Source organism: Meles meles, chromosome 3 (assembly GCF_922984935.1).
Source record: "Meles meles chromosome 3, mMelMel3.1 paternal haplotype, whole genome shotgun sequence".
NCBI lineage: Eukaryota > Metazoa > Chordata > Mammalia > Carnivora > Mustelidae > Meles > Meles meles.
The window spans coordinates 31,331,548-31,474,157 of NC_060068.1; positions in this window are offsets into that span (position 1 = coordinate 31,331,548).

The following is a 142,610-nucleotide window of genomic DNA, read 5'->3' on the forward strand; positions in this document are numbered from 1 at the left end:
TTCCCATTTAAGGAAAGTATATAGAACAGGGGCTGACTCTAGGCAGGTTGGAGACACTGAGTTACGTGCGCGCCAATGCGCTTTTGCTTCCAAAACGTATAGTAGCACTTAAGGTGATGTCTTGTAAGTGTCAGTGTTTTCCCAGTTAAGGAAAGTATATAGAACAGGGGCTGACTCTAGGCACGTTGGAGACTCTGAGTTAAGTGCTCGCCAATGCGCTTTTGCTTCCAAAATATAGAATCGCACTTAAGGTGAAGTCCCATATGCGGCCGGGTGTTCCCATTTCAGGAAAGAACTTAGAACCAGGCCAGACTAGAAGCCAGCTGGATACTCTGAGTTTAGTGCAAGTCCAGTCTCTTATGCTTCCAAAACGTATAATCGCCCTTAAGGTGAAGTCTCAATAGTGGCTGTGCTTACCCAGAAAGGAAAGGAGATTGAACAAGGGCGGACTGGACTCTTGGCCGGTGAGAGACACCGAGTTAAGTGCCCACCAATGCGCTTTTGCTTCCAAAACGTAGAATAGCACTTAAGGTGAAGTCTTGTAAGTGGCAGTGTGTTCCCAGTTAAGGAAAGTGTATACAACAGGGGCTGACTCTAGGCAGGTTGGAGACACTGAGTTACGTGAGCGCCAATGTGCTTTTGCTTCCAAAACATATAATCGCTCTTAAGGTGAAGTCTTGTAAGTGTCAGTGTTTTCCCAGTTAAGGGAAGTATATAGAACAGGGACTGACTCTAGGCAGGTTGGAGACAATGAGTTACGTGCGCGCCAATGCGCTTTTGCTTCCAAAACGTATAGTAGCACTTAAGGTTAAATCTCCTAAGTGCCATTGTTTACCCAGAAAGGAAGGGATATTGAACAAGGGTGGTCTGGACTCTAAGCCTGTGGGAGACTGAGTTAAGTGCCCGCCAATGCGCTTTTGCTTCCAAAACGTAGAATAGCACTTAAGGTGAAGTCTTGTAAGTGGCAGTGTGTTCCAAGTTAAGGAAAGTGTATGCAACAGGGGCTGACTCTAGGCTGGTTGGAGACACTGAGTTACGTGAGCGCCAATGCGCTTTTCCTTCCAAAACATATAATCGCACCTAAGGTGAAGTCTTGTAAGTGTCAGTGTTTTCCCAGTTAAGGAAAGTATATAGAACAGGGGCTGACTCTAGACAGGTTGGAGACACTGAGTTACGTAAGAGCCAATGTGCTTTTGCTTCCAAAACGTATAGTAGCACTTAAGGTGAAGTCTTGTAAGTGTCATTGTGTTCCCAGTTAAGGAAAGTATATAGAACAGGGGCTGACTCTAGGCAGGTTGGAGACACAGAGTTACGTGCACGCCAATGCGCTTTTGCTTCCAAAACATATAATCGCACTTAAGGTGAAGTCTTGTATGTGTCAGTGTTTTCCCAGTTAAGGAAAGTATATAGAACAGGGCCTGACTCTAGGCACGTTGGAGACTCTGAGTTAAGTGCTCGCCAATGCGCTTTTGCTTCCAAAACATATAATCGTAGTTAAGGTGAAGTCTTGTAAGTGTCAGTGTTTTCCCAGTTAAGGAAAGTATATAGAACAGGGGCTGACTCTAGGCAGGTTGGAGACACTGAGTTTCGTGAGCGCCAATGCGCTTTTGCTTCCAAAACGTATAGTAGCACTTAAGGTGAAGTCCCATATGCGGCCGGGTGTTCCCATTTCAGGAAAGAACTTAGAACCAGGCCAGACTAGAAGCCAGCTGGATACTCTGAGTTTAGTGCAAGTCCAGTCCCTTATGCTTCCAAAACGTATAATCGCCCTTAAGGTGAAGTCTCAATAGTGGCAGTGTTTACCCAGAAAGGAAAGGAGATTGAACAAGGGCGGACTGGACTCTTGGCCGGTGAGAGACTCCGAGTTAAGTGCCCACCAATGCGCTTTTGCTTCCAAAACGTATAATAGCACTTAAGGTGAAGTCTTGTAAGTGGCAGTGTGTTCCCAGTTAAGGAAAGTATATAGAACAGGGGCTGACTCTAGGCAGGTTGGAGACACTGAGTTACGTGAGCGCCAATGCGCTTTTGCTTCCAAAACGTATAGTAGCACTTAAGGTGAAGTCCCATATGCGGCCGGGTGTTCCCATTTCAGGAAAGAACTTAGAACCAGGCCAGACTAGAAGCCAGCTGGATACTCTGAGTTTAGTGCAAGTCCAGTCCCTTATGCTTCCAAAACGTATAATCGCCCTTAAGGTGAAGTCTCAATAGTGGCAGTGTTTACCCAGAAAGGAAAGGAGATTGAACAAGGGCGGACTGGACTCTTGGCCGGTGAGAGACTCCGAGTTAAGTGCCCACCAATGCGCTTTTGCTTCCAAAACGTATAATAGCACTTAAGGTGAAGTCGTGTAAGTGGCAGTGTGTTCCCAGTTAAGGAAAGTATATAGAACAGGGGCTGACTCTAGGCAGGTTGGAGACACTGAGTTACGTGAGCGCCAATGCGCTTTTGCTTCCAAAACATATAATCGCACTTAAGGTGAAGTCCCATAAGCGGCCATGTGTTCCCATTTCAGGAAACAACTTAGAACCAGGGCAGACTAGAAGCCAGTTGGATACTTTGAGTTTAGTGCAAGTTCAGTCCCTTATGCTTCCAAAACGTATAATCGCACTTAAGGTGAAATCTCCAAAGTGCCAGTGTTTACCCAGAAAGGAAGGGATATTGAACAAGGGTGGTCTGGACTCTAAGCCTGTGGGAGACTGAGTTAAGTGCCCTCCAATGCACTTTTACTTCCAAACTTATAATAGCACTTAAGGTGAAGTCTTGTAAGTGTCAGTGTTGTCCCAGTTAAGGAAAGTATATAGAACAGGGGCTTACTCTAGACAGGTAGGAGACAATGAGTTACGTGCGCGTCAATGCGCTTTTGCTTCCAAAACGTATAGTAGCACTTAAGGTGAAGTCTTGTAGGTGTCAGTGTTTTCCCAGGTAAGGAAAGTATATAGAACAGGGGCTGACTCTAGACAGGTAGGAGACAATGAGTTACGTGCGCGTCAATGCGCTTTTGCTTCCAAAACGTATAGTAGCACTTAAGGTGAAGTCTTGTAGGTGTCAGTGTTTTCCCAGTTAAGGAAAGTATATAGAACAAGGCCTGACTCTAGGCACGTTGGAGACTCTGAGTTAAGTGCTCGCCAATGCGCTTTTGCTTCCAAAACATATAATCGTACTTAAGGTGAAGTCCCATAAGCGGCCGGGTGCTCCCATTTCAGGAAAGAACTTAGAACCAGGCCAGACTAGAAGCCAGCTGGATACTCTGAGTTTAGTGCAAGTCCAGTCCCTTATGCTTCCAAAACTTATAACCTCCCTTAAGGTGAAGTCTCAATAATGGCAGTGTTTACCCAGAAAGGAAAGGAGATTGAACAAGGGCGGACTGGACTCTTGGCCGGTGAGAGACTCCGAGTTAAGTGCCCACCAATGCGCTTTTGCTTCCAAAACGTATAATAGCACTTAAGGTGAAGTCTTGTAAGTGGCAGTGTGTTCCCAGTTAAGGAAAGTATATAGAACAGGGGCTGACTCTAGGCAGGTTGGAGACACTGAGTTACGTGAGCGCCAATGCGCTTTTGCTTCCAAAACATACAATCGCACTTAAGGTGAAGTCCCATAAGCGGCCGGGTATTCCCATTTCAGGAAACAACTTAGAACCAGGGCAGACTAGAATCCAGTTGGATACTCTGAGATTAGTGCAAGTGCAGACCCTTATACTTCCAAAACGTATAATCGCACTTAAGGTGAAATCTCCTAAGTGCCAGGGTTTACCCAGAAAGGAAGGGATATTGAACAAGGTTGGTCTGGACTCTAGGCCGGTGGGAGACTGATTAAGTGCCCGCTAATGCAATTTTACTTCCAAAACTTATAATAGCACTTAAGGTGAAGTCTAGTAAGTGTCAGTGTTTTTCCAGTTAAGGAAAGTATATAGAACAGGGGCTGACTCTAGGCACGTTGGAGACTCTGAGTTAAGTGCGCGCCAATGCGCTTTTGCTTCCAAAACATATAATCGCACTTAAGGTGAAGTCCCATAAGCGGCCGGGTGTTCCCATTTCAGGAAAGAACTTAGAACCAGGCCAGACAAGAAGCCTACTGGATACTCTGAGTTTAGTGCAAGTCCAGTAACTTATGCTTCCAAAACGTATAATCGCCCTTAAAGTGAAGTCTCAATAGTGGCAGTGTTTACCCAGAAAGGAAAGGAGATTGAACAAGGGCGGACTGGACTCTTGGCCGGTGAGAGGCTCCGAGTTAAGTGCCCACTAATGCGCTTTTGCTTCCATAACGTAGAATAGCACTTAAGGTGAAGTCTTGTAAGTGGCAGTGTGTTCCCAGTTAAGGAAAGTATATAGAACAGGGGCTGACTCTAGGCAGGTTGGAGACACTGAGTTACGTGAGCACCAGTGCGCTTTTGCTTCCAAAACATATAATCGCACTTAAGGTGAAGTCCCATAAGCGGCCATGTGTTCCCATTTCAGGAAACAACTTAGAACCAGGGCAGACTAGAAGCCAGTTGGATACTTTGAGTTTAGTGCAAGTTCAGTCCCTTATGCTTCCAAAACGTATAATCGCACTTAAGGTGAAATCTCCTAAGTGCCAGTGTTTACCCAGAAAGGAAGGGATATTGAACAAGGGTGGTCTGGACTCTAAGCCTGTGGGAGACTGAGTTAAGTGCCCTCCAATGCACTTTTACTTCCAAACTTATAATAGCACTTAAGGTGAAGTCTTGTAAGTGTCAGTGTTGTCCCAGTTAAGGAAAGTATATAGAACAGGGGCTTACTCTAGGTAGGTTGGAGACACTGAGTTACGTGCGCGCCAATGCGCTGTTGCTTCCAAAACATATAGTAGCACTTAAGGTGAAGTCTTGTAAGTGTCAATGCTTTCCCAGGTAAGGAAAGTATATAGAACAGGGGCTGACTCTAGGCAGGTAGGAGACAATGAGTTACGTGCGCGTCAATGCGCTTTTGCTTCCAAAACGTATAGTAGCACTTAAGGTGAAGTCTTGTAGGTGTCAGTGTTTTCCCAGTTAAGGAAAGTATATAGAACAAGGCCTGACTCTAGGCACGTTGGAGACTCTGAGTTAAGTGCTCGCCAATGCGCTTTTGCTTCCAAAACATATAATCGTACTTAAGGTGAAGTCCCATAAGCGGCCGGGTGCTCCCATTTCAGGAAAGAACTTAGAACCAGGCCAGACTAGAAGCCAGGTGGATACTCTGAGTTTAGTGCAAGTCCAGTCCCTTATGCTTCCAAAACTTATAATCGCCCTTAAGGTGAAGTCTCAATAATGGCAGTGTTTACCCAGAAAGGAAAGGAGATTGAACAAGGGCGGACTGGACTCTTGGCCGGTGAGAGACTCCGAGTTAAGTGCCCACCAATGCGCTTTTGCTTCCAAAACGTATAATAGCACTTAAGGTGAAGTCTTGTAAGTGGCAGTGTGTTCCCAGTTAAGGAAAGTATATAGAACAGGGGCTGACTCTAGGCAGGTTGGAGACACTGAGTTACGTGAGCGCCAATGCGCTTTTGCTTCCAAAACATACAATCGCACTTAAGGTGAAGTCCCATAAGCGGCCGGGTATTCCCATTTCAGGAAACAACTTAGAACCAGGGCAGACTAGAATCCAGTTGGATACTCTGAGATTAGTGCAAGTGCAGACCCTTATACTTCCAAAACGTATAATCGCACTTAAGGTGAAATCTCCTAAGTGCCAGGGTTTACCCAGAAAGGAAGGGATATTGAACAAGGTTGGTCTGGACTCTAGGCCGGTGGGAGACTGATTAAGTGCCCGCTAATGCAATTTTACTTCCAAAACTTATAATAGCACTTAAGGTGAAGTCTAGTAAGTGTCAGTGTTTTTCCAGTTAAGGAAAGTATATAGAACAGGGGCTGACTCTAGGCACGTTGGAGACTCTGAGTTAAGTGCGCGCCAATGCGCTTTTGCTTCCAAAACATATAATCGCTCTTAAGGTGAAGTCTTGTAATTGTCAGTGTTTTCCCAGTTAAGGAAAGTATATAGAACAGGGGCTGACTCTAGGCACGTTGGAGACAATGAGTTACGTGCGCGCCAATGCGCTTTTGCTTCCAAAACGTATAGTAACACTTAAGGTGAAATCTCCTAAGTGCCATTGTTTACCCAGAAAGGAAGGGATATTGAACAAGGGTGGTCTGGACTCTAAGCCTGTGGGAGACTGAGTTAAGTGCCCGCCAATGCGCTTTTACTTCCAAAACTTATAATAGCACTTAAGGTGAAGTCTTGTAAGTGGCAGTGTGTTCCCAGTTAAGGAAAGTATATAGAACAGGGGCTGACTCTAGGCAGGTTGGAGACACTGAGTTACGTGCGCGCCAATGCGCTTTTGCTTCCAAAACGTATACTAGCACTTAAGGTGAAGTCTTGTAAGTGTCAGTGTTTTCCCACTTAAGGAAAGTATATAGAACAGGGACTGACTCTAGGCAGGTTGGAGACACTGAGTTCCGTGCGCGCCAATGCGCTTTGCTTCCAAAACGTATATTAGCACTTAAGGTGAAGTCTTGTAAGTGTCAGTGTTTTCCCAGTTAAGGAAAGTATATAGAACAGGGCCTGACTCTAGGCACGTTGTAGCCTCTGAGTTAAGTGCTCGCCAATGCGCTTTTGCTTCCAAAACATATAATCGCACTTAAGGTGAAGTCCCATAAGCGGACGGGTCTTCCCATTTCAGGAAAGAACTTAGAACCAGGCCAGACTAGAATCCAGTTGGATACTCTAAGATTAGTGCAAGTGCAGTCCCTTATACTTCCAAAACGTATAATCGCACTTAAGGTGAAATCTCCTAAGTGCCAGTGTTTACCCAGAAAGGAAGGGATATTGAACAAGGTTGGTCTGGTCTCTAGGCCGGTGGGAGACTGAGTTAAGTGCCCGCTAATGCAATTTTACTTCCAAAACTCATAATAGCACTTAAGGTGAAGTCTTGTAAGTGTCAGTGTTTTACCATTTAAAGAAAGTATATAGAACAGGGGCTGACTCCAGGCAGGTTGGAGACACTAACTTACATGCGCGCCAATGCGCTTTTGCTTCCACAACGTATAGTAGCACTTAAGGTGAAGTCTTTTAAGTGTCAGTGTTTTCCCAGTTAAGGAAAGTATATAGAACAGGGACTGACTCTAGGCACGTTGGAGACTCTGAGTTATGTGCGCGCCAATGCGCTTTTGCTTCCAAAACATATAATCGCACTTAAGGTGAAGTCCCATAAGCGGCCGGGAGTTCCCAATTCAGGAAAGAACTTAGAACCAGGCCAGACAAGAAGCCTGCTGGATACTCTGAGTTTACTGCAAGTCCAGTAACTTATGCTTCCAAAACGTATAATCGCCCTTAAGGTGAAGTCTCAATAGTGGCAGTGTTTACCCAGAAAGGAAAGGAGATTGAACAAGGGCGGACTGGACTCTTGGCCGGTGAGAGACTCCGAGTTAAGTGCCCACCAATGCGCTTTTGCTTCCAAAACGTATAATAGCACTAAAGGTGAAGTCTTGTAAGTGGCAGTGTGTTCCCAGTTAAGGAAAGTGTATACAACAGGGGCTGACTCTAGGCAGGTTGGAGACACTGAGTTACGTGAGCGCCAATGCGCTTTTGCTTCCAAAACATATAATCGCTCTTAAGGTGAAGTCTTGTAATTGTCAGTGTTTTCCCAGTTAAGGAAAGTATATAGAACAGGGGCTGACTCTAGGCAGGTTGGAGACAATGAGTTACGTGCGCGCCAATGCGCTTTTGCTTCCAAAACGTATAGTAACACTTAAGGTGAAATCTCCTAAGTGCCATTGTTTACCCAGAAAGGAAGGGATATTGAACAAGGGTGGTCTGGACTCTAAGCCTGTGGGAGACTGAGTTAAGTGCCCGCCAATGCGCTTTTACTTCCAAAACTTATAATAGCACTTAAGGTGAAGTCTTGTAAGTGGCAGTGTGTTCCCAGTTAAGGAAAGTATATAGAACAGGGGCTGACTCTAGGCAGGTTGGAGACACTGAGTTACGTGCGCGCCAATGCGCTTTTGCTTCCAAAACGTATACTAGCACTTAAGGTGAAGTCTTGTAAGTGTCAGTGTTTTCCCACTTAAGGAAAGTATATAGAACAGGGACTGACTCTAGGCAGGTTGGAGACACTGAGTTCCGTGCGCGCCAATGCGCTTTGCTTCCAAAACGTATATTAGCACTTAAGGTGAAGTCTTGTAAGTGTCAGTGTTTTCCCAGTTAAGGAAAGTATATAGAACAGGGCCTGACTCTAGGCACGTTGTAGCCTCTGAGTTAAGTGCTCGCCAATGCGCTTTTGCGTCCAAAACATATAATCGCACTTAAGGTGAAGTCCCATAAGCGGCCGGGTGTTCCCATTTCAGGAAAGAACTTAGAACCAGGCCAGACTAGAAGCCAGCTGGATACTCTGAGTTTAGTGCAAGTCCAGTCCCTTATGCTTCCAAAACCTATAATCGCCCTTAAGCTTAAGTCTCAATAGTGGCAGTGTTTACCCAGAAAGGAAAGGAGATTGAACAAGGGCGGACTGGACTCTTGGACGGTGAGAGACTCCGAGTTAAGTGCCCACCAATGCGCTTTTGCTTCCAAAACGTAGAATAGCACTTAAGGTGAAGTCTTGTAAGTGTCAGTGTTTTCCCAGTTAAGGAAAGTATATAGAACAGGGCCTGATTCTAGGCACGTTGGAGACTCTGAGTTAAGTGCTCGCCAATGCGCTTTTGCTTCCAAAACATATAATCGTAGTTAAGGTGAAGTCTTGTAAGTGTAAGTGTTTTCCCAGTTAAGGAAAGTATATAGAACAGGGGCTGACTCTATGCAGGTTGGAGACACTGAGTTACGTGCGCGCCAATGCGCTTTTGCTTCCAAAACGTATAGTAGCACTTAAGGTGCAGTCCCATAAGCGGCCGGGTGTTCCCATTTCAGGAAAGAACTTAGAACCAGGCCAGACTAGAAGCCAGCTGGATACTCTGAGTTTAGTGCAAGTCCAGTCCCTTATGCTTCCAAAACGTATAATCGCCCTTAAGGTGAAGTCTCAATAGTGGCAGTGTTTACCCAGAAAGGAAAGGAGATTGAACAAGGCTGGACTGGATTCCTGGACGGTGAGAGACACCGAGTTAAGTGCCCACCAATGCGCTTTTGCTTCCAAAACGTAGAATAGCACTTAAGGTGAAGTCTTTTAAGTGGCAGTGTGTTCCCAGTTAAGGAAAGTATATAGAACAGGGGCTGACTCTAGGCAGGAAGGAGACACTGAGTTACGTGAGCACCAATGCGCTTTTGCTTCCAAAACGTATAGTAGCACTTAAGGTGAAGTCTTGTAAGTGTCAGTGTTTTCCCAGTTAAGGAAAGTATATAGACAGGGGCTGAATCTAGGCAGGTTGGAGACACTGAGTTACGTGCGCGCCAATGCGCTTTTGCTTCCAAAACGTATAGTAGCACTTAAGTTGAAGTCTTGTAAGTGTCAGTGTTTTCCCAGTTAAGGAAAGTATATAGAACAGGGGCTGACTCTTGGCATGTTGCAGACACTGAGTTACGTGCGCGCCAATGCGCTTTTGCTTCCAAAACATGTAATCGCACTTAAGGTGAAGTCTTGTGAGTGTCAGTGTTTTCCCTGTTAAGGAAAGTATATAGAAGAGGGGCTGACTCTAGGCAGGTTGGAGACACTGAGTTACGTGAGCGCCAATGCGCTTTTGCTTCCAAAACATGTAATCGCACTTAAGGTGAAGTCTTGTGAGTGTCAGTGTTTTCCCTGTTAAGGAAAGTATATAGAAGAGGGGCTGACTCTAGGCAGGTTGGAGACACTGAGTTACGTGAGAGCCAATGCGCTTTTGCTTCCAAAACGTATAGTAGCACTTAAGGTGAAGTCTTGTAAGTGTCAGTGTTTTCCCAGTTAAGGAAAGTATATAGAACTGGGCTGACTCTAGGCACGTTGGAGACTCTGAGTTAAGTGCTCGCCAATGCGCTTTTGCTTCCAAAACATATAATCGCACTTAAGGTGAAGTCCCATAAGCGTCCGGGTGTTCCCATTTCAGGAAAGAACTTAGAACCAGGCCAGACTTGAAGCCAGCTGGATACTCTGAGTTTAGTGCAATTCCAGTCCCTTATGCTTCCAAAACGTATAATCGCCCTTAAGGTGAAGTCTCAATAGTGGCAGTGTTTACCCAGAAAGGAAAGGAGATTGAACAAGGGGGAATGGACTCTTGGACGGTGAGTGTCTCCGAGTTAAGTGAGCACCAATGCGCTTTTGCTTCCAAAACGTAGAATAGCACTTAAGGTGAAGTCTTGTAAGTGTCAGTGTTTTCCCAGTTAAGGAAAGTATATAGAACAAGGGCTGACTCTAGGCAAGTTGGAGACTCTGAGTTACGTGCGCGCCAATGCGCTTTCACTTCCAAAACGTATACTAGCTCTTAAGGTGAAGTCTTGTAAGTGGCAGTGTGTTCCCAGTTAACTAAATTATATAGAACAGGGGCTGACTCTAGGCAGGTTGGAGACACTGAGTTAAGTGAGCGCCAATGCGCTTTTGCTTCCAAAACATATAAGCCGCCATGTGTTCCCATTTCAGGAAACAACTTAGAACCAGGGCGGAGTAGAAGCCAGTTGGATACTCTGAGTTTAGTGCAAGTTCAGTATCTATGCTTCCAAAAAGTATAATCGCACTTAAGGTGAAATCTCCTAAGTGCCAGTGTTTACCCAGAAAGGAAGGGATATAGAACAAGGGTGGTCTGGACTCTAAGCCTGTGGGAGAATGAGTTAAGTGCCCGCCAATGCGCTTTTACTTCCAAAACTTATAATGGCACTTAAGGTGAAATCTTGTAAGTGGCAGTGTGTTCCCAGTTAAGGAAAGTGTATACAACAGTGGCTGACTCTAGAGAGGTTGGAGACACTGAGTTACGTGCGTGCCAATACGCTTTTGCTTCCAAAACGTATAGTAGCACTTAAGGTGAAGTCTTGTAAGTGTCAGTGTTTTCCCAGTTAAGGAAAGTATATAGAACAGGGGCTGACTCTAGGCAGGTTGGAGACACTGAGTTACGTGAGAGGCAATGTGCTTTTGCTTCCAAAACGTATAGTAGCACTTAAGGTGAAGTCTTGTAAGTGTCAGTGTTTTCCCAGTTAAGGAAAGTATATAGAACAGGGGCTGACTCTAGGCATGTTGGAGACACTGAGTTACGTGCGTGCCAATGCGCTTTTGCTTCCAAAACATATAGTAGCAATTAAGGTGAAGTCTTGTAAGTGCCAGAGTTTTCCAAGTTAAGGAAAGTATATAGAACAGGGGCTGACTCTAGGCAGGTTGGAGACACTGAGTTAAGTGAGCGCCAATGCGCTTTTGCTTCCAAAACATATAAGCGGCCATGTGTTCCCATTTCACGAAACAACTTAGAACCAGGGCAGACTAGAAGCCAGTTGGATACTCTGAGTTTAGTGCAAGTTCAGTCCCTTATGCTTCCAAAACGTATAATCGCACTTAAGATGAAATCTCCTAAGTGCCAGTGTTTATCCAGAAAGGAAGGGATATTGAACAAGGGTGGTCTGAACTCTAAGCCTGTGGGAGACTGAGTTAAGTGCCCGCCAATGCGCTTTTGCTTCCAAAACGTAGAATAGCACTTAAGGTGAAGTCTTGTAAGTGCCAGTGTTTTCCCAGTTAAGGAAAGTATATAGAACAGGGGCTGACTCTAGGCAGGTTGGAGACACTGAAGTACGTGCGTGCCAATGCGCTTTTGCTTCCAAAACGTATAGTAGCACTTAAGGTGAAATCTTGTAAGTGTCAGTGTTTTCCGAGTTAAGGGAAGTATATAGAACAGGGGCAGACTCTAGGCACGTTGGAGACTCTGAGTTAAGTGCTCGCCAATGCACTTTTGCTTCCAAAACATATAATCGCACTTAAGGTGAAGTCCCATAAGCGGCCGGGTGTTCCCATTTCAGGAAAGAACTTAGAAACAGGCCAGACGAGAAGCCAGCTGGATACTCTGAGTTTAGTGCAAGTCCAGTCCCTTATGCTTCCAAAAAGTATAATCGCCCTTACGGTGAAGTCTCAATAGTGGCAGTGTTTACCCAGAAAGGAAAGGAGATTGAACAAGGGTGGACTGGATTCCTGGACGGTGAGAGACACCGAGTTAAGTGCCCACCAATGCGCTTTTGCTTCCAAAACGTAGAATAGCACTTAAGGTGAAGTCTTGTAAGTGTCAGTGTTTTCCCAGTTAAGGAAGGTATATAGAACAGGGGCTGACTCTAGGCAGGTTGGAGGCACTGAGTTACGTGCGCGCCAATGCGCTTTCGCTTCCAAAACGTATAGTAGCACTTAAGGTGAAGTCTTATAAGTGGCAGTGTGTTCCCAATTAAGGAAAGTGTATACAACAGGGGCTGACTCTAGGCAGGTTGGAGACACTGAGTTACGTGAGCGCCAATGCGCTTTTGCTTCCAAAACATATAGTCGCACTTAACGTGAATTCTTGTAAGTGTCAGTGTTTTCCCAGTTAAGGAAAGTATATAGAACAGGGGCTGACTCTAGGCAGGTTGGAGACACAGAGTTACGTGAGAGCCAATGCGCTTTTGCTTCCAAAACGTATAGTAGCACTTAAGGTGAAGTCTTGTAAGTGTCAGTGTTTTCCCAGTTAAGGAAAGTATATAGAACAGGGCCTGACTCTAGGCACGTTGTAGCCTCTGAGTTAAGTGCTCGCCAATGCGCTTTTGCGTCCAAAACATATAATCGCACTTAAGGTGAAGTCCCATAAGCGGCCGGGTGTTCCCATTTCAGGAAAGAACTTAGAACCAGGCCAGACTAGAAGCCAGCTGGATACTCTGAGTTTAGTGCAAGTCCAGTCCCTTATGCTTCCAAAACCTATAATCGCCCTTAAGCTTAAGTCTCAATAGTGGCAGTGTTTACCCAGAAAGGAAAGGAGATTGAACAAGGGCGGACTGGACTCTTGGACGGTGAGAGACTCCGAGTTAAGTGCCCACCAATGCGCTTTTGCTTCCAAAACGTAGAATAGCACTTAAGGTGAAGTCTTGTAAGTGTCAGTGTTTTCCCAGTTAAGGAAAGTATATAGAACAGGGCCTGATTCTAGGCACGTTGGAGACTCTGAGTTAAGTGCTCGCCAATGCGCTTTTGCTTCCAAAACATATAATCGTAGTTAAGGTGAAGTCTTGTAAGTGTAAGTGTTTTCCCAGTTAAGGAAAGTATATAGAACAGGGGCTGACTCTATGCAGGTTGGAGACACTGAGTTACGTGCGCGCCAATGCGCTTTTGCTTCCAAAACGTATAGTAGCACTTAAGGTGCAGTCCCATAAGCGGCCGGGTGTTCCCATTTCAGGAAAGAACTTAGAACCAGGCCAGACTAGAAGCCAGCTGGATACTCTGAGTTTAGTGCAAGTCCAGTCCCTTATGCTTCCAAAACGTATAATCGCCCTTAAGGTGAAGTCTCAATAGTGGCAGTGTTTACCCAGAAAGGAAAGGAGATTGAACAAGGCTGGACTGGATTCCTGGACGGTGAGAGACACCGAGTTAAGTGCCCACCAATGCGTTTTTGCTTCCAAAACGTAGAATAGCACTTAAGGTGAAGTCTTGTAAGTGTCAGTGTTTTCCCAGTTAAGGAAGGTATATAGAACAGGGGCTGACTCTAGGCAGGTTGGAGGCACTGAGTTACGTGCGCGCCAATGCGCTTTCGCTTCCAAAACGTATAGTAGCACTTAAGGTGAAGTCTTATAAGTGGCAGTGTGTTCCCAATTAAGGAAAGTGTATACAACAGGGGCTGACTCTAGGCAGGTTGGAGACACTGAGTTACGTGAGCGCCAATGCGCTTTTGCTTCCAAAACATATAATCGCACTTAACGTGAATTCTTGTAAGTGTCAGTGTTTTCCCAGTTAAGGAAAGTATATAGAACAGGGCCTGACTCTAGGCAGGTTGGAGACACAGAGTTACGTGAGAGCCAATGCGCTTTTGCTTCCAAAACCTATAGTAGCACTTAAGGTGAAGTCTTGTAAGTGTCAGTGTTTTCCCAGTTAAGAAAAGTATATAGAACAGGGCTGATTCTAGGCACGTTGGAGACTCTGAGTTAAGTGCTCGCCAATGCGCTTTTGCTTCCAAAACATATAATCGCACTTAAGGTGAAGTCCCATAAGCGGCCGGGTGTTCCCATTTCAGGAAAGTACTTAGAACCAGGCCAGACTAGAAGCCAGCTGGATACTCTGAATTTAGAGCAAGTCCAGTCCCTTATGCTTCCAAAACGTATAATCGCACTTAAGGTGAAATCTCCTAAGTGCCAGTGTTTACCCAGAAAGGAAGGGATATTGAACAAGGGTGGTCTGGACTCTAAGCCTGTGGGAGACTGGGTTAAGTGCCCGCCAATGCGCTTTTGCTTCCAAAACGTAGAATAGCACTTAAGGTGAAGTCTTGTAAGTGGCAGTGTGTTCCCAGTTAAGGAAAGTATATAGAACAGGGGCTGACTCTAGGCAGGTTGGAGACACTGAGTTACGTGAGCGACAATGCGCTTTTGCTTCCAAAACATATAATCGCACTTAAGGTGAAGTCCCATAAGCCGCCGGGTGTTCCCATTTCAGGAAACAACTTAGAACCAGGGCAGACTAGAATCCAGTTGGATACTCTGAGTTTAGTGCAAGTGCAGTCCCTTATACTTCCAAAACGTATAATCGCACTTAAGGTGAAATCTCCTAAGTGCCAGTGTTTACCCAGAAAGGAAGTGATATTGAACAAGGGTGGTCTGGTCTCTAGGCCGGTGGGAGACTGAGTTAAGTGCCCGCCAATGCGCTTTTGCTTCCAAAACGTAGAATAGCACTTAAGGTGAAGTCTTTTAAGTGGCAGTGTGTTCCCAGTTAAGGAAAGTATATAGAACAGGGGCTGACTCTAGGCAGGAAGGAGACACTGAGTTACGTGAGCACCAATGCGCTTTTGCTTCCAAAACGTATAGTAGCACTTAAGGTGAAGTCTTGTAAGTGTCAGTGTTTTCCCAGTTAAGGAAAGTATATAGACAGGGGCTGAATCTAGGCAGGTTGGAGACACTGAGTTACGTGCGCGCCAATGCGCTTTTGCTTCCAAAACGTATAGTAGCACTTAAGTTGAAGTCTTGTAAGTGTCAGTGTTTTCCCAGTTAAGGAAAGTATATAGAACAGGGGCTGACTCTTGGCATGTTGCAGACACTGAGTTACGTGCGCGCCAATGCGCTTTTGCTTCCAAAACATGTAATCGCACTTAAGGTGAAGTCTTGTGAGTGTCAGTGTTTTCCCTGTTAAGGAAAGTATATAGAAGAGGGGCTGACTCTAGGCAGGTTGGAGACACTGAGTTACGTGAGCGCCAATGCGCTTTTGCTTCCAAAACATGTAATCGCACTTAAGGTGAAGTCTTGTGAGTGTCAGTGTTTTCCCTGTTAAGGAAAGTATATAGAAGAGGGGCTGACTCTAGGCAGGTTGGAGACACTGAGTTACGTGAGAGCCAATGCGCTTTTGCTTCCAAAACGTATAGTAGCACTTAAGGTGAAGTCTTGTAAGTGTCAGTGTTTTCCCAGTTAAGGAAAGTATATAGAACTGGGCTGACTCTAGGCACGTTGGAGACTCTGAGTTAAGTGCTCGCCAATGCGCTTTTGCTTCCAAAACATATAATCGCACTTAAGGTGAAGTCCCATAAGCGTCCGGGTGTTCCCATTTCAGGAAAGAACTTAGAACCAGGCCAGACTTGAAGCCAGCTGGATACTCTGAGTTTAGTGCAATTCCAGTCCCTTATGCTTCCAAAACGTATAATCGCCCTTAAGGTGAAGTCTCAATAGTGGCAGTGTTTACCCAGAAAGGAAAGGAGATTGAACAAGGGGGAATGGACTCTTGGACGGTGAGTGTCTCCGAGTTAAGTGAGCACCAATGCGCTTTTGCTTCCAAAACGTAGAATAGCACTTAAGGTGAAGTCTTGTAAGTGTCAGTGTTTTCCCAGTTAAGGAAAGTATATAGAACAAGGGCTGACTCTAGGCAAGTTGGAGACTCTGAGTTACGTGCGCGCCAATGCGCTTTCACTTCCAAAACGTATACTAGCTCTTAAGGTGAAGTCTTGTAAGTGGCAGTGTGTTCCCAGTTAACTAAATTATATAGAACAGGGGCTGACTCTAGGCAGGTTGGAGACACTGAGTTAAGTGAGCGCCAATGCGCTTTTGCTTCCAAAACATATAAGCCGCCATGTGTTCCCATTTCAGGAAACAACTTAGAACCAGGGCGGAGTAGAAGCCAGTTGGATACTCTGAGTTTAGTGCAAGTTCAGTATCTATGCTTCCAAAAAGTATAATCGCACTTAAGGTGAAATCTCCTAAGTGCCAGTGTTTACCCAGAAAGGAAGGGATATAGAACAAGGGTGGTCTGGACTCTAAGCCTGTGGGAGAATGAGTTAAGTGCCCGCCAATGCGCTTTTACTTCCAAAACTTATAATGGCACTTAAGGTGAAATCTTGTAAGTGGCAGTGTGTTCCCAGTTAAGGAAAGTGTATACAACAGTGGCTGACTCTAGAGAGGTTGGAGACACTGAGTTACGTGCGTGCCAATACGCTTTTGCTTCCAAAACGTATAGTAGCACTTAAGGTGAAGTCTTGTAAGTGTCAGTGTTTTCCCAGTTAAGGAAAGTATATAGAACAGGGGCTGACTCTAGGCAGGTTGGAGACACTGAGTTACGTGAGAGGCAATGTGCTTTTGCTTCCAAAACGTATAGTAGCACTTAAGGTGAAGTCTTGTAAGTGTCAGTGTTTTCCCAGTTAAGGAAAGTATATAGAACAGGGGCTGACTCTAGGCATGTTGGAGACACTGAGTTACGTGCGTGCCAATGCGCTTTTGCTTCCAAAACATATAGTAGCAATTAAGGTGAAGTCTTGTAAGTGCCAGAGTTTTCCAAGTTAAGGAAAGTATATAGAACAGGGGCTGACTCTAGGCAGGTTGGAGACACTGAGTTAAGTGAGCGCCAATGCGCTTTTGCTTCCAAAACATATAAGCGGCCATGTGTTCCCATTTCACGAAACAACTTAGAACCAGGGCAGACTAGAAGCCAGTTGGATACTCTGAGTTTAGTGCAAGTTCAGTCCCTTATGCTTCCAAAACGTATAATCGCACTTAAGATGAAATCTCCTAAGTGCCAGTGTTTATCCAGAAAGGAAGGGATATTGAACAAGGGTGGTCTGAACTCTAAGCCTGTGGGAGACTGAGTTAAGTGCCCGCCAATGCGCTTTTGCTTCCAAAACGTAGAATAGCACTTAAGGTGAAGTCTTGTAAGTGCCAGTGTTTTCCCAGTTAAGGAAAGTATATAGAACAGGGGCTGACTCTAGGCAGGTTGGAGACACTGAAGTACGTGCGTGCCAATGCGCTTTTGCTTCCAAAACGTATAGTAGCACTTAAGGTGAAATCTTGTAAGTGTCAGTGTTTTCCGAGTTAAGGGAAGTATATAGAACAGGGGCAGACTCTAGGCACGTTGGAGACTCTGAGTTAAGTGCTCGCCAATGCACTTTTGCTTCCAAAACATATAATCGCACTTAAGGTGAAGTCCCATAAGCGGCCGGGTGTTCCCATTTCAGGAAAGAACTTAGAAACAGGCCAGACGAGAAGCCAGCTGGATACTCTGAGTTTAGTGCAAGTCCAGTCCCTTATGCTTCCAAAAAGTATAATCGCCCTTACGGTGAAGTCTCAATAGTGGCAGTGTTTACCCAGAAAGGAAAGGAGATTGAACAAGGGTGGACTGGATTCCTGGACGGTGAGAGACACCGAGTTAAGTGCCCACCAATGCGCTTTTGCTTCCAAAACGTAGAATAGCACTTAAGGTGAAGTCTTGTAAGTGTCAGTGTTTTCCCAGTTAAGGAAGGTATATAGAACAGGGGCTGACTCTAGGCAGGTTGGAGGCACTGAGTTACGTGCGCGCCAATGCGCTTTCGCTTCCAAAACGTATAGTAGCACTTAAGGTGAAGTCTTATAAGTGGCAGTGTGTTCCCAATTAAGGAAAGTGTATACAACAGGGGCTGACTCTAGGCAGGTTGGAGACACTGAGTTACGTGAGCGCCAATGCGCTTTTGCTTCCAAAACATATAGTCGCACTTAACGTGAATTCTTGTAAGTGTCAGTGTTTTCCCAGTTAAGGAAAGTATATAGAACAGGGGCTGACTCTAGGCAGGTTGGAGACACAGAGTTACGTGAGAGCCAATGCGCTTTTGCTTCCAAAACGTATAGTAGCACTTAAGGTGAAGTCTTGTAAGTGTCAGTGTTTTCCCAGTTAAGGAAAGTATATAGAACAGGGCCTGACTCTAGGCACGTTGTAGCCTCTGAGTTAAGTGCTCGCCAATGCGCTTTTGCGTCCAAAACATATAATCGCACTTAAGGTGAAGTCCCATAAGCGGCCGGGTGTTCCCATTTCAGGAAAGAACTTAGAACCAGGCCAGACTAGAAGCCAGCTGGATACTCTGAGTTTAGTGCAAGTCCAGTCCCTTATGCTTCCAAAACCTATAATCGCCCTTAAGCTTAAGTCTCAATAGTGGCAGTGTTTACCCAGAAAGGAAAGGAGATTGAACAAGGGCGGACTGGACTCTTGGACGGTGAGAGACTCCGAGTTAAGTGCCCACCAATGCGCTTTTGCTTCCAAAACGTAGAATAGCACTTAAGGTGAAGTCTTGTAAGTGTCAGTGTTTTCCCAGTTAAGGAAAGTATATAGAACAGGGCCTGATTCTAGGCACGTTGGAGACTCTGAGTTAAGTGCTCGCCAATGCGCTTTTGCTTCCAAAACATATAATCGTAGTTAAGGTGAAGTCTTGTAAGTGTAAGTGTTTTCCCAGTTAAGGAAAGTATATAGAACAGGGGCTGACTCTATGCAGGTTGGAGACACTGAGTTACGTGCGCGCCAATGCGCTTTTGCTTCCAAAACGTATAGTAGCACTTAAGGTGCAGTCCCATAAGCGGCCGGGTGTTCCCATTTCAGGAAAGAACTTAGAACCAGGCCAGACTAGAAGCCAGCTGGATACTCTGAGTTTAGTGCAAGTCCAGTCCCTTATGCTTCCAAAACGTATAATCGCCCTTAAGGTGAAGTCTCAATAGTGGCAGTGTTTACCCAGAAAGGAAAGGAGATTGAACAAGGCTGGACTGGATTCCTGGACGGTGAGAGACACCGAGTTAAGTGCCCACCAATGCGTTTTTGCTTCCAAAACGTAGAATAGCACTTAAGGTGAAGTCTTGTAAGTGTCAGTGTTTTCCCAGTTAAGGAAGGTATATAGAACAGGGGCTGACTCTAGGCAGGTTGGAGGCACTGAGTTACGTGCGCGCCAATGCGCTTTCGCTTCCAAAACGTATAGTAGCACTTAAGGTGAAGTCTTATAAGTGGCAGTGTGTTCCCAATTAAGGAAAGTGTATACAACAGGGGCTGACTCTAGGCAGGTTGGAGACACTGAGTTACGTGAGCGCCAATGCGCTTTTGCTTCCAAAACATATAATCGCACTTAACGTGAATTCTTGTAAGTGTCAGTGTTTTCCCAGTTAAGGAAAGTATATAGAACAGGGCCTGACTCTAGGCAGGTTGGAGACACAGAGTTACGTGAGAGCCAATGCGCTTTTGCTTCCAAAACCTATAGTAGCACTTAAGGTGAAGTCTTGTAAGTGTCAGTGTTTTCCCAGTTAAGAAAAGTATATAGAACAGGGCTGATTCTAGGCACGTTGGAGACTCTGAGTTAAGTGCTCGCCAATGCGCTTTTGCTTCCAAAACATATAATCGCACTTAAGGTGAAGTCCCATAAGCGGCCGGGTGTTCCCATTTCAGGAAAGTACTTAGAACCAGGCCAGACTAGAAGCCAGCTGGATACTCTGAATTTAGAGCAAGTCCAGTCCCTTATGCTTCCAAAACGTATAATCGCACTTAAGGTGAAATCTCCTAAGTGCCAGTGTTTACCCAGAAAGGAAGGGATATTGAACAAGGGTGGTCTGGACTCTAAGCCTGTGGGAGACTGGGTTAAGTGCCCGCCAATGCGCTTTTGCTTCCAAAACGTAGAATAGCACTTAAGGTGAAGTCTTGTAAGTGGCAGTGTGTTCCCAGTTAAGGAAAGTATATAGAACAGGGGCTGACTCTAGGCAGGTTGGAGACACTGAGTTACGTGAGCGACAATGCGCTTTTGCTTCCAAAACATATAATCGCACTTAAGGTGAAGTCCCATAAGCCGCCGGGTGTTCCCATTTCAGGAAACAACTTAGAACCAGGGCAGACTAGAATCCAGTTGGATACTCTGAGTTTAGTGCAAGTGCAGTCCCTTATACTTCCAAAACGTATAATCGCACTTAAGGTGAAATCTCCTAAGTGCCAGTGTTTACCCAGAAAGGAAGTGATATTGAACAAGGGTGGTCTGGTCTCTAGGCCGGTGGGAGACTGAGTTAAGTGCCCGCCAATGCAATTTAACTTCCAAAACTTATAATAGCACTTAAGGTGAAGTCTTGTAAGTGTCAGTGTTTTCCCAGTTAAGGAAAGTATATAGAACAGGGGCTAACTCTAGGCAGGTTGGAGACACTGAGTTACGTGCGGGCCAAGGCGCTTTTGCTTCCAAAACGTATAGTAGCACTTAAGGTGAAGTCTTGTAAGTGTCAGTGTTTTCCCAGTTAAGGAAAGTACATAGAACAGGGCCTGACTCTAGGCACGTTGGAGACTCTGAGTTAAGTGCTCGCCATTGCGCTTTTGCTTCCAAAACGTATAGTAGCACTTAAGGTGAAGTCTTGTAAGTGTCAGTGTTTTCCCAGTTAAGGAAAGTACATAGAACAGGGCCTGACTCTAGGCACGTTGGAGACTCTGAGTTAAGTGCTCGCCATTGCGCTTTTGCTTCCAAAACATATAATCGCACTTAAGGTGAAGTCCCATAAGCGGCCGGGTGTTCCCATTTCAGGAAAGAACTTACAACCAGGCCAGACAAGAAGCCTGCTGGATACTCTGAGTTTAGTGCAAGTCCAGTAAATTATGCTTCCAAAACATATAATCGCCCTTAAGGTGAAGTCACAATAGTGGCAGTGTTTACCCAGAAAGGAAAGGAGATTGAACAAGGGCGGACTGGACTCTTGGCCGGTGAGAGACTCCGAGTTACGTGCCCACCAATGCGCTTTTGCTTCCAAAACGTATAGTAGCACTTAAGGTGAAGTCTTGTAAGTGTCAGTGTTTTCCCAGTTAAGGAAAGTATATAGAACAGGGCCTGACTCTACCACGTTGGAGACTCTGAGTTAAGTGCTCGCCAATGCGCTTTTGCTTCCAAAACATATAATCGCACTTAAGGTGAAGTCCCATAAGCGGCCGGGTGTTCCCATTTCAGGAAAGAACTTAGAACCAGGCCAGACAAGAAGCCTACTGGATACTCTGAGTTTAGTGCAAGTCCAGTAACTTATGCTTCCAAAACGTATAATCGCCCTTAAAGTGAAGTCTCAATAGTGGCAGTGTTTACCCAGAAAGGAAAGGAGATTGAACAAGGGCGGACTGGACTCTTGGCCGGTGAGAGACTCCGAGTTAAGTGCCCACTAATGCGCTTTTGCTTCCATAACGTAGAATAGCACTTAAGGTGAAGTATTGTAAGTGGCAGTGTGTTCCCAGTTAAGGAAAGTATATAGAACAGGGGCTGACTCTAGGCAGGTTGGAGACACTGAGTTACGTGAGCACCAGTGCGCTTTTGCTTCCAAAACATATAATCGCACTTAAGGTGAAGTCCCATAAGCGGCCATGTGTTCCCATTTCAGGAAACAACTTAGAACCAGGGCAGACTAGAAGCCAGTTGGATACTTTGAGTTTAGTGCAAGTTCAGTCCCTTATGCTTCCAAAACGTATAATCGCACTTAAGGTGAAATCTCCAAAGTGCCAGTGTTTACCCAGAAAGGAAGGGATATTGAACAAGGGTGGTCTGGACTCTAAGCCTGTGGGAGACTGAGTTAAGTGCCCTCCAATGCACTTTTACTTCCAAACTTATAATAGCACTTAAGGTGAAGTCTTGTAAGTGTCAGTGTTTTCCCAGTTAAGGAAAGTATATAGAATAGGGGCTTACTCTAGGTAGGTTGGAGACACTGAGTTACGTGCGCGCCAATGCGCTGTTGCTTCCAAAACGTATAGTAGCACTTAAGGTGAAGTCTTGTAAGTGTCAATGTTTTCCCAGGTAAGGAAAGTATATAGAACAGGGGCTGACTCTAGGCAGGTAGGAGACAATGAGTTACGTGCGCGTCAATGCGCTTTTGCTTCCAAAACATATAATCGCACTTAAGGTGAAGTCCCATAAGCGGCCGGGTGTTCCCATTTCAGGAAAGAACTTAGAACCAGGCCAGACAAGAAGCCTACTGGATACTCTGAGTTTAGTGCAAGTCCAGTAACTTATGCTTCCAAAACGTATAATCGCCCTTAAAGTGAAGTCTCAATAGTGGCAGTGTTTACCCAGAAAGGAAAGGAGATTGAACAAGGGCGGACTGGACTCTTGGCCGGTGAGAGACTCCGAGTTAAGTGCCCACCAATGCGCTTTTGCTTCCAAAACGTATAGTAGCACTTAAGGTGAAGTCTTGTAAGTGTCAGTGTTTTCCCAGTTAAGGAAAGTACATAGAACAGGGCCTGACTCTAGGCACGTTGGAGACTCTGAGTTAAGTGCTCGCCAATGCGCTTTTGCTTCCAAAACATATAATCGCACTTAAGGTGAAGTCCCATAAGCGGCCGGGTGTTCCCATTTCAGGAAAGAACTTAGAACCAGGCCAGACTAGAAGCCAGCTGGATACTCTGATTTAAGTGCAAGTCCAGTCCCTTATGCTTCCAAAACGTATAATCGCCCTTAAGTTGAAGTCTCAATACTGGCAGTGTTTACCTAGAAAGGAAAGGAGATTGAACAAGGGCGGACTGGATTCTTGGCCGGTGAGAGATTCCGAGTTAAGTGCCCACCAATGCGCTTTTGCTTCCATAACGTAGAATAGCACTTAAGGTGAAGTCTTGTAAGTGGCAGTGTGTTCCCAGTTAAGGAAAGTATATAGAACAGGGGCTGACTCTAGGCCGGTTGGAGACACTGAGTTACGTGCGCACCAATGCGCTTTTGCTTCCAAAACGTATAGTAGCACTTAAGGTGAAGTCTTGTAAGTATCAGTGTTTTCCCAGTTTAGGAAAGTGTATAGAACAGGGGCTGACTTTAGGCACGTTGGAGACTCTGAGTTAAGTGCGCACCAATGCGCTTTTGCTTCCAAAACATATAATCGCACTTAAGGTGAAGTCCCATAAGCGGACGGGTCTTCCCATTTCAGGAAAGAACTTACAACCAGGCCAGACAAGAAGCCTGCTGGATACTCTGAGTTTAGTGCAAGTCCAGTAAATTATGCTTCCAAAACGTATAATCGCCCTTAAGGTGAAGTCACAATAGTGGCAGTGTTTACCCAGAAAGGAAAGGAGATTGAACAAGGGCGGACTGGACTCTTGGCCGGTGAGAGACTCCGAGTTAAGTGCCCACCAATGCGCTTTTGCTTCCAAAACGTATAGTAGCACTTAAGGTGAAGTCTTGTAAGTGTCAGTGTTTTCCCAGTTAAGGAAAGTATATAGAACAGGGCCTGACTCTACCACGTTGGAGACTCTGAGTTAAGTGCTCGCCAATGCGCTTTTGCTTCCAAAACATATAATCGCACTTAAGGTGAAGTCCCATAAGCGGCCGGGTGTTCCCATTTCAGGAATGAACTTAAAACCAGGCCAGACTAGAAGCCAGATGGATACTCTGAGTTAAGTGCAAGTCCAGTCCCTTATGCTTCCAAAACGTATAATCGCCCTTAAGGTGAAGTCTCAATAGTGGCAGTGTTTACCTAGAAAGGAAAGGAGATTGAACAAGGGCGGACTGGACTCTTGGCCGGTGAGAGACTCCGAGTTAAGTGCCTACCAATGCGCTTTTGCTTCCAAAACGTATAATAGCACTTAAGGTGAAGTCTTGTAAGTGTCATTGTGTTCCCAGTTAAGGAAAGTATATAGAACAGGGGCTGACTCTAGGCAGGTTGGAGACACAGAGTTACGTGCACGCCAATGCGCTTTTGCTTCCAAAACATATAATCGCACTTAAGGTGAAGTCTTGTATGTGTCAGTGTTTTCCCAGTTAAGGAAAGTATATAGAACAGGGCCTGATTCTAGGCACGTTGGAGACTCTGAGTTAAGTGCTCGCCAATGCGCTTTTGCTTCCAAAACATATAATCGTAGTTAAGGTGAAGTCTTGTAAGTGTCAGTGTTTTCCCAGTTAAGGAAAGTATATAGAACAGGGGCTGACTCTAGGCAGGTTGGAGACACTGAGTTACGTGAGCGCCAATGCGCTTTTGCTTCCAAAACGTATAGTAGCACTTAAGGTGAAGTCCCATATGCGGCCGGGTGTTCCCATTTCAGGAAAGAACTTAGAACCAGGCCAGACTAGAAGCCAGCTGGATACTCTGAGTTTAGTGCAAGTCCAGTCCCTTATGCTTCCAAAACGTATAATCGCCCTTAAGGTGAAGTCTCAATAGTGGCAGTGTTTACCCAGAAAGGAAAGGAGATTGAACAAGGGCGGACTGGACTCTTGGCCGGTGAGAGACTCCGAGTTAAGTGCCCACCAATGCGCTTTTGCTTCCAAAACGTATAATAGCACTTAAGGTGAAGTCTTGTAAGTGGCAGTGTGTTCCCAGTTAAGGAAAGTATATAGAACAGGGGCTGACTCTAGGCAGGTTGGAGACACTGAGTTACGTGAGCGCCAATGCGCTTTTGCTTCCAAAACGTATAGTAGCACTTAAGGTGAAGTCCCATATGCGGCCGGGTGTTCCCATTTCAGGAAAGAACTTAGAACCAGGCCAGACTAGAAGCCAGCTGGATACTCTGAGTTTAGTGCAAGTCCAGTCCCTTATGCTTCCAAAACGTATAATCGCCCTTAAGGTGAAGTCTCAATAGTGGCAGTGTTTACCCAGAAAGGAAAGGAGATTGAACAAGGGCGGACTGGACTCTTGGCCGGTGAGAGACTCCGAGTTAAGTGCCCACCAATGCGCTTTTGCTTCCAAAACGTATAATAGCACTTAAGGTGAAGTCGTGTAAGTGGCAGTGTGTTCCCAGTTAAGGAAAGTATATAGAACAGGGGCTGACTCTAGGCAGGTTGGAGACACTGAGTTACGTGAGCGCCAATGCGCTTTTGCTTCCAAAACATATAATCGCACTTAAGGTGAAGTCCCATAAGCGGCCATGTGTTCCCATTTCAGGAAACAACTTAGAACCAGGGCAGACTAGAAGCCAGTTGGATACTTTGAGTTTAGTGCAAGTTCAGTCCCTTATGCTTCCAAAACGTATAATCGCACTTAAGGTGAAATCTCCAAAGTGCCAGTGTTTACCCAGAAAGGAAGGGATATTGAACAAGGGTGGTCTGGACTCTAAGCCTGTGGGAGACTGAGTTAAGTGCCCTCCAATGCACTTTTACTTCCAAACTTATAATAGCACTTAAGGTGAAGTCTTGTAAGTGTCAGTGTTGTCCCAGTTAAGGAAAGTATATAGAACAGGGGCTTACTCTAGACAGGTAGGAGACAATGAGTTACGTGCGCGTCAATGCGCTTTTGCTTCCAAAACGTATAGTAGCACTTAAGGTGAAGTCTTGTAGGTGTCAGTGTTTTCCCAGGTAAGGAAAGTATATAGAACAGGGGCTGACTCTAGACAGGTAGGAGACAATGAGTTACTGCGCGTCAATGCGCTTTTGCTTCCAAAACGTATAGTAGCACTTAAGGTGAAGTCTTGTAGGTGTCAGTGTTTTCCCAGTTAAGGAAAGTATATAGAACAAGGCCTGACTCTAGGCACGTTGGAGACTCTGAGTTAAGTGCTCGCCAATGCGCTTTTGCTTCCAAAACATATAATCGTACTTAAGGTGAAGTCCCATAAGCGGCCGGGTGCTCCCATTTCAGGAAAGAACTTAGAACCAGGCCAGACTAGAAGCCAGCTGGATACTCTGAGTTTAGTGCAAGTCCAGTCCCTTATGCTTCCAAAACTTATAATCTCCCTTAAGGTGAAGTCTCAATAATGGCAGTGTTTACCCAGAAAGGAAAGGAGATTGAACAAGGGCGGACTGGACTCTTGGCCGGTGAGAGACTCCGAGTTAAGTGCCCACCAATGCGCTTTTGCTTCCAAAACGTATAATAGCACTTAAGGTGAAGTCTTGTAAGTGGCAGTGTGTTCCCAGTTAAGGAAAGTATATAGAACAGGGGCTGACTCTAGGCAGGTTGGAGACACTGAGTTACGTGAGCGCCAATGCGCTTTTGCTTCCAAAACATACAATCGCACTTAAGGTGAAGTCCCATAAGCGGCCGGGTATTCCCATTTCAGGAAACAACTTAGAACCAGGGCAGACTAGAATCCAGTTGGATACTCTGAGATTAGTGCAAGTGCAGACCCTTATACTTCCAAAACGTATAATCGCACTTAAGGTGAAATCTCCTAAGTGCCAGGGTTTACCCAGAAAGGAAGGGATATTGAACAAGGTTGGTCTGGACTCTAGGCCGGTGGGAGACTGATTAAGTGCCCGCTAATGCAATTTTACTTCCAAAACTTATAATAGCACTTAAGGTGAAGTCTAGTAAGTGTCAGTGTTTTTCCAGTTAAGGAAAGTATATAGAACAGGGGCTGACTCTAGGCACGTTGGAGACTCTGAGTTAAGTGCGCGCCAATGCGCTTTTGCTTCCAAAACATATAATCGCACTTAAGGTGAAGTCCCATAAGCGGCCGGGTGTTCCCATTTCAGGAAAGAACTTAGAACCAGGCCAGACAAGAAGCCTACTGGATACTCTGAGTTTAGTGCAAGTCCAGTAACTTATGCTTCCAAAACGTATAATCGCCCTTAAAGTGAAGTCTCAATAGTGGCAGTGTTTACCCAGAAAGGAAAGGAGATTGAACAAGGGCGGACTGGACTCTTGGCCGGTGAGAGACTCCGAGTTAAGTGCCCACTAATGCGCTTTTGCTTCCATAACGTAGAATAGCACTTAAGGTGAAGTATTGTAAGTGGCAGTGTGTTCCCAGTTAAGGAAAGTATATAGAACAGGGGCTGACTCTAGGCAGGTTGGAGACACTGAGTTACGTGAGCACCAGTGCGCTTTTGCTTCCAAAACATATAATCGCACTTAAGGTGAAGTCCCATAAGCGGTCATGTGTTCCCATTTCAGGAAACAACTTAGAACCAGGGCAGACTAGAAGCCAGTTGGATACTTTGAGTTTAGTGCAAGTTCAGTCCCTTATGCTTCCAAAACGTATAATCGCACTTAAGGTGAAATCTCCTAAGTGCCAGTGTTTACCCAGAAAGGAAGGGATATTGAACAAGGGTGGTCTGGACTCTAAGCCTGTGGGAGACTGAGTTAAGTGCCCTCCAATGCACTTTTACTTCCAAACTTATAATAGCACTTAAGGTGAAGTCTTGTAAGTGTCAGTGTTGTCCCAGTTAAGGAAAGTATATAGAACAGGGGCTTACTCTAGGTAGGTTGGAGACACTGAGGTACGTGCGCGCCAATGCGCTGTTGCTTCCAAAACATATAGTAGCACTTAAGGTGAAGTCTTGTAAGTGTCAATGCTTTCCCAGGTAAGGAAAGTATATAGAACAGGGGCTGACTCTAGGCAGGTAGGAGACAATGAGTTACGTGCGCGTCAATGCGCTTTTGCTTCCAAAACGTATAGTAGCACTTAAGGTGAAGTCTTGTAGGTGTCAGTGTTTTCCCAGTTAAGGAAAGTATATAGAACAAGGCCTGACTCTAGGCACGTTGGAGACTCTGAGTTAAGTGCTCGCCAATGCGCTTTTGCTTCCAAAACATATAATCGTACTTAAGGTGAAGTCCCATAAGCGGCCGGGTGCTCCCATTTCAGGAAAGAACTTAGAACCAGGCCAGACTAGAAGCCAGGTGGATACTCTGAGTTTAGTGCAAGTCCAGTCCCTTATGCTTCCAAAACTTATAATCGCCCTTAAGGTGAAGTCTCAATAATGGCAGTGTTTACCCAGAAAGGAAAGGAGATTGAACAAGGGCGGACTGGACTCTTGGCCGGTGAGAGACTCCGAGTTAAGTGCCCACCAATGCGCTTTTGCTTCCAAAACGTATAATAGCACTTAAGGTGAAGTCTTGTAAGTGGCAGTGTGTTCCCAGTTAAGGAAAGTATATAGAACAGGGGCTGACTCTAGGCAGGTTGGAGACACTGAGTTACGTGAGCGCCAATGCGCTTTTGCTTCCAAAACATACAATCGCACTTAAGGTGAAGTCCCATAAGCGGCCGGGTATTCCCATTTCAGGAAACAACTTAGAACCAGGGCAGACTAGAATCCAGTTGGATACTCTGAGATTAGTGCAAGTGCAGACCCTTATACTTCCAAAACGTATAATCGCACTTAAGGTGAAATCTCCTAAGTGCCAGGGTTTACCCAGAAAGGAAGGGATATTGAAAAAGGTTGGTCTGGACTCTAGGCCGGTGGGAGACTGATTAAGTGCCCGCTAATGCAATTTTACTTCCAAAACTTATAATAGCACTTAAGGTGAAGTCTAGTAAGTGTCAGTGTTTTTCCAGTTAAGGAAAGTATATAGAACAGGGGCTGACTCTAGGCACGTTGGAGACTCTGAGTTAAGTGCGCGCCAATGCGCTTTTGCTTCCAAAACATATAATCGCACTTAAGGTGAAGTCCCATAAGCGGCCGGGTGTTCCCATTTCAGGAAAGAACTTAGAACCAGGCCAGACAAGAAGCCTACTGGATACTCTGAGTTTAGTGCAAGTCCAGTAACTTATGCTTCCAAAACGTATAATCGCCCTTAAAGTGAAGTCTCAATAGTGGCAGTGTTTACCCAGAAAGGAAAGGAGATTGAACAAGGGCGGACTGGACTCTTGGCCGGTGAGAGACTCCGAGTTAAGTGCCCACTAATGCGCTTTTGCTTCCATAACGTAGAATAGCACTTAAGGTGAAGTATTGTAAGTGGCAGTGTGTTCCCAGTTAAGGAAAGTATATAGAACAGGGGCTGACTCTAGGCAGGTTGGAGACACTGAGTTACGTGAGCACCAGTGCGCTTTTGCTTCCAAAACATATAATCGCACTTAAGGTGAAGTCCCATAAGCGGCCATGTGTTCCCATTTCAGGAAACAACTTAGAACCAGGGCAGACTAGAAGCCAGTTGGATACTTTGAGTTTAGTGCAAGTTCAGTCCCTTATGCTTCCAAAACGTATAATCGCACTTAAGGTGAAATCTCCAAAGTGCCAGTGTTTACCCAGAAAGGAAGGGATATTGAACAAGGGTGGTCTGGACTCTAAGCCTGTGGGAGACTGAGTTAAGTGCCCTCCAATGCACTTTTACTTCCAAACTTATAATAGCACTTAAGGTGAAGTCTTGTAAGTGTCAGTGTTTTCCCAGTTAAGGAAAGTATATAGAATAGGGGCTTACTCTAGGTAGGTTGGAGACACTGAGTTACGTGCGCGCCAATGCGCTGTTGCTTCCAAAACGTATAGTAGCACTTAAGGTGAAGTCTTGTAAGTGTCAATGTTTTCCCAGGTAAGGAAAGTATATAGAACAGGGGCTGACTCTAGGCAGGTAGGAGACAATGAGTTACGTGCGCGTCAATGCGCTTTTGCTTCCAAAACATATAATCGCACTTAAGGTGAAGTCCCATAAGCGGCCGGGTGTTCCCATTTCAGGAAAGAACTTAGAACCAGGCCAGACAAGAAGCCTACTGGATACTCTGAGTTTAGTGCAAGTCCAGTAACTTATGCTTCCAAAACGTATAATCGCCCTTAAAGTGAAGTCTCAATAGTGGCAGTGTTTACCCAGAAAGGAAAGGAGATTGAACAAGGGCGGACTGGACTCTTGGCCGGTGAGAGACTCCGAGTTAAGTGCCCACCAATGCGCTTTTGCTTCCAAAACGTATAGTAGCACTTAAGGTGAAGTCTTGTAAGTGTCAGTGTTTTCCCAGTTAAGGAAAGTACATAGAACAGGGCCTGACTCTAGGCACGTTGGAGACTCTGAGTTAAGTGCTCGCCAATGCGCTTTTGCTTCCAAAACATATAATCGCACTTAAGGTGAAGTCCCATAAGCGGCCGGGTGTTCCCATTTCAGGAAAGAACTTAGAACCAGGCCAGACTAGAAGCCAGCTGGATACTCTGATTTAAGTGCAAGTCCAGTCCCTTATGCTTCCAAAACGTATAATCGCCCTTAAGTTGAAGTCTCAATACTGGCAGTGTTTACCTAGAAAGGAAAGGAGATTGAACAAGGGCGGACTGGATTCTTGGCCGGTGAGAGATTCCGAGTTAAGTGCCCACCAATGCGCTTTTGCTTCCATAACGTAGAATAGCACTTAAGGTGAAGTCTTGTAAGTGGCAGTGTGTTCCCAGTTAAGGAAAGTATATAGAACAGGGGCTGACTCTAGGCCGGTTGGAGACACTGAGTTACGTGCGCACCAATGCGCTTTTGCTTCCAAAACGTATAGTAGCACTTAAGGTGAAGTCTTGTAAGTATCAGTGTTTTCCCAGTTTAGGAAAGTGTATAGAACAGGGGCTGACTCTAGGCACGTTGGAGACTCTGAGTTAAGTGCGCACCAATGCGCTTTTGCTTCCAAAACATATAATCGCACTTAAGGTGAAGTCCCATAAGCGGACGGGTCTTCCCATTTCAGGAAAGAACTTACAACCAGGCCAGACAAGAAGCCTGCTGGATACTCTGAGTTTAGTGCAAGTCCAGTAAATTATGCTTCCAAAACGTATAATCGCCCTTAAGGTGAAGTCACAATAGTGGCAGTGTTTACCCAGAAAGGAAAGGAGATTGAACAAGGGCGGACTGGACTCTTGGCCGGTGAGAGACTCCGAGTTAAGTGCCCACCAATGCGCTTTTGCTTCCAAAACGTATAGTAGCACTTAAGGTGAAGTCTTGTAAGTGTCAGTGTTTTCCCAGTTAAGGAAAGTATATAGAACAGGGCCTGACTCTACCACGTTGGAGACTCTGAGTTAAGTGCTCGCCAATGCGCTTTTGCTTCCAAAACATATAATCGCACTTAAGGTGAAGTCCCATAAGCGGCCGGGTGTTCCCATTTCAGGAAAGAACTTAAAACCAGGCCAGACTAGAAGCCAGATGGATACTCTGAGTTAAGTGCAAGTCCAGTCCCTTATGCTTCCAAAACGTATAATCGCCCTTAAGGTGAAGTCTCAATAGTGGCAGTGTTTACCTAGAAAGGAAAGGAGATTGAACAAGGGCGGACTGGACTCTTGGCCGGTGAGAGACTCCGAGTTAAGTGCCCACCAATGCGCTTTTGCTTCCAAAACGTAGAATAGCACTTAAGGTGAAGTCTTTTAAGTGGCAGTGTGTTCCCAGTTAAGGAAAGTATATAGAACAGGGGCTGACTCTAGGCAGGAAGGAGACACTGAGTTACGTGAGCACCAATGCGCTTTTGCTTCCAAAACGTATAGTAGCACTTAAGGTGAAGTCTTGTAAGTGTCAGTGTTTTCCCAGTTAAGGAAAGTATATAGACAGGGGCTGAATCTAGGCAGGTTGGAGACACTGAGTTACGTGCGCGCCAATGCGCTTTTGCTTCCAAAACGTATAGTAGCACTTAAGTTGAAGTCTTGTAAGTGTCAGTGTTTTCCCAGTTAAGGAAAGTATATAGAACAGGGGCTGACTCTTGGCATGTTGCAGACACTGAGTTACGTGCGCGCCAATGCGCTTTTGCTTCCAAAACATGTAATCGCACTTAAGGTGAAGTCTTGTGAGTGTCAGTGTTTTCCCTGTTAAGGAAAGTATATAGAAGAGGGGCTGACTCTAGGCAGGTTGGAGACACTGAGTTACGTGAGCGCCAATGCGCTTTTGCTTCCAAAACATGTAATCGCACTTAAGGTGAAGTCTTGTGAGTGTCAGTGTTTTCCCTGTTAAGGAAAGTATATAGAAGAGGGGCTGACTCTAGGCAGGTTGGAGACACTGAGTTACGTGAGAGCCAATGCGCTTTTGCTTCCAAAACGTATAGTAGCACTTAAGGTGAAGTCTTGTAAGTGTCAGTGTTTTCCCAGTTAAGGAAAGTATATAGAACTGGGCTGACTCTAGGCACGTTGGAGACTCTGAGTTAAGTGCTCGCCAATGCGCTTTTGCTTCCAAAACATATAATCGCACTTAAGGTGAAGTCCCATAAGCGTCCGGGTGTTCCCATTTCAGGAAAGAACTTAGAACCAGGCCAGACTTGAAGCCAGCTGGATACTCTGAGTTTAGTGCAATTCCAGTCCCTTATGCTTCCAAAACGTATAATCGCCCTTAAGGTGAAGTCTCAATAGTGGCAGTGTTTACCCAGAAAGGAAAGGAGATTGAACAAGGGGGAATGGACTCTTGGACGGTGAGTGTCTCCGAGTTAAGTGAGCACCAATGCGCTTTTGCTTCCAAAACGTAGAATAGCACTTAAGGTGAAGTCTTGTAAGTGTCAGTGTTTTCCCAGTTAAGGAAAGTATATAGAACAAGGGCTGACTCTAGGCAAGTTGGAGACTCTGAGTTACGTGCGCGCCAATGCGCTTTCACTTCCAAAACGTATACTAGCTCTTAAGGTGAAGTCTTGTAAGTGGCAGTGTGTTCCCAGTTAACTAAATTATATAGAACAGGGGCTGACTCTAGGCAGGTTGGAGACACTGAGTTAAGTGAGCGCCAATGCGCTTTTGCTTCCAAAACATATAAGCCGCCATGTGTTCCCATTTCAGGAAACAACTTAGAACCAGGGCGGAGTAGAAGCCAGTTGGATACTCTGAGTTTAGTGCAAGTTCAGTATCTATGCTTCCAAAAAGTATAATCGCACTTAAGGTGAAATCTCCTAAGTGCCAGTGTTTACCCAGAAAGGAAGGGATATAGAACAAGGGTGGTCTGGACTCTAAGCCTGTGGGAGAATGAGTTAAGTGCCCGCCAATGCGCTTTTACTTCCAAAACTTATAATGGCACTTAAGGTGAAATCTTGTAAGTGGCAGTGTGTTCCCAGTTAAGGAAAGTGTATACAACAGTGGCTGACTCTAGAGAGGTTGGAGACACTGAGTTACGTGCGTGCCAATACGCTTTTGCTTCCAAAACGTATAGTAGCACTTAAGGTGAAGTCTTGTAAGTGTCAGTGTTTTCCCAGTTAAGGAAAGTATATAGAACAGGGGCTGACTCTAGGCAGGTTGGAGACACTGAGTTACGTGAGAGGCAATGTGCTTTTGCTTCCAAAACGTATAGTAGCACTTAAGGTGAAGTCTTGTAAGTGTCAGTGTTTTCCCAGTTAAGGAAAGTATATAGAACAGGGGCTGACTCTAGGCATGTTGGAGACACTGAGTTACGTGCGTGCCAATGCGCTTTTGCTTCCAAAACATATAGTAGCAATTAAGGTGAAGTCTTGTAAGTGCCAGAGTTTTCCAAGTTAAGGAAAGTATATAGAACAGGGGCTGACTCTAGGCAGGTTGGAGACACTGAGTTAAGTGAGCGCCAATGCGCTTTTGCTTCCAAAACATATAAGCGGCCATGTGTTCCCATTTCACGAAACAACTTAGAACCAGGGCAGACTAGAAGCCAGTTGGATACTCTGAGTTTAGTGCAAGTTCAGTCCCTTATGCTTCCAAAACGTATAATCGCACTTAAGATGAAATCTCCTAAGTGCCAGTGTTTATCCAGAAAGGAAGGGATATTGAACAAGGGTGGTCTGAACTCTAAGCCTGTGGGAGACTGAGTTAAGTGCCCGCCAATGCGCTTTTGCTTCCAAAACGTAGAATAGCACTTAAGGTGAAGTCTTGTAAGTGCCAGTGTTTTCCCAGTTAAGGAAAGTATATAGAACAGGGGCTGACTCTAGGCAGGTTGGAGACACTGAAGTACGTGCGTGCCAATGCGCTTTTGCTTCCAAAACGTATAGTAGCACTTAAGGTGAAATCTTGTAAGTGTCAGTGTTTTCCGAGTTAAGGGAAGTATATAGAACAGGGGCAGACTCTAGGCACGTTGGAGACTCTGAGTTAAGTGCTCGCCAATGCACTTTTGCTTCCAAAACATATAATCGCACTTAAGGTGAAGTCCCATAAGCGGCCGGGTGTTCCCATTTCAGGAAAGAACTTAGAAACAGGCCAGACGAGAAGCCAGCTGGATACTCTGAGTTTAGTGCAAGTCCAGTCCCTTATGCTTCCAAAAAGTATAATCGCCCTTACGGTGAAGTCTCAATAGTGGCAGTGTTTACCCAGAAAGGAAAGGAGATTGAACAAGGGTGGACTGGATTCCTGGACGGTGAGAGACACCGAGTTAAGTGCCCACCAATGCGCTTTTGCTTCCAAAACGTAGAATAGCACTTAAGGTGAAGTCTTGTAAGTGTCAGTGTTTTCCCAGTTAAGGAAGGTATATAGAACAGGGGCTGACTCTAGGCAGGTTGGAGGCACTGAGTTACGTGCGCGCCAATGCGCTTTCGCTTCCAAAACGTATAGTAGCACTTAAGGTGAAGTCTTATAAGTGGCAGTGTGTTCCCAATTAAGGAAAGTGTATACAACAGGGGCTGACTCTAGGCAGGTTGGAGACACTGAGTTACGTGAGCGCCAATGCGCTTTTGCTTCCAAAACATATAGTCGCACTTAACGTGAATTCTTGTAAGTGTCAGTGTTTTCCCAGTTAAGGAAAGTATATAGAACAGGGGCTGACTCTAGGCAGGTTGGAGACACAGAGTTACGTGAGAGCCAATGCGCTTTTGCTTCCAAAACGTATAGTAGCACTTAAGGTGAAGTCTTGTAAGTGTCAGTGTTTTCCCAGTTAAGGAAAGTATATAGAACAGGGGCTGACTCTAGACATGTTGGAGACACTGAGTTACGTGCGTGCCAATGTGCTTTTGCTTCCAAAACATATAGTAGCACTTAAGGTGAAGTCTTGTAAGTGCCAGTGTTTTCCCATTTAAGGAAAGTATATAGAACACGGGCTGACTCTAGGCAGGTTGGAGACACTGAGTTACGTGAGCGCCAATGCGCTTTTGCTTCCAAAACATATAAGCGGCCATGTGTTCCCATTTCACGAAACAACTTAGAACCAGGGCAGACTAGAAGCCAGTTGGATACTCTGAGTTTAGTGCAAGTTCAGTCCCTTATGCTTCCAAAACGTATAATCGCACTTAAGATGAAATCTCCTAAGTGCCAGTGTTTATCCAGAAAGGAAGGGATATTGAACAAGGGTGGTCTGAACTCTAAGCCTGTGGGAGACTGAGTTAAGTGCCCGCCAATGCGCTTTTGCTTCCAAAATGTAGAATAGCACTTAAGGTAAAGTCTTGTAAGTGCCAGTGTTTTCCCAGTTAAGGAAAGTATATAGAACAGGGGCTAACTCTAGGCAGGTTGGAGACACTGAATTACGTGCGTGCCAATGCGCTTTTGCTTCCAAAACGTATAGTAGCACTTAAGGTGAAATCTTGTAAGTGTCAGTGTTTTCCGAGTTAAGGGAAGTATATAGAACAGGGGCAGACTCTAGGCACGTTGGAGACTCTGAGTTAAGTGCTCGCCAATGCGCTTTTGCTTCCAAAACATATAATCGCACTTAAGGTGAAGTCCCATAAGCGGCCGGGTGTTCCCATTACAGGAAAGAACTTAGAAACAGGCCAGACGAGAAGCCAGCTGGATACTCTGAGTTTAGTGCAAGTCCAGTCCCTTATGCTTCCAAAAAGTATAATCGCCCTTAAGGTGAAGTCTCAATAGTGGCAGTGTTTACCCAGAAAGGAAAGGAGATTGAACAAGGGTGGACTGGATTCCTGGACGGTGAGAGACACCGAGTTAAGTGCCCACCAATGCGTTTTTGCTTCCAAAACGTAGAATAGCACTTAAGGTGAAGTCTTGTAAGTGTCAGTGTTTTCCCAGTTAAGGAAGGTATATAGAACAGGGGCTGACTCTAGGCAGGTTGGAGGCACTGAGTTACGTGCGCGCCAATGCGCTTTCGCTTCCAAAACGTATAGTAGCACTTAAGGTGAAGTCTTATAAGTGGCAGTGTGTTCCCAATTAAGGAAAGTGTATACAACAGGGGCTGACTCTAGGCAGGTTGGAGACACTGAGTTACGTGAGCGCCAATGCGCTTTTGCTTCCAAAACATATAATCGCACTTAACGTGAATTCTTGTAAGTGTCAGTGTTTTCCCAGTTAAGGAAAGTATATAGAACAGGGCCTGACTCTAGGCAGGTTGGAGACACAGAGTTACGTGAGAGCCAATGCGCTTTTGCTTCCAAAACGTATAGTAGCACTTAAGGTGAAGTCTTGTAAGTGTCAGTGTTTTCCCAGTTAAGAAAAGTATATAGAACAGGGCTGATTCTAGGCACGTTGGAGACTCTGAGTTAAGTGCTCGCCAATGCGCTTTTGCTTCCAAAACATATAATCGCACTTAAGGTGAAGTCCCATAAGCGGCCGGGTGTTCCCATTTCAGGAAAGTACTTAGAACCAGGCCAGACTAGAAGCCAGCTGGATACTCTGAATTTAGAGCAAGTCCAGTCCCTTATGCTTCCAAAACGTATAATCGCACTTAAGGTGAAATCTCCTAAGTGCCAGTGTTTACCCAGAAAGGAAGGGATATTGAACAAGGGTGGTCTGGACTCTAAGCCTGTGGGAGACTGGGTTAAGTGCCCGCCAATGCGCTTTTGCTTCCAAAACGTAGAATAGCACTTAAGGTGAAGTCTTGTAAGTGGCAGTGTGTTCCCAGTTAAGGAAAGTATATAGAACAGGGGCTGACTCTAGGCAGGTTGGAGACACTGAGTTACGTGAGCGACAATGCGCTTTTGCTTCCAAAACATATAATCGCACTTAAGGTGAAGTCCCATAAGCCGCCGGGTGTTCCCATTTCAGGAAACAACTTAGAACCAGGGCAGACTAGAATCCAGTTGGATACTCTGAGTTTAGTGCAAGTGCAGTCCCTTATACTTCCAAAACGTATAATCGCACTTAAGGTGAAATCTCCTAAGTGCCAGTGTTTACCCAGAAAGGAAGTGATATTGAACAAGGGTGGTCTGGTCTCTAGGCCGGTGGGAGACTGAGTTAAGTGCCCGCCAATGCAATTTAACTTCCAAAACTTACAATAGCACTTAAGGTGAAGTCTTGTAAGTGTCAGTGTTTTCCCAGTTAAGGAAAGTATATAGAACAGGTGCTGACTCTAGGCAGGTTGGAGACACTGAGTTACGTGCGGGCCAAGGCGCTTTTGCTTCCAAAACGTATAGTAGAACTTAAGGTGAAGTCTTGTAAGTGTCAGGGTTTTCCTAGTTAAGGAAAGTATATAGAACAGGTGCTGACTCTAGGCAGGTTGGAGACACTGAGTTACGTGCACGCCAATGCGCTTTTGCTTCCAAGACATATAGTATCACTTAAGGTGAAGTCTTGTAAGTGTCAGTGTTTTACCAGTTAAGGAAAATATACAGAACAGGGGTGACTCTAGGCACGTTGGAGACTCTGAGTTAAGTGCTCTCCAAAGCGCTTTTCCTTCCAAAACTTATAATCGCACTTAAGGTGAAGTCCCAAAAGCGGCCGGGTGTTCCCATTTCAGGAAAGAACTTAGAACCAGGCCAGAGTAGAAGCCAGCTGGATACTCTGAGTTTAGTGCAAGGGCAGTCCCTTATGCTTCCAAAACGTATAATCGCCCTTAAGGTGAATTCTCAATAGTGGCAGTGTTTACCCAGAAAGGAAAGGAGATTGAACAAGGGCGGACTGGACTCTTGGACGGTGAGAGACTCCGAGTTAAGTGCCCACCAATGCGCTTTTGCTTCCAAAACGTAGAGTAGCCCTTAAGGTGAAGTCTTGTAAGTGTCAGTGTTTTCCCAGTTAAGGAAAGTATATAGAACAGGGGCTGACTCTAGGCAGGTTGGAGACACTGAGTTACGTGCGCGCCAGTGTGCTTTCACTTCCAAAACATATAGTAGCACTTAAGGTGAATTCTTGTAAGTGTCACTGTGTTCCCAGTTAAGGAAAGTGTATACAACAGGGGCTGACTCTAGGCAGGTTGGAGACACTGAGTTACGTGAGCGCCAATGCGCTTTTGCTTCCAAAACATATAATCGCACTTAAGGTGAAGTCCCATAAGCGGCCATGTGTTCCCATTTCAGGAAACAACTTAGAACCAGGGCAGACTAGAAGCCAGTTGGATACTTTGAGTTTAGTGCAAGTTCAGTCCCTTATGCTTCCAAAACGTATAATCGCACTTAAGGTGAAATCTCCAAAGTGCCAGTGTTTACCCAGAAAGGAAGGGATATTGAACAAGGGTGGTCTGGACTCTAAGCCTGTGGGAGACTGAGTTAAGTGCCCTCCAATGCACTTTTACTTCCAAACTTATAATAGCACTTAAGGTGAAGTCTTGTAAGTGTCAGTGTTGTCCCAGTTAAGGAAAGTATATAGAACAGGGGCTTACTCTAGACAGGTAGGAGACAATGAGTTACGTGCGCGTCAATGCGCTTTTGCTTCCAAAACGTATAGTAGCACTTAAGGTGAAGTCTTGTAGGTGTCAGTGTTTTCCCAGGTAAGGAAAGTATATAGAACAGGGGCTGACTCTAGACAGGTAGGAGACAATGAGTTACGTGCGCGTCAATGCGCTTTTGCTTCCAAAACGTATAGTAGCACTTAAGGTGAAGTCTTGTAGGTGTCAGTGTTTTCCCAGTTAAGGAAAGTATATAGAACAAGGCCTGACTCTAGGCACGTTGGAGACTCTGAGTTAAGTGCTCGCCAATGCGCTTTTGCTTCCAAAACATATAATCGTACTTAAGGTGAAGTCCCATAAGCGGCCGGGTGCTCCCATTTCAGGAAAGAACTTAGAACCAGGCCAGACTAGAAGCCAGCTGTATATTCTGAGTTTAGTGCAAGTCCAGTCCCTTATGCTTCCAAAACTTATAATCTCCCTTAAGGTGAAGTCTCAATAATGGCAGTGTTTACCCAGAAAGGAAAGGAGATTGAACAAGGGCGGACTGGACTCTTGGCCGGTGAGAGACTCCGAGTTAAGTGCCCACCAATGCGCTTTTGCTTCCAAAACGTATAATAGCACTTAAGGTGAAGTCTTGTAAGTGGCAGTGTGTTCCCAGTTAAGGAAAGTATATAGAACAGGGGCTGACTCTAGGCAGGTTGGAGACACTGAGTTACGTGAGCGCCAATGCGCTTTTGCTTCCAAAACATACAATCGCACTTAAGGTGAAGTCCCATAAGCGGCCGGGTATTCCCATTTCAGGAAACAACTTAGAACCAGGGCAGACTAGAATCCAGTTGGATACTCTGAGATTAGTGCAAGTGCAGACCCTTATACTTCCAAAACGTATAATCGCACTTAAGGTGAAATCTCCTAAGTGCCAGGGTTTACCCAGAAAGGAAGGGATATTGAACAAGGTTGGTCTGGACTCTAGGCCGGTGGGAGACTGATTAAGTGCCCGCTAATGCAATTTTACTTCCAAAACTTATAATAGCACTTAAGGTGAAGTCTAGTAAGTGTCAGTGTTTTTCCAGTTAAGGAAAGTATATAGAACAGGGGCTGACTCTAGGCACGTTGGAGACTCTGAGTTAAGTGCGCGCCAATGCGCTTTTGCTTCCAAAACATATAATCGCACTTAAGGTGAAGTCCCATAAGCGGCCGGGTGTTCCCATTTCAGGAAAGAACTTAGAACCAGGCCAGACAAGAAGCCTACTGGATACTCTGAGTTTAGTGCAAGTCCAGTAACTTATGCTTCCAAAACGTATAATCGCCCTTAAAGTGAAGTCTCAATAGTGGCAGTGTTTACCCAGAAAGGAAAGGAGATTGAACAAGGGCGGACTGGACTCTTGGCCGGTGAGAGACTCCGAGTTAAGTGCCCACTAATGCGCTTTTGCTTCCATAACGTAGAATAGCACTTAAGGTGAAGTATTGTAAGTGGCAGTGTGTTCCCAGTTAAGGAAAGTATATAGAGCAGGGGCTGACTCTAGGCAGGTTGGAGACACTGAGTTACGTGAGCACCAGTGCGCTTTTGCTTCCAAAACATATAATCGCACTTAAGGTGAAGTCCCATAAGCGGCCATGTGTTCCCATTTCAGGAAACAACTTAGAACCAGGGCAGACTAGAAGCCAGTTGGATACTCTGAGTTTAGTGCAAGTTCAGTCCCTTATGCTTCCAAAACGTATAATCGCACTTAAGGTGAAATCTCCTAAGTGCCAGTGTTTACCCAGAAAGGAAGGGATATTGAACAAGGGTGGTCTGGACTCTAAGCCTGTGGGAGACAGAGTTAAGTGCCCTCCAATGCACTTTTACTTCCAAACTTATAATAGCACTTAAGGTGAAGTCTTGTAAGTGTCAGTGTTGTCCCAGTTAAGGAAAGTATATAGAACAGGGGCTTACTCTAGGTAGGTTGGAGACACTGAGTTACGTGCGCGCCAATGCGCTGTTGCTTCCAAAACATATAGTAGCACTTAAGGTGAAGTCTTGTAAGTGTCAATGCTTTCCCAGGTAAGGAAAGTATATAGAACAGGGGCTGACTCTAGGCAGGTAGGAGACAATGAGTTACGTGCGCGTCAATGCGCTTTTGCTTCCAAAACGTATAGTAGCACTTAAGGTGAAGTCTTGTAGGTGTCAGTGTTTTCCCAGTTAAGGAAAGTATATAGAACAAGGCCTGACTCTAGGCACGTTGGAGACTCTGAGTTAAGTGCTCGCCAATGCGCTTTTGCTTCCAAAACATATAATCGTACTTAAGGTGAAGTCCCATAAGCGGCCGGGTGCTCCCATTTCAGGAAAGAACTTAGAACAAGGCCAGACTAGAAGCCAGCTGGATACTCTGAGTTTAGTGCAAGTCCAGTCCCTTATGCTTCCAAAACTTATAATCGCCCTTAAGGTGAAGTCTCAATAATGGCAGTGTTTACCCAGAAAGGAAAGGAGATTGAACAAGGGCGGACTGGACTCTTGGCCGGTGAGAGACTCCGAGTTAAGTGCCCACCAATGCGCTTTTGCTTCCAAAACGTATAATAGCACTTAAGGTGAAGTCTTGTAAGTGGCAGTGTGTTCCCAGTTAAGGAAAGTATATAGAACAGGGGCTGACTCTAGGCAGGTTGGAGACACTGAGTTACGTGAGCGCCAATGCGCTTTTGCTTCCAAAACATACAATCGCACTTAAGGTGAAGTCCCATAAGCGGCCGGGTATTCCCATTTCAGGAAACAACTTAGAACCAGGGCAGACTAGAATCCAGTTGGATACTCTGAGATTAGTGCAAGTGCAGACCCTTATACTTCCAAAACGTATAATCGCACTTAAGGTGAAATCTCCTAAGTGCCAGGGTTTACCCAGAAAGGAAGGGATATTGAACAAGGTTGGTCTGGACTCTAGGCCGGTGGGAGACTGATTAAGTGCCCGCTAATGCAATTTTACTTCCAAAACTTATAATAGCACTTAAGGTGAAGTCTAGTAAGTGTCAGTGTTTTTCCAGTTAAGGAAAGTATATAGAACAGGGGCTGACTCTAGGCACGTTGGAGACTCTGAGTTAAGTGCGCGCCAATGCGCTTTTGCTTCCAAAACATATAATCGCACTTAAGGTGAAGTCCCATAAGCGGCCGGGTGTTCCCATTTCAGGAAAGAACTTAGAACCAGGCCAGACAAGAAGCCTACTGGATACTCTGAGTTTAGTGCAAGTCCAGTAACTTATGCTTCCAAAACGTATAATCGCCCTTAAAGTGAAGTCTCAATAGTGGCAGTGTTTACCCAGAAAGGAAAGGAGATTGAACAAGGGCGGACTGGACTCTTGGCCGGTGAGAGACTCCGAGTTAAGTGCCCACTAATGCGCTTTTGCTTCCATAACGTAGAATAGCACTTAAGGTGAAGTATTGTAAGTGGCAGTGTGTTCCCAGTTAAGGAAAGTATATAGAACAGGGGCTGACTCTAGGCAGGTTGGAGACACTGAGTTACGTGAGCACCAGTGCGCTTTTGCTTCCAAAACATATAATCGCACTTAAGGTGAAGTCCCATAAGCGGCCATGTGTTCCCATTTCAGGAAACAACTTAGAACCAGGGCAGACTAGAAGCCAGTTGGATACTCTGAGTTTAGTGCAAGTTCAGTCCCTTATGCTTCCAAAACGTATAATCGCACTTAAGGTGAAATCTCCAAAGTGCCAGTGTTTACCCAGAAAGGAAGGGATATTGAACAAGGGTGGTCTGGACTCTAAGCCTGTGGGAGACTGAGTTAAGTGCCCTCCAATGCACTTTTACTTCCAAACTTATAATAGCACTTAAGGTGAAGTCTTGTAAGTGTCAGTGTTTTCCCAGTTAAGGAAAGTATATAGAATAGGGGCTTACTCTAGGTAGGTTGGAGACACTGAGTTACGTGCGCGCCAATGCGCTTTTGCTTCCAAAACATATAAGCGGCCATGTGTTCCCATTTCACGAAACAACTTAGAACCAGGGCAGACTAGAAGCCAGTTGGATACTCTGAGTTTAGTGCAAGTTCAGTGCCTTATGCTTCCAAAACGTATAATCGCACTTAAGATGAAATCTCCTAAGTGCCAGTGTTTATCCAGAAAGGAAGGGATATTGAACAAGGGTGGTCTGAACTCTAAGCCTGTGGGAGACTGAGTTAAGTGCCCGCCAATGCGCTTTTGCTTCCAAAACGTAGAATAGCACTTAAGGTGAAGTCTTGTAAGTGCCAGTGTTTTCCCAGTTAAGGAAAGTATATAGAACAGGGGCTGACTCTAGGCAGGTTGGAGACACTGAAGTACGTGCGTGCCAATGCGCTTTTGCTTCCAAAACGTATAGTAGCACTTAAGGTGAAATCTTGTAAGTGTCAGTGTTTTCCGAGTTAAGGGAAGTATATAGAACAGGGGCAGACTCTAGGCACGTTGGAGACTCTGAGTTAAGTGCTCGCCAATGCACTTTTGCTTCCAAAACATATAATCGCACTTAAGGTGAAGTCCCATAAGCGGCCGGGTGTTCCCATTTCAGGAAAGAACTTAGAAACAGGCCAGACGAGAAGCCAGCTGGATACTCTGAGTTTAGTGCAAGTCCAGTCCCTTATGCTTCCAAAAAGTATAATCGCCCTTACGGTGAAGTCTCAATAGTGGCAGTGTTTACCCAGAAAGGAAAGGAGATTGAACAAGGGTGGACTGGATTCCTGGACGGTGAGAGACACCGAGTTAAGTGCCCACCAATGCGCTTTTGCTTCCAAAACGTAGAATAGCACTTAAGGTGAAGTCTTGTAAGTGTCAGTGTTTTCCCAGTTAAGGAAGGTATATAGAACAGGGGCTGACTCTAGGCAGGTTGGAGGCACTGAGTTACGTGCGCGCCAATGCGCTTTCGCTTCCAAAACGTATAGTAGCACTTAAGGTGAAGTCTTATAAGTGGCAGTGTGTTCCCAATTAAGGAAAGTGTATACAACAGGGGCTGACTCTAGGCAGGTTGGAGACACTGAGTTACGTGAGCGCCAATGCGCTTTTGCTTCCAAAACATATAGTCGCACTTAACGTGAATTCTTGTAAGTGTCAGTGTTTTCCCAGTTAAGGAAAGTATATAGAACAGGGGCTGACTCTAGGCAGGTTGGAGACACAGAGTTACGTGAGAGCCAATGCGCTTTTGTTTCCAAAACGTATAGTAGCACTTAAGGTGAAGTCTTGTAAGTGTCAGTGTTTTCCCAGTTAAGGAAAGTATATAGAACAGGGGCTGACTCTAGACATGTTGGAGACACTGAGTTACGTGCGTGCCAATGCGCTTTTGCTTCCAAAACATATAGTAGCACTTAAGGTGAAGTCTTGTAAGTGCCAATGTTTTCCCATTTAAGGAAAGTATATAGAACACGGGCTGACTCTAGGCAGGTTGGCGACACTGAGTTACGTGAGCGCCAATGCGCTTTTGCTTCCAAAACATATAAGCGGCCATGTGTTCCCATTTCACGAAACAACTTAGAACCAGGGCAGACTAGAAGCCAGTTGGATACTCTGAGTTTAGTGCAAGTTCAGTCCCTTATGCTTCCAAAACGTATAATCGCACTTAAGATGAAATCTCCTAAGTGCCAGTGTTTATCCAGAAAGGAAGGGATATTGAACAAGGGTGGTCTGAACTCTAAGCCTGTGGGAGACTGAGTTAAGTGCCCGCCAATGCGCTTTTGCTTCCAAAACGTAGAATAGCACTTAAGGTAAAGTCTTGTAAGTGCCAGTGTTTTCCCAGTTAAGGAAAGTATATAGAACAGGGGCTGACTCTAGGCAGGTTGGAGACACTGAATTACGTGCGTGCCAATGCGCTTTTGCTTCCAAAACGTATAGTAGCACTTAAGGTGAAATCTTGTAAGTGTCAGTGTTTTCCGAGTTAAGGGAAGTATATAGAACAGGGGCAGACTCTAGGCACGTTGGAGACTCTGAGTTAAGTGCTCGCCAATGCGCTTTTGCTTCCAAAACATATAATCGCACTTAAGGTGAAGTCCCATAAGCGGCCGGGTGTTCCCATTTCAGGAAAGAACTTAGAAACAGGCCAGACGAGAAGCCAGCTGGATACTCTGAGTTTAGTGCAAGTCCAGTCCCTTATGCTTCCAAAAAGTATAATCGCCCTTAAGGTGAAGTCTCAATAGTGGCAGTGTTTACCCAGAAAGGAAAGGAGATTGAACAAGGGTGGACTGGATTCCTGGACGGTGAGAGACACCGAGTTAAGTGCCCACCAATGCGTTTTTGCTTCCAAAACGTAGAATAGCACTTAAGGTGAAGTCTTGTAAGTGTCAGTGTTTTCCCAGTTAAGGAAGGTATATAGAACAGGGGCTGACTCTAGGCAGGTTGGAGGCACTGAGTTACGTGCGCGCCAATGCGCTTTCGCTTCCAAAACGTATAGTAGCCCTTAAGGTGAAGTCTTATAAGTGGCAGTGTGTTCCCAATTAAGGAAAGTGTATACAACAGGGGCTGACTCTAGGCAGGTTGGAGACACTGAGTTACGTGAGCGCCAATGCGCTTTTGCTTCCAAAACATATAATCGCACTTAACGTGAATTCTTGTAAGTGTCAGTGTTTTCCCAGTTAAGGAAAGTATATAGAACAGGGCCTGACTCTAGGCAGGTTGGAGACACAGAGTTACGTGAGAGCCAATGCGCTTTTGCTTCCAAAACCTATAGTAGCACTTAAGGTGAAGTCTTGTAAGTGTCAGTGTTTTCCCAGTTAAGAAAAGTATATAGAACAGGGCTGATTCTAGGCACGTTGGAGACTCTGAGTTAAGTGCTCGCCAATGCGCTTTTGCTTCCAAAACATATAATCGCACTTAAGGTGAAGTCCCATAAGCGGCCGGGTGTTCCCATTTCAGGAAAGTACTTAGAACCAGGCCAGACTAGAAGCCAGCTGGATACTCTGAATTTAGAGCAAGTCCAGTCCCTTATGCTTCCAAAACGTATAATCGCACTTAAGGTGAAATCTCCTAAGTGCCAGTGTTTACCCAGAAAGGAAGGGATATTGAACAAGGGTGGTCTGGACTCTAAGCCTGTGGGAGACTGGGTTAAGTGCCCGCCAATGCGCTTTTGCTTCCAAAACGTAGAATAGCACTTAAGGTGAAGTCTTGTAAGTGGCAGTGTGTTCCCAGTTAAGGAAAGTATATAGAACAGGGGCTGACTCTAGGCAGGTTGGAGACACTGAGTTACGTGAGCGACAATGCGCTTTTGCTTCCAAAACATATAATCGCACTTAAGGTGAAGTCCCATAAGCCGCCGGGTGTTCCCATTTCAGGAAACAACTTAGAACCAGGGCAGACTAGAATCCAGTTGGATACTCTGAGTTTAGTGCAAGTGCAGTCCCTTATACTTCCAAAACGTATAATCGCACTTAAGGTGAAATCTCCTAAGTGCCAGTGTTTACCCAGAAAGGAAGTGATATTGAACAAGGGTGGTCTGGTCTCTAGGCCGGTGGGAGACTGAGTTAAGTGCCCGCCAATGCAATTTAACTTCCAAAACTTATAATAGCACTTAAGGTGAAGTCTTGTAAGTGTCAGTGTTTTCCCAGTTAAGGAAAGTATATAGAACAGGGGCTAACTCTAGGCAGGTTGGAGACACTGAGTTACGTGCGGGCCAAGGCGCTTTTGCTTCCAAAACGTATAGTAGCACTTAAGGTGAAGTCTTGTAAGTGTCAGTGTTTTCCCAGTTAAGGAAAGTACATAGAACAGGGCCTGACTCTAGGCACGTTGGAGACTCTGAGTTAAGTGCTCGCCATTGCGCTTTTGCTTCCAAAACATATAATCGCACTTAAGGTGAAGTCCCATAAGCGGCCGGGTGTTCCCATTTCAGGAAAGAACTTACAACCAGGCCAGACAAGAAGCCTGCTGGATACTCTGAGTTTAGTGCAAGTCCAGTAAATTATGCTTCCAAAACATATAATCGCCCTTAAGGTGAAGTCACAATAGTGGCAGTGTTTACCCAGAAAGGAAAGGAGATTGAACAAGGGCGGACTGGACTCTTGGCCGGTGAGAGACTCCGAGTTAAGTGCCCACCAATGCGCTTTTGCTTCCAAAACGTATAGTAGCACTTAAGGTGAAGTCTTGTAAGTGTCAGTGTTTTCCCAGTTAAGGAAAGTATATAGAACAGGGCCTGACTCTACCACGTTGGAGACTCTGAGTTAAGTGCTCGCCAATGCGCTTTTGCTTCCAAAACATATAATCGCACTTAAGGTGAAGTCCCATAAGCGGCCGGGTGTTCCCATTTCAGGAAAGAACTTAGAACCAGGCCAGACAAGAAGCCTACTGGATACTCTGAGTTTAGTGCAAGTCCAGTAACTTATGCTTCCAAAACGTATAATCGCCCTTAAAGTGAAGTCTCAATAGTGGCAGTGTTTACCCAGAAAGGAAAGGAGATTGAACAAGGGCGGACTGGACTCTTGGCCGGTGAGAGACTCCGAGTTAAGTGCCCACTAATGCGCTTTTGCTTCCATAACGTAGAATAGCACTTAAGGTGAAGTATTGTAAGTGGCAGTGTGTTCCCAGTTAAGGAAAGTATATAGAACAGGGGCTGACTCTAGGCAGGTTGGAGACACTGAGTTACGTGAGCACCAGTGCGCTTTTGCTTCCAAAACATATAATCGCACTTAAGGTGAAGTCCCATAAGCGGCCATGTGTTCCCATTTCAGGAAACAACTTAGAACCAGGGCAGACTAGAAGCCAGTTGGATACTTTGAGTTTAGTGCAAGTTCAGTCCCTTATGCTTCCAAAACGTATAATCGCACTTAAGGTGAAATCTCCAAAGTGCCAGTGTTTACCCAGAAAGGAAGGGATATTGAACAAGGGTGGTCTGGACTCTAAGCCTGTGGGAGACTGAGTTAAGTGCCCTCCAATGCACTTTTACTTCCAAACTTATAATAGCACTTAAGGTGAAGTCTTGTAAGTGTCAGTGTTTTCCCAGTTAAGGAAAGTATATAGAATAGGGGCTTACTCTAGGTAGGTTGGAGACACTGAGTTACGTGCGCGCCAATGCGCTGTTGCTTCCAAAACGTATAGTAGCACTTAAGGTGAAGTCTTGTAAGTGTCAATGTTTTCCCAGGTAAGGAAAGTATATAGAACAGGGGCTGACTCTAGGCAGGTAGGAGACAATGAGTTACGTGCGCGTCAATGCGCTTTTGCTTCCAAAACATATAATCGCACTTAAGGTGAAGTCCCATAAGCGGCCGGGTGTTCCCATTTCAGGAAAGAACTTAGAACCAGGCCAGACAAGAAGCCTACTGGATACTCTGAGTTTAGTGCAAGTCCAGTAACTTATGCTTCCAAAACGTATAATCGCCCTTAAAGTGAAGTCTCAATAGTGGCAGTGTTTACCCAGAAAGGAAAGGAGATTGAACAAGGGCGGACTGGACTCTTGGCCGGTGAGAGACTCCGAGTTAAGTGCCCACCAATGCGCTTTTGCTTCCAAAACGTATAGTAGCACTTAAGGTGAAGTCTTGTAAGTGTCAGTGTTTTCCCAGTTAAGGAAAGTACATAGAACAGGGCCTGACTCTAGGCACGTTGGAGACTCTGAGTTAAGTGCTCGCCAATGCGCTTTTGCTTCCAAAACATATAATCGCACTTAAGGTGAAGTCCCATAAGCGGCCGGGTGTTCCCATTTCAGGAAAGAACTTAGAACCAGGCCAGACTAGAAGCCAGCTGGATACTCTGATTTAAGTGCAAGTCCAGTCCCTTATGCTTCCAAAACGTATAATCGCCCTTAAGTTGAAGTCTCAATACTGGCAGTGTTTACCTAGAAAGGAAAGGAGATTGAACAAGGGCGGACTGGATTCTTGGCCGGTGAGAGATTCCGAGTTAAGTGCCCACCAATGCGCTTTTGCTTCCATAACGTAGAATAGCACTTAAGGTGAAGTCTTGTAAGTGGCAGTGTGTTCCCAGTTAAGGAAAGTATATAGAACAGGGGCTGACTCTAGGCCGGTTGGAGACACTGAGTTACGTGCGCACCAATGCGCTTTTGTTTCCAAAACGTATAGTAGCACTTAAGGTGAAGTCTTGTAAGTATCAGTGTTTTCCCAGTTTAGGAAAGTGTATAGAACAGGGGCTGACTCTAGGCACGTTGGAGACTCTGAGTTAAGTGCGCACCAATGCGCTTTTGCTTCCAAAACATATAATCGCACTTAAGGTGAAGTCCCATAAGCGGACGGGTCTTCCCATTTCAGGAAAGAACTTACAACCAGGCCAGACAAGAAGCCTGCTGGATACTCTGAGTTTAGTGCAAGTCCAGTAAATTATGCTTCCAAAACGTATAATCGCCCTTAAGGTGAAGTCACAATAGTGGCAGTGTTTACCCAGAAAGGAAAGGAGATTGAACAAGGGCGGATTGGACTCTTGGCCGGTGAGAGACTCCGAGTTAAGTGCCCACCAATGCGCTTTTGCTTCCAAAACGTATAGTAGCACTTAAGGTGAAGTCTTATAAGTGGCAGTGTGTTCCCAATTAAGGAAAGTGTATACAACAGGGGCTGACTCTAGGCAGGTTGGAGACACTGAGTTACGTGAGCGCCAATGCGCTTTTGCTTCCAAAACATATAGTCGCACTTAACGTGAATTCTTGTAAGTGTCAGTGTTTTCCCAGTTAAGGAAAGTATATAGAACAGGGGCTGACTCTAGGCAGGTTGGAGACACAGAGTTACGTGAGAGCCAATGCGCTTTTGTTTCCAAAACGTATAGTAGCACTTAAGGTGAAGTCTTGTAAGTGTCAGTGTTTTCCCAGTTAAGGAAAGTATATAGAACAGGGGCTGACTCTAGACATGTTGGAGACACTGAGTTACGTGCGTGCCAATGCGCTTTTGCTTCCAAAACATATAGTAGCACTTAAGGTGAAGTCTTGTAAGTGCCAATGTTTTCCCATTTAAGGAAAGTATATAGAACACGGGCTGACTCTAGGCAGGTTGGAGACACTGAGTTACGTGAGCGCCAATGCGCTTTTGCTTCCAAAACATATAAGCGGCCATGTGTTCCCATTTCACGAAACAACTTAGAACCAGGGCAGACTAGAAGCCAGTTGGATACTCTGAGTTTAGTGCAAGTTCAGTCCCTTATGCTTCCAAAACGTATAATCGCACTTAAGATGAAATCTCCTAAGTGCCAGTGTTTATCCAGAAAGGAAGGGATATTGAACAAGGGTGGTCTGAACTCTAAGCCTGTGGGAGACTGAGTTAAGTGCCCGCCAATGCGCTTTTGCTTCCAAAACGTAGAATAGCACTTAAGGTAAAGTCTTGTAAGTGCCAGTGTTTTCCCAGTTAAGGAAAGTATATAGAACAGGGGCTGACTCTAGGCAGGTTGGAGACACTGAATTACGTGCGTGCCAATGCGCTTTTGCTTCCAAAACGTATAGTAGCACTTAAGGTGAAATCTTGTAAGTGTCAGTGTTTTCCGAGTTAAGGGAAGTATATAGAACAGGGGCAGACTCTAGGCACGTTGGAGACTCTGAGTTAAGTGCTCGCCAATGCGCTTTTGCTTCCAAAACATATAATCGCACTTAAGGTGAAGTCCCATAAGCGGCCGGGTGTTCCCATTTCAGGAAAGAACTTAGAAACAGGCCAGACGAGAAGCCAGCTGGATACTCTGAGTTTAGTGCAAGTCCAGTCCCTTATGCTTCCAAAAAGTATAATCGCCCTTAAGGTGAAGTCTCAATAGTGGCAGTGTTTACCCAGAAAGGAAAGGAGATTGAACAAGGGTGGACTGGATTCCTGGACGGTGAGAGACACCGAGTTAAGTGCCCACCAATGCGTTTTTGCTTCCAAAACGTAGAATAGCACTTAAGGTGAAGTCTTGTAAGTGTCAGTGTTTTCCCAGTTAAGGAAGGTATATAGAACAGGGGCTGACTCTAGGCAGGTTGGAGGCACTGAGTTACGTGCGCGCCAATGCGCTTTCGCTTCCAAAACGTATAGTAGCCCTTAAGGTGAAGTCTTATAAGTGGCAGTGTGTTCCCAATTAAGGAAAGTGTATACAACAGGGGCTGACTCTAGGCAGGTTGGAGACACTGAGTTACGTGAGCGCCAATGCGCTTTTGCTTCCAAAACATATAATCGCACTTAACGTGAATTCTTGTAAGTGTCAGTGTTTTCCCAGTTAAGGAAAGTATATAGAACAGGGCCTGACTCTAGGCAGGTTGGAGACACAGAGTTACGTGAGAGCCAATGCGCTTTTGCTTCCAAAACCTATAGTAGCACTTAAGGTGAAGTCTTGTAAGTGTCAGTGTTTTCCCAGTTAAGAAAAGTATATAGAACAGGGCTGATTCTAGGCACGTTGGAGACTCTGAGTTAAGTGCTCGCCAATGCGCTTTTGCTTCCAAAACATATAATCGCACTTAAGGTGAAGTCCCATAAGCGGCCGGGTGTTCCCATTTCAGGAAAGTACTTAGAACCAGGCCAGACTAGAAGCCAGCTGGATACTCTGAATTTAGAGCAAGTCCAGTCCCTTATGCTTCCAAAACGTATAATCGCACTTAAGGTGAAATCTCCTAAGTGCCAGTGTTTACCCAGAAAGGAAGGGATATTGAACAAGGGTGGTCTGGACTCTAAGCCTGTGGGAGACTGGGTTAAGTGCCCGCCAATGCGCTTTTGCTTCCAAAACGTAGAATAGCACTTAAGGTGAAGTCTTGTAAGTGGCAGTGTGTTCCCAGTTAAGGAAAGTATATAGAACAGGGGCTGACTCTAGGCAGGTTGGAGACACTGAGTTACGTGAGCGACAATGCGCTTTTGCTTCCAAAACATATAATCGCACTTAAGGTGAAGTCCCATAAGCCGCCGGGTGTTCCCATTTCAGGAAACAACTTAGAACCAGGGCAGACTAGAATCCAGTTGGATACTCTGAGTTTAGTGCAAGTGCAGTCCCTTATACTTCCAAAACGTATAATCGCACTTAAGGTGAAATCTCCTAAGTGCCAGTGTTTACCCAGAAAGGAAGTGATATTGAACAAGGGTGGTCTGGTCTCTAGGCCGGTGGGAGACTGAGTTAAGTGCCCGCCAATGCAATTTAACTTCCAAAACTTATAATAGCACTTAAGGTGAAGTCTTGTAAGTGTCAGTGTTTTCCCAGTTAAGGAAAGTATATAGAACAGGGGCTAACTCTAGGCAGGTTGGAGACACTGAGTTACGTGCGGGCCAAGGCGCTTTTGCTTCCAAAACGTATAGTAGCACTTAAGGTGAAGTCTTGTAAGTGTCAGTGTTTTCCCAGTTAAGGAAAGTACATAGAACAGGGCCTGACTCTAGGCACGTTGGAGACTCTGAGTTAAGTGCTCGCCATTGCGCTTTTGCTTCCAAAACATATAATCGCACTTAAGGTGAAGTCCCATAAGCGGCCGGGTGTTCCCATTTCAGGAAAGAACTTACAACCAGGCCAGACAAGAAGCCTGCTGGATACTCTGAGTTTAGTGCAAGTCCAGTAAATTATGCTTCCAAAACATATAATCGCCCTTAAGGTGAAGTCACAATAGTGGCAGTGTTTACCCAGAAAGGAAAGGAGATTGAACAAGGGCGGACTGGACTCTTGGCCGGTGAGAGACTCCGAGTTAAGTGCCCACCAATGCGCTTTTGCTTCCAAAACGTATAGTAGCACTTAAGGTGAAGTCTTGTAAGTGTCAGTGTTTTCCCAGTTAAGGAAAGTATATAGAACAGGGCCTGACTCTACCACGTTGGAGACTCTGAGTTAAGTGCTCGCCAATGCGCTTTTGCTTCCAAAACATATAATCGCACTTAAGGTGAAGTCCCATAAGCGGCCGGGTGTTCCCATTTCAGGAAAGAACTTAGAACCAGGCCAGACAAGAAGCCTACTGGATACTCTGAGTTTAGTGCAAGTCCAGTAACTTATGCTTCCAAAACGTATAATCGCCCTTAAAGTGAAGTCTCAATAGTGGCAGTGTTTACCCAGAAAGGAAAGGAGATTGAACAAGGGCGGACTGGACTCTTGGCCGGTGAGAGACTCCGAGTTAAGTGCCCACTAATGCGCTTTTGCTTCCATAACGTAGAATAGCACTTAAGGTGAAGTATTGTAAGTGGCAGTGTGTTCCCAGTTAAGGAAAGTATATAGAACAGGGGCTGACTCTAGGCAGGTTGGAGACACTGAGTTACGTGAGCACCAGTGCGCTTTTGCTTCCAAAACATATAATCGCACTTAAGGTGAAGTCCCATAAGCGGCCATGTGTTCCCATTTCAGGAAACAACTTAGAACCAGGGCAGACTAGAAGCCAGTTGGATACTTTGAGTTTAGTGCAAGTTCAGTCCCTTATGCTTCCAAAACGTATAATCGCACTTAAGGTGAAATCTCCAAAGTGCCAGTGTTTACCCAGAAAGGAAGGGATATTGAACAAGGGTGGTCTGGACTCTAAGCCTGTGGGAGACTGAGTTAAGTGCCCTCCAATGCACTTTTACTTCCAAACTTATAATAGCACTTAAGGTGAAGTCTTGTAAGTGTCAGTGTTTTCCCAGTTAAGGAAAGTATATAGAATAGGGGCTTACTCTAGGTAGGTTGGAGACACTGAGTTACGTGCGCGCCAATGCGCTGTTGCTTCCAAAACGTATAGTAGCACTTAAGGTGAAGTCTTGTAAGTGTCAATGTTTTCCCAGGTAAGGAAAGTATATAGAACAGGGGCTGACTCTAGGCAGGTAGGAGACAATGAGTTACGTGCGCGTCAATGCGCTTTTGCTTCCAAAACATATAATCGCACTTAAGGTGAAGTCCCATAAGCGGCCGGGTGTTCCCATTTCAGGAAAGAACTTAGAACCAGGCCAGACAAGAAGCCTACTGGATACTCTGAGTTTAGTGCAAGTCCAGTAACTTATGCTTCCAAAACGTATAATCGCCCTTAAAGTGAAGTCTCAATAGTGGCAGTGTTTACCCAGAAAGGAAAGGAGATTGAACAAGGGCGGACTGGACTCTTGGCCGGTGAGAGACTCCGAGTTAAGTGCCCACCAATGCGCTTTTGCTTCCAAAACGTATAGTAGCACTTAAGGTGAAGTCTTGTAAGTGTCAGTGTTTTCCCAGTTAAGGAAAGTACATAGAACAGGGCCTGACTCTAGGCACGTTGGAGACTCTGAGTTAAGTGCTCGCCAATGCGCTTTTGCTTCCAAAACATATAATCGCACTTAAGGTGAAGTCCCATAAGCGGCCGGGTGTTCCCATTTCAGGAAAGAACTTAGAACCAGGCCAGACTAGAAGCCAGCTGGATACTCTGATTTAAGTGCAAGTCCAGTCCCTTATGCTTCCAAAACGTATAATCGCCCTTAAGTTGAAGTCTCAATACTGGCAGTGTTTACCTAGAAAGGAAAGGAGATTGAACAAGGGCGGACTGGATTCTTGGCCGGTGAGAGATTCCGAGTTAAGTGCCCACCAATGCGCTTTTGCTTCCATAACGTAGAATAGCACTTAAGGTGAAGTCTTGTAAGTGGCAGTGTGTTCCCAGTTAAGGAAAGTATATAGAACAGGGGCTGACTCTAGGCCGGTTGGAGACACTGAGTTACGTGCGCACCAATGCGCTTTTGTTTCCAAAACGTATAGTAGCACTTAAGGTGAAGTCTTGTAAGTATCAGTGTTTTCCCAGTTTAGGAAAGTGTATAGAACAGGGGCTGACTCTAGGCACGTTGGAGACTCTGAGTTAAGTGCGCACCAATGCGCTTTTGCTTCCAAAACATATAATCGCACTTAAGGTGAAGTCCCATAAGCGGACGGGTCTTCCCATTTCAGGAAAGAACTTACAACCAGGCCAGACAAGAAGCCTGCTGGATACTCTGAGTTTAGTGCAAGTCCAGTAAATTATGCTTCCAAAACGTATAATCGCCCTTAAGGTGAAGTCACAATAGTGGCAGTGTTTACCCAGAAAGGAAAGGAGATTGAACAAGGGCGGATTGGACTCTTGGCCGGTGAGAGACTCCGAGTTAAGTGCCCACCAATGCGCTTTTGCTTCCAAAACGTATAGTAGCACTTAAGGTGAAGTCTTGTAAGTGTCAGTGTTTTCCCAGTTAAGGAAAGTATATAGAACAGGGCCTGACTCTACCACGTTGGAGACTCTGAGTTAAGTGCTCGCCAATGCGCTTTTGCTTCCAAAACATATAATCGCACTTAAGGTGAAGTCCCATAAGCGGCCGGGTGTTCCCATTTCAGGAAAGAACTTAAAACCAGGCCAGACTAGAAGCCAGATGGATACTCTGAGTTAAGTGCAAGTCCAGTCCCTTATGCTTCCAAAACGTATAATCGCCCTTAAGGTGAAGTCTCAATAGTGGCAGTGTTTACCTAGAAAGGAAAGGAGATTGAACAAGGGCGGACTGGACTCTTGGCCGGTGAGAGACTCCGAGTTAAGTGCCCACCAATGCGCTTTTGCTTCCAAAACGTAGAATAGCACTTAAGGTGAAGTCTTTTAAGTGGCAGTGTGTTCCCAGTTAAGGAAAGTATATAGAACAGGGGCTGACTCTAGGCAGGAAGGAGACACTGAGTTACGTGAGCACCAATGCGCTTTTGCTTCCAAAACGTATAGTAGCACTTAAGGTGAAGTCTTGTAAGTGTCAGTGTTTTCCCAGTTAAGGAAAGTATATAGACAGGGGCTGAATCTAGGCAGGTTGGAGACACTGAGTTACGTGCGCGCCAATGCGCTTTTGCTTCCAAAACGTATAGTAGCAGTTAAGTTGAAGTCTTGTAAGTGTCAGTGTTTTCCCAGTTAAGGAAAGTATATAGAACAGGGGCTGACTCTTGGCATGTTGCAGACACTGAGTTACGTGCGCGCCAATGCGCTTTTGCTTCCAAAACGTATAGTAGCACTTAAGGTGAAGTCTTGTAAGTGTCAGTGTTTTCCCACTTTAGGAAAGTATATACAACAGGGGCTGACTCTAGGCAGGTTGGAGACACTGAGTTACGTGAGCGCCAATGCGCTTTTGCTTCCAAAACATGTAATCGCACTTAAGGTGAAGTCTTGTGAGTGTCAGTGTTTTCCCTGTTAAGGAAAGTATATAGAAGAGGGGCTGACTCTAGGCAGGTTGGAGACACTGAGTTACGTGAGAGCCAATGCGCTTTTGCTTCCAAGACGTATAGTAGCACTTAAGGTGAAGTCTTGTAAGTGTCAGTGTTTTCCCAGTTAAGGAAAGTATATAGAACAGGGGCTGACTCTAGGCACGTTGGAGACTCTGAGTTAAGTGCTCGCCATTGCGCTTTTGCTTCCAAAACATATAATCGCACTTAAGGTGAAGTCCCATAAGCGTCCGGGTGTTCCCATTTCAGGAAAGAACTTAGAACCAGGCCAGACTTGAAGCCAGCTGGATACTCTGAGTTTAGTGCAATTCCAGTCCCTTATGCTTCCAAAACGTATAATCGCCCTTAAGGTGAAGTCTCAATAGTGGCAGTGTTTACCCAGAAAGGAAAGGAGATTGAACAAGGGGGAATGGACTCTTGGACGGTGAGTGTCTCCGAGTTAAGTGAGCACCAATGCGCTTTTGCTTCCAAAACGTAGAATAGCACTTAAGGTGAAGTCTTGTAAGTGTCAGTGTTTTCCCAGTTAAGGAAAGTATATAGAACAAGGGCTGACTCTAGGCAAGTTGGAGACTCTGAGTTACGTGCGCGCCAATGCGCTTTCACTTCCAAAACGTATACTAGCTCTTAAGGTGAAGTCTTGTAAGTGGCAGTGTGTTCCCAGTTAACTAAATTATATAGAACAGGGGCTGACTCTAGGCAGGTTGGAGACACTGAGTTAAGTGAGCGCCAATGCGCTTTTGCTTCCAAAACATATAAGCCGCCATGTGTTCCCATTTCAGGAAACAACTTAGAACCAGGGCAGAGTAGAAGCCAGTTGGATACTCTGAGTTTAGTGCAAGTTCAGTATCTTATGCTTCCAAAACGTATAATCGCACTTAAGGTGAAATCTCCTAAGTGCCAGTGTTTACCCAGAAAGGAAGGGATATAGAACAAGGGTGGTCTGGACTCTAAGCCTGTGGGGGAATGAGTTAAGTGCCCGCCAATGCGCTTTTACTTCCAAAACTTATAATGGCACTTAAGGTGAAGTCTTGTAAGTGGCAGTGTGTTCCCAGTTAAGGAAAGTGTATACAACAGGGGCTGACTCTAGACAGGTTGGAGACACTGAGTTACGTGCGTGCCAATACGCTTTTGCTTCCAAAACGTATAGTAGCACTTAAGGTGAAGTCTTGTAAGTGTCAGTGTTTTCCCAGTTAAGGAAAGTATATAGAACAGGGGCTGACTCTAGGCAGGTTGGGGACACTGAGTTACGTGAGAGGCAATGTGCTTTTGCTTCCAAAACGTATAGTAGCACTTAAGGTGAAGTCTTGTAAGTGTCAGTGTTTTCCCAGTTAAGGAAAGTATATAGAACAGGGGCTGACTCTAGGCATGTTGGAGACACTGAGTTACGTGCGTGCCAATGCGCTTTTGCTTCCAAAACATATAGTAGCAATTAAGGTGAAGTCTTGTAAGTGCCAGAGTTTTCCAAGTTAAGGAAAGTATATAGAACAGGGGCTGACTCTAGGCAGGTTGGAGACACTGAGTTAAGTGAGCGCCAATGCGCTTTTGCTTCCAAAACATATAAGCGGCCATGTGTTCCCATTTCACGAAACAACTTAGAACCAGGGCAGACTAGAAGCCAGTTGGATACTCTGAGTTTAGTGCAAGTTCAGTCCCTTATGCTTCCAAAACGTATAATCGCACTTAAGATGAAATCTCCTAAGTGCCAGTGTTTATCCAGAAAGGAAGGGATATTGAACAAGGGTGGTCTGAACTCTAAGCCTGTGGGAGACTGAGTTAAGTGCCCGCCAATGCGCTTTTGCTTCCAAAACGTAGAATAGCACTTAAGGTGAAGTCTTGTAAGTGCCAGTGTTTTCCCAGTTAAGGAAAGTATATAGAACAGGGGCTGACTCTAGGCAGGTTGGAGACACTGAAGTACGTGCGTGCCAATGCGCTTTTGCTTCCAAAACGTATAGTAGCACTTAAGGTGAAATCTTGTAAGTGTCAGTGTTTTCCGAGTTAAGGGAAGTATATAGAACAGGGGCAGACTCTAGGCACGTTGGAGACTCTGAGTTAAGTGCTCGCCAATGCACTTTTGCTTCCAAAACATATAATCGCACTTAAGGTGAAGTCCCATAAGCGGCCGGGTGTTCCCATTTCAGGAAAGAACTTAGAAACAGGCCAGACGAGAAGCCAGCTGGATACTCTGAGTTTAGTGCAAGTCCAGTCCCTTATGCTTCCAAAAAGTATAATCGCCCTTACGGTGAAGTCTCAATAGTGGCAGTGTTTACCCAGAAAGGAAAGGAGATTGAACAAGGGTGGACTGGATTCCTGGACGGTGAGAGACACCGAGTTAAGTGCCCACCAATGCGCTTTTGCTTCCAAAACGTAGAATAGCACTTAAGGTGAAGTCTTGTAAGTGTCAGTGTTTTCCCAGTTAAGGAAGGTATATAGAACAGGGGCTGACTCTAGGCAGGTTGGAGGCACTGAGTTACGTGCGCGGCAATGCGCTTTCGCTTCCAAAACGTATAGTAGCACTTAAGGTGAAGTCTTATAAGTGGCAGTGTGTTCCCAATTAAGGAAAGTGTATACAACAGGGGCTGACTCTAGGCAGGTTGGAGACACTGAGTTACGTGAGCGCCAATGCGCTTTTGCTTCCAAAACATATAGTCGCACTTAACGTGAATTCTTGTAAGTGTCAGTGTTTTCCCAGTTAAGGAAAGTATATAGAACAGGGGCTGACTCTAGGCAGGTTGGAGACACAGAGTTACGTGCGTGCCAATGCGCTTTTGCTTCCAAAACATATAGTAGCACTTAAGGTGAAGTCTTGTAAGTGCCAGTGTGTTCCCATTTAAGGAAAGTATATAGAACACGGGCTGACTCTAGGCAGGTTGGAGACACTGAGTTACGTGCGCGGCAATGCGCTTTCGCTTCCAAAACGTATAGTAGCACTTAAGGTGAAGTCTTATAAGTGTCAGTGTTTTCCCAGTTAAGGAAAGTATATAGAACAGGGGCTGACTCTAGGCAGGTTGGAGACACTGAGTTACGAGGGCGCCAATGCGCTTTTGCTTCCAAAACGTATAGTAGCACTTAAGGTGAAGTCTTGTAAGTGTCGGTGTTTTCCCATTTAAGGAAAGTATATAGAACAGGGGCTGACTCTAGGCACGTTGGAGACTCTGAGTTAAGTGCTCGCCAATGCGCTTTTGCTTCCAAAACATATAATTGCACTTAAGGTGAAGTCCCATAAGCGGCCGGGTGTTCTCATTTCAGGAAACAACTTAGAAACAGGGCAGACTAGAATCCAGTTGGATACTCTGAGTTTAGTGCAAGTGCAGTCCCTTATACTTCTAAAACGTATAATCTCACTTAAGGTGAAATCTCCTAAGTGCCAGTGTTTACCCAGAAAGGAAGGGATAATGAACAAGGGTGGTCTGGACTCTAGGCCGGTGGGAGACTGAGTTAAGTGCCCGCCAATGCAATTTTACTTCCAAAACTTATAATAGAACTTAAGGTGAAGTCTTGTAAGTGTCAGTGTTTTCCCAGTTAAGGAAAGTATATAGAACAGGGGCTGACTCTAGGCAGGTTGGAGACACTGAGTTACATGGGCGCTAATGCGCTTTTGCTTCCAAAACGTATAAAAGCACTTAAGGTGAAGTCTTGTAAGTGGCAGTGTGTTCCCAGTTAAGGAAAGTATATAGAACAGGGGCTGACTCTAGGCACGTTGGAGACTCTGTGTTAAGTGCTCGCTAATGCGCTTTTGCTTCCAAAACATATAATCGCACTTAAGGTGAAGTCCCATATAGGGCCGGGTGTTCCCATTTCAGGAAACAACTTAGAACCAGGGCAGACTAGAATCCAATTGGATACTCTAAGTTTAGTGCAAGTGAAGTCCCTTATACTTCCAAAACGTATAATCGCACTTAAGGTGAAGTCTCCTAAGTGCCAGTGTTTACCCAGAAAGGAAGGGATATTGAACAAGGGTGGTCTGGTCTCTCGGCCGGTGGGAGACTGAGTTAAGAGCCCGCCAATGCAATTTTACTTCCAAAACTTATAATAGCACTTAAGGTGAAGTCTTGTGTCAGTGTTTTCCCAGTTAAGGAAAGAATATAGAAAAGGGGCTTACCCTAGGTAGGTTGGAGACACTGAATTACGTGCAGGCCAATGCGCTTTTGCTTCCAAAACTTATAATAGCACTTAAGGTGAAGTCTTGTAAGTGTCAGTGTTTTCCCAGTTAAGGAAAGTATATAGAACAGGGGCTGACTCTAGGCAGGTTGGAGACATTGAGTTAGATGGGCGCCAATGCGCTTTTGCTTCCAAAACGTATAGAAGCACTTAAGGTGAAGTCTTGTAAGTGGCAGTGTGTTCCCAGTTAAGGAAAGTATATAGAACAGGGGTTGACTCTAGGCAGGTTGGAGACACTGAGTTACGTGGGCGCCAATGCGCTTTTGCTTCCAAAACGTATAGTAGCACTTAAGGTGACGTCCCATAAGCGACCGGGTGTTCCCATTTCAGGAAAGAACTTAGAACCAGGCTAGACTAGAAGCCAGCTTGATACTCTGAGTTTAGTGCAAGTCCAGTCCCTTATGCTTCCAAAACGTATAATCGCCCTTAAGGTGAAGTCTCAATAGTGACAGTGTTAACCCAGAAAGGAAAAGAGATTGAACAAGGGCGGACTGGACTCTTGGCCGGTGAGAGACTCCGAGTTAAGTGCCCACCAATGCGCTTTTGCTTCCAGAACGTACAATAGCACTAAAGGTGAAGTCTTGTAAGTGGCAGTGTGTTCCCAGTTAAGGAAAGTATATAGAACAGGGGCTGACTCTAGGCAGGTTGGAGACACTGAGTTACATCGGCGCCAATGCGCTTTTGCTTCCAAAACGTATAGAAGCACTTAAGGGGAAGTCTTGTAAGTGGCAGTGTGTTCCCAGTTAAGGAAAGTATATAGAACAGGGGCTGACTCTAGGCACGTTGGAGACTCTGAGTTAAGTGCTTGCCAATGCGCTTTTGCTTCCAAAGCATATAATCGCACTTAAGGTGAAGTCCCATAAAGGGCCGGGTGTTCCCATTTCAGGAAACAACTTAGAACCAGGGCAGACTAGAAGCCAGTTGGATACTCTGAGTTTAGTGCAAGTGAAGTCCCTTATACTTCCAAAACGTATAATCGCACTTAAGGTGAAGTCTCCTAAGTGCCAGTGTTTACCCAGAAAGGAAGGGATATTGAACAAGGGTGGTCTGGTCTCTCGGCCGGTGGGAGACTGAGTTAAGAGCCCGCCAATGCAATTTTTTCTTCCAAAACTTATAATAGCACGTAAGGTGAAGTCTTGTAAGTGTCAGTGTTTTCCCAGTTAAGGAAAGTATATAGAACAGGGGCTGACTCTAGGCAGGTTGGACACACTGAGTTACGTGTGCGCCAATGCGCTTTTGCTTCCAAAACGTATAGTAGCACTTAAGGTGAAGTCTTGTAAGTGTCAGTGTTTTCCCAGTTAAGGAAAGAATATAGAACAGGGGCTGACTCTAGGCACGTTGGAGACACTGAGTTACGTGCGCGCCAATGCGCTTTTGCTTCCAAAACGTATTGTAGCACTTAAGGTGACGTCCAATAAGCGGCCGGGTGTTCCCATTTCAGGAAAGAACTTAGAACCAGGCTAGACTAGAAGCCAGCTGGATACTCTGAGTTTAGTGCAAGTCCAGTGCCTTATGCTTCCAAAACGTATAATCGCCCCTAAGGTGAAGTCTCAATAGTGGCAGTGTTTACCCAGAAAGGAAAGGAGATTCAACAAGGGCGGACTGGACTCTTGGCCGGTGAGAGACTCCGAGTTAAGTGCCCACCAATGCGCTTTTGCTTCCAGAACGTATAATAGCACTAAAGGTGAAGTCTTGTAAGTGGCAGTGTGTTCCCAGTTAAGGAAAGTATATAGAACAGGGGCTGACTCTAGGCAGGTTGGAGACACTGAGTTACGTGCGCGCCAATGCGCTTTTGCTTCCAAAACTTATAGTAGCACTTAAGGTGAAGTCTTGTAAGTGTCAGTGTTTTCCCAGTTAAGGAAAGTATATAGAACAGGGGCTGACTCTAGGCAGGTTGGAGACACTGAGTTACTTGAGCGCCAATGCGCTTTTGCTTCCAAAACATATAAGCGGCCATGTGTTCCCATTTCAGGAAACAACTTAGAACCAGGGCAGACTAGAAGCCAGTTGGATACTCTGAGTTTAGTGCAAGTTCAGTCCCTTATGCTTCCAAAACGTATAATCGCACTTAAGGTGAAATCTAAGTGCCAGTGTTTACCCAGAAAGGAAGGGATATTGAACAAGGGTGGTCTGGTCTCTAGGCTTGTGGGAGACTGAGTTAAGTGCCCGCCAATGCAATTTTACTTCCAAAACTTATAATAGCACTTAAGGTGAAGTCTTGTAAGTGTCAGTGATTTCCCAGTTAAGGAAAGTATATAGAACAGGGGCTGACTCTAGGCAGGTTGGAGACACTGAGTTACGTGCGCGCCAATGCGCTTTTGCTTCCAAAACGTATAGTAACACTTAAGGTGTCGTCCCTTAAGCGTCCGGGTGTTCGATTTCAGGAAAGAACTTAGAACCAGGCTAGACTAGAAGCCAGCTGGATACTCTGAGTTTAGTGCAAGTCCAGTCCCTTATGCTTCCAAAACGTATAAACGCCCTTAAGGTGAAGTCTCAATAGTGGCAGTGTTTACCCAGAATGGAAAAGAGATTGAACAAGGGCGGACTGGACTCTTGGCCGGTGAGAGACTCCGAGTTAAGTGCCCACCAATGCGCTTTTGCTTCCAGAACGTATAATAGCACTAAAGGTGAAGTCTTGTAAGTGGCAGTGTGTTCCCAGTAAAGGAAAGTATATAGAACAGGGGCTGACTCTAGACAGGTTGGAGACACTGAGTCAGATGGGCGCCAATGCGCTTTTGCTTCCAAAACGTATAGAAGCACTTAAGGTGAAGTCTTGTAAGTGGCAGTGTGTTCCCAGTTAAGGAAAGTATATAGAACAGGGGCTGACTCTAGGCAGGTTGGAGACACTGAGTTACGTGCGCGCCAATGCGCTTTTGCTTCCAAAACGTATAGTAGCACTTAAGGTGACGTCCCATAAGCGGCCGGGTGTTCCCATTTCAGGAAAGAACTTAGAACCAGGCTAGACTAGAAGCCAGCTGGATACTCTGAGTTTAGTGCAAGTCCAGTCCCTTATGCTTCCAAAACGTATAATCGCCCTTAAGGTGAAGTCTCAATAGTGGCAGTGTTAACCCAGAAAGGAAAAGAGATTGAACAAGGGCGGACTGGACTCTTGGCCGGTGAGAGACTCCGAGTTAAGTGCCCACCAATGCGCTTTTGCTTCCAGAACGTACAATAGCACTAAAGGTGAAGTCTTGTAAGTGGCAGTGTGTTCCCAGTTAAGGAAAGTATATAGAACAGGGGCTGACTCTTGGCAGGTTGGAGACACTGAGTTACATGGGCGCCAATGCGCTTTTGCTTCCAAAACGTATAGAAGCACTTAAGGGGAAGTCTTGTAAGTGGCAGTGTGTTCCCAGTTAAGGAAAGTATATAGAACAGGGGCTGACTCTAGGCACGTTGGAGACTCTGAGTTAAGTGCTCGCCAATGCGCTTTTGCTTCCAAAACATATAATCGCACTTAAGGTGAAGTCCCATAAAGGGCCGGGTGTTCCCATTTCAGGAAACAACTTAGAACCAGGGCAGACTAGAATCCAATTGGATACTCTGAGTTTAGTGCAAGTGAAGTCCCTTATACTTCCAAAACGTATAATCGCACTTAAGGTGAAGTCTCCTAAGTGCCAGTGTTTACCCAGAAAGGAAGGGATATTGAACAAGGGTGGTCTGGTCTCTCGGCCGGTGGGAGACTGAGTTAAGAGCCCGCCAATGCAATTTTTTCTTCCAAAAATTATAATAGCACGTAAGGTGAAGTCTTGTAAGTGTCAGTGTTTTCCCAGTTAAGGAGAGTATATAGAACAGGGGCTGACTCTAGGCAGGTTGGAGACACTGAGTTATGTGAGCGCCAATGCGCTTTTGCTTCCAAAACATATAAGCGGCCATGTGTTCCCATTTCAGGAAACAACTTAGAACCAGGGCAGACTAGAAGCCAGTTGGATACTCTGAGTTTAGTGCAAGTTCAGTCCCTTATGCTTCCAAAACGTATAATCGCACTTAAGGTGAAATCTCCTAAGTGCCAGTGTTTACCCAGAAAGGAAGGGATATTGAACAAGGGTGGTCTGGTCTCTAGGCCGGTGGGAGACTGAGTTAAGTGCCCGCCAATGCAATTTTACTTCCAAAACTTATAATAGCACTTAAGGTGAAGTCTTGTAAGTGTCAGTGTTTTCCCAGTTAAGGAAAATATATAGAACAGGGGCTGACTCTAGGCAGGTTGGAGACACTGAGTTACGTGGGCGCCAATGCGCTTTTGCTTCCAAAACGTATACTAGCACTTAAGGTGAAGTCTTGTAAGTGTCAGTGTTTTCCCAGTTAAGGAAAGTATATAGAACAGGGGCTGACGCTAGGCAGGTTGGAGACACTGAGTTACGTGCGCGCCAATGCGCTTTTGCTTCCAAAACGTATAGTAGCACTTAAGGTGACGTACCCTAAGCGGCCGGGTGTTCCCATTTCAGGAAAGAACTTAGAACCAGGCTAGACTAGAAGCCAGCTGGATACTCTGAGTTTAGTGAAGGTCCAGTGCCTTATGATTCCAAAACGTATAATCGCCCCTAAGGTGAAGTCTCAATAGTGGCAGTGTTTACCCAGAAAGGAAAGGAGATTGAACAAGGGCGGACTGGACTCTTGGCCGGTGAGAGATTCCGAGTTATGTGCCCACCAATGCGCTTTTGCTTCCAGAACGTATAATAGCACTAAAGGTGAAGTCTTGTAAGTGGCAGTGTGTTCCCAGTTAAGGAAAGTATATAGAACAGGGGCTGACTCTAGGCAGGTTGGAGACACTGAGTTACATGGGCGCCAATGCGCTTTTGCTTCCAAAAAGTATAGAAGCACTTAAGGGGAAGTCTTGTAAGTGGCAGTGTGTTCCCAGTTAAGGAAAGTATATAGAACAGGGGCTGACTCTAGGCACGTTGGAGACTCTGAGTTAAGTGCTCGCCAATGCGCTTTTGCTTCCAAAACATATAATCGCACTTAAGGTGAAGTCCCATAAAGGGCCGGGTGTTCCCATTTCAGGAAACAACTTAGAACCAGGGCAGACTAGAATCCAATTGGATACTCTGAGTTTAGTGCAAGTGAAGTCCCTTATACTTCCAAAACGTATAATCGCACTTAAGGTGAAGTCTCCTAAGTGCCAGTGTTTACCCAGAAAGGAAGGGATATTGAACAAGGGTGGTCTGGTCTCTAGGCCGGTGGGAGACTGAGTTAAGAGCCCGCCAATGCAATTTTTTCTTCCAAAACTTATAATAGCACGTAAGGTGAAGTCTTGTAAGTGTCAGTGTTTTCCCAGTTAAGGAAAGTATATAGAACAGGGGCTGACTCTAGGCAGGTTGGAGACACTGAGTTACGTGAGCGCCAATGCGCTTTTGCTTCCAAAACATATAAGCGGCCATGTGTTCCCATTTCAGGAAACAACTTAGAACCAGGGCAGACTAGAAGCCAGTTGGATACTCTGAGTTTAGTGCAAGTTCAGTCCCTTATGCTTCCAAAACGTATAATCGCAATTAAGGTGAAATCTCCTAAGTGCCAGTGTTTACCCAGAAAGGAAGGGATATTGAACAAGGGTGGTCTGGTCTCTAGGCTTGTGGGAGACTGAGTTAAGTGCCCGCCAATGCAATTTTACTTCCAAAACTTATAATAGCACTTAAGGTGAAGTCTTGTAAGTGTCAATGATTTCCCAGTTAAGGAAAGTATATAGAACAGGGGCTGACTCTAGGCAGGTTGGAGACACTGAGTTACGTGCGCGCCAATGCGCTTTTGCTTCCAAAACGTATAGTAGCACTTAAGGTGACGTCCCATAAGCGGCCGGGTGTTCCCATTTCAGGAAAGAACTTAGAACCAGGCTAGACTAGAAGCCAGCTGGATACTCTGAGTTTAGTGCAAGTCCAGTCCCTTATGCTTCCAAAACGTATAATCGCCCTTAAGGTGAAGTCTCAATAGTGGCAGTGTTAACCCAGAAAGGAAAAGAGATTGAACAAGGGCGGACTGGACTCTTGGCCGGTGAGAGACTCCGAGTTAAGTGCCCACCAATGCGCTTTTGCTTCCAGAACGTACAATAGCACTAAAGGTGAAGTCTTGTAAGTGGCAGTGTGTTCCCAGTTAAGGAAAGTATATAGAACAGGGGCTGACTCTAGGCAGGTTGGAGACACTGAGTTACATCGGCGCCAATGCGCTTTTGCTTCCAAAACGTATAGAAGCACTTAAGGGGAAGTCTTGTAAGTGGCAGTGTGTTCCCAGTTAAGGAAAGTATATAGAACAAGGGCTGACTCTAGGCACGTTGGAGACTCTGAGTTAAGTGCTCGCCAATGCGCTTTTGCTTCCAAAACATATAATCGCACTTAAGGTGAAGTCCCATAAGCGGCCGGGTGTTCCCATTTCAGGAAAGAACTTAAAACCAGGCCAGACTAGAAGCCAGATGGATACTCTGAGTTAAGTGCAAGTCCAGTCCCTTATGCTTCCAAAACGTATAATCGCCCTTAAGGTGAAGTCTCAATAGTGGCAGTGTTTACCTAGAAAGGAAAGGAGATTGAACAAGGGCGGACTGGACTCTTGGCCGGTGAGAGACTCCGAGTTAAGTGCCCACCAATGCGCTTTTGCTTCCAAAACGTAGAATAGCACTTAAGGTGAAGTCTTTTAAGTGGCAGTGTGTTCCCAGTTAAGGAAAGTATATAGAACAGGGGCTGACTCTAGGCAGGAAGGAGACACTGAGTTACGTGAGCACCAATGCGCTTTTGCTTCCAAAACGTATAGTAGCACTTAAGGTGAAGTCTTGTAAGTGTCAGTGTTTTCCCAGTTAAGGAAAGTATATAGACAGGGGCTGAATCTAGGCAGGTTGGAGACACTGAGTTACGTGCGCGCCAATGCGCTTTTGCTTCCAAAACGTATAGTAGCAGTTAAGTTGAAGTCTTGTAAGTGTCAGTGTTTTCCCAGTTAAGGAAAGTATATAGAACAGGGGCTGACTCTTGGCATGTTGCAGACACTGAGTTACGTGCGCGCCAATGCGCTTTTGCTTCCAAAACGTATAGTAGCACTTAAGGTGAAGTCTTGTAAGTGTCAGTGTTTTCCCACTTTAGGAAAGTATATACAACAGGGGCTGACTCTAGGCAGGTTGGAGACACTGAGTTACGTGAGCGCCAATGCGCTTTTGCTTCCAAAACATGTAATCGCACTTAAGGTGAAGTCTTGTGAGTGTCAGTGTTTTCCCTGTTAAGGAAAGTATATAGAAGAGGGGCTGACTCTAGGCAGGTTGGAGACACTGAGTTACGTGAGAGCCAATGCGCTTTTGCTTCCAAGACGTATAGTAGCACTTAAGGTGAAGTCTTGTAAGTGTCAGTGTTTTCCCAGTTAAGGAAAGTATATAGAACAGGGGCTGACTCTAGGCACGTTGGAGACTCTGAGTTAAGTGCTCGCCATTGCGCTTTTGCTTCCAAAACATATAATCGCACTTAAGGTGAAGTCCCATAAGCGTCCGGGTGTTCCCATTTCAGGAAAGAACTTAGAACCAGGCCAGACTTGAAGCCAGCTGGATACTCTGAGTTTAGTGCAATTCCAGTCCCTTATGCTTCCAAAACGTATAATCGCCCTTAAGGTGAAGTCTCAATAGTGGCAGTGTTTACCCAGAAAGGAAAGGAGATTGAACAAGGGGGAATGGACTCTTGGACGGTGAGTGTCTCCGAGTTAAGTGAGCACCAATGCGCTTTTGCTTCCAAAACGTAGAATAGCACTTAAGGTGAAGTCTTGTAAGTGTCAGTGTTTTCCCAGTTAAGGAAAGTATATAGAACAAGGGCTGACTCTAGGCAAGTTGGAGACTCTGAGTTACGTGCGCGCCAATGCGCTTTCACTTCCAAAACGTATACTAGCTCTTAAGGTGAAGTCTTGTAAGTGGCAGTGTGTTCCCAGTTAACTAAATTATATAGAACAGGGGCTGACTCTAGGCAGGTTGGAGACACTGAGTTAAGTGAGCGCCAATGCGCTTTTGCTTCCAAAACATATAAGCCGCCATGTGTTCCCATTTCAGGAAACAACTTAGAACCAGGGCAGAGTAGAAGCCAGTTGGATACTCTGAGTTTAGTGCAAGTTCAGTATCTTATGCTTCCAAAACGTATAATCGCACTTAAGGTGAAATCTCCTAAGTGCCAGTGTTTACCCAGAAAGGAAGGGATATAGAACAAGGGTGGTCTGGACTCTAAGCCTGTGGGGGAATGAGTTAAGTGCCCGCCAATGCGCTTTTACTTCCAAAACTTATAATGGCACTTAAGGTGAAGTCTTGTAAGTGGCAGTGTGTTCCCAGTTAAGGAAAGTGTATACAACAGGGGCTGACTCTAGACAGGTTGGAGACACTGAGTTACGTGCGTGCCAATACGCTTTTGCTTCCAAAACGTATAGTAGCACTTAAGGTGAAGTCTTGTAAGTGTCAGTGTTTTCCCAGTTAAGGAAAGTATATAGAACAGGGGCTGACTCTAGGCAGGTTGGGGACACTGAGTTACGTGAGAGGCAATGTGCTTTTGCTTCCAAAACGTATAGTAGCACTTAAGGTGAAGTCTTGTAAGTGTCAGTGTTTTCCCAGTTAAGGAAAGTATATAGAACAGGGGCTGACTCTAGGCATGTTGGAGACACTGAGTTACGTGCGTGCCAATGCGCTTTTGCTTCCAAAACATATAGTAGCAATTAAGGTGAAGTCTTGTAAGTGCCAGAGTTTTCCAAGTTAAGGAAAGTATATAGAACAGGGGCTGACTCTAGGCAGGTTGGAGACACTGAGTTAAGTGAGCGCCAATGCGCTTTTGCTTCCAAAACATATAAGCGGCCATGTGTTCCCATTTCACGAAACAACTTAGAACCAGGGCAGACTAGAAGCCAGTTGGATACTCTGAGTTTAGTGCAAGTTCAGTCCCTTATGCTTCCAAAACGTATAATCGCACTTAAGATGAAATCTCCTAAGTGCCAGTGTTTATCCAGAAAGGAAGGGATATTGAACAAGGGTGGTCTGAACTCTAAGCCTGTGGGAGACTGAGTTAAGTGCCCGCCAATGCGCTTTTGCTTCCAAAACGTAGAATAGCACTTAAGGTGAAGTCTTGTAAGTGCCAGTGTTTTCCCAGTTAAGGAAAGTATATAGAACAGGGGCTGACTCTAGGCAGGTTGGAGACACTGAAGTACGTGCGTGCCAATGCGCTTTTGCTTCCAAAACGTATAGTAGCACTTAAGGTGAAATCTTGTAAGTGTCAGTGTTTTCCGAGTTAAGGGAAGTATATAGAACAGGGGCAGACTCTAGGCACGTTGGAGACTCTGAGTTAAGTGCTCGCCAATGCACTTTTGCTTCCAAAACATATAATCGCACTTAAGGTGAAGTCCCATAAGCGGCCGGGTGTTCCCATTTCAGGAAAGAACTTAGAAACAGGCCAGACGAGAAGCCAGCTGGATACTCTGAGTTTAGTGCAAGTCCAGTCCCTTATGCTTCCAAAAAGTATAATCGCCCTTACGGTGAAGTCTCAATAGTGGCAGTGTTTACCCAGAAAGGAAAGGAGATTGAACAAGGGTGGACTGGATTCCTGGACGGTGAGAGACACCGAGTTAAGTGCCCACCAATGCGCTTTTGCTTCCAAAACGTAGAATAGCACTTAAGGTGAAGTCTTGTAAGTGTCAGTGTTTTCCCAGTTAAGGAAGGTATATAGAACAGGGGCTGACTCTAGGCAGGTTGGAGGCACTGAGTTACGTGCGCGGCAATGCGCTTTCGCTTCCAAAACGTATAGTAGCACTTAAGGTGAAGTCTTATAAGTGGCAGTGTGTTCCCAATTAAGGAAAGTGTATACAACAGGGGCTGACTCTAGGCAGGTTGGAGACACTGAGTTACGTGAGCGCCAATGCGCTTTTGCTTCCAAAACATATAGTCGCACTTAACGTGAATTCTTGTAAGTGTCAGTGTTTTCCCAGTTAAGGAAAGTATATAGAACAGGGGCTGACTCTAGGCAGGTTGGAGACACAGAGTTACGTGCGTGCCAATGCGCTTTTGCTTCCAAAACATATAGTAGCACTTAAGGTGAAGTCTTGTAAGTGCCAGTGTGTTCCCATTTAAGGAAAGTATATAGAACACGGGCTGACTCTAGGCAGGTTGGAGACACTGAGTTACGTGCGCGGCAATGCGCTTTCGCTTCCAAAACGTATAGTAGCACTTAAGGTGAAGTCTTATAAGTGTCAGTGTTTTCCCAGTTAAGGAAAGTATATAGAACAGGGGCTGACTCTAGGCAGGTTGGAGACACTGAGTTACGAGGGCGCCAATGCGCTTTTGCTTCCAAAACGTATAGTAGCACTTAAGGTGAAGTCTTGTAAGTGTCGGTGTTTTCCCATTTAAGGAAAGTATATAGAACAGGGGCTGACTCTAGGCACGTTGGAGACTCTGAGTTAAGTGCTCGCCAATGCGCTTTTGCTTCCAAAACATATAATTGCACTTAAGGTGAAGTCCCATAAGCGGCCGGGTGTTCTCATTTCAGGAAACAACTTAGAAACAGGGCAGACTAGAATCCAGTTGGATACTCTGAGTTTAGTGCAAGTGCAGTCCCTTATACTTCTAAAACGTATAATCTCACTTAAGGTGAAATCTCCTAAGTGCCAGTGTTTACCCAGAAAGGAAGGGATAATGAACAAGGGTGGTCTGGACTCTAGGCCGGTGGGAGACTGAGTTAAGTGCCCGCCAATGCAATTTTACTTCCAAAACTTATAATAGAACTTAAGGTGAAGTCTTGTAAGTGTCAGTGTTTTCCCAGTTAAGGAAAGTATATAGAACAGGGGCTGACTCTAGGCAGGTTGGAGACACTGAGTTACATGGGCGCTAATGCGCTTTTGCTTCCAAAACGTATAAAAGCACTTAAGGTGAAGTCTTGTAAGTGGCAGTGTGTTCCCAGTTAAGGAAAGTATATAGAACAGGGGCTGACTCTAGGCACGTTGGAGACTCTGTGTTAAGTGCTCGCTAATGCGCTTTTGCTTCCAAAACATATAATCGCACTTAAGGTGAAGTCCCATATAGGGCCGGGTGTTCCCATTTCAGGAAACAACTTAGAACCAGGGCAGACTAGAATCCAATTGGATACTCTAAGTTTAGTGCAAGTGAAGTCCCTTATACTTCCAAAACGTATAATCGCACTTAAGGTGAAGTCTCCTAAGTGCCAGTGTTTACCCAGAAAGGAAGGGATATTGAACAAGGGTGGTCTGGTCTCTAGGCCGGTGGGAGACTGAGTTAAGTGCCCGCCAATGCAATTTTACTTCCAAAACTTATAATAGCACTTAAGGTGAAGTCTTGTGTCAGTGTTTTCCCAGTTAAGGAAAGAATATAGAAAAGGGGCTTACCCTAGGTAGGTTGGAGACACTGAATTACGTGCAGGCCAATGCGCTTTTGCTTCCAAAACTTATAATAGCACTTAAGGTGAAGTCTTGTAAGTGTCAGTGTTTTCCCAGTTAAGGAAAGTATATAGAACAGGGGCTGACTCTAGGCAGGTTGGAGACATTGAGTTAGATGGGCGCCAATGCGCTTTTGCTTCCAAAACGTATAGAAGCACTTAAGGTGAAGTCTTGTAAGTGGCAGTGTGTTCCCAGTTAAGGAAAGTATATAGAACAGGGGTTGACTCTAGGCAGGTTGGAGACACTGAGTTACGTGGGCGCCAATGCGCTTTTGCTTCCAAAACGTATAGTAGCACTTAAGGTGACGTCCCATAAGCGACCGGGTGTTCCCATTTCAGGAAAGAACTTAGAACCAGGCTAGACTAGAAGCCAGCTTGATACTCTGAGTTTAGTGCAAGTCCAGTCCCTTATGCTTCCAAAACGTATAATCGCCCTTAAGGTGAAGTCTCAATAGTGACAGTGTTAACCCAGAAAGGAAAAGAGATTGAACAAGGGCGGACTGGACTCTTGGCCGGTGAGAGACTCCGAGTTAAGTGCCCACCAATGCGCTTTTGCTTCCAGAACGTACAATAGCACTAAAGGTGAAGTCTTGTAAGTGGCAGTGTGTTCCCAGTTAAGGAAAGTATATAGAACAGGGGCTGACTCTAGGCAGGTTGGAGACACTGAGTTACATCGGCGCCAATGCGCTTTTGCTTCCAAAACGTATAGAAGCACTTAAGGGGAAGTCTTGTAAGTGGCAGTGTGTTCCCAGTTAAGGAAAGTATATAGAACAGGGGCTGACTCTAGGCACGTTGGAGACTCTGAGTTAAGTGCTTGCCAATGCGCTTTTGCTTCCAAAGCATATAATCGCACTTAAGGTGAAGTCCCATAAAGGGCCGGGTGTTCCCATTTCAGGAAACAACTTAGAACCAGGGCAGACTAGAAGCCAGTTGGATACTCTGAGTTTAGTGCAAGTGAAGTCCCTTATACTTCCAAAACGTATAATCGCACTTAAGGTGAAGTCTCCTAAGTGCCAGTGTTTACCCAGAAAGGAAGGGATATTGAACAAGGGTGGTCTGGTCTCTCGGCCGGTGGGAGACTGAGTTAAGAGCCCGCCAATGCAATTTTTTCTTCCAAAACTTATAATAGCACGTAAGGTGAAGTCTTGTAAGTGTCAGTGTTTTCCCAGTTAAGGAAAGTATATAGAACAGGGGCTGACTCTAGGCAGGTTGGACACACTGAGTTACGTGTGCGCCAATGCGCTTTTGCTTCCAAAACGTATAGTAGCACTTAAGGTGAAGTCTTGTAAGTGTCAGTGTTTTCCCAGTTAAGGAAAGAATATAGAACAGGGGCTGACTCTAGGCACGTTGGAGACACTGAGTTACGTGCGCGCCAATGCGCTTTTGCTTCCAAAACGTATTGTAGCACTTAAGGTGACGTCCAATAAGCGGCCGGGTGTTCCCATTTCAGGAAAGAACTTAGAACCAGGCTAGACTAGAAGCCAGCTGGATACTCTGAGTTTAGTGCAAGTCCAGTGCCTTATGCTTCCAAAACGTATAATCGCCCCTAAGGTGAAGTCTCAATAGTGGCAGTGTTTACCCAGAAAGGAAAGGAGATTCAACAAGGGCGGACTGGACTCTTGGCCGGTGAGAGACTCCGAGTTAAGTGCCCACCAATGCGCTTTTGCTTCCAGAACGTATAATAGCACTAAAGGTGAAGTCTTGTAAGTGGCAGTGTGTTCCCAGTTAAGGAAAGTATATAGAACAGGGGCTGACTCTAGGCAGGTTGGAGACACTGAGTTACGTGCGCGCCAATGCGCTTTTGCTTCCAAAACTTATAGTAGCACTTAAGGTGAAGTCTTGTAAGTGTCAGTGTTTTCCCAGTTAAGGAAAGTATATAGAACAGGGGCTGACTCTAGGCAGGTTGGAGACACTGAGTTACTTGAGCGCCAATGCGCTTTTGCTTCCAAAACATATAAGCGGCCATGTGTTCCCATTTCAGGAAACAACTTAGAACCAGGGCAGACTAGAAGCCAGTTGGATACTCTGAGTTTAGTGCAAGTTCAGTCCCTTATGCTTCCAAAACGTATAATCGCACTTAAGGTGAAATCTAAGTGCCAGTGTTTACCCAGAAAGGAAAGGATATTGAACAAGGGTGGTCTGGTCTCTAGGCTTGTGGGAGACTGAGTTAAGTGCCCGCCAATGCAATTTTACTTCCAAAACTTATAATAGCACTTAAGGTGAAGTCTTGTAAGTGTCAGTGATTTCCCAGTTAAGGAAAGTATATAGAACAGGGGCTGACTCTAGGCAGGTTGGAGACACTGAGTTACGTGCGCGCCAATGCGCTTTTGCTTCCAAAACGTATAGTAACACTTAAGGTGTCGTCCCTTAAGCGTCCGGGTGTTCGATTTCAGGAAAGAACTTAGAACCAGGCTAGACTAGAAGCCAGCTGGATACTCTGAGTTTAGTGCAAGTCCAGTCCCTTATGCTTCCAAAACGTATAAACGCCCTGAAGGTGAAGTCTCAATAGTGGCAGTGTTTACCCAGAATGGAAAAGAGATTGAACAAGGGCGGACTGGACTCTTGGCCGGTGAGAGACTCCGAGTTAAGTGCCCACCAATGCGCTTTTGCTTCCAGAACGTATAATAGCACTAAAGGTGAAGTCTTGTAAGTGGCAGTGTGTTCCCAGTAAAGGAAAGTATATAGAACAGGGGCTGACTCTAGACAGGTTGGAGACACTGAGTCAGATGGGCGCCAATGCGCTTTTGCTTCCAAAACGTATAGAAGCACTTAAGGTGAAGTCTTGTAAGTGGCAGTGTGTTCCCAGTTAAGGAAAGTATATAGAACAGGGGCTGACTCTAGGCAGGTTGGAGACACTGAGTTACGTGCGCGCCAATGCGCTTTTGCTTCCAAAACGTATAGTAGCACTTAAGGTGACGTCCCATAAGCGGCCGGGTGTTCCCATTTCAGGAAAGAACTTAGAACCAGGCTAGACTAGAAGCCAGCTGGATACTCTGAGTTTAGTGCAAGTCCAGTCCCTTATGCTTCCAAAACGTATAATCGCCCTTAAGGTGAAGTCTCAATAGTGGCAGTGTTAACCCAGAAAGGAAAAGAGATTGAACAAGGGCGGACTGGACTCTTGGCCGGTGAGAGACTCCGAGTTAAGTGCCCACCAATGCGCTTTTGCTTCCAGAACGTACAATAGCACTAAAGGTGAAGTCTTGTAAGTGGCAGTGTGTTCCCAGTTAAGGAAAGTATATAGAACAGGGGCTGACTCTTGGCAGGTTGGAGACACTGAGTTACATGGGCGCCAATGCGCTTTTGCTTCCAAAACGTATAGAAGCACTTAAGGGGAAGTCTTGTAAGTGGCAGTGTGTTCCCAGTTAAGGAAAGTATATAGAACAGGGGCTGACTCTAGGCACGTTGGAGACTCTGAGTTAAGTGCTCGCCAATGCGCTTTTGCTTCCAAAACATATAATCGCACTTAAGGTGAAGTCCCATAAAGGGCCGGGTGTTCCCATTTCAGGAAACAACTTAGAACCAGGGCAGACTAGAATCCAATTGGATACTCTGAGTTTAGTGCAAGTGAAGTCCCTTATACTTCCAAAACGTATAATCGCACTTAAGGTGAAGTCTCCTAAGTGCCAGTGTTTACCCAGAAAGGAAGGGATATTGAACAAGGGTGGTCTGGTCTCTCGGCCGGTGGGAGACTGAGTTAAGAGCCCGCCAATGCAATTTTTTCTTCCAAAAATTATAATAGCACGTAAGGTGAAGTCTTGTAAGTGTCAGTGTTTTCCCAGTTAAGGAGAGTATATAGAACAGGGGCTGACTCTAGGCAGGTTGGAGACACTGAGTTATGTGAGCGCCAATGCGCTTTTGCTTCCAAAACATATAAGCGGCCATGTGTTCCCATTTCAGGAAACAACTTAGAACCAGGGCAGACTAGAAGCCAGTTGGATACTCTGAGTTTAGTGCAAGTTCAGTCCCTTATGCTTCCAAAACGTATAATCGCACTTAAGGTGAAATCTCCTAAGTGCCAGTGTTTACCCAGAAAGGAAGGGATATTGAACAAGGGTGGTCTGTCTCTAGGCCGGTGGGAGACTGAGTTAAGTGCCCGCCAATGCAATTTTACTTCCAAAACTTATAATAGCACTTAAGGTGAAGTCTTGTAAGTGTCAGTGTTTTCCCAGTTAAGGAAAATATATAGAACAGGGGCTGACTCTAGGCAGGTTGGAGACACTGAGTTACGTGGGCGCCAATGCGCTTTTGCTTCCAAAACGTATACTAGCACTTAAGGTGAAGTCTTGTAAGTGTCAGTGTTTTCCCAGTTAAGGAAAGTATATAGAACAGGGGCTGACGCTAGGCAGGTTGGAGACACTGAGTTACGTGCGCGCCAATGCGCTTTTGCTTCCAAAACGTATAGTAGCACTTAAGGTGACGTACCCTAAGCGGCCGGGTGTTCCCATTTCAGGAAAGAACTTAGAACCAGGCTAGACTAGAAGCCAGCTGGATACTCTGAGTTTAGTGAAGGTCCAGTGCCTTATGATTCCAAAACGTATAATCGCCCCTAAGGTGAAGTCTCAATAGTGGCAGTGTTTACCCAGAAAGGAAAGGAGATTGAACAAGGGCGGACTGGACTCTTGGCCGGTGAGAGATTCCGAGTTATGTGCCCACCAATGCGCTTTTGCTTCCAGAACGTATAATAGCACTAAAGATGAAGTCTTGTAAGTGGCAGTGTGTTCCCAGTTAAGGAAAGTATATAGAACAGGGGCTGACTCTAGGCAGGTTGGAGACACTGAGTTACATGGGCGCCAATGCGCTTTTGCTTCCAAAAAGTATAGAAGCACTTAAGGGGAAGTCTTGTAAGTGGCAGTGTGTTCCCAGTTAAGGAAAGTATATAGAACAGGGGCTGACTCTAGGCACGTTGGAGACTCTGAGTTAAGTGCTCGCCAATGCGCTTTTGCTTCCAAAACATATAATCGCACTTAAGGTGAAGTCCCATAAAGGGCCGGGTGTTCCCATTTCAGGAAACAACTTAGAACCAGGGCAGACTAGAATCCAATTGGATACTCTGAGTTTAGTGCAAGTGAAGTCCCTTATACTTCCAAAACGTATAATCGCACTTAAGGTGAAGTCTCCTAAGTGCCAGTGTTTACCCAGAAAGGAAGGGATATTGAACAAGGGTGGTCTGGTCTCTAGGCCGGTGGGAGACTGAGTTAAGAGCCCGCCAATGCAATTTTTTCTTCCAAAACTTATAATAGCACGTAAGGTGAAGTCTTGTAAGTGTCAGTGTTTTCCCAGTTAAGGAAAGTATATAGAACAGGGGCTGACTCTAGGCAGGTTGGAGACACTGAGTTACGTGAGCGCCAATGCGCTTTTGCTTCCAAAACATATAAGCGGCCATGTGTTCCCATTTCAGGAAACAACTTAGAACCAGGGCAGACTAGAAGCCAGTTGGATACTCTGAGTTTAGTGCAAGTTCAGTCCCTTATGCTTCCAAAACGTATAATCGCAATTAAGGTGAAATCTCCTAAGTGCCAGTGTTTACCCAGAAAGGAAGGGATATTGAACAAGGGTGGTCTGGTCTCTAGGCTTGTGGGAGACTGAGTTAAGTGCCCGCCAATGCAATTTTACTTCCAAAACTTATAATAGCACTTAAGGTGAAGTCTTGTAAGTGTCAATGATTTCCCAGTTAAGGAAAGTATATAGAACAGGGGCTGACTCTAGGCAGGTTGGAGACACTGAGTTACGTGCGCGCCAATGCGCTTTTGCTTCCAAAACGTATAGTAGCACTTAAGGTGACGTCCCATAAGCGGCCGGGTGTTCCCATTTCAGGAAAGAACTTAGAACCAGGCTAGACTAGAAGCCAGCTGGATACTCTGAGTTTAGTGCAAGTCCAGTCCCTTATGCTTCCAAAACGTATAATCGCCCTTAAGGTGAAGTCTCAATAGTGGCAGTGTTAACCCAGAAAGGAAAAGAGATTGAACAAGGGCGGACTGGACTCTTGGCCGGTGAGAGACTCCGAGTTAAGTGCCCACCAATGCGCTTTTGCTTCCAGAACGTACAATAGCACTAAAGGTGAAGTCTTGTAAGTGGCAGTGTGTTCCCAGTTAAGGAAAGTATATAGAACAGGGGCTGACTCTAGGCAGGTTGGAGACACTGAGTTACATCGGCGCCAATGCGCTTTTGCTTCCAAAACGTATAGAAGCACTTAAGGGGAAGTCTTGTAAGTGGCAGTGTGTTCCCAGTTAAGGAAAGTATATAGAACAAGGGCTGACTCGAGGCACGTTGGAGACTCTGAGTTAAGTGCTCGCCAATGCGCTTTTGCTTCCAAAACATATAATCGCACTTAAGGTGAAGTCCCATAAAGGGCCGGGTGTTCCCATTTCAGGAAACAACTTAGAACCAGGGCAGACTAGAATCCAATTGGATACTCTGAGTTTAGTGCAAGTGAAGTCCCTTATACTTCCAAAACGTATAATCGCACTTAAGGTGAAGTCTCCTAAGTGCCAGTGTTTACCCAGAAAGGAAGGGATATTGAACAAGGGTGGTCTGGTCTCTCGGCCGGTGGGAGACTGAGTTAAGAGCCCGCCAATGCAATTTTTTCTTCCAAAACTTATAATAGCACGTAAGGTGAAGTCTTGTAAGTGTCCGTGTTTTCCCAGTTAAGGAGAGTATATAGAACAGGGGCTGACTCTAGGCAGGTTGGAGACACTGAGTTATGTGAGCGCCAATGCGCTTTTGCTTCCAAAACATATAAGCGGCCATGTGTTCCCATTTCAGGAAACAACTTAGAACCAGGGCAGACTAGAAGCCAGTTGGATACTCTGAGTTTAGTGCAAGTTCAGTCCCTTATGCTTCCAAAACGTATAATCGCACTTAAGGTGAAATCTCCTAAGTGCCAGTGTTTACCCAGAAAGGAAGGGATATTGAACAAGGGTGGTCTGGTCTCTAGGCCGGTGGGAGACTGAGTTAAGTGCCCGCCAATGCAATTTTACTTCCAAAACTTATAATAGCACTTAAGGTGAAGTCTTGTAAGTGTCAATGATTTCCCAGTTAAGGAAAGTATATAGAACAGGGGCTGACTCTAGGCAGGTTGGAGACACTGAGTTACGTGCGCGCCAATGCGCTTTTGCTTCCAAAACGTATAGTAGCACTTAAGGTGACGTACCCTAAGCGGCCGGGTGTTCCCATTTCAGGAAAGAACTTAGAACCAGGCTAGACTAGAAGCCAGCTGGATACTCTGAGTTTAGTGAAGGTCCAGTGCCTTATGATTCCAAAACGTATAATCGCCCCTAAGGTGAAGTCTCAATAGTGGCAGTGTTTACCCAGAAAGGAAAGGAGATTGAACAAGGGCGGACTGGACTCTTGGCCGGTGAGAGATTCCGAGTTATGTGCCCACCAATGCGCTTTTGCTTCCAGAACGTATAATAGCACTAAAGGTGAAGTCTTGTAAGTGGCAGTGTGTTCCCAGTTAAGGAAAGTATATAGAACAGGGGCTGACTCTAGGCAGGTTGGAGACACTGAGTTACATGGGCGCCAATGCGCTTTTGCTTCCAAAAAGTATAGAAGCACTTAAGGGGAAGTCTTGTAAGTGGCAGTGTGTTCCCAGTTAAGGAAAGTATATAGAACAGGGGCTGACTCTAGGCACGTTGGAGACTCTGAGTTAAGTGCTCGCCAATGCGCTTTTGCTTCCAAAACATATAATCGCACTTAAGGTGAAGTCCCATAAAGGGCCGGGTGTTCCCATTTCAGGAAACAACTTAGAACCAGGGCAGACTAGAATCCAATTGGATACTCTGAGTTTAGTGCAAGTGAAGTCCCTTATACTTCCAAAACGTATAATCGCACTTAAGGTGAAGTCTCCTAAGTGCCAGTGTTTACCCAGAAAGGAAGGGATATTGAACAAGGGTGGTCTGGTCTCTAGGCCGGTGGGAGACTGAGTTAAGAGCCCGCCAATGCAATTTTTTCTTCCAAAACTTATAATAGCACGTAAGGTGAAGTCTTGTAAGTGTCAGTGTTTTCCCAGTTAAGGAAAGTATATAGAACAGGGGCTGACTCTAGGCAGGTTGGAGACACTGAGTTACGTGAGCGCCAATGCGCTTTTGCTTCCAAAACATATAAGCGGCCATGTGTTCCCATTTCAGGAAACAACTTAGAACCAGGGCAGACTAGAAGCCAGTTGGATACTCTGAGTTTAGTGCAAGTTCAGTCCCTTATGCTTCCAAAACGTATAATCGCACTTAAGGTGAAATCTCCTAAGTGCCAGTGTTTACCCAGAAAGGAAGGGATATTGAACAAGGGTGGTCTGGTCTCTAGGCTTGTGGGAGACTGAGTTAAGTGCCCGCCAATGCAATTTTACTTCCAAAACTTATAATAGCACTTAAGGTGAAGTCTTGTAAGTGTCAATGATTTCCCAGTTAAGGAAAGTATATAGAACAGGGGCTGACTCTAGGCAGGTTGGAGACACTGAGTTACGTGCGCGCCAATGCGCTTTTGCTTCCAAAACGTATAGTAGCACTTAAGGTGACGTCCCATAAGCGGCCGGGTGTTCCCATTTCAGGAAAGAACTTAGAACCAGGCTAGACTAGAAGCCAGCTGGATACTCTGAGTTTAGTGCAAGTCCAGTCCCTTATGCTTCCAAAACGTATAATCGCCCTTAAGGTGAAGTCTCAATAGTGGCAGTGTTAACCCAGAAAGGAAAAGAGATTGAACAAGGGCGGACTGGACTCTTGGCCGGTGAGAGACTCCGAGTTAAGTGCCCACCAATGCGCTTTTGCTTCCAGAACGTACAATAGCACTAAAGGTGAAGTCTTGTAAGTGGCAGTGTGTTCCCAGTTAAGGAAAGTATATAGAACAGGGGCTGACTCTAGGCAGGTTGGAGACACTGAGTTACATCGGCGCCAATGCGCTTTTGCTTCCAAAACGTATAGAAGCACTTAAGGGGAAGTCTTGTAAGTGGCAGTGTGTTCCCAGTTAAGGAAAGTATATAGAACAAGGGCTGACTCTAGGCACGTTGGAGACTCTGAGTTAAGTGCTCGCCAATGCGCTTTTGCTTCCAAAACATATAATCGCACTTAAGGTGAAGTCCCATAAAGGGCCGGGTGTTCCCATTTCAGGAAACAACTTAGAACCAGGGCAGACTAGAATCCAATTGGATACTCTGAGTTTAGTGCAAGTGAAGTCCCTTATACTTCCAAAACGTATAATCGCACTTAAGGTGAAGTCTCCTAAGTGCCAGTGTTTACCCAGAAAGGAAGGGATATTGAACAAGGGTGGTCTGGTCTCTCGGCCGGTGGGAGACTGAGTTAAGAGCCCGCCAATGCAATTTTTTCTTCCAAAACTTATAATAGCACGTAAGGTGAAGTCTTGTAAGTGTCCGTGTTTTCCCAGTTAAGGAGAGTATATAGAACAGGGGCTGACTCTAGGCAGGTTGGAGACACTGAGTTATGTGAGCGCCAATGCGCTTTTGCTTCCAAAACATATAAGCGGCCATGTGTTCCCATTTCAGGAAACAACTTAGAACCAGGGCAGACTAGAAGCCAGTTGGATACTCTGAGTTTAGTGCAAGTTCAGTCCCTTATGCTTCCAAAACGTATAATCGCACTTAAGGTGAAATCTCCTAAGTGCCAGTGTTTACCCAGAAAGGAAGGGATATTGAACAAGGGTGGTCTGGTCTCTAGGCCGGTGGGAGACTGAGTTAAGTGCCCGCCAATGCAATTTTACTTCCAAAACTTATAATAGCACTTAAGGTGAAGTCTTGTAAGTGTCAGTGTTTTCCCAGTTAAGGAAAATATATAGAACAGGGGCTGACTCTAGGCAGGTTGGAGACACTGAGTTACGTGGGCGCCAATGCGCTTTTGCTTCCAAAACGTATAGTAGCACTTAAGGTGAAGTCTTGTAAGTGTCAGTGTTTTCCCAGTTAAGGAAAGTATATAGAACAGGGGCTGACTCTAGGCAGGTTGGAGACACTGAGTTACGTGCGCGCCAATGCGCTTTTGCTTCCAAAATGTATAGTAGCACTTAAGGTGACGTACCCTAAGCGGCCGGGTGTTCCCATTTCAGGAAAGAACTTAGAACCAGGCTAGACTAGAAGCCAGCTGGATACTCTGAGTTTAGTGAAGGTCCAGTGCCTTATGATTCCAAAACGTATAATCGCCCCTAAGGTGAAGTCTCAATAGTGGCAGTGTTTACCCAGAAAGGAAAGGAGATTGAACAAGGGCGGACTGGACTCTTGGCCGGTGAGAGATTCCGAGTTATGTGCCCACCAATGCGCTTTTGCTTCCAGAACGTATAATAGCACTAAAGGTGAAGTCTTGTAAGTGGCAGTGTGTTCCCAGTTAAGGAAAGTATATAGAACAGGGGCTGACTCTAGGCAGGTTGGAGACACTGAGTTACATGGGCGCCAATGCGCTTTTGCTTCCAAAACGTATAGAAGCACTTAAGGGGAAGTCTTGTAAGTGGCAGTGTGTTCCCAGTTAAGGAAAGTATATAGAACAGGGGCTGACTCTAGGCACGTTGGAGACTCTGAGTTAAGTGCTCGCCAATGCGCTTTTGCTTCCAAAACATATAATCGCACTTAAGGTGAAGTCCCATAAAGGGCCGGGTGTTCCCATTTCAGGAAACAACTTAGAACCAGGGCAGACTAGAATCCAATTGGATACTCTGAGTTTAGTGCAAGTGAAGTCCCTTATACTTCCAGAACGTATAATCGCACTTAAGGTGAAGTCTCCTAAGTGCCAGTGTTTACCCAGAAAGGAAGGGATATTGAACAAGGGTGGTCTGGTCTCTAGGCCGGTGGGAGACTGAGTTAAGAGCCCGCCAATGCAATTTTTTCTTCCAAAACTTATAATAGCACGTAAGGTGAAGTCTTGTAAGTGTCAGTGTTTTCCCAGTTAAGGAAAGTATATAGAACAGGGGCTGACTCTAGGCAGGTTGGAGACACTGAGTTACGTGAGCGCCAATGCGCTTTTGCTTCCAAAACATATAAGCGGCCATGTGTTCCCATTTCAGGAAACAACTTAGAACCAGGGCAGACTAGAAGCCAGTTGGATACTCTGAGTTTAGTGCAAGTTCAGTCCCTTATGCTTCCAAAACGTATAATCGCACTTAAGGTGAAATCTCCTAAGTGCCAGTGTTTACCCAGAAAGGAAGGGATATTGAACAAGGGTGGTCTGGTCTCTAGGCTTGTGGGAGACTGAGTTAAGTGCCCGCCAATGCAATTTTACTTCCAAAACTTATAATAGCACTTAAGGTGAAGTCTTGTAAATGTCAATGATTTCCCAGTTAAGGAAAGTATATAGAACAGGGGCTGACTCTAGGCAGGTTGGAGACACTGAGTTACGTGCGCGCCAATGCGCTTTTGCTTCCAAAACGTATAGTAGCACTTAAGGTGACGTCCCATAAGCGTCCGGGTGTTCCCATTTCAGGAAAGAACTTAGAACCAGGCTAGACTAGAAGCCAGCTGGATACTCTGAGTTTAGTGCAAGTCCAGTCCCTTATGCTTCCAAAACGTATAATCGCCCTTAAGGTGAAGTCTCAATAGTGGCAGTGTTTACCCAGAATGGAAAAGAGATTGAACAAGGGCGGACTGGACTCTTGGCCGGTGAGAGACTCCGAGTTAAGTGCCCACCAATGCGCTTTTGCTTCCAGAACGTATAATAGCACTAAAGGTGAAGTCTTGTAAGTGGCAGTGTGTTCCCAGTAAAGGAAAGTATATAGAACAGGGGCTGACTCTAGGCAGGTTGGAGACACTGAGTTAGATGGGCGCCAATGCGCTTTTGCTTCCAAAACGTATAGAAGCACTTAAGGTGAAGTCTTGTAAGTGGCAGTGTGTTCCCAGTTAAGGAAAGTATATACAACAGGGGCTGACTCTAGGCAGGTTGGAGACACTGAGTTACGTGAGCGCCAATGCGCTTTTGCTTCCAAAACGTATAGTAGCACTTAAGGTGACGTCCCATAAGCGGCCGGGTGTTCCCATTTCAGGAAAGAACTTAGAACCAGTCTAGACTAGAAGCCAGCTGGATACTCTGAGTTTAGTGCAAGTCCAGTCCCTTATGCTTCCAAAACATATAATCGACCTTAAGGTGAAGTCTCAATAGTGGCAGTGTTAACCCAGAAAGGAAAAGAGATTGAACAAGGGCGGACTGGACTCTTGGCCGGTGAGAGACTCCGAGTTAAGTGCCCACCAATGCGCTTTTGCTTCCAGAACGTACAATAGCACTAAAGGTGAAATCTTGTAAGTGGCAGTGTGTTCCCAGTTAAGGAAAGTATATAGAACAGGGGCTGACTCTAGGCAGGTTGGAGACACTGAGTTACATCGGCGCCAATGCGCTTTTGATTCCAAAACGTATAGAAGCACTTAAGGGGAAGTCTTGTAAGTGGCAGTGTGTTCCCAGTTAAGGAAAGTATATAGAACAGGGGCTGACTCTAGGCACGTTGGAGACTCTGAGTTAAGTTCTCGCCAATGCGCTTTTGCTTCCAAAACATATAATCGCACTTAAGGTGAAGTCCCATAAGCGGCCGGGTATTCCCATTTCAGGAAACAACTTAGAAACAGGGCAGACTAGAATCCAGTTGGATACTCTGAGTTTAGTGCAAGTGCAGTCCCTTATACTTCCAAAACGTATAATCGCACTTAAGGTGAAATCTCCTAAGTGCCAGTGTTTACCTTGAATGGAAGGGATATTGAACAAGGGTGGTCTGGTCCTTAGGCCGGTGGGTGACTGAGTTAAGTGCCCGCCAATGCAATTTTACTTCCAAAACTTATAATAGCACTTAAGGTGAAGTCTTGTGTCAGTGTTTTCCCAGTTAAGGAAAGAATATAGAAAGGGGCTTACCCTAGGTAGGTTGGAGACACTGAGTTACGTGCGCGCCAATGCGCTTTTGCTTCCAAAACTTATAATAGCACTTAAGGTGAAGTCTTGTAAGTGTCATTGTTTTCCCAGTTAAGGAAAGTATATAGAACAGGGGCTGACTCTAGGCAGGTTGGAGACACTGAGTTAGATGGGCGCCAATGCGCTTTTGCTTCCAAAACGTATAGAAGCACTTAAGGTGAAGTCTTGTAAGTGGCAGTGTGTTCCCAGTTAAGGAAAGTGTATACAACAGGGGCTGACTCTAGGCAGGTTGGAGACACTGAGTTACGTGAGCGCCAATGCGCTTTTGCTTCCAAAACATATAAGCGGCCATGTGTTCCCATTTCAGGAAACAACTTAGAACCAGGGCAGACTAGAAGCCGGTTGGATACTCTGAGTTTAGTGCAAGTTCAGTCCCTTATGCTTCCAAAACGTATAATCGCACTTAAGGTGAAATCTCCGAAGTGCCAGTGTTTACCCAGAATGGAAGGGATATTGAACAAGGGTGGTCTGGTCTCTAGGCCGGTGGGAGACTGAGTTAAGTGCCCGCCAATGCAATTTTACTTCCAAAACTTATAATAGCACTTAAGGTGAAGTCTTGGAAGTGTCAGTGTTTTCCCAGTTAAGGAAAATATATAGAACAGGGGCTGACTCTAGGCAGGTTGGAGACACTGAGTTACATGGGCGCTAATGCGCTTTTGCTTCCAAAACGTATAGTAGCACTTAAGGTGAAGTCTTGTAAGTGTCAGTGTTTTCCCAGTTAAGGAAAGTATATAGAACAGGGGCTGACTCTAGGCACGTTGGAGACTCTGAGTTAAGTGCTCGCCAATGCGCTTTTGCTTCCAAAACATATAATTGCACTTAAGGTGAAGTCCCATAAGCGGCCGGGTGTTCCCATTTCAGGAAACAACTTAGAAACAGGGCAGAATAGAATCCAGTTGGATACTCTGAGTTTAGTGCAAGTGCAGTCCCTTATACTTCCAAAACGTATAATCGCACTTAAGGTGAAATCTCCTAGGTGCCAGTGTTTACCCTGAAAGGAAGGGATAATGAACAAGGGTGGTCTGGACACTAGGCCGGTGGGAGACTGAGTTAAGTGCCCGCCAATGCAATTTTACTTCCAAAACTTATAATAGAACTTAAGGTGAAGTCTTGTAAGTGTCAGTGTTTTCCCAGTTAAGGAAAGTATATAGAACAGGGGCTGACTCTAGGCACGTTGGAGACTGAGTTAAGTGCTCGCCAATGCGCTTTTGCTTCCAAAAGATATAATCGCACTTAAGGTGAAGTCCCATAAGCGGCCGGGTGTTCCCATTTCAGGAAAGAACTTAGAACCAGGCCAGACTAGAAGCCAGCTGGATACTCTGAGTTTAGTGCAAGTCCAGTCCCTTATGCCTCCAAAACGTATAATCGCCCTAAAGGTGAAGTCTCAATAGTGTCAGTGTTTACCCAGAAGGGAAAGGAGATTGAACAAGCGCGGACTAGACTCTTGGCCGGTGAGAGACTCCGAGTTACGTGCCCACCAATGCGCTTTTGCTTCCAGAACGTAGAATGGCACTTAAGGTGAAGTCTTGTAAGTGGCAGTGTGTTCCCAGTTAAGGAAAGTATATAGAACAGGGGCTGACTCTAGGCAGGTTGGAGACAATGAGTTACGTGCGCGCCAAATCGCTTTTGCTTCCAAAACGTATAGTAGCACTTAAGGTGAAGTCTTGTAAGTGTCAATGTTTTCCCAGTTAAGGAAAGTATATAGAACAGGGGATGACTCTAGGCAGGTTGGAGACACTGAGTTACGTGAGCGCCAATGCGCTTTTGCTTCCAAAACATTTAAGCGGCCATGTGTTCCCATTTCAGGAAAAAACTTAGAACCAGGGCAGACTAGAAGCCGGTTGGATACTCTGAGTTTAGTGCAAGTTCAGTCCCTTATGCTTCCAAAACGTATAATCGCACTTAAGGTGAAATCTCCTAAGTGCCAGTGTTTACCCAGAAAGGAAGGGATATTGAACAAGGGTGGTCTGGTCTCTAGGCCGGTGGGAGACTGAGTTAAGTGCCCGCCAATGCAATTTTACTTCCAAAACTTATAATAGCACTTAAGGTGAAGTCTTGGAAGTGTCAGTGTTTTCCCAGTTAAGGAAAATATATAGAACAGGGGCTGACTCTAGGCAGGTTGGAGACACTGTGTTACGTGGGCGCCAATGCAATTTTACTTCCAAAACTTATAATAGAACTTAAGGTGAAGTCTTGTAAGTGTCAGTGTTTTCCCAGTTAAGGAAAGTATATAGAACAGGGGCTGACTCTAGGCACGTTGGAGACTGAGTTAAGTGCTCGCCAATGCGCTTTTGCTTCCAAAAGATATAATCGCACTTAAGGTGAAGTCCCATAAGCGGCCGGGTGTTCCCATTTCAGGAAAGAACTTAGAACCAGGCCAGACTAGAAGCCAGCTGGATACTCTGAGTTTAGTGCAAGTCCAGTCCCTTATGCCTCCAAAACGTATAATCGCCCTAAAGGTGAAGTCTCAATAGTGTCAGTGTTTACCCAGAAGGGAAAGGAGATTGAACAAGCGCGGACTAGACTCTTGGCCGGTGAGAGACTCCGAGTTACGTGCCCACCAATGCGCTTTTGCTTCCAGAACGTAGAATGGCACTTAAGGTGAAGTCTTGTAAGTGGCAGTGTGTTCCCAGTTAAGGAAAGTATATAGAACAGGGGCTGACTCTAGGCAGGTTGGAGACAATGAGTTACGTGCGCGCCAAATCGCTTTTGCTTCCAAAACGTATAGTAGCACTTAAGGTGAAGTCTTGTAAGTGTCAATGTTTTCCCAGTTAAGGAAAGTATATAGAACAGGGGATGACTCTAGGCAGGTTGGAGACACTGAGTTACGTGAGCGCCAATGCGCTTTTGCTTCCAAAACATTTAAGCGGCCATGTGTTCCCATTTCAGGAAAAAACTTAGAACCAGGGCAGACTAGAAGCCGGTTGGATACTCTGAGTTTAGTGCAAGTTCAGTCCCTTATGCTTCCAAAACGTATAATCGCACTTAAGGTGAAATCTCCTAAGTGCCAGTGTTTACCCAGAAAGGAAGGGATATTGAACAAGGGTGGTCTGGTCTCTAGGCCGGTGGGAGACTGAGTTAAGTGCCCGCCAATGCAATTTTACTTCCAAAACTTATAATAGCACTTAAGGTGAAGTCTTGGAAGTGTCAGTGTTTTCCCAGTTAAGGAAAATATATAGAACAGGGGCTGACTCTAGGCAGGTTGGAGACACTGTGTTACGTGGGCGCCAATGCGCTTTTGCTTCCAAAACGTATAGTAGCACTTAAGGTGAAGTCTTGTAAGTGTCAGTGTTTTCCCAGTTAAGGAAAGTATATAGAACAGGGGCTGACTCTAGGCACGTTGGAGACTGAGTTAAGTGCTCGCCAATGCGCTTTTGCTTCCAAAACATATAATCGCACTTAAGGTGAAGTCCCATAAGCGGCCGGGTGTTCCCATTTTAGGAAAGAACTTAGAACCAGGCTAGACTAGAAGCCAGCTGGATACTCTGAGTTTAGTGCAAGTCCAGTGCCTTATGCTTCCAAAACGCATAATCGCCCTTAAGGTGAAGTCTCAATAGTGGCAGTGTTTACCCAGAAAGGAAAGGAGATTGAACAAGGGCGGACTGGACTCTTGGACGGTGAGAGACTCCGAGTTACGTGCCCACCAATGCGCTTTTGCTTCCAAAACGTAGAATATCACTTAAGGTGAAGTCTTGTAAGTGTCAGTGTTTTCCCAGTTAAGGAAAGTATATAGAACAGGGGCTGACTCTAGGCAGGTTGGAGACACTGAGTTACGAGGGCGCCAATGCGCTTTTGCTTACAAAACGTATAGTAGCACTTAAGGTGAAGTCTTGTAAGTGTCGGTGTTTTCCCATTTAAGGAAAGTATATAGAACAGGGGCTGACTCTAGGCACGTTGGAGACTCTGAGTTAAGTGCTCGCCAATGCGCTTTTGCTTCCAAAACATATAATTGCACTTAAGGTGAAGTCCCATAAGCGGCCGGGTGTTCTCATTTCAGGAAACAACTTAGAAACAGGGCAGACTAGAATCCAGTTGGATACTCTGAGTTTAGTGCAAGTGCAGTCCCTTATACTTCTAAAACGTATAATCTCACTTAAGGTGAAATCTCCTAAGTGCCAGTGTTTACCCAGAAAGGAAGGGATAATGAACAAGGGTGGTCTGGACTCTAGGCCGGTGGGAGACTGAGTTAAGTGCCCGCCAATGCAATTTTACTTCCAAAACTTATAATAGAACTTAAGGTGAAGTCTTGTAAGTGTCAGTGTTTTCCCAGTTAAGGAAAGTATATAGAACAGTGGCTGACTCTAGGCAGGTTGGAGACACTGAGTTACATGGGCGCTAATGCGCTTTTGCTTCCAAAACGTATAAAAGCACTTAAGGTGAAGTCTTGTAAGTGGCAGTGTGTTCCCAGTTAAGGAAAGTATATAGAACAGGGGCTGACTCTAGGCACGTTGGAGACTCTGTGTTAAGTGCTCGCTAATGCGCTTTTGCTTCCAAAACATATAATCGCACTTAAGGTGAAGTCCCATATAGGGCCGGGTGTTCCCATTTCAGGAAACAACTTAGAACCAGGGCAGACTAGAATCCAATTGGATACTCTAAGTTTAGTGCAAGTGAAGTCCCTTATACTTCCAAAACGTATAATCGCACTTAAGGTGAAGTCTCCTAAGTGCCAGTGTTTACCCAGAAAGGAAGGGATATTGAACAAGGGTGGTCTGGTCTCTAGGCCGGTGGGAGACTGAGTTAAGTGCCCGCCAATGCAATTTTACTTCCAAAACTTATAATAGCACTTAAGGTGAAGTCTTGTGTCAGTGTTTTCCCAGTTAAGGAAAGAATATAGAAAAGGGGCTTACCCTAGGTAGGTTGGAGACACTGAGTTACGTGCGCGCCAATGCGCTTTTGCTTCCAAAACTTATAATAGCACTTAAGGTGAAGTCTTGTAAGTGTCAGTGTTTTCCCAGTTAAGGAAAGTATATAGAACAGGGGCTGACTCTAGGCAGGTTGGAGACACTGAGTTAGATGGGCGCCAATGCGCTTTTGCTTCCAAAACGTATAGAAGCACTTAAGGTGAAGTCTTGTAAGTGGCAGTGTGTTCCCAGTTAAGGAAAGTGTATACAACAGGGGCTGACTCTAGGCAGGTTGGAGACACTGAGTTACGTGAGCGCCAATGCGCTTTTGCTTCCAAAACATATAAGCGGCCATGTGTTCCCATTTCAGGAAACAACTTAGAACCAGGGCAGACTAGAAGCCGGTTGGATACTCTGAGTTTAGTGCAAGTTCAGTCCCTTATGCTTCCAAAACGTATAATCGCACTTAAGGTGAAATCTCCGAAGTGCCAGTGTTTACCCAGAATGGAAGGGATATTGAACAAGGGTGGTCTGGTCTCTAGGCCGGTGGGAGACTGAGTTAAGTGCCCGCCAATGCAATTTTACTTCCAAAACTTATAATAGCACTTAAGGTGAAGTCTTGTAAGTGTCAATGATTTCCCAGTTAAGGAAAGTATATAGAACAGGGGCTGACTCTAGGCAGGTTGGAGACACTGAGTTACGTGCGCGCCAATGCGCTTTTGCTTCCAAAACGTATAGTAGCACTTAAGGTGACGTCCCATAAGCGTCCGGGTGTTCCCATTTCAGGAAAGAACTTAGAACCAGGCTAGACTAGAAGCCAGCTGGATACTCTGAGTTTAGTGCAAGTCCAGTCCCTTATGCTTCCAAAACGTATAATCGCCCTTAAGGTGAAGTCTCAATAGTGGCAGTGTTTACCCAGAATGGAAAAGAGATTGAACAAGGGCGGACTGGACTCTTGGCCGGTGAGAGATTCCGAGTTAAGTGCCCACCAATGCGCTTTTGCTTCCAGAACGTATAATAGCACTAAAGGTGAAGTCTTGTAAGTGGCAGTGTGTTCCCAGTAAAGGAAAGTATATAGAACAGGGGCTGACTCTAGGCAGGTTGGAGACACTGAGTTAGATGGGCGCCAATGCGCTTTTGCTTCCAAACGTATAGAAGCACTTAAGGTGAAGTCTTGTAAGTGGCAGTGTGTTTCCAGTTAAGGAAAGTATATACAACAGGGGCTGACTCTAGGCAGGTTGGAGACACTGAGTTACGTGAGCGCCAATGCGCTTTTGCTTCCAAAACGTATAGTAGCACTTAAGGTGACGTCCCATAAGCGGCCGGGTGTTCCCATTTCAGGAAAGAACTTAGAACCAGTCTAGACTAGAAGCCAGCTGGATACTCTGAGTTTAGTGCAAGTCCAGTCCCTTATGCTTCCAAAACATATAATCGACCTTAAGGTGAAGTCTCAATAGTGGCAGTGTTAACCCAGAAAGGAAAAGAGATTGAACAAGGGCGGACTGGACTCTTGGCCGGTGAGAGACTCCGAGTTAAGTGCCCACCAATGCGCTTTTGCTTCCAGAACGTACAATAGCACTAAAGGTGAAATCTTGTAAGTGGCAGTGTGTTCCCAGTTAAGGAAAGTATATAGAACAGGGGCTGACTCTAGGCAGGTTGGAGACACTGAGTTACATCGGCGCCAATGCGCTTTTGCTTCCAAAACGTATAGAAGCACTTAAGGGGAACTCTTGTAAGTGGCAGTGTGTTCCCAGTTAAGGAAAGTATATAGAACAGGGGCTGACTCTAGGCACGTTGGAGACTCTGAGTTAAGTTCTCGCCAATGCGCTTTTGCTTCCAAAACATATAATCGCACTTAAGGTGAAGTCCCATAAGCGGCCGGGTATTCCCATTTCAGGAAACAACTTAGAAACAGGGCAGACTAGAATCCAGTTGGATACTCTGAGTTTAGTGCAAGTGCAGTCCCTTATACTTCCAAAACGTATAATCGCACTTAAGGTGAAATCTCCTAAGTGCCAGTGTTTACCTTGAATGGAAGGGATATTGAACAAGGGTGGTCTGGTCCTTAGGCCGGTGGGTGACTGAGTTAAGTGCCCGCCAATGCAATTTTACTTCCAAAACTTATAATAGCACTTAAGGTGAAGTCTTGTGTCAGTGTTTTCCCAGTTAAGGAAAGAATATAGAAAGGGGCTTACCCTAGGTAGGTTGGAGACACTGAGTTACGTGCGCGCCAATGCGCTTTTGCTTCCAAAACTTATAATAGCACTTAAGGTGAAGTCTTGTAAGTGTCAGTGTTTTCCCAGTTAAGGAAAGTATATAGAACAGGGGCTGACTCTAGGCAGGTTGGAGACACTGAGTTAGATGGGCGCCAATGCGCTTTTGCTTCCAAAACGTATAGAAGCACTTAAGGTGAAGTCTTGTAAGTGGCAGTGTGTTCCCAGTTAAGGAAAGTGTATACAACAGGGGCTGACTCTAGGCAGGTTGGAGACACTGAGTTACGTGAGCGCCAATGCGCTTTTGCTTCCAAAACATATAAGCGGCCATGTGTTCCCATTTCAGGAAACAACTTAGAACCAGGGCAGACTAGAAGCCGGTTGGATACTCTGAGTTTAGTGCAAGTTCAGTCCCTTATGCTTCCAAAACGTATAATCGCACTTAAGGTGAAGTCTCAATAGTGTCAGTGTTTACCCAGAAGGGAAAGGAGATTGAACAAGCGCGGACTAGACTCTTGGCCGGTGAGAGACTCCGAGTTACGTGCCCACCAATGCGCTTTTGCTTCCAGAACGTAGAATGGCACTTAAGGTGAAGTCTTGTAAGTGGCAGTGTGTTCCCAGTTAAGGAAAGTATATAGAACAGGCGCTGACTCTAGGCAGGTTGGAGACAATGAGTTACGTGCGCGCCAAATCGCTTTTGCTTCCAAAACGTATAGTAGCACTTAAGGTGAAGTCTTGTAAGTGTCAATGTTTTCCCAGTTAAGGAAAGTATATAGAACAGGGGATGACTCTAGGCAGGTTGGAGACACTGAGTTACGTGAGCGCCAATGCGCTTTTGCTTCCAAAACATTTAAGCGGCCATGTGTTCCCATTTCAGGAAAAAACTTAGAACCAGGGCAGACTAGAAGCCGGTTGGATACTCTGAGTTTAGTGCAAGTTCAGTCCCTTATGCTTCCAAAACGTATAATCGCACTTAAGGTGAAATCTCCTAAGTGCCAGTGTTTACCCAGAAAGGAAGGGATATTGAACAAGGGTGGTCTGGTCTCTAGGCCGGTGGGAGACTGAGTTAAGTGCCCGCCAATGCAATTTTACTTCCAAAACTTATAATAGCACTTAAGGTGAAGTCTTGGAAGTGTCAGTGTTTTCCCAGTTAAGGAAAATATATAGAACAGGGGCTGACTCTAGGCAGGTTGGAGACACTGTGTTACGTGGGCGCCAATGCGCTTTTGCTTCCAAAACGTATAGTAGCACTTAAGGTGAAGTCTTGTAAGTGTCAGTGTTTTCCCAGTTAAGGAAAGTATATAGAACAGGGGCTGACTCTAGGCACGTTGGAGACTGAGTTAAGTGCTCGCCAATGCGCTTTTGCTTCCAAAACATATAATCGCACTTAAGGTGAAGTCCCATAAGCGGCCGGGTGTTCAAATTTTAGGAAAGAACTTAGAACCAGGCTAGACTAGAAGCCAGCTGGATACTCTGAGTTTAGTGCAAGTCCAGTGCCTTATGCTTCCAAAACGTATAATCGCCCTTAAGGTGAAGTCTCAATAGTGGCAGTGTTTACCCAGAAAGGAAAGGAGATTGAACAAGGGCGGACTGGACTCTTGGACGGTGAGAGACTCCGAGTTACGTGCCCACCAATGCGCTTTTGCTTCCAAAACGTAGAATATCACTTAAGGTGAAGTCTTGTAAGTGTCAGTGTTTTCCCAGTTAAGGAAAGTATATAGAACAGGGGCTGACTCTAGGCAGGTTGGAGACACTGAGTTACGAGGGCGCCAATGCGCTTTTGCTTCCAAAACGTATAGTAGCACTTAAGGTGAAGTCTTGTAAGTGTCGGTGTTTTCCCATTTAAGGAAAGTATATAGAACAGGGGCTGACTCTAGGCACGTTGGAGACTCTGAGTTAAGTGCTCGCCAATGCGCTTTTGCTTCCAAAACATATAATTGCACTTAAGGTGAAGTCCCATAAGCGGCCGGGTGTTCTCATTTCAGGAAACAACTTAGAAACAGGGCAGACTAGAATCCAGTTGGATACTCTGATTTTAGTGCAAGTGCAGTCCCTTATACTTCTAAAACGTATAATCTCACTTAAGGTGAAATCTCCTAAGTGCCAGTGTTTACCCAGAAAGGAAGGGATAATGAACAAGGGTGGTCTGGACTCTAGGCCGGTGGGAGACTGAGTTAAGTGCCCGCCAATGCAATTTTACTTCCAAAACTTATAATAGAACTTAAGGTGAAGTCTTGTAAGTGTCAGTGTTTTCCCAGTTAAGGAAAGTATATAGAACAGTGGCTGACTCTAGGCAGGTTGGAGACACTGAGTTACATGGGCGCTAATGCGCTTTTGCTTCCAAAACGTATAAAAGCACTTAAGGTGAAGTCTTGTAAGTGGCAGTGTGTTCCCAGTTAAGGAAAGTATATAGAACAGGGGCTGACTCTAGGCACGTTGGAGACTCTGTGTTAAGTGCTCGCTAATGCGCTTTTGCTTCCAAAACATATAATCGCACTTAAGGTGAAGTCCCATATAGGGCCGGGTGTTCCCATTTCAGGAAACAACTTAGAACCAGGGCAGACTAGAATCCAATTGGATACTCTAAGTTTAGTGCAAGTGAAGTCCCTTATACTTCCAAAACGTATAATCGCACTTAAGGTGAAGTCTCCTAAGTGCCAGTGTTTACCCAGAAAGGAAGGGATATTGAACAAGGGTGGTCTGGTCTCTAGGCCGGTGGGAGACTGAGTTAAGTGCCCGCCAATGCAATTTTACTTCCAAAACTTATAATAGCACTTAAGGTGAAGTCTTGTGTCAGTGTTTTCCCAGTTAAGGAAAGAATATAGAAAAGGGGCTTACCCTAGGTAGGTTGGAGACACTGAGTTACGTGCGCGCCAATGCGCTTTTGCTTCCAAAACTTATAATAGCACTTAAGGTGAAGTCTTGTAAGTGTCAGTGTTTTCCCAGTTAAGGAAAGTATATAGAACAGGGGCTGACTCTAGGCAGGTTGGAGACACTGAGTTAGATGGGCGCCAATGCGCTTTTGCTTCCAAAACGTATAGAAGCACTTAAGGTGAAGTCTTGTAAGTGGCAGTGTGTTCCCAGTTAAGGAAAGTGTATACAACAGGGGCTGACTCTAGGCAGGTTGGAGACACTGAGTTACGTGAGCGCCAATGCGCTTTTGCTTCCAAAACATATAAGCGGCCATGTGTTCCCATTTCAGGAAACAACTTAGAACCAGGGCAGACTAGAAGCCGGTTGGATACTCTGAGTTTAGTGCAAGTTCAGTCCCTCATGCTTCCAAAACGTATAATCGCACTTAAGGTGAAATCTCCGAAGTGCCAGTGTTTACCCAGAATGGAAGGGATATTGAACAAGGGTGGTCTGGTCTCTAGGCCGGTGGGAGACTGAGTTAAGTGCCCGCCAATGCAATTTTACTTCCAAAACTTATAATAGCACTTAAGGTGAAGTCTTGGAAGTGTCAGTGTTTTCCCAGTTAAGGAAAATATATAGAACAGGGGCTGACTCTAGGCAGGTTGGAGACACTGAGTTACATGGGCGCTAATGCGCTTTTGCTTCCAAAACGTATAGTAGCACTTAAGGTGAAGTCTTGTAAGTGTCAGTGTTTTCCCAGTTAAGGAAAGTATATAGAACAGGGGCTGACTCTAGGCACGTTGGAGACTCTGAGTTAAGTGCTCGCCAATGCGCTTTTGCTTCCAAAACATATAATTGCACTTAAGGTGAAGTCCCATAAGCGGCCGGGTGTTCCCATTTCAGGAAACAACTTAGAAACAGGGCAGAATAGAATCCAGTTGGATACTCTGAGTTTAGTGCAAGTGCAGTCCCTTATACTTCCAAAACGTATAATCGCACTTAAGGTGAAATCTCCTAGGTGCCAGTGTTTACCCTGAAAGGAAGGGATAATGAACAAGGGTGGTCTGGACACTAGGCCGGTGGGAGACTGAGTTAAGTGCCCGCCAATGCAATTTTACTTCCAAAACTTATAATAGAACTTAAGGTGAAGTCTTGTAAGTGTCAGTGTTTTCCCAGTTAAGGAAAGTATATAGAACAGGGGCTGACTCTAGGCACGTTGGAGACTGAGTTAAGTGCTCGCCAATGCGCTTTTGCTTCCAAAAGATATAATCGCACTTAAGGTGAAGTCCCATAAGCGGCCGGGTGTTCCCATTTCAGGAAAGAACTTAGAACCAGGCCAGACTAGAAGCCTGCTGGATACTCTGAGTTTAGTGCAAGTCCAGTCCCTTATGCCTCCAAAACGTATAATCGCCCTAAAGGTGAAGTCTCAATAGTGTCAGTGTTTACCCAGAAGGGAAAGGAGATTGAACAAGCGCGGACTAGACTCTTGGCCGGTGAGAGACTCCGAGTTACGTGCCCACCAATGCGCTTTTGCTTCCAGAACGTAGAATGGCACTTAAGGTGAAGTCTTGTAAGTGGCAGTGTGTTCCCAGTTAAGGAAAGTATATAGAACAGGGGCTGACTCTAGGCAGGTTGGAGACAATGAGTTACGTGCGCGCCAAATCGCTTTTGCTTCCAAAACGTATAGTAGCACTTAAGGTGAAGTCTTGTAAGTGTCAATGTTTTCCCAGTTAAGGAAAGTATATAGAACAGGGGATGACTCTAGGCAGGTTGGAGACACTGAGTTACGTGAGCGCCAATGCGCTTTTGCTTCCAAAACATTTAAGCGGCCATGTGTTCCCATTTCAGGAAAAAACTTAGAACCAGGGCAGACTAGAAGCCGGTTGGATACTCTGAGTTTAGTGCAAGTTCAGTCCCTTATGCTTCCAAAACGTATAATCGCACTTAAGGTGAAATCTCCTAAGTGCCAGTGTTTACCCAGAAAGGAAGGGATATTGAACAAGGGTGGTCTGGTCTCTAGGCCGGTGGGAGACTGAGTTAAGTGCCCGCCAATGCAATTTTACTTCCAAAACTTATAATAGCACTTAAGGTGAAGTCTTGGAAGTGTCAGTGTTTTCCCAGTTAAGGAAAATATATAGAACAGGGGCTGACTCTAGGCAGGTTGGAGACACTGTGTTACGTGGGCGCCAATGCGCTTTTGCTTCCAAAACGTATAGTAGCACTTAAGGTGAAGTCTTGTAAGTGTCAGTGTTTTCCCAGTTAAGGAAAGTATATAGAACAGGGGCTGACTCTAGGCACGTTGGAGACTCTGAGTTAAGTGCTCGCCAATGCGCTTTTGCTTCCAAAACATATAATCGCACTTAAGGTGAAGTCCCATAAGCGGCCGGGTGTTCCCATTTCAGGAAAGAACTTAGAACCAGGCTAGACTAGAAGCCAGCTGGATACTCTGAGTTTAGTGCAAGTCGAGTGCCTTATGCTTCCAAAACGTATAATCGCCCTTAAGGTGAAGTCTCAATAGTGGCAGTGTTTACCCAGACAGGAAAGGAGATTGAACAAGGGCGGACTGGACTCTTGGACGGTGAGAGACTCCGAGTTACGTGCCCACCAATGCGCTTTTGCTTCCAAAACGTAGAATAGCACTTAAGGTGAAGTCTTGTAAGTGTCAGTGTTTTCCCAGTTAAGGAAAGTATATAGAACAGGGGCTGACTCTAGGCAGGTTGGAGACACTGAGTTACGAGGGCGCCAATGCGCTTTTGCTTCCAAAACGTATAGTAGCACTTAAGGTGAAGTCTTGTAAGTGTCGGTGTTTTCCCATTTAAGGAAAGTATATAGAACAGGGGCTGACTCTAGGCACGTTGGAGACTCTGAGTTAAGTGCTCGCCAATGCGCTTTTGCTTCCAAAACATATAATTGCACTTAAGGTGAAGTCCCATAAGCGGCCGGGTGTTCTCATTTCAGGATACAACTTAGAAACAGGGCAGACTAGAATCCAGTTGGATACTCTGAGTTTAGTGCAAGTGCAGTCCCTTATACTTCTAAAACGTATAATCTCACTTAAGGTGAAATCTCCTAAGTGCCAGTGTTTACCCAGAAAGGAAGGGATAATGAACAAGGGTGGTCTGGACTCTAGGCCGGTGGGAGACTGAGTTAAGTGCCCGCCAATGCAATTTTACTTCCAAAACTTATAATAGAACTTAAGGTGAAGTCTTGTAAGTGTCAGTGTTTTCCCAGTTAAGGAAAGTATATAGAACAGGGGCTGACTCTAGGCAGGTTGGAGACACTGAGTTACATGGGCGCTAATGCGCTTTTGCTTCCAAAACGTATAAAAGCACTTAAGGTGAAGTCTTGTAAGTGGCAGTGTGTTCCCAGTTAAGGAAAGTATATAGAACAGGGGCTGACTCTAGGCACGTTGGAGACTCTGTGTTAAGTGCTCGCTAATGCGCTTTTGCTTCCAAAACATATAATCGCACTTAAGGTGAAGTCCCATATAGGGCCGGGTGTTCCCATTTCAGGAAACAACTTAGAACCAGGGCAGACTAGAATCCAATTGGATACTCTAAGTTTAGTGCAAGTGAAGTCCCTTATACTTCCAAAACGTATAATCGCACTTAAGGTGAAGTCTCCTAAGTGCCAGTGTTTACCCAGAAAGGAAGGGATATTGAACAAGGGTGGTCTGGTCTCTAGGCCGGTGGGAGACTGAGTTAAGTGCCCGCCAATGCAATTTTACTTCCAAAACTTATAATAGCACTTAAGGTGAAGTCTTGTGTCAGTGTTTTCCCAGTTAAGGAAAGAATATAGAAAAGGGGCTTACCCTAGGTAGGTTGGAGACACTGAATTACGTGCACGCCAATGCGCTTTTGCTTCCAAAACTTATAATAGCACTTAAGGTGAAGTCTTGTAAGTGTCAGTGTTTTCCCAGTTAAGGAAAGTATATAGAACAGGGGCTGACTCTAGGCAGGTTGGAGACACTGAGTTAGATGGGCGCCAATGCGCTTTTGCTTCCAAAACGTATAGAAGCACTTAAGGTGAAGTCTTGTAAGTGGCAGTGTGTTCCCAGTTAAGGAAAGTATATAGAACAGGGGTTGACTCTAGGCAGGTTGGAGACACTGAGTTACGTGGGCGCCAATGCGCTTTTGCTTCCAAAACGTATAGTAGCACTTAAGGTGACGTCCCATAAGCGACCGGGTGTTCCCATTTCAGGAAAGAACTTAGAACCAGGCTAGACTAGAAGCCAGCTTGATACTCTGAGTTTAGTGCAAGTCCAGTCCCTTATGCTTCCAAAACGTATAATCGCCCTTAAGGTGAAGTCTCAATAGTGACAGTGTTAACCCAGAAAGGAAAAGAGATTGAACAAGGGCGGACTGGACTCTTGGCCGGTGAGAGACTCCGAGTTAAGTGCCCACCAATGCGCTTTTGCTTCCAGAACGTACAATAGCACTAAAGGTGAAGTCTTGTAAGTGGCAGTGTGTTCCCAGTTAAGGAAAGTATATAGAACAGGGGCTGACTCTAGGCAGGTTGGACACACTGAGTTACGTGTGCGCCAATGCGCTTTTGCTTCCAAAACGTATAGTAGCACTTAAGGGGAAGTCTTGTAAGTGTCAGTGTTTTCCCAGTTAAGGAAAGAATATAGAACAGGGGCTGACTCTAGGCACGTTGGAGACACTGAGTTACGTGCGCGCCAATGCGCTTTTGCTTCCAAAACGTATTGTAGCACTTAAGGTGACGTCCAATAAGCGGCCGGGTGTTCCCATTTCAGGAAAGAACTTAGAACCAGGCTAGACTAGAAACCAGCTGGATACTCTGAGTTTAGTGCAAGTCCAGTGCCTTATGCTTCCAAAACGTATAATCGCCCCTAAGGTGAAGTCTCAATAGTGGCAGTGTTTACCCAGAAAGGAAAGGAGATTCAACAAGGGCGGACTGGGCTCTTGGCCGGTGAGAGACTCCGAGTTAAGTGCCCACCAATGCGCTTTTGCTTCCAGAACGTATAATAGCACTAAAGGTGAAGTCTTGTAAGTGGCAGTGTGTTCCCAGTTAAGGAAAGTATATAGAACAGGGGCTGACTCTAGGCAGGTTGGAGACACTGAGTTACGTGCGCGCCAATGCGCTTTTGCTTCCAAAACTTATAGTAGCACTTAAGGTGAAGTCTTGTAAGTGTCAGTGTTTTCCCAGTTAAGGAAAGTATATAGAACAGGGGCTGACTCTAGGCAGGTTGGAGACACTGAGTTACGTGAGCGCCAATGCGCTTTTGCTTCCAAAACATATAAGCGGCCATGTGTTCCCATTTCAGGAAACAACTTAGAACCAGGGCAGACTAGAAGCCAGTTGGATACTCTGAGTTTAGTGCAAGTTCAGTCCCTTATGCTTCCAAAACGTATAATCGCACTTAAGGTGAAATCTAAGTGCCAGTGTTTACCCAGAAAGGAAGGGATATTGAACAAGGGTGGTCTGGTCTCTAGGCTTGTGGGAGACTGAGTTAAGTGCCCGCCAATGCAATTTTACTTCCAAAACTTATAATAGCACTTAAGGTGAAGTCTTGTAAGTGTCAGTGATTTCCCAGTTAAGGAAAGTATATAGAACAGGGGCTGACTCTAGGCAGGTTGGAGACACTGAGTTACGTGCGCGCCAATGCGCTTTTGCTTCCAAAACGTATAGTAACACTTAAGGTGTCGTCCCTTAAGCGTCCGGGTGTTCGATTTCAGGAAAGAACTTAGAACCAGGCTAGACTAGAAGCCAGCTGGATACTCTGAGTTTAGTGCAAGTCCAGTCCCTTATGCTTCCAAAACGTATAAACGCCCTTAAGGTGAAGTCTCAATAGTGGCAGTGTTTACCCAGAATGGAAAAGAGATTGAACAAGGGCGGACTGGACTCTTGGCCGGTGAGAGACTCCGAGTTAAGTGCCCACCAATGCGCTTTTGCTTCCAGAACGTATAATAGCACTAAAGGTGAAGTCTTGTAAGTGGCAGTGTGTTCCCAGTTAAGGAAAGTATATAGAACAGGGGCTGACTCTTGGCAGGTTGGAGACACTGAGTTACATGGGCGCCAATGCGCTTTTGCTTCCAAAACGTATAGAAGCACTTAAGGGGAAGTCTTGTAAGTGGCAGTGTGTTCCCAGTTAAGGAAAGTATATAGAACAGGGGCTGACTCTAGGCACGTTGGAGACTCTGAGTTAAGTGCTCGCCAATGCGCTTTTGCTTCCAAAACATATAATCGCACTTAAGGTGAAGTCCCATAAAGGGCCGGGTGTTCCCATTTCAGGAAACAACTTAGAACCAGGGCAGACTAGAATCCAATTGGATACTCTGAGTTTAGTGCAAGGGAAGTCCCTTATACTTCCAAAACGTATAATCGCACTTAAGGTGAAGTCTCCTAAGTGCCAGTGTTTACCCAGAAAGGAAGGGATATTGAACAAGGGTGGTCTGGTCTCTCGGCCGGTGGGAGACTGAGTTAAGAGCCCGCCAATGCAATTTTTTCTTCCAAAAATTATAATAGCACGTAAGGTGAAGTCTTGTAAGTGTCAGTGTTTTCCCAGTTAAGGAAAGTATATAGAACAGGGGCTGACTCTAGGCAGGTTGGAGACACTGAGTTACGTGAGCGCCAATGCGCTTTTGCTTCCAAAACATATAAGCGGCCATGTGTTCCCATTTCAGGAAACAACTTAGAACCAGGGCAGACTAGAAGCCAGTTGGATACTCTGAGTTTAGTGCAAGTTCAGTCCCTTATGCTTCCAAAACGTATAATCGCACTTAAGGTGAAATCTCCTAAGTGCCAGTGTTTACCCAGAAAGGAAGGGATATTGAACAAGGGTGGTCTGGTCTCTAGGCTTGTGGGAGACTGAGTTAAGTGCCCGCCAATGCAATTTTACTTCCAAAACTTATAATAGCACTTAAGGTGAAGTCTTGTAAGTGTCAATGATTTCCCAGTTAAGGAAAGTATATAGAACAGGGGCTGACTCTAGGCAGGTTGGAGACACTGAGTTACGTGCGCGCCAATGCGCTTTTGCTTCCAAAACGTATAGTAGCACTTAAGTTGACGTCCCATAAGCGTCCGGGTGTTCCCATTTCAGGAAAGAACTTAGAACCAGGCTAGACTAGAAGCCAGCTGGATACTCTGAGTTTAGTGCAAGTCCAGTCCCTTATGCTTCCAAAACGTATAATCGCCCTTAAGGTGAAGTCTCAATAGTGGCAGTGTTTACCCAGAATGGAAAAGAGATTGAACAAGGGCGGACTGGACTCTTGGCCGGTGAGAGACTCCGAGTTAAGTGCCCACCAATGCGCTTTTGCTTCCAGAACGTATAATAGCACTAAAGGTGAAGTCTTGTAAGTGGCAGTGTGTTCCCAGTAAAGGAAAGTATATAGAACAGGGGCTGACTCTAGGCAGGTTGGAGACACTGAGTTAGATGGGCGCCAATGCGCTTTTGCTTCCAAAACGTATAGAAGCACTTAAGGTGAAGTCTTGTAAGTGGCAGTGTGTTCCCAGTTAAGGAAAGTATATACAACAGGGGCTGACTCTAGGCAGGTTGGAGACACTGAGTTACGTGAGCGCCAATGCGCTTTTGCTTCCAAAACGTATAGTAGCACTTAAGGTGACGTCCCATAAGCGGCCGGGTGTTCCCATTTCAGGAAAGAACTTAGAACCAGTCTAGACTAGAAGCCAGCTGGATACTCTGAGTTTAGTGCAAGTCCAGTCCCTTATGCTTCCAAAACATATAATCGACCTTAAGGTGAAGTCTCAATAGTGGCAGTGTTAACCCAGAAAGGAAAAGAGATTGAACAAGGGCGGACTGGACTCTTGGCCGGTGAGAGACTCCGAGTTAAGTGCCCACCAATGCGCTTTTGCTTCCAGAACGTACAATAGCACTAAAGGTGAAATCTTGTAAGTGGCAGTGTGTTCCCAGTTAAGGAAAGTATATAGAACAGGGGCTGACTCTAGGCAGGTTGGAGACACTGAGTTACATCGGCGCCAATGCGCTTTTGCTTCCAAAACGTATAGAAGCACTTAAGGGGAAGTCTTGTAAGTGGCAGTGTGTTCCCAGTTAAGGAAAGTATATAGAACAGGGGCTGACTCTAGGCACGTTGGACACTCTGAGTTAAGTGTTCGCCAATGCGCTTTTGCTTCCAAAACATATAATCGCACTTAAGGTGAAGTCCCATAAAGGGCCGGGTGTTCCCATTTCAGGAAACAACTTAGAACCAGGGCAGACTAGAATCCAATTGGATACTCTGAGTTTAGTGCAAGTGAAGTCCCTTATACTTCCAAAACGTATAATCGCACTTAAGGTGAAGTCTCCTAAGTGCCAGTGTTTACCCAGAAAGGAAGGGATATTGAACAAGGGTGGTCTGGTCTCTCGGCCGGTGGGAGACTGAGTTAAGAGCCCGCCAATGCAATTTTTTCTTCCAAAACTTATAATAGCACGTAAGGTGAAGTCTTGTAAGTGTCCGTGTTTTCCCAGTTAAGGAGAGTATATAGAACAGGGGCTGACTCTAGGCAGGTTGGAGACACTGAGTTATGTGAGCGCCAATGCGCTTTTGCTTCCAAAACATATAAGCGGCCATGTGTTCCCATTTCAGGAAACAACTTAGAACCAGGGCAGACTAGAAGCCAGTTGGATACTCTGAGTTTAGTGCAAGTTCAGTCCCTTATGCTTCCAAAACGTATAATCGCACTTAAGGTGAAATCTCCTAAGTGCCAGTGTTTACCCAGAAAGGAAGGGATATTGAACAAGGGTGGTCTGGTCTCTAGGCCGGTGGGAGACTGAGTTAAGTGCCCGCCAATGCAATTTTACTTCCAAAACTTATAATAGCACTTAAGGTGAAGTCTTGTAAGTGTCAGTGTTTTCCCAGTTAAGGAAAATATATAGAACAGGGGCTGACTCTAGGCAGGTTGGAGACACTGAGTTACGTGGGCGCCAATGCGCTTTTGCTTCCAAAACGTATACTAGCACTTAAGGTGAAGTCTTGTAAGTGTCAGTGTTTTCCCAGTTAAGGAAAGTATATAGAACAGGGGCTGACTCTAGGCAGGTTGGAGACACTGAGTTACGTGCGCGCCAATGCGCTTTTGCTTCCAAAACGTATAGTAGCACTTAAGGTGACGTACCATAAGCGGCCGGGAGTTCCCATTTCAGGAAAGAACTTAGAACCAGGCTAGACTAGAAGCCAGCTGGATACTCTGAGTTTAGTGAAGGTCCAGTGCCTTATGATTCCAAAACGTATAATCGCCCTTAAGGTGAAGTCTCAATAGTGGCAGTGTTTACCCAGAAAGGAAAGGAGATTGAACAAGGGCGGACTGGACTCTTGGCCGGTGAGAGATTCCGAGTTAAGTGCCCACCAATGCGCTTTTGCTTCCAGAACGTATAATAGCACTAAAGGTGAAGTCTTGTAAGTGGCAGTGTGTTCCCAGTTAAGGAAAGTATATAGAACAGGGGCTGACTCTAGGCAGGTTGGAGACACTGAGTTACATGGGCGCCAATGCGCTTTTGCTTCCAAAACGTATAGAAGCACTTAAGGGGAAGTCTTGTAAGTGGCAGTGTGTTCCCAGTTAAGGAAAGTATATAGAACAGGGGCTGACTCTAGGCACGTTGGAGACTCTGAGTTAAGTGCTCGCCAATGCGCTTTTGCTTCCAAAACATATAATCGCACTTAAGGTGAAGTCCCATAAAGGGCCGGGTGTTCCCATTTCAGGAAACAACTTAGAACCAGGGCAGACTTGAATCCAATTGGATACTCTGAGTTTAGTGCAAGTGAAGTCCCTTATACTTCCAAAACGTATAATCGCACTTAAGGTGAAGTCTCCTAAGTGCCAGTGTTTACCCAGAAAGGAAGGGATATTGAACAAGGGTGGTCTGGTCTCTAGGCCGGTGGGAGACTGAGTTAAGAGCCCGCCAATGCGGGGGAGGAGTCAAGATGGCGGAGAAGTAGCAGCCTGAGACTACATCAGGTAACAGGAGATCAGCTCGATAGCTTATCTAAACATTGCAAACACCTACAAATCCAACGGGAGAGCGAAGAGAAGAAGAACAGCAACTCTAGAAACAGAAAATCAACCACTTTCTGAAAGGTAGGACTGGCGGAGAAGTGAATCTAAAACGACGGGAAGATAGACCACGGGGGGAGGGGCCGGCTCCCGGCAAGCGGCGGAGGAACGGAGCACAAAATCAGGACTTTTAAAAGTCTGTTCCACTGAGGGACATTGCTCCAGGGGCTAAACCGGGGTGAAGCCCACGCGGGGCCAGCGTGGCCCCAGGCCCCGCAAGGTCACAGAAGGATCGGGGGTGTCAGAGTGTCGGAGAGCTCGCAGGTATTAGAACGGAGAAACCGGCTGCAAAGACAGAGCCGAGGACCGAACTCTCAGCTCGGGGTTACCTTGAACTGGTCGCGGGCTGGGTGAGCTCGGAGCGCGGCTGGAGGCTGGGGATACGGGAGTGATTGGGTGCTGTCCTCTGGGGGCGCACTGAGGAGTGGGGCCCCAGGCTCTCGGCTCCTCCGGGCCGGAGACTGGGAGGCCGCCATTTTCATTCCCGTCCTCCGGAACTCTACGGAAAGCGTTCAGGGAACAGAAGCTCCCAAAAGCGAACCCGAGCCGATTACTTAGTCCGGCCGCCGGTAAGGGCGGTGCAATCCCGCCTCGGGCAAAGACACTTGAGAGTCACTACAACAGGCCCCTCCCCCAGAAGATCAACAAAATATCCAGCCAGGACGAAGTTCATCTATCAAGGAGAAAGCAGATTCAATTCCTAAGACAGCAGAGCAATTCCAGAGGAGGAGAAAGCAAAGCACGGAACTCATGGCTTTCTCCCCATGATTCTTTAGTCTTGCGGCTACTTCAATTTTTTTTTCTTTTTTCAATTTTTTATTTTTTTTTCTTTTTTCAATTTTTTTTTCTTTTTTCTTTTTTCTTCTTCTGCTAAATTTTTTTAAAAACTTTTACCCTTTTCTTTTTTAACGTTTTTTGACTAGTTCATCTAAATATATATATTTTTTCTTTCTTTTTTATATTTTTTTATTTGTTTTATTTTTTAAATTTTTTTCTTTTTTTTTCTTTTTTTTCAGAACCTGTTTTTTATCCCCTTCCTCCCCCCCACAATTTGGGGTCTCTTCTGATTTGGTTACAGCGCATTTTTCCGGGGTCTTTGCCACCCTATTAGTAGTTTATTTGCTCCTTCATATCCTCTTATCTGGACATAATGACAAGGCGGAAAAAATCACCACAAACAAAAGAACAAGAGACAGTACCAAAGGCTAGGGACCTAATCAACACAGACATTGGTAATATGTCAGATCAAGAGTTCAGAATGACGATTCTGAACATTCTAGCCGGGCTCGAAAAAGGCATGGAAGATATTAGAGAAACCCTCTCTGGAGATATTAAAGCCCTTTCTGGAGAAATTAAAGAACTAAAATCTAACCAAGTTGAAATCAAAAAAGCTATTAATGAGGTGCAATCAAAAATGGAGGCTCTCACTGCTAGGATAAATGAGGCAGAAGAAAGAATTAGTGATATAGAAGACCAAATGACAGAGAATAAGGAAGCCGAGCAAAAGAGGGACAAACAGCTACTGGACCATGAGGGGAGAATTCGAGAGATAAGTGACACCATAAGACGAAACAACATTAGAATAATTGGGATTCCAGAAGAAGAAGAAACAGAGAGGGGAGCAGAGGGTCTATTGGAGAGAATCATTGGAGAGAATTTCCCTAATATGGCAAAGGGAACAAGCATTAAAATCCAGGAGATACAGAGAACCCCCCTCAAAGTCAACAAGAATAGGTCCACACCCCGTCACCTAATAGTAAAATTTACAAGTCTTAGTGACAAAGAGAAAATCCTGAAAGCAGCCCGAGAAAAGAAATCAGTAACATACAATGGTAAAAATATTAGATTGGCGGCAGACTTATCCACAGAGACCTGGCAGGCCAGAAAGAGCTGGCATGATATATTCAGAGCACTCAACGAGAAAAACATGCAGCCAAGAATACTCTATCCAGCTAGGCTATCATTGAAAATAGAAGGAGAGATCAAAAGCTTCCAGGACAAACAAAAACTGAAAGAATTTGCAAACACCAAACCAGCTCTCCAGGAAATATTGAAAGGGGTCCTCTAAGCAAAGAGAGAGCCTAAAAGTAGTAGATCAGAAAGGTACAGAGACAATATACAGTAACAGTCACCTTACAGGCTAATAATGGCACTAAATTCATATCTCTCAATAGTTACCCTGAATGTTAATGGGCTAAATGCCCCAATCAAAAGACACAGGGTATCAGAATGGATAAAAAAACAAAACCCATCAGTATGTTGCCTACAAGAAACTCATTTTAGACGCGAAGACACCTCCAGATTTAAAGTGAGGGGGTGGAAAACAATTTACCATGCTAATGGGCATCAGAAGAAAGCTGGGGTGGCAATCCTTATATCAGATCAATTAGATTTTAAGCCAAAGACTATAATAAGAGATGAGGAAGGACACTATATCCTACTCAAAGGGTCTGTCCAACAAGAAGATCTGACAATTTTAAATATCTATGCCCCTAACGTGGGAGCAGCCAACTATATCAACCAATTAATAACAAAATCAAAGAAACACATCAATAATAATACAATAATAGTAGGGGACTTGAACACTCCCCTCACTGAAATGGACAGATCATCCAAGCAAAAGATCAACAAGGAAATAAAGGCCTTAAATGACACACTGGACCAGATGGACATCACAGATATATTCAGAACATTTCATCCCAAAGCAACAGAATACACATTCTTCTCTAGTGCACATGGAACCTTCTCCAGAATAGATCACATCCTGGGTCACAAATCAGGTCTCAACCGGTATCAAAAGATTAGGATTATTCCCTGCATATTTTCAGACCACAATGCTCTGAAGCTAGAACTCAATCACAAGACGAAAGCTGGAAAGAACCCAAATACATGGAGACTAAACAGCATCCTTCTAAAGAATGAATGGGTCAACCAGGAAATTAAAGAAGAATTGAAAAAATTCATGGAAACAAATGATAATGAAAACACAACAGTTCAAAATCTGTGGGACACAGCAAAGGCAGTCCTGAGAGGAAAATATATAGCGGTACAAGCCTTTCTCAAGAAACAAGAAAGGTCTCAAGTACACAACCTAACCCTATATGTAAAGGAGCTGGAGAAAGAACAAGAAAGAAACCCTAAACCCAGCAGGAGAAGAGAAATCATAAAGATCAGAGCAGAAATCAATGAAATAGAAACCAAAAAAACAATAGAAAAAATCAATGAAACTAGGAGCTGGTTCTTTGAAAGAATCAATAGGATTGATAAACCCCTGGCCAGACTCATCAAAAAGAAAAGAGAAAGGACCCAAATCAATAAAATCGTGAATGAAAGAGGAGAGATCACAACTAACACCAAAGAAATACAGACAATTATAAGAACATACTATGAGCAACTCTACGCCAACAAATTGGACAATCTGGAAGAAATGGATGCATTCCTAGAGACATATAAACTACCACAACTGAACCAGGAAGAAATAGAAAACCTGAACAGGCCCATAACCAGTAAGGAGATTGAAACAGTCATCAAAAATCTCCAAACAAACAAAAGCCCAGGGCCAGACGGCTTCCCAGGGGAATTCTACCAAACATTTAAAGAAGAACTCATTCCTATTCTCCTGAAACTGTTCCAAAAAATAGAAATGGAAGGAAAACTTCCAAACTCATTCTATGAGGCCAGCATCACCTTGATCCCAAAACCAGACAAGGATCCCACCAAAAAAGAGAACTACAGACCAATATCCTTGATGAACACAGACGCAAAAATTCTCGCCAAAATACTAGCCAATAGGATTCAACAGTACATTAAAAGGATTATTCACCACGATCAAGTGGGATTTATTCCAGGGCTGCAGGGTTGGTTCAACATCCGCAAATCAATCAATGTGATAGAACACATTAATAAAAGAAAGAACAAGAACCATATGATACTCTCAATAGATGCTGAAAAAGCATTTGACAAAGTACAGCATCCCTTCCTGATCAAAACTCTTCAAAGTGTAGGGATAGAGGGCACATACCTCAATATTATCAAAGCCATCTATGAAAAACCCACCGCAAATATCATTCTCAATGGAGAAAAACTGAAAGCTTTTCCGTTAAGGTCAGGAACACGGCAGGGATGTCCATTATCACCACTGCTATTCAACATAGTATTAGAAGTCCTAGCCTCAGCAATCAGACAACAAAAAGAAATTAAAGGCATCCAAATTGGTAAAGAAGAAGTCAAACTATCACTCTTCGCAGATGATATGATACTATATGTGGAAAACCCAAAAGACTCCACTCCAAAACTGCTAGAACTTGTACAGGAATTCAGTAAAGTGTCAGGATATAAAATCAATGCACAGAAATCAGTTGCATTTCTGTACACCAACAACAAGACTGAAGAAAGAGAAATTAAGGAGTCAATCCCATTCACAATTGTACCCAAAACTATAAGATACCTAGGAATAAACCTAACCAAAGAGACTAAGAATCTATACACAGAAAATTATAAAGTACTCATGAAAGAAATTGAGGAAGACACAAAAAAATGGAAAAATGTTCCATGCTCCTGGATTGGAAGAATAAATATTGTGAAAATGTCTATGCTACCTAAAGCAATCTACACATTTAATGCAATCCCTATCAAAATACCATCCATTTTTTTCAAAGAAATGGAACAAATAATCCTAAAATTTATATGGAACAAGAAAAGACCTCGAATAGCCAAAGGAATATTGAAGAACAAAGTCAAAGTTGGTGGCATCACAATTCCGGACTTCAAACTCTATTACAAAGCTGTCATCATCAAGACAGCATGGTACTGGCACAAAAACAGACACATAGACCAGTGGAACAGAATAGAGAGCCCAGAAATCGACCCTCAACTCTATGGTCAACTAATCTTCGACAAAGCAGGAAAGAATGTCCAATGGAAAAAAGACAGCCTCTTCAATAAATGGTGCTGGGAAAATTGGACAGCCACATGCAGAAAAATGAAATTGGACCACTTCCTTACACCACACACGAAAATAGACTCCAAATGGATGAAGGACCTCAATGTGAGAAAGGAATCCATCAAAATCCTTGAGGAGAACGCAGGCAGCAACCTCTTCGACCTCAGCCGCAGCAACATCTTCCTAGGAACAACGGCAAAGGCAAGGGAAGCAAGGGCGAAAATGAACTATTGGGATTTCATCAAGATCAAAAGCTTTTGCACAGCAAAGGAAACAGTTAACAAAACCAAAAGACAGCTGACAGAATGGGAGAAGATATTTGCAAACGACATATCAGATAAAGGGCTAGTATCCAAAATCTATAAGGAACTTAGCAAACTCAACACCCAAAGAACAAACAATCCAATCAAGAAATGGGCAGAGGACATGAACAGACATTTCTGCAAAGAAGACATCCAGATGGCCAACAGACACATGAAAAAGTGCTCCACGTCACTCGGCATCAGGGAAATACAAATCAAAACCACAATGAGATATCACCTCACACCAGTCAGAATGGCTAAAATTAACAAGTCAGGAAATGACAGATGCTGGAGAGGATGTGGAGAAAGGGGAACCCTCCTCCACTGTTGGTGGGAATGCAAGCTGGTCCAACCACTCTGGAAAACAGCATGGAGGTTCCTCAAAATGTTGAAAATAGAACTACCCTATGACCCAGCAATTGCACTACTGGGTATTTACCCTAAAGATACAAACATAGTGATCCGAAGGGGCACGTGTACCCGAATGTTTATAGCAGCAATGTCTACAATAGCCAGACTATGGAAAGAACCTAGATGTCCATCAACAGATGAATGGATCAAGAAGATGTGGTATATATACACAATGGAATACTATGCAGCCATCAAAAGAAATGAAATCTTGCCATTTGCGACGACGTGGATGGAACTAGAGCGTATCATGCTTAGTGAAATAAGTCAATCGGAGAAAGACAACTATCATATGATCTCCCTGATATGAGGACATGGAGAAGCAACATGGGGGGGGTAGGGGGATAGGAGAAGAATAAATGAAACAAGATGGGATTGGGAGGGAGACAAACCATAAATGACTCTTAATCTCACAAAACAAACTGGGGGTTGCTGGGGGGAGGTGGGATTGGGAGAGGGGGAGCGGGCTATGGACATTGGGGAGGGGAGGCGAACCATAAGAGACTATGGACTCTGAAAAACAACCTGAGGGTTTTGAAGGGTCAGGGGTGGGAGGTTGGGGGAACAGGTGGTGGGTGATGGGGAGGGCACGTTTTGCATGGAGCACTGGGTGTTGTGCAAAAAGAATGAATACTGTTACTCTGAAAAAAAAATAAATAAAAAGGGAAAAAAAAAAAAGAAAAAAAAAAAAAAAAAAAAAAAAAGAGCCCGCCAATGCAATTTTTTCTTCCAAAACTTATAATAGCACGTAAGGTGAAGTCTTGTAAGTGTCAGTGTTTTCCCAGTTAAGGAAAGTATATAGAACAGGGGCTGACTCTAGGCAGGTTGGAGACACTGAGTTACGTGAGCGCCAATGCGCTTTTGCTTCCAAAACATATAAGCGGCCATGTGTTCCCATTTCAGGAAACAACTTAGAACCAGGGCAGACTAGAAGCCAGTTGGATTCTCTGAGTTTAGTGCAAGTTCAGTCCCTTATGCTTCCAAAACGTATAATCGCACTTAAGGTGAAATCTCCTAAGTGCCAGTGTTTACCCAGAAAGGAAGGGATATTGAACAAGGGTGGTCTGGTCTCTAGGCTTGTGGGAGACTGAGTTAAGTGCCCGCCAATGCAATTTTACTTCCAAAACTTATAATAGCACTTAAGGTGAAGTCTTGTAAGTGTCAATGATTTCCCAGTTAAGGAAAGTATATAGAACAGGGGCTGACTCTAGGCAGGTTGGAGACACTGAGTTACGTGCGCGCCAATGCGCTTTTGCTTCCAAAACGTATAGTAGCACTTAAGGTGACGTCCCATAAGCGGCCGGGTGTTCCCATTTCAGGAAAGAACTTAGAACCAGGCTAGACTAGAAGCCAGCTGGATACTCTGAGTTTAGTGCAAGTCCAGTCCCTTATGCTTCCAAAACGTATAATCGCCCTTAAGGTGAAGTCTCAATAGTGGCAGTGTTAACCCAGAAAGGAAAAGAGATTGAACAAGGGCGGACTGGACTCTTGGCCGGTGAGAGACTCCGAGTTAAGTGCCCACCAATGCGCTTTTGCTTCCAGAACGTACAATAGCACTAAAGGTGAAGTCTTGTAAGTGGCAGTGTGTTCCCAGTTAAGGAAAGTATATAGAACAGGGGCTGACTCTAGGCAGGTTGGAGACACTGAGTTACATCGGCGCCAATGCGCTTTTGCTTCCAAAACGTATAGAAGCACTTAAGGGGAAGTCTTGTAAGTGGCAGTGTGTTCCCAGTTAAGGAAAGTATATAGAACAGGGGCTGACTCTAGGCACGTTGGACACTCTGAGTTAAGTGCTCGCCAATGCGCTTTTGCTTCCAAAACATATAATCGCACTTAAGGTGAAGTCCCATAAAGGGCCGGGTGTTCCCATTTCAGGAAACAACTTAGAACCAGGGCAGACTAGAATCCAATTGGATACTCTGAGTTTAGTGCAAGTGAAGTCCCTTATACTTCCAAAACGTATAATCGCACTTAAGGTGAAGTCTCCTAAGTGCCAGTGTTTACCCAGAAAGGAAGGGATATTGAACAAGGGTGGTCTGGTCTCTCGGCCGGTGGGAGACTGAGTTAAGAGCCCGCCAATGCAATTTTTTCTTCCAAAACTTATAATAGCACGTAAGGTGAAGTCTTGTAAGTGTCCGTGTTTTCCCAGTTAAGGAGAGTATATAGAACAGGGGCTGACTCTAGGCAGGTTGGAGACACTGAGTTATGTGAGCGCCAATGCGCTTTTGCTTCCAAAACATATAAGCGGCCATGTGTTCCCATTTCAGGAAACAACTTAGAACCAGGGCAGACTAGAAGCCAGTTGGATACTCTGAGTTTAGTGCAAGTTCAGTCCCTTATGCTTCCAAAACGTATAATCGCACTTAAGGTGAAATCTCCTAAGTGCCAGTGTTTACCCAGAAAGGAAGGGATATTGAACAAGGGCGGACTGGACTCTTGGCCGGTGAGAGATTCCGAGTTATGTGCCCACCAATGCGCTTTTGCTTCCAGAACGTATAATAGCACTAAAGGTGAAGTCTTGTAAGTGGCAGTGTGTTCCCAGTTAAGGAAAGTATATAGAACAGGGGCTGACTCTAGGCAGGTTGGAGACACTGAGTTACATGGGCGCCAATGCGCTTTTGCTTCCAAAACGTATAGAAGCACTTAAGGGGAAGTCTTGTAAGTGGCAGTGTGTTCCCAGTTAAGGAAAGTATATAGAACAGGGGCTGACTCTAGGCACGTTGGAGACTCTGAGTTAAGTGCTCGCCAATGCGCTTTTGCTTCCAAAACATATAATCGCACTTAAGGTGAAGTCCCATAAAGGGCCGGGTGTTCCCATTTCAGGAAACAACTTAGAACCAGGGCAGACTAGAATCCAATTGGATACTCTGAGTTTAGTGCAAGTGAAGTCCCTTATACTTCCAAAACGTATAATCGCACTTAAGGTGAAGTCTCCTAAGTGCCAGTGTTTACCCAGAAAGGAAGGGATATTGAACAAGGGTGGTCTGGTCTCTAGGCCGGTGGGAGACTGAGTTAAGAGCCCGCCAATGCAATTTTTTCTTCCAAAACTTATAATAGCACGTAAGGTGAAGTCTTGTAAGTGTCAGTGTTTTCCCAGTTAAGGAAAGTATATAGAACAGGGGCTGACTCTAGGCAGGTTGGAGACACTGAGTTACGTGAGCGCCAATGCGCTTTTGCTTCCAAAACATATAAGCGGCCATGTGTTCCCATTTCAGGAAACAACTTAGAACCAGGGCAGACTAGAAGCCAGTTGGATACTCTGAGTTTAGTGCAAGTTCAGTCCCTTATGCTTCCAAAACGTATAATCGCACTTAAGGTGAAATCTCCTAAGTGCCAGTGTTTACCCAGAAAGGAAGGGATATTGAACAAGGGTGGTCTGGTCTCTAGGCTTGTGGGAGACTGAGTTAAGTGCCCGCCAATGCAATTTTACTTCCAAAACTTATAATAGCACTTAAGGTGAAGTCTTGTAAGTGTCAATGATTTCCCAGTTAAGGAAAGTATATAGAACAGGGGCTGACTCTAGGCAGGTTGGAGACACTGAGTTACGTGCGCGCCAATTCGCTTTTGCTTCCAAAACGTATAGTAGCACTTAAGGTGACGTCCCATAAGCGTCCGGGTGTTCCCATTTCAGGAAAGAACTTAGAACCAGGCTAGACTAGAAGCCAGCTGGATACTCTGAGTTTAGTGCAAGTCCAGTCCCTTATGCTTCCAAAACGTATAATCGCCCTTAAGGTGAAGTCTCAATAGTGGCAGTGTTTACCCAGAATGGAAAAGAGATTGAACAAGGGCGGACTGGACTCTTGGCCGGTGAGAGACTCCGAGTTAAGTGCCCACCAATGCGCTTTTGCTTCCAGAACGTATAATAGCACTAAAGGTGAAGTCTTGTAAGTGGCAGTGTGTTCCCAGTAAAGGAAAGTATATAGAACAGGGGCTGACTCTAGGCAGGTTGGAGACACTGTGTTAGATGGGCGCCAATGCGCTTTTGCTTCCAAAACGTATAGAAGCACTTAAGGTGAAGTCTTGTAAGTGGCAGTGTGTTCCCAGTTAAGGAAAGTATATACAACAGGGGCTGACTCTAGGCAGGTTGGAGACACTGAGTTACGTGAGCGCCAATGCGCTTTTGCTTCCAAAACGTATAGTAGCACTTAAGGTGACGTCCCATAAGCGGCCGGGTGTTCCCATTTCAGGAAAGAACTTAGAACCAGGCTAGACTAGAAGCCAGCTGGATACTCTGAGTTTAGTGCAAGTCCAGTCCCTTATGCTTCCAAAACGTATAATCGCCCTTAAGGTGAAGTCTCAATAGTGGCAGTGTTTACCCAGAATGGAAAAGAGATTGAACAAGGGCGGACTGGACTCTTGGCCGGTGAGAGACTCCGAGTTAAGTGCCCACCAATGCGCTTTTGCTTCCAGAACGTATAATAGCACTAAAGGTGAAGTCTTGTAAGTGGCAGTGTGTTCCCAGTTAAGGAAAGTATATAGAACAGGGGCTGACTCTAGGCAGGTTGGAGACACTGAGTTACATGGGCGCCAATGCGCTTTTGCTTCCAAAACGTATAGAAGCACTTAAGGGGAAGTCTTGTAAGTGGCAGTGTGTTCCCAGTTAAGGAAAGTATATAGAACAGGGGCTGACTCTAGGCACGTTCGAGACTCTGAGTTAAGTGCTCGCCAATGCGCTTTTGCTTCCAAAACATATAATCGCACTTAAGGTGAAGTCCCATAAAGGGCCGGGTGTTCCCATTTCAGGAAACAACTTAGAACCAGGGCAGACTTGAATCCAATTGGATACTCTGAGTTTAGTGCAAGTGAAGTCCCTTATACTTCCAAAACGTATAATCGCACTTAAGGTGAAGTCTCCTAAGTGCCAGTGTTTACCCAGAAAGGAAGGGATATTGAACAAGGGTGGTCTGGTCTCTAGGCCGGTGGGAGACTGAGTTAAGAGCCCGCCAATGCAATTTTTTCTTCCAAAACTTATAATAGCACGTAAGGTGAAGTCTTGTAAGTGTCAGTGTTTTCCCAGTTAAGGAAAGTATATAGAACAGGGGCTGACTCTAGGCAGGTTGGAGACACTGAGTTACGTGAGCGCCAATGCGCTTTTGCTTCCAAAACATATAAGCGGCCATGTGTTCCCATTTCAGGAAACAACTTAGAACCAGGGCAGACTAGAAGCCAGTTGGATACTCTGAGTTTAGTGCAAGTTCAGTCCCTTATGCTTCCAAAACGTATAATCGCACTTAAGGTGAAATCTCCTAAGTGCCAGTGTTTACCCAGAAAGGAAGGGATATTGAACAAGGGTGGTCTGGTCTCTAGGCTTGTGGGAGACTGAGTTAAGTGCCCGCCAATGCAATTTTACTTCCAAAACTTATAATAGCACTTAAGGTGAAGTCTTGTAAGTGTCAATGATTTCCCAGTTAAGGAAAGTATATAGAACAGGGGCTGACTCTAGGCAGGTTGGAGACACTGAGTTACGTGCGCGCCAATGCGCTTTTGCTTCCAAAACGTATAGTAGCACTTAAGGTGAAGTCCCATAAGCGTCCGGGTGTTCCCATTTCAGGAAAGAACTTAGAACCAGGCTAGACTAGAAGCCAGCTGGATACTCTGAGTTTAGTGCAAGTCCAGTCCCTTATGCTTCCAAAACGTATAATCGCCCTTAAGGTGAAGTCTCAATAGTGGCAGTGTTTACCCAGAATGGAAAAGAGATTGAACAAGGGCGGACTGGACTCTTGGCCGGTGAGAGACTCCGAGTTAAGTGCCCACTAATGCGCTTTTGCTTCCAGTACGTATAATAGCACTAAAGGTGAAGTCTTGTAAGTGGCAGTGTGTTCCCAGTAAAGGAAAGTATATAGAACAGGGGCTGACTCTAGGCAGGTTGGAGACACTGAGTTAGATGGGCGCCAATGCGCTTTTGCTTCCAAAACGTATAGAAGCACTTAAGGTGAAGTCTTGTAAGTGGCAGTGTGTTCCCAGTTAAGGAAAGTATATAGAACAGGGGCCGACTCTAGGCAGGTTGGAGACACTGAGTTACGTGCGCGCCAATGCGCTTTTGCTTCCAAAACGTATAGTAGCACTTAAGGTGACGTCCCATAAGCGGCCGGGTGTTCCCATTTCAGGAAAGAACTTAGAACCAGGCTAGACTAGAAGCCAGCTGGATACTCTGAGTTTAGTGCAAGTCCAGTCCCTTATGCTTCCAAAACGTATAATCGCCCTTAAGGTGAAGTCTCAATAGTGGCAGTGTTAACCCAGAAAGGAAAAGAGATTGAACAAGGGCGGACTGGACTCTTGGCCGGTGAGAGACTCCGAGTTAAGTGCCCACCAATGCGCTTTTGCTTCCAGAACGTACAATAGCACTAAAGGTGAAGTCTTGTAAGTGGCAGTGTGTTCCCAGTTAAGGAAAGTATATAGAACAGGGGCTGACTCTAGGCAGGTTGGAGACACTGAGTTACATCGGCGCCAATGCGCTTTTGCTTCCAAAACGTATAGAAGCACTTAAGGGGAAGTCTTGTAAGTGGCAGTGTGTTCCCAGTTAAGGAAAGTATATAGAACAGGGGCTGACTCTAGGCACGTTGGAGACTCTGAGTTAAGTGCTCGCCAATGCGCTTTTGCTTCCAAAACATATAATCGCACTTAAGGTGAAGTCCCATAAAGGGCCGGGTGTTCCCATTTCAGGAAACAACTTAGAACCAGGGCAGACTAGAATCCAATTGGATACTCTGAGTTTAGTGCAAGTGAAGTCCCTTATACTTCCAAAACGTATAATCGCACTTAAGGTGAAGTCTCCTAAGTGCCAGTGTTTACCCAGAAAGGAAGGGATATTGAACAAGGGTGGTCTGGTCTCTCGGCCGGTGGGAGACTGAGTTAAGAGCCCGCCAATGCAATTTTTTCTTCCAAAACTTATAATAGCACGTAAGGTGAAGTCTTGTAAGTGTCCGTGTTTTCCCAGTTAAGGAGAGTATATAGAACAGGGGCTGACTCTAGGCAGGTTGGAGACACTGAGTTACGTGAGCGCCAATGCGCTTTTGCTTCCAAAACATATAAGCGGCCATGTGTTCCCATTTCAGGAAACAACTTAGAACCAGGGCAGACTAGAAGCCAGTTGGATACTCTGAGTTTAGTGCAAGTTCAGTCCCTTATGCTTCCAAAACGTATAATCGCACTTAAGGTGAAATCTCCTAAGTGCCAGTGTTTACCCAGAAAGGAAGGGATATTGAACAAGGGTGGTCTGGTCTCTAGGCCGGTGGGAGACTGAGTTAAGTGCCCGCCAATGCAATTTTACTTCCAAAACTTATAATAGCACTTAAGGTGAAGTCTTGTAAGTGTCAGTGTTTTCCCAGTTAAGGAAAATATATAGAACAGGGGCTGACTCTAGGCAGGTTGGAGACACTGAGTTACGTGGGCGCCAATGCGCTTTTGCTTCCAAAACGTATAGTAGCACTTAAGGTGAAGTCTTGTAAGTGTCAGTGTTTTCCCAGTTAAGGAAAGTATATAGAACAGGGGCTGACTCTAGGCAGGTTGGAGACACTGAGTTACGTGCGCGCCAATGCGCTTTTGCTTCCAAAACGTATAGTAGCACTTAAGGTGACGTCCCATAAGCGGCCGGGTGTTCCCATTTCAGGAAAGAACTTAGAACCAGGCTAGACTAGAAGCCAGCTGGATACTCTGAGTTTAGTGCAAGTCCAGTCCCTTATGCTTCCAAAACGTATAATCGCCCTTAAGGTGAAGTCTCAATAGTGGCAGTGTTAACCCAGAAAGGAAATGAGATTGAACAAGGGCGGACTGGACTCTTGGCCGGTGAGAGACTCCGAGTTAAGTGCCTACCAATGCGCTTTTGCTTCCAGAACGTATAATAGCACTAAAGGTGAAGTCTTGTAAGGGGCAGTGTGTTCCCAGTAAAGGAAAGTATATAGAACAGGGGCTGACTCTAGGCAGGTTGGAGACACTGAGTTAGATGGGCGCCAATGCGCTTTTGCTTCCAAAACGTATAGAAGCACTTAAGGTGAAGTCTTGTAAGTGGCAGTGTGTTCCCAGTTAAGGAAAGTATATAGAACAGGGGCCGACTCTAGGCAGGTTGGAGACACTGAGTTACGTGCGCGCCAATGCGCTTTTGCTTCCAAAACGTATAGTAGCACTTAAGGTGACGTCCCATAAGCGGCCGGGTGTTCCCATTTCAGGAAAGAACTTAGAACCAGGCTAGACTAGAAGCCAGCTGGATACTCTGAGTTTAGTGCAAGTCCAGTCCCTTATGCTTCCAAAACGTATAATCGCCCTTAAGGTGAAGTCTCAATAGTGGCAGTGTTAACCCAGAAAGGAAAAGAGATTGAACAAGGGCGGACTGGACTCTTGGCCGGTGAGAGACTCCGAGTTAAGTGCCCACCAATGCGCTTTTGCTTCCAGAACGTACAATAGCACTAAAGGTGAAGTCTTGTAAGTGGCAGTGTGTTCCCAGTTAAGGAAAGTATATAGAACAGGGGCTGACTCTAGGCAGGTTGGAGACACTGAGTTACATCGGCGCCAATGCGCTTTTGCTTCCAAAACGTATAGAAGCACTTAAGGGGAAGTCTTGTAAGTGGCAGTGTGTTCCCAGTTAAGGAAAGTATATAGAACAGGGGCTGACTCTAGGCACGTTGGAGACTCTGAGTTAAGTGCTCGCCAATGCGCTTTTGCTTCCAAAACATATAATCGCACTTAAGGTGAAGTCCCATAAAGGGCCGGGTGTTCCCATTTCAGGAAACAACTTAGAACCAGGGCAGACTAGAATCCAATTGGATACTCTGAGTTTAGTGCAAGTGAAGTCCCTTATACTTCCAAAACGTATAATCGCACTTAAGGTGAAGTCTCCTAAGTGCCAGTGTTTACCCAGAAAGGAAGGGATATTGAACAAGGGTGGTCTGGTCTCTAGGCCGGTGGGAGACTGAGTTAAGAGCCCGCCAATGCAATTTTTTCTTCCAAAACTTATAATAGCACGTAAGGTGAAGTCTTGTAAGTGTCCGTGTTTTCCCAGTTAAGGAGAGTATATAGAACAGGGGCTGACTCTAGGCAGGTTGGAGACACTGAGTTACGTGAGCGCCAATGCGCTTTTGCTTCCAAAACATATAAGCGGCCATGTGTTCCCATTTCAGGAAACAACTTAGAACCAGGGCAGACTAGAAGCCAGTTGGATACTCTGAGTTTAGTGCAAGTTCAGTCCCTTATGCTTCCAAAACGTATAATCGCACTTAAGGTGAAATCTCCTAAGTGCCAGTGTTTACCCAGAAAGGAAGGGATATTGAACAAGGGTGGTCTGGTCTCTAGGCCGGTGGGAGACTGAGTTAAGTGCCCGCCAATGCAATTTTACTTCCAAAACTTATAATAGCACTTAAGGTGAAGTCTTGTAAGTGTCAGTGTTTTCCCAGTTAAGGAAAATATATAGAACAGGGGCTGACTCTAGGCAGGTTGGAGACACTGAGTTACGTGGGCGCCAATGCGCTTTTGCTTCCAAAACGTATAGTAGCACTTAAGGTGAAGTCTTGTAAGTGTCAGTGTTTTCCCAGTTAAGGAAAGTATATAGAACAGGGGCTGACTCTAGGCAGGTTGGAGACACTGAGTTACGTGCGCGCCAATGCGCTTTTGCTTCCAAAACGTATTGTAGCACTTAAGGTGACGTCCCATAAGCGGCCGGGTGTTCCCATTTCAGGAAAGAACTTAGAACCAGGCTAGACTAGAAGCCAGCTGGATACTCTGAGTTTAGTGCAAGTCCAGTGCCTTATGCTTCCAAAACGTATAATCGCCCCTAAGGTGAAGTCTCAATAGTGGCAGTGTTTACCCAGAAAGGAAAGGAGATTGAACAAGGGCGGACTGGACTCTTGGCCGGTGAGAGACTCCGAGTTAAGTGCCCACCAATGCGCTTTTGCTTCCAGAACGTACAATAGCACTAAAGGTGAAGTCTTGTAAGTGGCAGTGTGTTCCCAGTTAAGGAAAGTATATAGAACAGGGGCTGACTCTAGGCAGGTTGGAGACACTGAGTTACATCGGCGCCAATGCGCTTTTGCTTCCAAAACGTATAGAAGCACTTAAGGGGAAGTCTTGTAAGTGGCAGTGTGTTCCCAGTTAAGGAAAGTATATAGAACAGGGGCTGACTCTAGGCACGTTGGAGACTCTGAGTTAAGTGCTCGCCAATGCGCTTTTGCTTCCAAAACATATAATCGCACTTAAGGTGAAGTCCCATAAAGGGCCGGGTGTTCCCATTTCAGGAAACAACTTAGAACCAGGGCAGACTAGAATCCAATTGGATACTCTGAGTTTAGTGCAAGTGAAGTCCCTTATACTTCCAAAACGTATAATCGCACTTAAGGTGAAGTCTCCTAAGTGCCAGTGTTTACCCAGAAAGGAAGGGATATTGAACAAGGGTGGTCTGGTCTCTTGGCCGGTGGGAGACTGAGTTAAGAGCCCGCCAATGCAATTTTTTCTTCCAAAACTTATAATAGCACGTAAGGTGAAGTCTTGTAAGTGTCAGTGTTTTCCCAGTTAAGGAAAGTATATAGAACAGGGGCTGACTCTAGGCAGGTTGGAGACACTGAGTTACGTGAGCGCCAATGCGCTTTTGCTTCCAAAACATATAAGCGGCCATGTGTTCCCATTTCAGGAAACAACTTAGAACCAGGGCAGACTAGAAGCCAGTTGGATACTCTGAGTTTAGTGCAAGTTCAGTCCCTTATGCTTCCAAAACGTATAATCGCACTTAAGGTGAAATCTCCTAAGTGCCAGTGTTTACCCAGAAAGGAAGGGATATTGAACAAGGGTGGTCTGGTCTCTAGGCTTGTGGGAGACTGAGTTAAGTGCCCGCCAATGCAATTTTACTTCCAAAACTTATAATAGCACTTAAGGTGAAGTCTTGTAAGTGTCAATGATTTCCCAGTTAAGGAAAGTATATAGAACAGGGGCTGACTCTAGGCAGGTTGGAGACACTGAGTTACGTGCGCGCCAATGCGCTTTTGCTTCCAAAACGTATAGTAACACTTAAGGTGACGTCCCATAAGCGTCCGGGTGTTCCCATTTCAGGAAAGAACTTAGAACCAGGCTAGACTAGAAGCCAGCTGGATACTCTGAGTTTAGTGCAAGTCCAGTCCCTTATGCTTCCAAAACGTATAATCGCCCTTAAGGTGAAGTCTCAATAGTGGCAGTGTTTACCCAGAATGGAAAAGAGATTGAACAAGGGCGGACTGGACTCTTGGCCGGTGAGAGACTCCGAGTTAAGTGCCCACCAATGCGCTTTTGCTTCCAGAACGTATAATAGCACTAAAGGTGAAGTCTTGTAAGTGGCAGTGTGTTCCCAGTAAAGGAAAGTATATAGAACAGGGGCTGACTCTAGGCAGGTTGGAGACACTGAGTTAGATGGGCGCCAATGCGCTTTTGCTTCCAAAACGTATAGAAGCACTTAAGGTGAAGTCTTGTAAGTGGCAGTGTGTTCCCAGTTAAGGAAAGTATATAGAACAGGGGCTGACTCTAGGCAGGTTGGAGACACTGAGTTACGTGCGCGCCAATGCGCTTTTGCTTCCAAAACGTATAGTAGCACTTAAGGTGACGTCCCATAAGCGGCCGGGTGTTCCCATTTCAGGAAAGAACTTAGAACCAGGCTAGACTAGAAGCCAGCTGGATACTCTGAGTTTAGTGCAAGTCCAGTCCCTTATGCTTCCAAAACGTATAATCGCCCTTAAGGTGAAGTCTCAATAGTGGCAGTGTTAACCCAGAAAGGAAAAGAGATTGAACAAGGGCGGACTGGACTCTTGGCCGGTGAGAGACTCCGAGTTAAGTGCCCACCAATGCGCTTTTGCTTCCAGAACGTACAATAGCACTAAAGGTGAAGTCTTGTAAGTGGCAGTGTGTTCCCAGTTAAGGAAAGTATATAGAACAGGGGCTGACTCTAGGCAGGTTGGAGACACTGAGTTACATCGGCGCCAATGCGCTTTTGCTTCCAAAACGTATAGAAGCACTTAAGGGGAAGTCTTGTAAGTGGCAGTGTGTTCCCAGTTAAGGAAAGTATATAGAACAGGGGCTGACTCTAGGCAGGTTGGAGACACTGAGTTACATGGGCGCCAATGCGCTTTTGCTTCCAAAACGTATAGAAGCACTTAAGGGGAAGTCTTGTAAGTGGCAGTGTGTTCCCAGTTAAGGAAAGTATATAGAACAGGGGCTGACTCTAGGCACGTTGGAGACTCTGAGTTAAGTGCTCGCCAATGCGCTTTTGCTTCCAAAACATATAATCGCACTTAAGGTGAAGTCCCATAAAGGGCCGGGTGTTCCCATTTCAGGAAACAACTTAGAACCAGGGCAGACTAGAATCCAATTGGATACTCTGAGTTTAGTGCAAGTGAAGTCCCTTATACTTCCAAAACGTATAATCGCACTTAAGGTGAAGTCTCCTAAGTGCCAGTGTTTACCCAGAAAGGAAGGGATATTGAACAAGGGTGGTCTGGTCTCTCGGCCGGTGGGAGACTGAGTTAAGAGCCCGCCAATGCAATTTTTTCTTCCAAAACTTATAATAGCACGTAAGGTGAAGTCTTGTAAGTGTCCGTGTTTTCCCAGTTAAGGAGAGTATATAGAACAGGGGCTGACTCTAGGCAGGTTGGAGACACTGAGTTACGTGAGCGCCAATGCGCTTTTGCTTCCAAAACATATAAGCGGCCATGTGTTCCCATTTCAGGAAACAACTTAGAACCAGGGCAGACTAGAAGCCAGTTGGATACTCTGAGTTTAGTGCAAGTTCAGTCCCTTATGCTTCCAAAACGTATAATCGCACTTAAGGTGAAATCTCCTAAGTGCCAGTGTTTACCCAGAAAGGAAGGGATATTGAACAAGGGTGGTCTGGTCTCTAGGCCGGTGGGAGACTGAGTTAAGTGCCCGCCAATGCAATTTTACTTCCAAAACTTATAATAGCACTTAAGGTGAAGTCTTGTAAGTGTCAGTGTTTTCCCAGTTAAGGAAAATATATAGAACAGGGGCTGACTCTAGGCAGGTTGGAGACACTGAGTTACGTGGGCGCCAATGCGCTTTTGCTTCCAAAACGTATAGTAGCACTTAAGGTGAAGTCTTGTAAGTGTCAGTGTTTTCCCAGTTAAGGAAAGTATATAGAACAGGGGCTGACTCTAGGCAGGTTGGAGACACTGAGTTACGTGCGCGCCAATGCGCTTTTGCTTCCAAAACGTATAGTAGCACTTAAGGTGACGTCCCATAAGCGGCCGGGTGTTCCCATTTCAGGAAAGAACTTAGAACCAGGCTAGACTAGAAGCCAGCTGGATACTCTGAGTTTAGTGCAAGTCCAGTCCCTTATGCTTCCAAAACGTATAATCGCCCTTAAGGTGAAGTCTCAATAGTGGCAGTGTTAACCCAGAAAGGAAATGAGATTGAACAAGGGCGGACTGGACTCTTGGCCGGTGAGAGACTCCGAGTTAAGTGCCTACCAATGCGCTTTTGCTTCCAGAACGTATAATAGCACTAAAGGTGAAGTCTTGTAAGGGGCAGTGTGTTCCCAGTAAAGGAAAGTATATAGAACAGGGGCTGACTCTAGGCAGGTTGGAGACACTGAGTTAGATGGGCGCCAATGCGCTTTTGCTTCCAAAACGTATAGAAGCACTTAAGGTGAAGTCTTGTAAGTGGCAGTGTGTTCCCAGTTAAGGAAAGTATATAGAACAGGGGCCGACTCTAGGCAGGTTGGAGACACTGAGTTACGTGCGCGCCAATGCGCTTTTGCTTCCAAAACGTATAGTAGCACTTAAGGTGACGTCCCATAAGCGGCCGGGTGTTCCCATTTCAGGAAAGAACTTAGAACCAGGCTAGACTAGAAGCCAGCTGGATACTCTGAGTTTAGTGCAAGTCCAGTCCCTTATGCTTCCAAAACGTATAATCGCCCTTAAGGTGAAGTCTCAATAGTGGCAGTGTTAACCCAGAAAGGAAAAGAGATTGAACAAGGGCGGACTGGACTCTTGGCCGGTGAGAGACTCCGAGTTAAGTGCCCACCAATGCGCTTTTGCTTCCAGAACGTACAATAGCACTAAAGGTGAAGTCTTGTAAGTGGCAGTGTGTTCCCAGTTAAGGAAAGTATATAGAACAGGGGCTGACTCTAGGCAGGTTGGAGACACTGAGTTACATCGGCGCCAATGCGCTTTTGCTTCCAAAACGTATAGAAGCACTTAAGGGGAAGTCTTGTAAGTGGCAGTGTGTTCCCAGTTAAGGAAAGTATATAGAACAGGGGCTGACTCTAGGCACGTTGGAGACTCTGAGTTAAGTGCTCGCCAATGCGCTTTTGCTTCCAAAACATATAATCGCACTTAAGGTGAAGTCCCATAAAGGGCCGGGTGTTCCCATTTCAGGAAACAACTTAGAACCAGGGCAGACTAGAATCCAATTGGATACTCTGAGTTTAGTGCAAGTGAAGTCCCTTATACTTCCAAAACGTATAATCGCACTTAAGGTGAAGTCTCCTAAGTGCCAGTGTTTACCCAGAAAGGAAGGGATATTGAACAAGGGTGGTCTGGTCTCTAGGCCGGTGGGAGACTGAGTTAAGAGCCCGCCAATGCAATTTTTTCTTCCAAAACTTATAATAGCACGTAAGGTGAAGTCTTGTAAGTGTCCGTGTTTTCCCAGTTAAGGAGAGTATATAGAACAGGGGCTGACTCTAGGCAGGTTGGAGACACTGAGTTACGTGAGCGCCAATGCGCTTTTGCTTCCAAAACATATAAGCGGCCATGTGTTCCCATTTCAGGAAACAACTTAGAACCAGGGCAGACTAGAAGCCAGTTGGATACTCTGAGTTTAGTGCAAGTTCAGTCCCTTATGCTTCCAAAACGTATAATCGCACTTAAGGTGAAATCTCCTAAGTGCCAGTGTTTACCCAGAAAGGAAGGGATATTGAACAAGGGTGGTCTGGTCTCTAGGCCGGTGGGAGACTGAGTTAAGTGCCCGCCAATGCAATTTTACTTCCAAAACTTATAATAGCACTTAAGGTGAAGTCTTGTAAGTGTCAGTGTTTTCCCAGTTAAGGAAAATATATAGAACAGGGGCTGACTCTAGGCAGGTTGGAGACACTGAGTTACGTGGGCGCCAATGCGCTTTTGCTTCCAAAACGTATAGTAGCACTTAAGGTGAAGTCTTGTAAGTGTCAGTGTTTTCCCAGTTAAGGAAAGTATATAGAACAGGGGCTGACTCTAGGCAGGTTGGAGACACTGAGTTACGTGCGCGCCAATGCGCTTTTGCTTCCAAAACGTATTGTAGCACTTAAGGTGACGTCCCATAAGCGGCCGGGTGTTCCCATTTCAGGAAAGAACTTAGAACCAGGCTAGACTAGAAGCCAGCTGGATACTCTGAGTTTAGTGCAAGTCCAGTGCCTTATGCTTCCAAAACGTATAATCGCCCCTAAGGTGAAGTCTCAATAGTGGCAGTGTTTACCCAGAAAGGAAAGGAGATTGAACAAGGGCGGACTGGACTCTTGGCCGGTGAGAGACTCCGAGTTAAGTGCCCACCAATGCGCTTTTGCTTCCAGAACGTACAATAGCACTAAAGGTGAAGTCTTGTAAGTGGCAGTGTGTTCCCAGTTAAGGAAAGTATATAGAACAGGGGCTGACTCTAGGCAGGTTGGAGACACTGAGTTACATCGGCGCCAATGCGCTTTTGCTTCCAAAACGTATAGAAGCACTTAAGGGGAAGTCTTGTAAGTGGCAGTGTGTTCCCAGTTAAGGAAAGTATATAGAACAGGGGCTGACTCTAGGCACGTTGGAGACTCTGAGTTAAGTGCTCGCCAATGCGCTTTTGCTTCCAAAACATATAATCGCACTTAAGGTGAAGTCCCATAAAGGGCCGGGTGTTCCCATTTCAGGAAACAACTTAGAACCAGGGCAGACTAGAATCCAATTGGATACTCTGAGTTTAGTGCAAGTGAAGTCCCTTATACTTCCAAAACGTATAATCGCACTTAAGGTGAAGTCTCCTAAGTGCCAGTGTTTACCCAGAAAGGAAGGGATATTGAACAAGGGTGGTCTGGTCTCTTGGCCGGTGGGAGACTGAGTTAAGAGCCCGCCAATGCAATTTTTTCTTCCAAAACTTATAATAGCACGTAAGGTGAAGTCTTGTAAGTGTCAGTGTTTTCCCAGTTAAGGAAAGTATATAGAACAGGGGCTGACTCTAGGCAGGTTGGAGACACTGAGTTACGTGAGCGCCAATGCGCTTTTGCTTCCAAAACATATAAGCGGCCATGTGTTCCCATTTCAGGAAACAACTTAGAACCAGGGCAGACTAGAAGCCAGTTGGATACTCTGAGTTTAGTGCAAGTTCAGTCCCTTATGCTTCCAAAACGTATAATCGCACTTAAGGTGAAATCTCCTAAGTGCCAGTGTTTACCCAGAAAGGAAGGGATATTGAACAAGGGTGGTCTGGTCTCTAGGCTTGTGGGAGACTGAGTTAAGTGCCCGCCAATGCAATTTTACTTCCAAAACTTATAATAGCACTTAAGGTGAAGTCTTGTAAGTGTCAATGATTTCCCAGTTAAGGAAAGTATATAGAACAGGGGCTGACTCTAGGCAGGTTGGAGACACTGAGTTACGTGCGCGCCAATGCGCTTTTGCTTCCAAAACGTATAGTAACACTTAAGGTGACGTCCCATAAGCGTCCGGGTGTTCCCATTTCAGGAAAGAACTTAGAACCAGGCTAGACTAGAAGCCAGCTGGATACTCTGAGTTTAGTGCAAGTCCAGTCCCTTATGCTTCCAAAACGTATAATCGCCCTTAAGGTGAAGTCTCAATAGTGGCAGTGTTTACCCAGAATGGAAAAGAGATTGAACAAGGGCGGACTGGACTCTTGGCCGGTGAGAGACTCCGAGTTAAGTGCCCACCAATGCGCTTTTGCTTCCAGAACGTATAATAGCACTAAAGGTGAAGTCTTGTAAGTGGCAGTGTGTTCCCAGTAAAGGAAAGTATATAGAACAGGGGCTGACTCTAGGCAGGTTGGAGACACTGAGTTAGATGGGCGCCAATGCGCTTTTGCTTCCAAAACGTATAGAAGCACTTAAGGTGAAGTCTTGTAAGTGGCAGTGTGTTCCCAGTTAAGGAAAGTATATAGAACAGGGGCTGACTCTAGGCAGGTTGGAGACACTGAGTTACGTGCGCGCCAATGCGCTTTTGCTTCCAAAACGTATAGTAGCACTTAAGGTGACGTCCCATAAGCGGCCGGGTGTTCCCATTTCAGGAAAGAACTTAGAACCAGGCTAGACTAGAAGCCAGCTGGATACTCTGAGTTTAGTGCAAGTCCAGTCCCTTATGCTTCCAAAACGTATAATCGCCCTTAAGGTGAAGTCTCAATAGTGGCAGTGTTAACCCAGAAAGGAAAAGAGATTGAACAAGGGCGGACTGGACTCTTGGCCGGTGAGAGACTCCGAGTTAAGTGCCCACCAATGCGCTTTTGCTTCCAGAACGTACAATAGCACTAAAGGTGAAGTCTTGTAAGTGGCAGTGTGTTCCCAGTTAAGGAAAGTATATAGAACAGGGGCTGACTCTAGGCAGGTTGGAGACACTGAGTTACATCGGCGCCAATGCGCTTTTGCTTCCAAAACGTATAGAAGCACTTAAGGGGAAGTCTTGTAAGTGGCAGTGTGTTCCCAGTTAAGGAAAGTATATAGAACAGGGGCTGACTCTAGGCAGGTTGGAGACACTGAGTTACATGGGCGCCAATGCGCTTTTGCTTCCAAAACGTATAGAAGCACTTAAGGGGAAGTCTTGTAAGTGGCAGTGTGTTCCCAGTTAAGGAAAGTATATAGAACAGGGGCTGACTCTAGGCACGTTGGAGACTCTGAGTTAAGTGCTCGCCAATGCGCTTTTGCTTCCAAAACATATAATCGCACTTAAGGTGAAGTCCCATAAAGGGCCGGGTGTTCCCATTTCAGGAAACAACTTAGAACCAGGGCAGACTAGAATCCAATTGGATACTCTGAGTTTAGTGCAAGTGAAGTCCCTTATACTTCCAAAACGTATAATCGCACTTAAGGTGAAGTCTCCTAAGTGCCAGTGTTTACCCAGAAAGGAAGGGATATTGAACAAGGGTGGTCTGGTCTCTCGGCCGGTGGGAGACTGAGTTAAGAGCCCGCCAATGCAATTTTTTCTTCCAAAACTTATAATAGCACGTAAGGTGAAGTCTTGTAAGTGTCAGTGTTTTCCCAGTTAAGGAGAGTATATAGAACAGGGGCTGACTCTAGGCAGGTTGGAGACACTGAGTTATGTGAGCGCCAATGCGCTTTTGCTTCCAAAACATATAAGCGGCCATGTGTTCCCATTTCAGGAAACAACTTAGAACCAGGGCAGACTAGAAGCCAGTTGGATACTCTGAGTTTAGTGCAAGTTCAGTCCCTTATGCTTCCAAAACGTATAATCGCACTTAAGGTGAAATCTCCTAAGTGCCAGTGTTTACCCAGAAAGGAAGGGATATTGAACAAGGGTGGTCTGGTCTCTAGGCCGGTGGGAGACTGAGTTAAGTGCCCGCCAATGCAATTTTACTTCCAAAACTTATAATAGCACTTAAGGTGAAGTCTTGTAAGTGTCAGTGTTTTCCCAGTTAAGGAAAATATATAGAACAGGGGCTGACTCTAGGCAGGTTGGAGACACTGAGTTACGTGGGCGCCAATGCGCTTTTGCTTCCAAAACGTATACTAGCACTTAAGGTGAAGTCTTGTAAGTGTCAGTGTTTTCCCAGTTAAGGAAAGTATATAGAACAGGGGCTGACTCTAGGCAGGTTGGAGACACTGAGTTACGTGCGCGCCAATGCGCTTTTGCTTCCAAAACGTATAGTAGCACTTAAGGTGACGTACCATAAGCGGCCGGGTGTTCCCATTTCAGGAAAGAACTTAGAACCAGGCTAGACTAGAAGCCAGCTGGATACTCTGAGTTTAGTGAAGGTCCAGTGCCTTATGATTCCAAAACGTATAATCGCCCTTAAGGTGAAGTCTCAATAGTGGCAGTGTTTACCCAGAAAGGAAAGGAGATTGAACAAGGGCGGACTGGACTCTTGGCCGGTGAGAGATTCCGAGTTAAGTGCCCACCAATGCGCTTTTGCTTCCAGAACGTATAATAGCACTAAAGGTGAAGTCTTGTAAGTGGCAGTGTGTTCCCAGTTAAGGAAAGTATATAGAACAGGGGCTGACTCTAGGCAGGTTGGAGACACTGAGTTACATGGGCGCCAATGCGCTTTTGCTTCCAAAACGTATAGAAGCACTTAAGGGGAAGTCTTGTAAGTGGCAGTGTGTTCCCAGTTAAGGAAAGTATATAGAACAGGGGCTGACTCTAGGCAGGTTGGAGACACTGAGTTACGTGCGCGCCAATGCGCTTTTGCTTCCAAAACGTATAGTAGCACTTAAGGTGACGTCCCATAAGCGGCCGGGTGTTCCCATTTCAGGAAAGAACTTAGAACCAGGCTAGACTAGAAGCCAGCTGGATACTCTGAGTTTAGTGCAAGTCCAGTCCCTTATGCTTCCAAAACGTATAATCGCCCTTAAGGTGAAGTCTCAATAGTGGCAGTGTTAACCCAGAAAGGAAAAGAGATTGAACAAGGGCGGACTGGACTCTTGGCCGGTGAGAGACTCCGAGTTAAGTGCCCACCAATGCGCTTTTGCTTCCAGAACGTACAATAGCACTAAAGGTGAAGTCTTGTAAGTGGCAGTGTGTTCCCAGTTAAGGAAAGTATATAGAACAGGGGCTGACTCTAGGCAGGTTGGAGACACTGAGTTACATCGGCGCCAATGCGCTTTTGCTTCCAAAACGTATAGAAGCACTTAAGGGGAAGTCTTGTAAGTGGCAGTGTGTTCCCAGTTAAGGAAAGTATATAGAACAGGGGCTGACTCTAGGCACGTTGGAGACTCTGAGTTAAGTGCTCGCCAATGCGCTTTTGCTTCCAAAACATATAATCGCACTTAAGGTGAAGTCCCATAAAGGGCCGGGTGTTCCCATTTCAGGAAACAACTTAGAACCAGGGCAGACTAGAATCCAATTGGATACTCTGAGTTTAGTGCAAGGGAAGTCCCTTATACTTCCAAAACGTATAATCGCACTTAAGGTGAAGTCTCCTAAGTGCCAGTGTTTACCCAGAAAGGAAGGGATATTGAACAAGGGTGGTCTGGTCTCTCGGCCGGTGGGAGACTGAGTTAAGAGCCCGCCAATGCAATTTTTTCTTCCAAAACTTATAATAGCACGTAAGGTGAAGTCTTGTAAGTGTCCGTGTTTTCCCAGTTAAGGAGAGTATATAGAACAGGGGCTGACTCTAGGCAGGATGGAGACACTGAGTTACGTGAGCGCCAATGCGCTTTTGCTTCCAAAACATATAAGCGGCCATGTGTTCCCATTTCAGGAAACAACTTAGAACCAGGGCAGACTAGAAGCCAGTTGGATACTCTGAGTTTAGTGCAAGTTCAGTCCCTTATGCTTCCAAAACGTATAATCGCACTTAAGGTGAAATCTCCTAAGTGCCAGTGTTTACCCAGAAAGGAAGGGATATTGAACAAGGGTGGTCTGGTCTCTAGGCCGGTGGGAGACTGAGTTAAGTGCCCGCCAATGCAATTTTACTTCCAAAACTTATAATAGCACTTAAGGTGAAGTCTTGTAAGTGTCAGTGTTTTCCCAGTTAAGGAAAATATATAGAACAGGGGCTGACTCTAGGCAGGTTGGAGACACTGAGTTACGTGGGCGCCAATGCGCTTTTGCTTCCAAAACGTATAGTAGCACTTAAGGTGAAGTCTTGTAAGTGTCAGTGTTTTCCCAGTTAAGGAAAGTATATAGAACAGGGGCTGACTCTAGGCAGGTTGGAGACACTGAGTTACGTGCGCGCCAATGCGCTTTTGCTTCCAAAACGTATAGTAGCACTTAAGGTGACGTCCCATAAGCGGCCGGGTGTTCCCATTTCAGGAAAGAACTTAGAACCAGGCTAGACTAGAAGCCAGCTGGATACTCTGAGTTTAGTGCAAGTCCAGTCCCTTATGCTTCCAAAACGTATAATCGCCCTTAAGGTGAAGTCTCAATAGTGGCAGTGTTAACCCAGAAAGGAAAAGAGATTGAACAAGGGCGGACTGGACTCTTGGCCGGTGAGAGACTCCGAGTTAAGTGCCCACCAATGCGCTTTTGCTTCCAGAACGTATAATAGCACTAAAGGTGAAGTCTTGTAAGTGGCAGTGTGTTCCCAGTAAAGGAAAGTATATAGAACAGGGGCTGACTCTAGGCAGGTTGGAGACACTGAGTTAGATGGGCGCCAATGCGCTTTTGCTTCCAAAACGTATAGAAGCACTTAAGGTGAAGTCTTGTAAGTGGCAGTGTGTTCCCAGTTAAGGAAAGTATATAGAACAGGGGCTGACTCTAGGCAGGTTGGAGACACTGAGTTACGTGCGCGCCAATGCGCTTTTGCTTCCAAAACGTATAGTAGCACTTAAGGTGACGTCCCATAAGCGGCCGGGTGTTCCCATTTCAGGAAAGAACTTAGAACCAGGCTAGACTAGAAGCCAGCTGGATACTCTGAGTTTAGTGCAAGTCCAGTCCCTTATGCTTCCAAAACGTATAATCGCCCTTAAGGTGAAGTCTCAATAGTGGCAGTGTTAACCCAGAAAGGAAAAGAGATTGAACAAGGGCGGACTGGACTCTTGGCCGGTGAGAGACTCCGAGTTAAGTGCCCACCAATGCGCTTTTGCTTCCAGAACGTACAATAGCACTAAAGGTGAAGTCTTGTAAGTGGCAGTGTGTTCCCAGTTAAGGAAAGTATATAGAACAGGGGCTGACTCTAGGCAGGTTGGAGACACTGAGTTACATCGGCGCCAATGCGCTTTTGCTTCCAAAACGTATAGAAGCACTTAAGGGGAAGTCTTGTAAGTGGCAGTGTGTTCCCAGTTAAGGAAAGTATATAGAACAGGGGCTGACTCTAGGCACGTTGGACACTCTGAGTTAAGTGCTCGCCAATGCGCTTTTGCTTCCAAAACATATAATCGCACTTAAGGTGAAGTCCCATAAAGGGCCGGGTGTTCCCATTTCAGGAAACAACTTAGAACCAGGGCAGACTAGAATCCAATTGGATACTCTGAGTTTAGTGCAAGTGAAGTCCCTTATACTTCCAAAACGTATAATCGCACTTAAGGTGAAGTCTCCTAAGTGCCAGTGTTTACCCAGAAAGGAAGGGATATTGAACAAGGGTGGTCTGGTCTCTCGGCCGGTGGGAGACTGAGTTAAGAGCCCGCCAATGCAATTTTTTCTTCCAAAACTTATAATAGCACGTAAGGTGAAGTCTTGTAAGTGTCCGTGTTTTCCCAGTTAAGGAGAGTATATAGAACAGGGGCTGACTCTAGGCAGGATGGAGACACTGAGTTACGTGAGCGCCAATGCGCTTTTGCTTCCAAAACATATAAGCGGCCATGTGTTCCCATTTCAGGAAACAACTTAGAACCAGGGCAGACTAGAAGCCAGTTGGATACTCTGAGTTTAGTGCAAGTTCAGTCCCTTATGCTTCCAAAACGTATAATCGCACTTAAGGTGAAATCTCCTAAGTGCCAGTGTTTACCCAGAAAGGAAGGGATATTGAACAAGGGTGGTCTGGTCTCTAGGCCGGTGGGAGACTGAGTTAAGTGCCCGCCAATGCAATTTTACTTCCAAAACTTATAATAGCACTTAAGGTGAAGTCTTGTAAGTGTCAGTGTTTTCCCAGTTAAGGAAAATATATAGAACAGGGGCTGACTCTAGGCAGGTTGGAGACACTGAGTTACGTGGGCGCCAATGCGCTTTTGCTTCCAAAACGTATAGTAGCACTTAAGGTGAAGTCTTGTAAGTGTCAGTGTTTTCCCAGTTAAGGAAAGTATATAGAACAGGGGCTGACTCTAGGCAGGTTGGAGACACTGAGTTACGTGCGCGCCAATGCGCTTTTGCTTCCAAAACGTATAGTAGCACTTAAGGTGACGTCCCATAAGCGGCCGGGTGTTCCCATTTCAGGAAAGAACTTAGAACCAGGCTAGACTAGAAGCCAGCTGGATACTCTGAGTTTAGTGCAAGTCCAGTCCCTTATGCTTCCAAAACGTATAATCGCCCTTAAGGTGAAGTCTCAATAGTGGCAGTGTTAACCCAGAAAGGAAAAGAGATTGAACAAGGGCGGACTGGACTCTTGGCCGGTGAGAGACTCCGAGTTAAGTGCCCACCAATGCGCTTTTGCTTCCAGAACGTATAATAGCACTAAAGGTGAAGTCTTGTAAGTGGCAGTGTGTTCCCAGTAAAGGAAAGTATATAGAACAGGGGCTGACTCTAGGCAGGTTGGAGACACTGAGTTAGATGGGCGCCAATGCGCTTTTGCTTCCAAAACGTATAGAAGCACTTAAGGTGAAGTCTTGTAAGTGGCAGTGTGTTCCCAGTTAAGGAAAGTATATAGAACAGGGGCTGACTCTAGGCAGGTTGGAGACACTGAGTTACGTGCGCGCCAATGCGCTTTTGCTTCCAAAACGTATAGTAGCACTTAAGGTGACGTCCCATAAGCGGCCGGGTGTTCCCATTTCAGGAAAGAACTTAGAACCAGGCTAGACTAGAAGCCAGCTGGATACTCTGAGTTTAGTGCAAGTCCAGTCCCTTATGCTTCCAAAACGTATAATCGCCCTTAAGGTGAAGTCTCAATAGTGGCAGTGTTAACCCAGAAAGGAAAAGAGATTGAACAAGGGCGGACTGGACTCTTGGCCGGTGAGAGACTCCGAGTTAAGTGCCCACCAATGCGCTTTTGCTTCCAGAACGTACAATAGCACTAAAGGTGAAGTCTTGTAAGTGGCAGTGTGTTCCCAGTTAAGGAAAGTATATAGAACAGGGGCTGACTCTAGGCAGGTTGGAGACACTGAGTTACATCGGCGCCAATGCGCTTTTGCTTCCAAAACGTATAGAAGCACTTAAGGGGAAGTCTTGTAAGTGGCAGTGTGTTCCCAGTTAAGGAAAGTATATAGAACAGGGGCTGACTCTAGGCACGTTGGAGACTCTGAGTTAAGTGCTCGCCAATGCGCTTTTGCTTCCAAAACATATAATCGCACTTAAGGTGAAGTCCCATAAAGGGCCGGGTGTTCCCATTTCAGGAAACAACTTAGAACCAGGGCAGACTAGAATCCAATTGGATACTCTGAGTTTAGTGCAAGTGAAGTCCCTTATACTTCCAAAACGTATAATCGCACTTAAGGTGAAGTCTCCTAAGTGCCAGTGTTTACCCAGAAAGGAAGGGATATTGAACAAGGGTGGTCTGGTCTCTCGGCCGGTGGGAGACTGAGTTAAGAGCCCGCCAATGCAATTTTTTCTTCCAAAACTTATAATAGCACGTAAGGTGAAGTCTTGTAAGTGTCCGTGTTTTCCCAGTTAAGGAGAGTATATAGAACAGGGGCTGACTCTAGGCAGGTTGGAGACACTGAGTTACGTGAGCGCCAATGCGCTTTTGCTTCCAAAACATATAAGCGGCCATGTGTTCCCATTTCAGGAAACAACTTAGAACCAGGGCAGACTAGAAGCCAGTTGGATACTCTGAGTTTAGTGCAAGTTCAGTCCCTTATGCTTCCAAAACGTATAATCGCACTTAAGGTGAAATCTCCTAAGTGCCAGTGTTTACCCAGAAAGGAAGGGATATTGAACAAGGGTGGTCTGGTCTCTAGGCCGGTGGGAGACTGAGTTAAGTGCCCGCCAATGCAATTTTACTTCCAAAACTTATAATAGCACTTAAGGCGAAGTCTTGTAAGTGTCAGTGTTTTCCCAGTTAAGGAAAATATATAGAACAGGGGCTGACTCTAGGCAGGTTGGAGACACTGAGTTACGTGGGCGCCAATGCGCTTTTGCTTCCAAAACGTATAGTAGCACTTAAGGTGAAGTCTTGTAAGTGTCAGTGTTTTCCCAGTTAAGGAAAGTATATAGAACAGGGGCTGACTCTAGGCAGGTTGGAGACACTGAGTTACGTGCGCGCCAATGCGCTTTTGCTTCCAAAACGTATTGTAGCACTTAAGGTGACGTCCCGTAAGCGTCCGGGTGTTCCCATTTCAGGAAAGAACTTAGAACCAGGCTAGACTAGAAGCCAGCTGGATACTCTGAGTTTAGTGCAAGTCCAGTCCCTTATGCTTCCAAAACGTATAATCGCCCTTAAGGTGAAGTCTCAATAGTGGCAGTGTTAACCCAGAAAGGAAAAGAGATTGAACAAGGGCGGACTGGACTCTTGGCCGGTGAGAGACTCCGAGTTAAGTGCCCACCAATGCGCTTTTGCTTCCAGAACGTATAATAGCACTAAAGGTGAAGTCTTGTAAGTGGCAGTGTGTTCCCAGTAAAGGAAAGTATATAGAACAGGGGCTGACTCTAGGCAGGTTGGAGACACTGAGTTAGATGGGCGCCAATGCGCTTTTGCTTCCAAAACGTATAGAAGCACTTAAGGTGAAGTCTTGTAAGTGGCAGTGTGTTCCCAGTTAAGGAAAGTATATAGAACAGGGGCTGACTCTAGGCAGGTTGGAGACACTGAGTTACGTGCGCGCCAATGCGCTTTTGCTTCCAAAACGTATAGTAGCACTTAAGGTGACGTCCCATAAGCGGCCGGGTGTTCCCATTTCAGGAAAGAACTTAGAACCAGGCTAGACTAGAAGCCAGCTGGATACTCTGAGTTTAGTGCAAGTCCAGTCCCTTATGCTTCCAAAACGTATAATCGCCCTTAAGGTGAAGTCTCAATAGTGGCAGTGTTAACCCAGAAAGGAAAAGAGATTGAACAAGGGCGGACTGGACTCTTGGCCGGTGAGAGACTCCGAGTTAAGTGCCCACCAATGCGCTTTTGCTTCCAGAACGTACAATAGCACTAAAGGTGAAGTCTTGTAAGTGGCAGTGTGTTCCCAGTTAAGGAAAGTATATAGAACAGGGGCTGACTCTAGGCAGGTTGGAGACACTGAGTTACATCGGCGCCAATGCGCTTTTGCTTCCAAAACGTATAGAAGCACTTAAGGGGAAGTCTTGTAAGTGACAGTGTGTTCCCAGTTAAGGAAAGTATATAGAACAGGGGCTGACTCTAGGCACGTTGGAGACTCTGAGTTAAGTGCTCGCCAATGCGCTTTTGCTTCCAAAACATATAATCGCACTTAAGGTGAAGTCCCATAAAGGGCCGGGTGTTCCCATTTCAGGAAACAACTTAGAACCAGGGCAGACTAGAATCCAATTGGATACTCTGAGTTTAGTGCAAGGGAAGTCCCTTATACTTCCAAAACGTATAATCGCACTTAAGGTGAAGTCTCCTAAGTGCCAGTGTTTACCCAGAAAGGAAGGGATATTGAACAAGGGTGGTCTGGTCTCTAGGCCGGTGGGAGACTGAGTTAAGAGCCCGCCAATGCAATTTTTTCTTCCAAAACTTATAATAGCACGTAAGGTGAAGTCTTGTAAGTGTCCGTGTTTTCCCAGTTAAGGAGAGTATATAGAACAGGGGCTGACTCTAGGCAGGTTGGAGACACTGAGTTACGTGAGCGCCAATGCGCTTTTGCTTCCAAAACATATAAGCGGCCATGTGTTCCCATTTCAGGAAACAACTTAGAACCAGGGCAGACTAGAAGCCAGTTGGATACTCTGAGTTTAGTGCAAGTTCAGTCCCTTATGCTTCCAAAACGTATAATCGCACTTAAGGTGAAATCTCCTAAGTGCCAGTGTTTACCCAGAAAGGAAGGGATATTGAACAAGGGTGGTCTGGTCTCTAGGCCGGTGGGAGACTGAGTTAAGTGCCCGCCAATGCAATTTTACTTCCAAAACTTATAATAGCACTTAAGGTGAAGTCTTGTAAGTGTCAGTGTTTTCCCAGTTAAGGAAAATATATAGAACAGGGGCTGACTCTAGGCAGGTTGGAGACACTGAGTTACGTGGGCGCCAATGCGCTTTTGCTTCCAAAACGTATAGTAGCACTTAAGGTGAAGTCTTGTAAGTGTCAGTGTTTTCCCAGTTAAGGAAAGTATATAGAACAGGGGCTGACTCTAGGCAGGTTGGAGACACTGAGTTACGTGCGCGCCAATGCGCTTTTGCTTCCAAAACGTATTGTAGCACTTAAGGTGACGTCCCATAAGCGGCCGGGTGTTCCCATTTCAGGAAAGAACTTAGAACCAGGCTAGACTAGAAGCCAGCTGGATACTCTGAGTTTAGTGCAAGTCCAGTCCCTTATGCTTCCAAAACGTATAATCGCCCTTAAGGTGAAGTCTCAATAGTGGCAGTGTTAACCCAGAAAGGAAAAGAGATTGAACAAGGGCGGACTGGACTCTTGGCCGGTGAGAGACTCCGAGTTAAGTGCCCACCAATGCGCTTTTGCTTCCAGAACGTACAATAGCACTAAAGGTGAAGTCTTGTAAGTGGCAGTGTGTTCCCAGTTAAGGAAAGTATATAGAACAGGGGCTGACTCTAGGCAGGTTGGAGACACTGAGTTACATCGGCGCCAATGCGCTTTTGCTTCCAAAACGTATAGAAGCACTTAAGGGGAAGTCTTGTAAGTGGCAGTGTGTTCCCAGTTAAGGAAAGTATATAGAACAGGGGCTGACTCTAGGCACGTTGGAGACTCTGAGTTAAGTGCTCGCCAATGCGCTTTTGCTTCCAAAACATATAATCGCACTTAAGGTGAAGTCCCATAAAGGGCTGGGTGTTCCCATTTCAGGAAACAACTTAGAACCAGGGCAGACTAGAATCCAATTGGATACTCTGAGTTTAGTGCAAGTGAAGTCCCTTATACTTCCAAAACGTATAATCGCACTTAAGGTGAAGTCTCCTAAGTGCCAGTGTTTACCCAGAAAGGAAGGGATATTGAACAAGGGTGGTCTGGTCTCTTGGCCGGTGGGAGACTGAGTTAAGAGCCCGCCAATGCAATTTTTTCTTCCAAAACTTATAATAGCACGTAAGGTGAAGTCTTGTAAGTGTCAGTGTTTTCCCAGTTAAGGAAAGTATATAGAACAGGGGCTGACTCTAGGCAGGTTGGAGACACTGAGTTACGTGAGCGCCAATGCGCTTTTGCTTCCAAAACATATAAGCGGCCATGTGTTCCCATTTCAGGAAACAACTTAGAACCAGGGCAGACTAGAAGCCAGTTGGATACTCTGAGTTTAGTGCAAGTTCAGTCCCTTATGCTTCCAAAACGTATAATCGCACTTAAGGTGAAATCTCCTAAGTGCCAGTGTTTACCCAGAAAGGAAGGGATATTGAACAAGGGTGGTCTGGTCTCTAGGCTTGTGGGAGACTGAGTTAAGTGCCCGCCAATGCAATTTTACTTCCAAAACTTATAATAGCACTTAAGGTGAAGTCTTGTAAGTGTCAATGATTTCCCAGTTAAGGAAAGTATATAGAACAGGGGCTGACTCTAGGCAGGTTGGAGACACTGAGTTACGTGCGCGCCAATGCGCTTTTGCTTCCAAAACGTATAGTAACACTTAAGGTGACGTCCCATAAGCGTCCGGGTGTTCCCATTTCAGGAAAGAACTTAGAACCAGGCTAGACTAGAAGCCAGCTGGATACTCTGAGTTTAGTGCAAGTCCAGTCCCTTATGCTTCCAAAACGTATAATCGCCCTTAAGGTGAAGTCTCAATAGTGGCAGTGTTTACCCAGAATGGAAAAGAGATTGAACAAGGGCGGACTGGACTCTTGGCCGGTGAGAGACTCCGAGTTAAGTGCCCACCAATGCGCTTTTGCTTCCAGAACGTATAATAGCACTAAAGGTGAAGTCTTGTAAGTGGCAGTGTGTTCCCAGTAAAGGAAAGTATATAGAACAGGGGCTGACTCTAGGCAGGTTGGAGACACTGAGTTAGATGGGCGCCAATGCGCTTTTGCTTCCAAAACGTATAGAAGCACTTAAGGTGAAGTCTTGTAAGTGGCAGTGTGTTCCCAGTTAAGGAAAGTATATAGAACAGGGGCTGACTCTAGGCAGGTTGGAGACACTGAGTTACGTGCGCGCCAATGCGCTTTTGCTTCCAAAACGTATAGTAGCACTTAAGGTGACGTCCCATAAGCGGCCGGGTGTTCCCATTTCAGGAAAGAACTTAGAACCAGGCTAGACTAGAAGCCAGCTGGATACTCTGAGTTTAGTGCAAGTCCAGTCCCTTATGCTTCCAAAACGTATAATCGCCCTTAAGGTGAAGTCTCAATAGTGGCAGTGTTAACCCAGAAAGGAAAAGAGATTGAACAAGGGCGGACTGGACTCTTGGCCGGTGAGAGACTCCGAGTTAAGTGCCCACCAATGCGCTTTTGCTTCCAGAACGTACAATAGCACTAAAGGTGAAGTCTTGTAAGTGGCAGTGTGTTCCCAGTTAAGGAAAGTATATAGAACAGGGGCTGACTCTAGGCAGGTTGGAGACACTGAGTTACATCGGCGCCAATGCGCTTTTGCTTCCAAAACGTATAGAAGCACTTAAGGGGAAGTCTTGTAAGTGGCAGTGTGTTCCCAGTTAAGGAAAGTATATAGAACAGGGGCTGACTCTAGGCAGGTTGGAGACACTTAGTTACATGGGCGCCAATGCGCTTTTGCTTCCAAAACGTATAGAAGCACTTAAGGGGAAGTCTTGTAAGTGGCAGTGTGTTCCCAGTTAAGGAAAGTATATAGAACAGGGGCTGACTCTAGGCACGTTGGAGACTCTGAGTTAAGTGCTCGCCAATGCGCTTTTGCTTCCAAAACATATAATCGCACTTAAGGTGAAGTCCCATAAAGGGCCGGGTGTTCCCATTTCAGGAAACAACTTAGAACCAGGGCAGACTAGAATCCAATTGGATACTCTGAGTTTAGTGCAAGTGAAGTCCCTTATACTTCCAAAACGTATAATCGCACTTAAGGTGAAGTCTCCTAAGTGCCAGTGTTTACCCAGAAAGGAAGGGATATTGAACAAGGGTGGTCTGGTCTCTCGGCCGGTGGGAGACTGAGTTAAGAGCCCGCCAATGCAATTTTTTCTTCCAAAACTTATAATAGCACGTAAGGTGAAGTCTTGTAAGTGTCAGTGTTTTCCCAGTTAAGGAGAGTATATAGAACAGGGGCTGACTCTAGGCAGGTTGGAGACACTGAGTTATGTGAGCGCCAATGCGCTTTTGCTTCCAAAACATATAAGCGGCCATGTGTTCCCATTTCAGGAAACAACTTAGAACCAGGGCAGACTAGAAGCCAGTTGGATACTCTGAGTTTAGTGCAAGTTCAGTCCCTTATGCTTCCAAAACGTATAATCGCACTTAAGGTGAAATCTCCTAAGTGCCAGTGTTTACCCAGAAAGGAAGGGATATTGAACAAGGGTGGTCTGGTCTCTAGGCCGGTGGGAGACTGAGTTAAGTGCCCGCCAATGCAATTTTACTTCCAAAACTTATAATAGCACTTAAGGTGAAGTCTTGTAAGTGTCAGTGTTTTCCCAGTTAAGGAAAATATATAGAACAGGGGCTGACTCTAGGCAGGTTGGAGACACTGAGTTACGTGGGCGCCAATGCGCTTTTGCTTCCAAAACGTATACTAGCACTTAAGGTGAAGTCTTGTAAGTGTCAGTGTTTTCCCAGTTAAGGAAAGTATATAGAACAGGGGCTGACTCTAGGCAGGTTGGAGACACTGAGTTACGTGCGCGCCAATGCGCTTTTGCTTCCAAAACGTATAGTAGCACTTAAGGTGACGTACCATAAGCGGCCGGGTGTTCCCATTTCAGGAAAGAACTTAGAACCAGGCTAGACTAGAAGCCAGCTGGATACTCTGAGTTTAGTGAAGGTCCAGTGCCTTATGATTCCAAAACGTATAATCGCCCTTAAGGTGAAGTCTCAATAGTGGCAGTGTTTACCCAGAAAGGAAAGGAGATTGAACAAGGGCGGACTGGACTCTTGGCCGGTGAGAGATTCCGAGTTAAGTGCCCACCAATGCGCTTTTGCTTCCAGAACGTATAATAGCACTAAAGGTGAAGTCTTGTAAGTGGCAGTGTGTTCCCAGTTAAGGAAAGTATATAGAACAGGGGCTGACTCTAGGCAGGTTGGAGACACTGAGTTACATGGGCGCCAATGCGCTTTTGCTTCCAAAACGTATAGAAGCACTTAAGGGGAAGTCTTGTAAGTGGCAGTGTGTTCCCAGTTAAGGAAAGTATATAGAACAGGGGCTGACTCTAGGCACGTTGGAGACTCTGAGTTAAGTGCTCGCCAATGCGCTTTTGCTTCCAAAACATATAATCGCACTTAAGGTGAAGTCCCATAAAGGGCCGGGTGTTCCCATTTCAGGAAACAACTTAGAACCAGGGCAGACTTGAATCCAATTGGATACTCTGAGTTTAGTGCAAGTGAAGTCCCTTATACTTCCAAAACGTATAATCGCACTTAAGGTGAAGTCTCCTAAGTGCCAGTGTTTACCCAGAAAGGAAGGGATATTGAACAAGGGTGGTCTGGTCTCTAGGCCGGTGGGAGACTGAGTTAAGAGCCCGCCAATGCAATTTTTTCTTCCAAAACTTATAATAGCACGTAAGGTGAAGTCTTGTAAGTGTCAGTGTTTTCCCAGTTAAGGAAAGTATATAGAACAGGGGCTGACTCTAGGCAGGTTGGAGACACTGAGTTACGTGAGCGCCAATGCGCTTTTGCTTCCAAAACATATAAGCGGCCATGTGTTCCCATTTCAGGAAACAACTTAGAACCAGGGCAGACTAGAAGCCAGTTGGATACTCTGAGTTTAGTGCAAGTTCAGTCCCTTATGCTTCCAAAACGTATAATCGCACTTAAGGTGAAATCTCCTAAGTGCCAGTGTTTACCCAGAAAGGAAGGGATATTGAACAAGGGTGGTCTGGTCTCTAGGCTTGTGGGAGACTGAGTTAAGTGCCCGCCAATGCAATTTTACTTCCAAAACTTATAATAGCACTTAAGGTGAAGTCTTGTAAGTGTCAATGATTTCCCAGTTAAGGAAAGTATATAGAACAGGGGCTGACTCTAGGCAGGTTGGAGACACTGAGTTACATGCGCGCCAATGCGCTTTTGCTTCCAAAACGTATAGTAGCACTTAAGGTGACGTCCCATAAGCGTCTGGGTGTTCCCATTTCAGGAAAGAACTTAGAACCAGGCTAGACTAGAAGCCAGCTGGATACTCTGAGTTTAGTGCAAGTCCAGTCCCTTATGCTTCCAAAACGTATAATCGCCCTTAAGGTGAAGTCTCAATAGTGGCAGTGTTTACCCAGAATGGAAAAGAGATTGAACAAGGGCGGACTGGACTCTTGGCCGGTGAGAGACTCCGAGTTAAGTGCCCACCAATGCGCTTTTGCTTCCAGAACGTATAATAGCACTAAAGGTGAAGTCTTGTAAGTGGCAGTGTGTTCCCAGTAAAGGAAAGTATATAGAACAGGGGCTGACTCTAGGCAGGTTGGAGACACTGAGTTAGATGGGCGCCAATGCGCTTTTGCTTCCAAAACGTATAGAAGCACTTAAGGTGAAGTCTTGTAAGTGGCAGTGTGTTCCCAGTTAAGGAAAGTATATAGAACAGGGGCTGACTCTAGGCAGGTTGGAGACACTGAGTTACGTGCGCGCCAATGCGCTTTTGCTTCCAAAACGTATAGTAGCACTTAAGGTGACGTCCCATAAGCGGCCGGGTGTTCCCATTTCAGGAAAGAACTTAGAACCAGGCTAGACTAGAAGCCAGCTGGATACTCTGAGTTTAGTGCAAGTCCAGTCCCTTATGCTTCCAAAACGTATAATCGCCCTTAAGGTGAAGTCTCAATAGTGGCAGTGTTAACCCAGAAAGGAAAAGAGATTGAACAAGGGCGGACTGGACTCTTGGCCGGTGAGAGACTCCGAGTTAAGTGCCCACCAATGCGCTTTTGCTTCCAGAACGTACAATAGCACTAAAGGTGAAGTCTTGTAAGTGGCAGTGTGTTCCCAGTTAAGGAAAGTATATAGAACAGGGGCTGACTCTAGGCAGGTTGGAGACACTGAGTTACATCGGCGCCAATGCGCTTTTGCTTCCAAAACGTATAGAAGCACTTAAGGGGAAGTCTTGTAAGTGGCAGTGTGTTCCCAGTTAAGGAAAGTATATAGAACAGGGGCTGACTCTAGGCACGTTGGAGACTCTGAGTTAAGTGCTCGCCAATGCGCTTTTGCTTCCAAAACATATAATCGCACTTAAGGTGAAGTCCCATAAAGGGCCGGGTGTTCCCATTTCAGGAAACAACTTAGAACCAGGGCAGACTAGAATCCAATTGGATACTCTGAGTTTAGTGCAAGGGAAGTCCCTTATACTTCCAAAACGTATAATCGCACTTAAGGTGAAGTCTCCTAAGTGCCAGTGTTTACCCAGAAAGGAAGGGATATTGAACAAGGGTGGTCTGGTCTCTCGGCCGGTGGGAGACTGAGTTAAGAGCCCGCCAATGCAATTTTTTCTTCCAAAACTTATAATAGCACGTAAGGTGAAGTCTTGTAAGT